The sequence below is a fragment of the Mus caroli genome, unplaced genomic scaffold (genome assembly GCF_978045245.1).
Source record: "Mus caroli unplaced genomic scaffold, Mus_caroli_1 scaffold_4, whole genome shotgun sequence".
Taxonomy (NCBI): Eukaryota; Metazoa; Chordata; class Mammalia; order Rodentia; family Muridae; genus Mus; species Mus caroli.
Genome location: NW_028227259.1, coordinates 12,040 through 156,218, shown reverse-complemented (window position 1 = coordinate 156,218; position 144,179 = coordinate 12,040). Strand labels below are relative to the sequence as shown.

Sequence of the window (144,179 nt, the reverse complement as noted above, 5' to 3'; positions counted from 1 at the left end):
TGAAACATCAGGGATGGTGCCATAACAACTCTGCCACGAGTCAACCAGTTCTGATACAAGTACACATGCATGGAGGAGATGTTGGGCAACGTTGCTGGGGCTCGGCAGGTGTTTGAGCGCTGGATGAAATGGCAGCCTGAGGAGCAGGCCTGGAACTCCTACATCAACTTGGAGCTAAGATACAAAGTGGTGGATTGGGCCCGCACCATTTATGAATGCTTTGTGCTCGTGGACCCTGCTATGAAGAACTGGTTCAAGTATTCTGGTTTGAAGAGAAGCATGCTTCATTTGCTCATGAGCGGAAAGTCTATGAGAGAGGGGTGGAGGTTTTGGGGGACCAACACCTCTATGTGGCCTTTGCTAAATTTGAGGAAAATCAGAAAGAATTTGAAAGGGTACAAGTTATCTACAGATATGCCCTGGATAGGACTTCCAAACAGGAGGCCCAAGAACTCTTGAAAAACTACTTCATCTTTGAGAAGAAGTTTGGTGACTGGAGGGTTGTAGAAGATAGCATCATAAGAAAATGCAGATTCCAGTAGGAAGAAGAAGTGAAGGCTAATCCACACAATTATGACGTATAGTTTCATTATTTATGCTTGGTGGAAAGTTAGGCAGAAGCTGACACTGTGCCAGAAGTCTATGAGAGAGCCATTGCCAATGTGCCACCCATCCAGGAGAAGAGGCATTGGAAGCACAACATCTACCTCTGGGTTAACTATGCACTGTATGAAGAGCTGGAGGCCAAGGATCCTGAGGGGACAAGACAGGTATACCAAACGTCTTTGCAACTCATTCCTCACACAAAGTTCACATTTGCTAAAATGTGGTTATATTATGCACAGTTTGAAATAAGACAGAAGAATTTGCCATTGGCCAGAAGAGCTTTGACAACTTCCCTAGGGAAATATCCAAAGAACAAGTTATCCAAAGGTTACATAGACGTGGAACTGCAGCTTCGAGAATTTGGCAGATGCAGGAAGTTTCTGGAATTCAGTCCTGAAAATTGTACCTCGTGGATGAAGTTTGCAGAGTTAGAGACAATCCTTGGTGATGTTGAGAGACATCGGGCAATCTATGAATTAGCCTTCAGCCAGCTACAATCATTAATGAGCAATATCCAGTTTGGACTCTATCTCTCTTTCATTTTATGAGCTTTTCATTTAGATTGCTTACATATAAAATTTTCATATATATATGAAAATTTCATATATATCATTATATACATATATAATTGAAAGCTACTGTTTTATTAGGTTTTCATACATACAACTCCTCAATTGGACATTTTTAGTTTTACCTGCACTCCTCACAGTCCTTCCTTCCTTTTTTTTTTTCTTTGAGACAAGGTTTCTCAATATACCTTTGGATGTCCTTATACTCAGAAATCCACCTGCCTCTGCCTCTCAAGTGCTGGGATTAAAGCCATGTACCACCACTGCCAGCTCATTTCCTCCTTTGTGACCTCTCTACTCCCCATTCCTATTTAAGAAAATAAACTTCTGAAGGAGATGTAAGTGAATACATACACACATGCATGCACTCCCACTTACAGCTCAACTGAATAAAGAAATTATTTGATACTGAATAAAGAAGTTTACATGATAAAGAAAATCTTGTAGAATTTGAATCAAGCAACATGACTGTTTGACAAGGGATTACATCGAAAGATCTTCTAGGTCTCTGTGATCTGGCAGGAATATAGACACCCCCTCAGTACACAACTTTATTACCTCCGGCCAGTATCATTTAATATTCTCCTTTAATCCCAATCAATCACATAAAATTGAGGAGCAGACAGAGTGATGAATCAGTGAAAGATTTGACGGAAAGTGTCAGAGATAGGATATTCCCATCTCCCAGGAGAAAAGCTCTTTTTTTTTTTTTTTTTTTTGGTTTTTCGAGACAGGGTTTCTCTGTATAGCCCTGGTTGTCCTGGAACTCACTCTGTAGACCAGGCTGGCCTCGAACTCAGAAATCCACCTGCCTCTGCCTCCTTAGTGCTGGGATTAAAGGCATGCGCCACCATGCCCAGCTGAAAAGCCCTTTAAGAGGAGTGATGAGTAGAGTCTTGGAGTTCTGCAGAATCAGTTCATGAATTCAGTTCAGTCAGTGAGTGGGGAGTCAGTGCAGTGAGTGCAGTGCAGTGGAGGTGAGTTCATTTGTGAGTTTATGCAGTTCAGTGCAGGTCAGCAGAAGTAGGGGAAGTCTGAGAATAAAAAGGAGCCAGAAATTTAGAACAAATTGCCAGAGTTAGTTTGAGTCCAAGCAGAAGAGTTCAGTGGAGGCTGAGAGAAGCCAAATTGAATCAGTCATGTTAGAGAGGAATATGAGCTGGAACACCTGAGTTGAACCAGCCAGGCAGTGCAAAAAGAACTGGAAAGGATAAATTTATTCATCAGAGCCTCCAGTAATACAATTAAATGTGGTGAGTACGTATTCAAAATCTAACTGAAATTCTGGAAGTGATAAAACAGAATAAGCCATATTCAAAAACTCCATGGGAGGCTATACCAACAAGTGTAATGAATCAAGTAGAGGGCAGCATAGCTGAAGTTGAAGATGAGGTGGAGGTTGGATCATTTTAATAAAGAAAATGATAAAACAATGCCAAGATATAAGTAAGAATCCCCAGACACTTGAAATACTATGAACATACCAGACTTAAAAAGTGCGATCATAGAAGAAGGAAAAAATGTAAATCTGGAGGCATAAAAAAACTTTTATTCAAATCATAAGAGAAATTTTCTCGTGGTTAGGGAGAAAATGCCAATACAAATGCAGGACTCAGTTAGAATATCAAGCAGACAAGAAGAGAAATTAATCTTTCTACTTCTATTATAAAACATATTAACATATAAACCAAAGCAGTATATTAGAAACATGAACAGAGAAACAGAAAATCACATACATGGGCTAGTCTACAAGAAAAGCAATTCAATATTCAAAAGAAACTTTCTAATACAGTAGAGCATGAAATGGTGTGTTGCAAGTTCTTAAAGTTAATAATTTCCAATACAGACATAGCACAGCCATCTATCACAAAAGAGAAAGGAAAACTCCATCGTGAGCAATAAGGCCAAGGAAATTCAAAAGCCAGTTTTAGAGAAAATAATTGAAGGAATCCATCAGACTTAAAAAAAAAATTGGGTCGATTTGCATTCTTCTACATGCTGACTGCCAGTTAAACCAGCACCAATTGTTGAAAATGCTCTCTTTTTTTCCACTGGATGGTTTTAGCACCTTTGTCAAAGATCAAGTGACCAAAGATATATAGGTTCATTCTGGGTCTTCAATTCCATTCCATTGATCTACCTGCCTTTCACTGTACCATTACCATCCAGTTTTTATTATGATTTCTCTCTAGTAAAGCTTGAGGTCAGGGATGGTGATTCCACCAGAAGTTCTTATATTGTTGAGAATAGTTTTCAGTATCATGGATTTTTTTGTTGTTGTTGTTGTCATTCCAGAAGAATTTGCAAATTGCTCTTTCTTTTCTTTTTTCTTTTTCATCCCTAAATTTGAATTTATATCTATACAATTATCTAAAAACACTCCTTAGTTTGTACATAAGTTTTTAATTTTTAAATTGCTTTATAACAATTGTATACTTCCTGATTATTTGAATATTTTCTGATATCTTCCACAATTAGAAAAATTAAAAAGCAAAAGAAAATTAAAATGCCATGGCCAGAGGACAAGGTGGACAAAAAATATTAGACAAAATAAAACATCAATATAAAAAATTTTCAGAGATAATGCATTTATAAACACAGAAATGGTTACAGCAAAGATGGCAGTAATGAGCAGGCCATGTCCAGCATCTGACCCTGGTACCTAGGGAGGCAAAGTCCAGTTCTGTGTTTGCCCAGAATTCTCCCTTCTCTGCAAAAGCCCAGATGGTATTTCAATGAAAACAGCTAACATAACTCCCAGAGCTCACTGGACTGGAGAGTAAGACTGAGTATATAGGCCCTTGGTTGGCAGAGAAGGTAGGAGGCTGTAAGGAAAAATCATAACTCACACTCTTAAGATACCCTTGGTCACCTGGGAATCTCTGGCACCTTGGAGACCATGCATTAGCTATTGTCCTCTTACAAATAAAAAGGTATAGTCACTATCCAATATGAAGTGAGACCATGAAGGGGAAGAAAATGTCTCACAGGGGTCAGGCCACGTGCAAAATCTGTTCTTTTACAGGTAAGCGTAGAACAGAAGGCTGGTGACATTTAGCGGTTCCTGCTCTGTTATCTGGGAGGGCCAGCCTCTAGTCTCCGATCAGCTCCAACTTTGAGGATGAATAGTGAGAAAGGTACACGCCCTCAAATACTGGACAAGATATGAGGTCACAGCAGATCCTTCTCCCAAGTACCAAGCCCCAGTTTTTAAAGCTCTGCCTGGATGGAGGCTGGTGGATAACACTATCATCTCAGGATTCCTTGGCCAATCAGGAGCAGCTGAAATTAAGGATGGTTATCCTGCAAAGATTGCCATGCCTGAGACCCAAGGAGCTGGAGACAGGACTTGTCAAGGAAGAAGAGAACTTTTCTATCAAGAAGAGTTGACAAAGGAAGGCAGTATGAATCTCTAAGAGCTGGCCAGGTGCTCCACTTGGATTGTGCTGGAGGTGACAGTGAGGCAGATGTGTGTATGATGCTCTGCAGGCTTATAGGGGGTCATGTAAAAGGAACACTGGGATGGAGGGTTCAGGTTTCTGTCCCCACCACTCCCTCCCTGGTGAGCTGCCCCAAGGGACCGGAAGTGTGGTAGTTGTGGAGGTGGCTGCTCCTGCTGCTGCTGCCTCTGTTGCTGCTACTGCTGCTGTGATACCTGCAAATCTTGGGCCTGGGCCTGGACTTGAGCTTGGGCCTGGGCCAATGCTGTTGCTGCTGCTGCCTCTTGCATTTGTTGTTGAAGATCAGGAGGGTTGTGTTTGCACATGTTTCATAAGGTATGTTTCTGATGAATATGCCCAACTACAGACGGTGCCAGTATAAACCCTGGCATGTTTCACTGTGTGTGTAGATTCATGAACTGCATCTGTATATGCTCGCTGACAGTTGTGGGTGGCATTTGAAGGGTTTATCTTTGTTGTGCTGCCATCTGTGAGACTGCAGTTTGGAGTTATGTGAAAGCCTTCTCACAGCCCAGGTGTGCACATTTGTATGGTCTGTCACTCACCAGTATGGATTCAGGTGTGCTAATGCAGAAGTGAGAGCTGGCAGAAGGATTTGGATTTCTCACAAAAGTTACAACTATAGGGCTTGGCCCCTGAGTGGATAAGGATTAGTGGATAAGGACCAGGGAGGAGATGTTGGCAAAGGTCTTGGAGCAGTGTGGGCCCTTGTGGGTTTTGGTATCAGTGTGTGACTGGGAGTGGATCTGCATGTCCGACATTGAGTAGAAGGTCATCCTACACCCAGGGTCACACAACAAGTTTGTGGTGGATGGGAGCCATGTGCCCAAGGCTCTGTCCATTTCCTGTGCCACAGTTCCCTTTGCTCCTGTAGGTCCTGCCATCTTTCTGATGGTCATCGTCATCCCCAGGGGCAAGGATGTAAGGGTCCTTCATCTCAGGAAGCCCTGATTCCAGCATTCGCTTCTTCTTGCAGCCCTGAGGAGGCTTAGGAGGAGCCACAGTGCCACCTCCACCATCACCACCTCCACCTCCTTCCTTAGTAAGGGTTGGTGCTACCTTCTTGGAGAGGTCAGGGACCACATGTAGGGCTTGGGAGACAGGGGAAGAGCTGAGACAATCATGGGAGACAAAATAGGGAAAGTCTGAGCTGCTGAGGCTATGGTCACAAGAGAGCCTGACAGGGATGTGATTACCAAACCAGGACGGTCAGGCGTGCGTCCAGTACATGGTACAGGAACCACTGTGATATTCTGTATAACAAATTGACTGTGTGGGGTCAGCTGTTCTGACTTGGACTCTGTGTCCATGCTGATGTTAGAAGACAGGGACACTGAGGCAGGGACTGTTACAAAAAGTGGGATAGTGAGGTGGTGCCAGTCCACAGCCCTTCTGTGGCAATAGCTGATCCTTCATCTTGTCGATGAACTCAGCGTTTTCAATCTGTCTTGAGGCTGTGGGGATAAAACTCCAGCAGTATGGGTTAGAATTGAAGTGAGAATCTTCCATTTTACCCTCTCTCTCTCTCTCTCTCTCTCTCTCTCTCTCTCTCTCTCTCTCTCTCTCTCTCTCTCTCTCTCTTCCTCCTGTCCTCTTATTTTTTTCTCCTTTCCAGGGTTCCTGAAGTTTCAGGAAGTGGTACTGGGGCTTGTGCTCCTGGGATCCCCAATTCCTCCAAGTCCACTTTCTTCTGCCCTCCCCCAACAGCTTAATGTGCAATCCTTTCACCAAGAAGGCAGGAGAGCTCAAATCAAAACAAGGCACAGTGGTGAGGTTAGGGCTGCAGCAGAAAATGGGGTATGTGTAGAGAGTTAAGAGTGCTAAATTGCTCTTTCCCAGTCTATGAACAATTGAGTTGGAATTTTGATGTGGATTGCATTCAATCTGTGGATTGCTTTTGACAAGCTATCCATTTTTATTATACAATCTTGCCAATCCATGAGTATGGGAGATCTTTCCATCTTCTGAGATCTTCTTCGATATTTTCTTCAGAGGCTTGAAGTTCTTATCATAGAGTTCTTTCACTTGCTTGGTTAGTTACACCAAGGTATTTTATATTATTTGTAACTATTGTAAAGGGTGTTGTCTCCCTACTTTCTTTCTCAGCCTGTTTATTCTTTGACTAGAGGAATGATACTGATCTGTTTGAGTTAATTTTATATACAGCCAAATTTCTGAAGTTGTTTATCAGCATTAGTGGTTCTCTGGTGGAATTTTTGGGGTCACTTAAGGATACTATCATACATCGACCCATTGTTATCTCCTTGAACAAAGCTCAAGTCTACTAGGATCAAGGACCTCCATATAAAACCAGATACACTAAAACTGATAGAAATGAAAGTAAGGAAGAGCCACACATGGGAACAGGGGAAAATTTCCTGAACAGAACATTAATAGCATATGCTCTAAGATCAAGAATTGACAAATTGGAGTTCATAAAATTTCAAAGCTTCTGTAAGGCAAAGGACATTGTCAATAGGGCAAAATGGCAAAACAAACAAACAAACAAACAAACAAAAAACCCAAAACAACCCCCCCCAAAAAAAAACCAACAGATCTGCAAAAAATCTTTACCAACCCTACATCTGATAGAGGGCTAATATGCAATTTATAAAAAGAACTGAAGAAGGTAGAGTCCAGAGAACCAAATAAACCTATTAATAATCGGGTTACAGACCTAAACAAAGAATTCTCAACTGAGGAATACCAAATGACTGAGAAGCACTTAAAGAAATGTTCAACATCGACTTATTTTCTCCAGTGATTCTCTAGGGTGCGTGTGCTCAGGAGGTCATAGGCTGTAGAAACAGCAGAGTAGCTGGGTCAGGGTCCTATGGACTAGATTTGCACCCTGGAGGTGCTGTTGTTCTGCAGCCCTCTGTGCACGGGTCTTGCCAGGGGAAGTCTTGCCTCCAGGGAGTGCTGACACAGGCTTACAGAGAGACAGGAGGAACAAGCTCCAGCCAGAGACAACAAGAACATCTAACACCAGAGATTACCAGATGGCAAAAGGTAAATGCAAGAATCTTACCAACAGAAAGCAAGACTACTTGGTACTATCAGAACCCAGTACTCCCACCACAGAAAGTCCTGGATACCCCAACAAATGTGAAAAGTAAGATTCAGATTTAAAATCATATCTCATGTTGCTGAAGGACATCATATCCCCCTTAAAGAAATACAGGAGAACCCAGGTAAACAGGTAGAAGCCCTTAAAGAGGAAACACAAAAATTACTTAAAGAATTAAGGGAAAAGACAACCAAACAGGTGAAGGAATTGAAGAAAACCATCCAGGTTCTAAAAATGGAAATAGAAACAATAAACAAATCCCAAAGGGGATAACCCTGTCCTAGGAAAAAATAAGGAGCCATAGATGTAAGCATCAGCAACACAATACAAGAGATAGAAGAGAGAATCTCAGGGGCAGAAGATTCCATAGAAAGAAGTCAAAATATCACTATTTTCAGATGATAGCAAAGTATACTTGAGTGACCCCAAAAGTTTCACCAGAGAACTCCTAAACCTGATAGAGCATTTCAGCAATCTGGCTGGATATAAAATTAACTCAAACAAATCAGTGGCCTTTCTCTACACAAAGCGTAAACAGGCTCAAAAAGAAATTAGGGCAATAGCACCCTTCAGAATAATCACAAATAATATAAAATACCTTGGTGTGACTCTAACTAAACAAGTGAAAGATCTGTATGATGAGAACTTATAATCTCTAAAGAAAAATATGGAAGAAGATCTCAGAAGATGGAAAGCTCTCCCATGGTCATGGATTGGCAGGATTGATATAGTAAAAATAGACTTCTTGCTGAAAGCAATCTACATATTCAATGAAATCCCAATCAAAATTCCAAATTAATTCTTCAAAGAGCTGAAAATGGCAAATTTGCAAATTCATCTGGAATAACAAAAAACCTAGGATAGCAAAATCTACTCTCAACAATAAAAGAACTTCTGGTGGAAAAACCATCCAGGACCTCAAGCAGTACTACAGAGCAATTGTGATAAAAACTGCATGGTACTGGTACAATGACAGACAGGTAGTTCAATGGAATAGTATTGAAGACCCAGAAATGAACCCCCACACCTAAGGTCACTTGGTCTTTGACAAAGGAGCTAAAATCATCCATTGGAAAAAAGACAGCATTTTCAACAAATGGTGCTGGCTCAACTGGTGGTCAGCATGTAGCAGAAGGAAAATCAATCCATTCTTATCTTCTTGTACAAACCTCAAGTCTAAGTGAATCATTGGCCCCCACATGAAACCAGATACACTGAAACTTATAGAGGAGAAAGTGGGGGAAGATCCTCAAACATATGGGCACAGGGAAAAATTCCTGACCACAACACCAACGGCTTGGGCTGTGAGATCAAGAATTGACAAATGGGACCTTGTAAAATTGCAAAGCTTCTGTAAGGCAAAGGACACTGTCATTAATGCAAAAAGTCAACCAACACATTGGGAAAAGGTCTTTACAAATCCCACATCTGATAGAGGGCTAATATTCAATATATTCAAAGAACTCAACAAGTTAGACTCCAGAGAACCTAAACAATGGGGTAAAGAGCTTAACAAAGAATTATCAACTGAGGAACACTAGATGGCTGAGAAGCTCCTAAAAAAAAAGGTTCAACATCCTTAGTCATCAGGGAAATGCAAATCAAAATAAACCTGAGATTCTACCTCATACCAGTCAGACTGGCAAAGATAAAAAACTCAGATGAGAGCAGATGCTTTTGAGGATGTGGAGAAAGAGGAACACAATTTCATTGCTGGTGGGATTGCAAGCTGGTACAACTACTCTGGAAGTCAGCCTCGCTGTTCTTTAGAAAATTGGACATAGTACTACCAGAGGATCCAGCAATACCACTCCTGGGCATACACTCAGAATATGCTCCAATATGTAATAAGAACACATGCTCTACTATGTTCATAGCGCCTTATTTATAATAGCCAGAAGCTCAAAAGAGTCCAGATGTCCCTCAACAGAGGAATGCACATAGAAAATATAATACATTTACACAATGGAGTACTCCTCAGCTATTAAAATCAATGAATTTATTAAATTCTTAGGCAAACAGATGGAACTATAAAATATCATGCTGAGTGAGGTAACCCAATCACAAAGAACACACACCGTATGCACTCACTGATCAGTAGATATTGGCCCTGAAGCTCAGAATATCCAAGATACAATTCACACACCACATGAAGCTTAAGAAGAAGGAAGACCAAAGTGTGGATACTTCAGTCCTTCTTAGAAGGGGGAACACATACCCATTGGAGGAGATACAGAGACAAAATGTGGAGTAGAGACTGAAGGAAAGGCCATCCAGAGACCTGGGCATCCATCTCATATAATTACCAAACCCAGACACTATTGTGGATGCCATCAAGTACTTGATGATGGGAGTCTGATATAACAGTCTCCTGAGAGGTTCTACCAGTGCCTCACAAATACAGAGGTGGATGCTTGCCCCCAACTGTTGGGGCCAGCTTGCGGGGCTCTCATGTCTGGGGTTGAGCCTGGAAGGCATCTTGGAACTGAAAGAAAAGAGGGAGCCTAGGTGGGTTGAGAAATAATGGAACCAAGACATGCTAGTCTGCTCAAGGTTCAAATGTTTAATGGCAGACATGCTTTATAAAGGAGGGGGGAGGCCCATTCCCGCCAATTCATCCTTGGAGCCTGGAACCAGTGGCAGGTGATGGTGTGCAGGATAGGGAATAGTCTCCAAAATAGCTGGGGGGGCTCTCAGCAGGTAGCAGTATCTTGAAGAGGAACAGAGACAGCGGCTGAACAATAGAGTGATCTAGGGAGGAAGGCTCCACCCTAGATAATCTCCTTAGTGGCAGCAAGGTCAAGTTCTGGCTCAGCCTGCTTCAGGCTTGTGGGAGGCTACATCCAACCATTAGACTGAGCACAAGGTCCCAAATGGAGGAGTTAGAGAGGGGACCAAAGAAGCTGAAGTGGTTTGCAACCCCATAGGAGGAACAACAGTATGAACAGTACCCCAGATTTCCCAGGAACCAAAGAGTACACTTGGAGGGAACAAACACTCCAGCCACACATGAAGTAGAGGATGACCTTGTTGGACATCAGTGGGAGGAGAGGCCCTTGGTCCTGTGAAGGCTTGATTCCCCAGTGTAGGGGAATAACAGAACAGGGAAGTGGGAGTGGGTGAGTTGGTGAGCAGTGGGTGGGGGTGGGGGGTGAGGTGGGGGGTGAGATAGGGACTTTTCAGAGGGGACACCAGGAAAGGGGATAACATTTGAAATGTAAATAAAGAAAATATCTAAAAAAAAAAAAAAAAAAAAGAACAGCTCTGCTACTATGAACTTCACGACAGTAGTAGTTTCTCTCAATTAACACCTTTCTGTAGAATATCTTTCTATGTCACTAAACTTCTTGCTATTATCCCGATTTGCACACACCATCTCTTTCCAAATGGGATATCACCAAAGTATTCTGTTCTCTCCCAAGACACCTGGGGTTTTACAACCTCAGGTCCTGAAAAAATAACTTATCTGCTCCCCTAGAACTTTCCTGTTTTCCTCCATTCAAGTGAGGCCCTTAAGTGAACTCTGCATGTGTTTTCATAACTAGTTTTCCAATCTTTGCCCTGTAGAAACTCTGATTTTGGTGGAAAGGTTTCAAGGTTCTTTGGATAAACCCAAAGTAGAGAGAACGTGGAAAGTGAGTGAATAGGTAAAGCTTTCGCTCACCTGACCTGTCCAGCAGGACCCAGTTATTCATGGGTATGAGGGGGACTGCAAACCTGAAAGAGAAAGGGCAGGAAAAAGAAGTGAGACCAAGCAAAGAGTTGTCAAGGTCTGTTAATGAAGGCTAGGAGCCTGATTATAAACACACAGTGAGAGAAAATAGGGAGGGGCTGAGGGGGAATTAACAAAGAACAAAGAAGTGAGCATCTGGGGACAAGAAGACCGAATTTAGACTGCAGGAGGGAGGCATCCTGAGTCTTATCTCCCAGAGTGTAGATTCCTCCTTAACAGCCCTGGGTGTCAAGCTGGGCTCAGAGCATAACTCATGTCCTTAGAAGTCTTGGGAGTCAGGAAGAGATAAGGAAGAGGGGACTATAATTCAACTTTCTAGGGTCTTTGGTGCCAGGAAGGGAATAGGGAGGAGGAGGTGACTGACTCCTTAACACAAGGCCATTTGGCTTGTTAGGGTGGGAAACTGCGAAAGGCTTACTTTCTCAAGATATGGTCTCCAACACTCACCTATTTCACACCAATTTTATTTGAAAGTATATCTTTCATGCCACCTGGTAAAACACTTTAAACAACTGTTTGAAATTTTTCCTCTGGGAATATTTAATGGTCTCTAGACCTGTTTCCTGGATGTACCCCATTTATTCTTTTTCCTATGTTTTTCTCTATAGACTAAAATACAGGAGGCATTTTAGGATCATTGTCACCCACAAGTCACCTTCCTAAAGACATTCAACTATATCACTCTGATATTAATTTTCAATAACCAGGACACATCATAGTCGTGACTGGTTCCAAATCCATGAGCATGTTCCTCACATCACTTCTTATGAACCCAATTACCTTCTGTCCTATAACAGTATCTAATTTTATAACTTTAAATATACAAGGAAGACATGTTCTTCCTTATTATGAAGATAAGTAAATTTGCATGGAGTGGTTAAAAAAGAGAAATTGAACTGAATTCCTCTTTTTTTGTTGAGTCTTTGTGTGGTTTCTGTATCAGGGTGACTATGAACTCATAGAATGAGTTTAGCTATGTTTCTTCTGTTTCTACTTTATGAATAATTTGAGGAGTATTGCACTAATTCTTTTTTGAATATCTGGTAGAATTCTGCACTACAACTTTCTGGCCTTGGGCTTTTTTGGAGTGGAAGACTTTTGATGACTGTTTCTATTTCCTTAGGGGTTATAGAACTGTTAATTTCTTTACCAGATCTTTATTTAACTTTGATAATTGATAACTGTGTATGTCACCCATTTCATTTAGATTTTGCTATTTTTTGCAGTACAGGCTTCTGCAGTAAGACCTAGCGATTCTTTCATTTTCCTCAGTGTCCATTGTTATGTCTCCTGTTTCATTTCTGATTTTGCTATTTTGGGTATTGTCTCTCTACCTTTCAGTTAGTTTGGCTAAGCATTTGTCTATCTTGTTGATTTTAATCAATGCACAGGCTCTTGGTTTCATGGATTCTTTGTACAGTTCTCTTTGTATCAAATTGACTGAATTCAGCCTTTATTCCCTGACAGCGAATCCTACCTACCTCTCTATGAGATGAGGCTTTGTCTCACCTTAGGAATTGCAGAATGCAATACATCAGAACATTGCTGATCTTCATGGTGGTGATGCACACCACAGTCTCTCAGTGAACATCTACACTGGCAGGTTTCAGGGTGTGTTGAAGTAGTGTAACATACAAGGTGCCATGAGATACTAATAGAAATCTGCAGGATTCCTCCACATTAGATTTCACTATGGTCTTAAAAGTCATTTTGTAAAGAAATACTATGGGTTCATGGATGCACATACACACACAAACATGAAGGACAGAGCACTTTGTGGGAGGATTGTTCTCTCTACTATGTGCATTCCAAGAAAGAAATTCAAGTTTCTAGGCTTGGCAGCAATGATGAATACCTGCTCATTCATGTCATCAGCTCATCAACTGATCATCTAAACCAAGGAATTTCATAAGCTCTATATTTGTAGTTATATTCTCTCTCTCTCTCTCTCTCTCTCTCTCTCTGTCTCTGTCTCTGTCTCTTTCTCTCTCTGTGTGTGTGTGTGTCTTTGTGTGTGTATGTCTCTTGAGAGGCTCTGCTTGTGCTTGACAAATAAAGAGGTGGATGCTCCCAGTCAACCATTAGACTGTGCACAACGTCTCAATGGAAGAACTAGATAAAGGACCAAATGAGCTGATGTTGTTTGCAGCCCCATAGGAGGAACAGCAATATGAACTAGCCAGTACCCCCAGAGTTCCCAGAGACTAAACCACCAACCAAAGTACACATGGTGAGACTCCTGGCTCCATCTTCGTATGTAGTAGATCATGGCTTTGTTGGTCATCAACAGGAGGAGGTGCCCTTGGTCCATGAAGGCTCCATGTCCCAGTTTAGAGGAATGTGCAGGCTAGGAAGCCAGAGTGGAATGGTTGGTGAGCAGGGGGGTCGGGGGGTGGGGGAGGAGATAGGGGTTTTTTTAAAGGGGAAATCAGGAAAGGGGATAACATTTGAAATGTAAATAAAAAAAAGATCTAATAAAAAAAGCAAACAACAGAAACATTTCATGCTATCAAGAGGGATTCATTTTCCCAATCTAGCTTCTAGGAAGCTAATCTCAATTCTAAATTTTACAGAAGTGCCTAATCTTCATTGTCATCATACATGAGAGGTGAAGATCTGCTCTATAACCAAAAATAAAGGATACTGAGGCAAGATCCTGAATACAGAATTAGCAGTGGTAACATCAGATCCCTGCATACATGCCTGGCAGCCTAGGACAATGAGTTTGCACAGGACAGGCACTATACCTACAGTCTCCTGAGATTTCTCCACTCAATTGGAGTTGATCCTGTCCACCTAATACAGCACAGGCACTGGAAGGACAAAAGCCAACTGCAGAAGGTGTGGAGATGCCTCAAAGGTTAGAGCATCTGCTGCTCTCTAGAAGACCCAAATGGTGCCTAACAATCATCTCCAGGAATGGATGTTATTCCTTCTTCTGGCCTCTGAGGGAACTGCCCTCAGGAGGAGCCCCATACTGTAGGACACAGTAGGAAAAACATCCATTCACATAAATGATAAACATAAGTCTAATCAGCAACAACAAAAAGATAGCAAGTTTATGGTCAAGGACAACCCCATCTATCAAAAGCTATTTCCCAGCATGAGTTGGAAGGTCATTATATCTGCTGTGTGGTTGTCACTGATGCTTTACTGCAAGCAAAACTGAGGCATATGACTCTGGCCCTCCTGATTTATTTTATATTCCTTTGTGAATGTTTCTATTTCCTCAGCAGCTTTAGAGAAATGACTGCATATTACTCAGTATCTGGCCCACAGAGTCATGAATGAATGTGTGTTACAGAGTACTATATGTTAGGAGTAAGAGAATTCAGCATGGATACAATATGGCAGTGATTACATCATAAAGTGTGTGTCCATGGGGTAAGTGACATTATCCAAACACAAAAGATCATCACCATCTATACACCTAGGTGGCTATGACTTTACTATGTAGCCCTAGCTGCCTGGAACTTACAGAGATCCATCTCTGATTGTGAATCCTAGGTCTATAGCAGGGGATAGAACACACAAATAAGGAAGATGGTTTCAAGAGTCATTACTTGCAAATCAATTTTTATTCATAAGAAATAGATTTAAAAATCAGGTTTTAAAAGTTCAATTAATATAGAGGTAAAAGCAAAAAAAAAAAAACAGTGAAAAACAAGAACAAGCACATATAACTTCTAAATAACATAGCAACAACTCAAAGAACAAAACCCAAAACTCTAACATAAAATTATTGTTCAGCTGCTTTCTCTTTCTGCACATTTAAGCAGCACAGACCTATAGCCTGTTACTCCTCTTGGACACTTGATGTCAGTGCAATAGCCTCAGTTCTCTGCCAGGGGGAGTTGTCTGAAGAGAAAAGGGAATAACACCCTGAATCAGTCATGGCTTCCTAGTTAGGGCCTATTCACCCTAAGGAAATGAACTATATGGAAGAAGATTCATCCAAGGAAGATTGTGGATGCTGGGGATGGTGCTCAGCAGGGGGCTCTTGGGATGGCAACTCATTCTGCAGGATGCTCTCTTCTTGGGCTGTGGCCAATCCCAGCTCTCTTGCAGTTTCTGAGACCTGCAAGAGGAAAGCAGTTACTAAGACACAGGCTTGGTGGGAACAGGTATGGCAGCTGTCAGGCTGCTGCCTCCCATCACCTGAACTGTACTTGACAGTCAACATTAATATTTTCACTGAAATTATGGATGTTAAATCTGTAGACAGGGCAAAGTATTCAACAACAGTCACAAAACCATGGAGTGACAAAGATCAACTCAGGCTTCTATCAGTTCCAACCAAGAACATGGCAAAGGAAGAGACCTCAATGGATTACAAAAAGAAAGGAGAAGGCCACATGCCATCCAGATCAATGATAATGAGAAGCACTCATTTGACATTTGTATTTGGCTCTAATCCAAGGTGCATGTACCTGTGATGTCACATGACCTCTGCATGTCTCCAGTCTAAGGACCCAGAACTTACTCAAATCTCTGCAGAGCATTCCACCTATCATGGGGACATGCAAGAATGTGACATGTTATTCACCTGTCACCTTTAGTGGACTGCAGATTAAAGCAGAGTTGAAACGTACACTTGCCAGTGGCAACAGTATCTCACAAGAGGCTAATTCAGTGTCTCACAAGAGCCTAACTTCCCAGAATACTTGTGTGAAGACAGAGCAATGAACAGCTACATTCCATGAGGTGGGTGGCTGCTTGACAGTTTGGATCAGAAAGGTGGTGGGTGGAAGCAAAGATGGATCTAATGTGCAAATGGTATCAGACAGTCATAGGCTGACCGAATTGTTTGTCCCTATCTGATGTTCTTGAGTCTCAAGGTTGCTGGTCTTCTCCTGTTCATCTTTACCACTCAGGTTCAAGTCCACCAAATATTGATGAATGATGGCCCAATCAGCCTGTACTTCCTTGCTCTCCTGCTTCAATATCACTAACTTCTTCTTTACAAGATTCTTCTCCATCAGGAGCCAGCTGTACAGGTTACTGGAAACACACTCTACATAGTAAGATCCTGCAGTCTCCTCCTCCCATTTCTACTTACAGGTCCCATTAATCCAACCTGCATCCTGGTTCCCATGAAGACCTAATAACATCCATCTCAATACATCCATGACAACTGTACAAACAGCAAACAGCCATTTCAAGGAAGGAGAAAATTTTGCTGCAGTCCAAACACCAAAAAGGGTCCATATTTCTCCAAAAGAAAGAGGGATCTCCATCTACCCATGAAAGCCCATGCATTGGGGCAATACCAATTAGTAGGGTGCAAGTACAATCAGGGTAGGTCGGTAGAACCAAAGAGTTCATTCTATCCTTGTGTTACATCTCACTCAGCTCTGTAAAACCCTGCCTGAGCCCCAGAGGCCCAATACTGCATAATAACCCTCTCATGGTCTGAATCACTTTCCTATCTAGAGGCTCTTGAGGATGCCTAGACAACACTGGGAGGGGTGTCTTAGAGACTTAGGAAAACTGAGTCCAAAACATCCAAGGCACAGCGATGGCTAAAAACCAGAAGGGATAGAATCAGACCTGCAGACTCTCCAGTCCAGAAACAAAGGAAGGTACAAATGGCCATTTCACAAGTGGTGGCCTCCCTGACAAGAACTTACCGATAGAAATTTATCTCCTTCTTTAGCTCCAGGTTGTTCTTGTGGGCCTCAATGTACTCCATCTCTAAGTTGTGAAGAAATGACATAACTTCCTTCTCTTTCATCTTCAATTTTTCATAGAGCAGATTTTGCCTGTGGTAGGTCCTGGCCCCAAGAAGAGAGAACTCTGTGAACATAGGCTTTTAGTAACACATGAAGTGAGGATGGATCCTGGACTACTCCAACCATGGAAATCACACTCTGCATTCTAAATGCTGGGATTTTCTTAACCTTGGGAAATGTGCTATCGTGGCCCCAGAACACCAGAAGCTAGGCATCCAGATGGAGGGTGCCTTGGCTCCCTGTGTTCACTCAGTAGAGCTGGAAGGGCAGACTAACCAGGTATGTTCTCAAGAGCCTAGGCTACAAGTCTTTGCCCACCAGACAGCTGTGATTGTATTTCCTCTGTTTTCATAAAAGGGATTCTAAATTCTGGATAACTAATACTGTAGAGACAGATATTACACATAATTCTGGAGATGAGGCCAGACATCACCACAGCTTTATAATCTGCCCAAGGGATATAAATGAATGGACAATTGTGAACACATATTCAAAGTGCAGTGCTATTTAAAGTGGGAATTACCAGACCTCGGGACCCACATCACCTGGAAACTGTTAGACAGGTAAATCCTCAGGAGAAAAACACAGACTGCTAGATTCCAAATTGTAGAGAGAAATAAAAACATATAAAACCTATTCATGTTTGTGTATGTGCACACACACAGGCTCACAGACTTAGACCTATACACAAGATGGAGAAAGAGAAAGAGTGAGAGAATAAGAAAGAGAGACAGAGACAAAGAGAACACAATGAGAGGTAGAAGAAATGTACACAACATTACTGTTTCAGTGTTTAAGGCACACAGACAAAGAGGACCAGGCATGAACCTCAGGCCTTCTAATCAAGCATTGAGAAGAACCAAGTTCTGAATTTCTTGAGTTATTTTTAGGCGTACACAACTCTTCACATGGACAAGATATTTGCATGTAAGTCTACCCTATGAAACCAACTCTTAGAACAAGGTATCTGGAATTTACATCACCACAGGGTACCCTTGTCCTCCTGGAATACGTTTTGCTTGGCTGTCATCTAAAGGATCATGCAATGCACCAACACTATGTGGCTCTGATGCTCAACATGACATGCAAAACCTACCCGTGTTATGCATATCAGTAGTATTGTTCCACTGTGTCACTACGAACATGAATATCCTTTGAGTCTTTTTATGTGTGTCCCCTGCTGGACATGAGCCCTCGTTTTATTTACGTACACACCCACCCCACAATCTGGCTCCTGTTTCCTAAGAGTTTAGTCACTGCTAGCCTAGAGAGTCTATGCAAAAAAATCCTAAATCGACAAATCTGGATACTGAATCTCTCTTCTCCACACCTCCACTTCACACTGACAACTGAAGGGCATAGGAGCAGACATTTGCCAAACTGAATGGCGTTTCTCTCTCACATAGCATTCATTTCCACTGTGCAGAGCTAATCATTCCTGGGAAAATGCTTAAGGAAGCCCTGCTCCAGGACCATGTGCAGGGCTGGGCTTGTGAGAATGTTCCTACTCATACAATTCGACAGTCAAACTAATGTAGTCCAGGCAAATAAGACCAAATACACTTTTCCTTAAAAAAAATTAAGGCATGTGTGTGTGTGTATGTGTGTGTGTGTGTGTGTGTGTGTGTGTGTGTGTGTGAGAGAGAGAGAGAGAGAGAGAGAGAGAGAGAGAGAGAGAGAGAGAGAGAGAGATGGCAACTACACATCGCTCAATATTAACTACTATTTCTGTTCTTACAGAGACACTCATTTTTAGGTAAGTGTTATTCAAGTCTTCATGATAAAGGTAGCTGGAGAAAACTGTAATGACTGAAGCTTTCTGCCCCTTGCACATCTTCTGGAAGATACCTGTAATGTTGAAGGTCAACGACATTCTTCTCTGGGTAGCCAACCTGTCACAACAGGGACTGAGACTGTAAAGACATATCCTAGACCAGGCTTGTCTAGGAAGACTTCATAGCCCAGAGGATAATGCGAATGGAGTAAGGCTGGAGTTGTAAGCAGGCACCCAGGAAGTGCAGTGGAAATATAAAGGACTCATTAAATAGACTGGCTGAGCTAAAGCTCCTACAACCAGGTACCTATAATCTATGTATAACAAAGTAGGATTGCAACGGAGAAACTCACATTTACTGAGCACCTACTATGCATACTCTAATTCTACATGCCAGACTCTCTTAATTAGCAACTCATCACTAGTGTGAAAATTATATTATTGTTTTCGAAGAATTGTAGAGCATCTATTGATTCCTTGGGCTTGGAGTTTAACTTTATATCTTGGAGAAACCCTAACACAAAGGGCATAAACCAGCAGTCCCCAGTATTCCTCATCAGAGCTCCAGTTTGTAAAGTTAGAGCCAGCAGAGGGAGTAAACTGCTTCGAAGACAAGCTTCAGGTAGATACAGAGGAAAGCAGGGTTTCCCATGTGGAGGAAGGAGAACATGTGTGTGTACAGACACATACTTCAAATATGAACGTGCGGTTCATGCTGTAAAGACTCATTACATAGATGCAGGACAGTAAGGTATGATCACCAATCAGACTAAGGGATGCTTCAGTAACTTCTGTCCTGGAGAGGAATCTAACTGGCATTGATGGGAGGAAATTCAGTAGTGCTAATTAGCCGGAGCTACCACCAAGAGCCTATTTCTTGTCAAAGATCAGCCCATACATACCAATCATAGTATGTTTATTTCTAAGATGGTGAGTGGATGCCACAACCTTGGAATTCCAAATCTTATGACTGGTCCAAAACACCACCACCACCACCACCACCACCACAACAAATCACTTTCAAATAGAGCTTTGTGATTTTCCTCCCGAGAGAAAAGCCTCCTGAGAGAAAAGTATTTTGATCTGGGAGGTTAGTACTATGTTGTCACCACTGGTCTTTACTGTACACAGATGCAGGTGCTGTGGAGGCTGGAGGTGATCCAGGTGCCCCGGAGCTGGAGCAGCTATGAGCCACCTGATGTGGATGGGCAGTCCTCTTAAAGAGTACTGCGTTCAGATCTGCTGAGCTACCTCGCCAACCCTTTGACTGGACTTGTGCCCTTCTCAGCTGGCCTTCTCCTCTCCTTCCTCCTCCTCCTCCTCCTCCTCCTCTTCTTCTCTTCTCTTTCTTCCTTCTCCTCCTTTTTTATTTTTGCTACATTTGATTCACCTACCAAGGCATTAACCAATCAGGCGCAGTACATGTCTCCTCAAACACACCCAGCACTTAGTTCTCAAACCTAGGACAACGCTCGTGAGGCAACAGTGACTTAAAGTGAATTGAAAATTATAAATATTTATTTCCTATAGTTCCAAGCTATCTTCTGTCTTTATCGGGAATATTTTCGCTGGTCTTTTGTTTACAAGTGAAACTACAACACATATAAAGCAGACATATTTATTTATTTATTCATTTTCCCACTTAGTGGAAACAAGTGTGGAGGGAGGCTGAGCCTAGCGGTAGTGTAGCTAGAACATCTTCCTACCCTGCCTGAGTCTGTCTCATTAGCCCTAGGTTGTTCTAAAAGCTCTCCAAACCTAACAGTGAAGTGCTTTGATGGGCCCCCAGCCTCTGCTTTTCTCTGGTCAGTTTTGCCAAAGGATTGTTTTAGTTAGTCTTTGTGAGGGAACATGTCTTAAGCCTATGTTCTTGTTTGATAAACCTGTTTAAAACTTTTCATGTCTAATAGTTTATGAAAGTATTTTAAATTTAACTTAACATACATTTTAATAATATAATTTAAATAAAAGGGCTTTTCTGTTTATATTCAGTCTCTGTCATTTGGTCATAGAGGCAGTTAGAGCTATGAATTAGCCTCTGTGAAGAGCTTTGGTCAAACTGTTACAGCTCTGAGTAGACTTCACTACTGAAATACAACGTGACACGTTAAGTGGTTATGAAAGGAGAAGTTGCAAGATGCAGTGACTCTGAAGTGACAGCTTGCAATGCTGGTCACCACAGCCTGGGGAGTAGGCCTCTGTTTAAACTCATTGTATGATGCCTACCTGCTGAGGTGTGCCCACCAGCCACTTAGTAACCTTACCTTTGGGCACTAGGAAACACCATGCCACGTGAGGGGACAGCAATAGGCTCACGGAGGGAGGAAGTTCTAGGCTGAGACTTAGAGAACAGGGTTTCCCTTCTGTTTAAATCATTATTGTGTGTTGTGTGTGAGTGTGTATCTGTGTGTGTGTGTGTGTGTGTACACAAAGAGGCCCTCTTTCAGGGAATCAGGGAACTAAACCAGGTTACCAGGCTGTGTAGCAGTGCTGACACCTGCTGAGGCACCTTTCTGGACAGAGAACTGTTTTTTTTTCCCCTAGGCACACCAGTGTCTGTGTGTTATCAACAACTACTTTCATACCACTGGGCCACTGTTTTCTAAACTATACAATCATGAAACCACAAACCTTTATTTCTATAGAGCTTTCAAAGAACAGAATCCTATAGTTAAGAAGAACATTTACAAGTGGAGGGAGGGGGATGGTAAACACCTTCTATCCCAGCACCTGGGAGTCCAAGGCAGGGCAATCCCCATGAGTCTGAGGCCTGACTGCTCTATAGACAAGTTCCAGGACAGCCAGAACTACATAGAAAGACTCCGTCTCTATTTTTTTTTTTTTTTTACATGCTCACTGGCACCACCTGGACACTGTACTATGCACCAATGCATGACCCTAGCAATGTTCTCAGGAACCTGACATTGAAACAAAAGAACCAACAGGACATTAGTTAACTACTCAAGAAAATCTGTGATTCCATAAAACAAAACTGTAATCCCAGAAACGGCTGCGAAAAACCTTTGAGTGTCGTGTAGACTGAGGGGAAAAGGCAAACTCACACATTGCACCAACTGCAGCTATACAGTCGAGAGCAGCCATAGCTGTACAACTGTGCCATATTGTTATTGTCACAACTGACGGAAACATTGTTCACTCAGGAATGTGCGTTGAGTGACAGAGTTCTTATAGATCAACATCCAAATTTACTATAAAATATGCTCACAGGTCATTTCATAAAGATAAGACCTATATTTGCCCCTAAAATATAGACACACACACACATAAACACACAAAAGACAGTATCAAAATGAGATTATATAAGGGATAATATCTCTACTTGCTATGATATGTGGGTCTATCAAAGTGATCATGTGTTCCTGCCTTCAGAATTCACAGAAGGGAGAAACATCACATGAAATAACTGTAATTCCATAAAATCTTCAGGGAGATCAAATAATACTAAAACTCTTTACAATATTCTAAACAGTTCAAGTGGGGGATACAAGCCACACATCTCTCTGGGAGTTCCAGTCTCTTCTAGGCAGTCAGACTAATGATTAAACTGCAGATTGCAGACTTCTGATGCACACATAAGTCAGTGCATCCTTGGGTCCTTTTCACCAAATAACTATGATCCTGAGATGAAGGTAACTTTATTTAAATTATGCATACGGAGCCTCATTCCTTTGTTGGTGACTAAGGATCTCTGCTGGGTTGTTGTTGTTGTTTAAAGAAAGGAAGCATAAGAAGCAAGTCTCAGGGCAGCAGGCACTTCCCCGTTCACAGCTTTTTTTATTTGAGAGCCCTGGATTGAGCCAAAGGACAAAGAGATGTGGGCATTATTGTTAGCTACTAGCAAATGGCTGGTAACAGGACTTGTGGAACATGATGGGCCCTCTACACATTCCTTAGACCTGAGAAAGACAGACTACCAGCAGGACCTTGCTTGCATAGGAAGCACCCATTAACAGGGTGCACCTTCATCTTCTGCAGGACTGAATGCCTCACCTTGGGTTGCCTGACAAGAGAGTGGGATGGCAGCAGTGTGCCTGCTGGCATTCATGAAAGAGCAGAACCTTGAGCCCTGAGCACAGCGAAGTTCTGTGCTGTGGGACACAGCGGGTGGCCAGGAGCCAATGTTTACAATCCCCTGGGTGGGGAAGCAGGCTTGAAAAGTCTTTGCTCTTGCCAACAGTGACCTTCGGTTGCTTTCAAAGCTGCTCTCCAGTTAACCCCTTGGGTTCTGTGTGCACTGGAGCTGCACAAAGGAAATACTTTTGAAGGAGACCAAGCAGGAACATTGGTTTCTGATTTCAACTGGAGCATCACAGAAACAGCGGATTAGGAAGAACAGATATAATACATGTATTCATTCACTCTACCGTCAAACCCATGGGCATGTCAGGGACCCCTGGATCTGGATTTCCATGTGTGCTGTCTACAAAGTGACAGTTTCCAGCGTTGAACAATGGATTCAAGCTTACAAACCAGGGGACTGGGAAACAGGAGCATATTTGGTCTCCAGGGGAGAAGGAAGCATCCAATTTATGCAGAAATGCCCTTTCCCCAGTTAGCCCATGGGAAGCCAGGTTAAGGCACCAGGGCTTCTTATTGGGATCTGACTAGAAGAACAGTGCTTAAAATTAAAGAAAGGCTAAATCGTTAACAGCCTCGACTTAAAAAGCAGCCCAAGAGAAAATGTCAATTGTCGAAAAGGAAAGGCAGTTTTCCAGTTAGGCAAAGCAGACTACATCTGGCTTACTATAGTTGTTACTATTTCAATGGAAAACTACTAACTTTTATTCCTAGTGCTAGGAAGCAAAGGTACTATGAGAACATACATTTTCTTAGCCTCTAATACATTATTTTAAAGATGTTATAAAGGTATTAATATGAAGACAAGATAAAGGATATCATTTAAGGGCTTAAAATGTTTCCAGAAGTTAAGATTTACTTTGGGTAAATAAAAAGTTGATCTGGTATCTGAGTCTCATTTCCATTAATCCACGTACTTTGTTTTGGATAAGGAATTTTGTGAATTTAAAGATATTTGGAACCTACTCACTTACCATCAATACAGCCACACCTTTAGTGAGGACCAAAAAGGAACACAGTAGAAAATGTTATTGGCATGTACAGGCTGTTAAAGGAGTCCCCTGGAAACTCACCTGATCACAGATGAGACCACGACGGGGTGACACTGTGGCATCTGCCCCTAAAAGTAGCTATACTCCATAGCTGGAACTCCAGTTCACTGCTACTTGAAAGGCATCATTCCACAGCTTCTTCTGAGAGAGTTGTTAGGGCTGGAGAGATGGGTCAGCGGGTAAAAGTGCTGGACACTAAGCCTGATGACCCGAGCTCATCAAGATCCACATGGTGGAATGAGAGAGCAGACTCCCAAAGGTTGTCCTCCCAGCATATGCTTGTTCATGGCCCCTTAATCAATCAATCAATCAATCTTAAAACTGTAGTTTCAAGGAATGTTTAACAGTAACAACAACAACAACAACAACAACAACTACAGCAATAACAATGTTCTAGGCTATCATTACAGACCACACAACCTTTCTCTTGTTTTCTGCTTTGGAATTTCAACAATGAATAACTAAGCATATTCAACTTTAATGCAGACAGACTAGAAATGATCTGAGAAGCTCAAGGATACCCCAGAGCTTCTTCCCAAGAGCTCTGGACCTATTTCATGCCATTTATACAACATCGGCCCTTCTGAGACAGGTCTAGATACTTTGCCCAATTCTGTCCCACACAAAACACGTTATCAACCAGAGCCAAATCCAAGCTAACTACATATCAGAGTCAGAACTCACAGCCCACGAGCTGGCCACCAGGCACTCAGATGGACCTCTACCACTGCCACTAAATTTCCTGGGAAGGCCAGGTGTTGTCTTTCACGTTGACACACATGACATCGCTGCTGTTAGAGAGAGGGCTCCAGGCTTACCAACCTTTGAAGAGAGGATCAGTGTTACCCTGGGACTTTCCCCTGCCCTACTGAATCAAATCAAAATCACAAAGCTGCCTGTGCTCACAATCCCAGGACTTGGGAGGTTGAGGCGAAAAGGCTGTGATGACTCTGATACCAGCTTGACCTGCACAAATGAGATCTTGTTTTAAACAACACGATCCCCAGGCTCAAACACCACATCTTTGAAAGTGGCTAGTTATGTACTTTTAAAACCAAGTCCCAAAGTAGCTAGCTGGTGGGATGGTCTCTATCACAGATGTTCACGGTACGAACTAGTTAAGGACATTTATTTATAGGCTAAGAATGTGTATTATATTCGCTCTCAGGCTGGACTCTCCAGTCATATCTGAAACTTTTTTTTTTTTTTTGGTTTTTTCGAGACAGGGTTTTTCTGTATAGTCCTGGCTGTCTTGGAACTCACTTTGTAGACCAGGCTGGCCTCGAACTCAGAAATCCGCCTGCCTCTGCCTCCTGAGTGCTGGGATTAAAGGCGTGCGCCACCACGCCCGGCATATCTGAAACTTTTAAGACACTATCTCTTGCTTGTATAAATGATTGTGATGCCTTTAAAAAAAAAACTGTCGAGAAATCGAAGAAAATAATTATGGGCACCCTTTACAGTAATGGTGTGCCACTTAAAAAACAGTTCAGCGTATGATTAATTTTTGAAGCCACTTCTATGCAGCTAACAACACAGTTGTTCATGAGCTTTAATTATTGCCATAGAATTATTAGGCCCAACAGGCTGGAACTGAGTTTCTCCACACAGTAAGAAAGTTAGTACTGTACAAATGAAGACAAAATGTGCACAGCTAAAAAGAATGTTACAGAGGGTCTCTCTCAGCAAACAAAGCAAGCTCAGTCTGGCTCCGTTTCCCTTGCATTACCACATCTGCACATCATTAGCTGGAAAATTCCTAATATATGCTGTAATTTTTGTGCCCCTTACACCCCAGTACACTCAGAGCTTTAATTCCCAGATGCAATTTTTTCCCCATGTCTGTCCGTGTTTGGGGCTGTTGCAAATAGTGCTGCTGTTACTGGTCTAACATGAATCCTAGTGCACACCTGCAGTAACTTTTCTGAAGCATGTAACCAGACATGGAAAGGCAGGGTTTCCATAGTGCATATATGTTAAATGGCATGGGTTAATGCCAAAATCCCAAAGAACAGCACGATTTTATATCTCCTATCAGCAAAGGATCAGTTTCAAGAAAATGTACAGAGCTGGTTTCAATAAGGTTTTTCAAATCTAATCTCATATTCTTTGCCTTTTATTGTGATTAATGACCTATTTAGACATTTATCCAGTTATGTACCCATAACTCTTTCTTGTATCTCAGGTGTTCCTTTTAGAATTGTTTTCTTTCTTTTTGAAGTATTCCCAATATTAAAAAGTCCTGGCTATAAATTCTCTTGGCTTCTTTTTATATGAAAACTTCATTATTTCATGAGTATATTCTGTTATATTCACATATGACAAACACAGTCATTAGACCTTCTGACTAGCAGTGATGTTTCTTCTATGATATCCTGTAGTATTAAGAGAAGAAGAGTAAGGGATGTTGTGAACAACAAGTAACTAGCTGTTTAACAGGCTTTGACTTCACAAGTGTTTCACAAGCTTAGCAACACAGGCCAGAGCATTCCCAATCTCAAAGAACTTTGGGCAATATTAAAATAAAGTTACATGAAATTTAACTTGAGAACTAAGGCTGAATGAGGGCTCCTAAGAGGTAAGTGGGAGTTCAGAGTAGAAGTGTTCAAAGAAAACAGGACTCCACGCCTCCCCCGTTTTAATATTTTTATAAAGGCATATTGGATAATAAATTTGTAGCCACATTTTTTAACGACCGCCTAAACGTCTGTTTGCTCACCGGGTGATTCTCTAAAACCACGAAGGACACAAGGACAAGTCATCTATGAGGCTTGAATTAATGGTTCCAGTCTGTTGGGTATAACCTGGGTTAGTCAAGGGATTTAGGAACAAAGCAAGCTCTGTGGATAGAGGTAGAGATCTGATCCCCAGTGTGCAATGTTAGGGGCCATGTACAGGATTGACTCTTAGGCCCACAGATTTTTACCCAGAGTAACCCTGACCTGCTCCCGTGCCGTTTTTCCTGGGGGAAGGACTCTAGGGCACTCAACCTTCATGCAATCAGACATGCCTCTCAGAGACTGTCTAACAGCTTCCAGACTAATCTCTGTGCAGTGATCTTAGCCTTACAACTCTCACGGGTGACGGCTTCAAGTTCCAATTTTTGGATGTGTCTAGCCTGGGATGACTTGTTTAGTTTCCAATGTGGCGAGAATATATATTACCATGTCGGAAGCACAGACTACGGCAATCTATAAATGATTCGTGGCATGAGAATGATGGCTGAATTTAGGGGAATGATCTTACTTAAGTATTTTATGGAAATTGAGTCTCTCTCCCCGAGATGAGGGTGATGAAGCAGTATCCACGTCTGACTCTTCTCCAGTAACCTGCTTGTTTTTGCCAACATCCAGCCGATGGTAATGAACTGAAACAGATGTGCTTGAAAGAGATGAATCAATTTGAGATTTAACAAATTGGGTCAATTTCTGAAATGCCCAAGGACCAAAGGAAATCAATAATAGGAGTCCCAATATGGGCCCCAAAAGGGAGGGCAACAAGGTCGAAAGCCATAGGGAGGTTGAAAACCAATTTTGGTACCATGACTCTTGTTCTCTCTCTCTTTTTCTTTTTTCTAAACTAGCAGTAACCTTGGCAATGCTATCTTTAACTAATCCAGTTTTATCAACATATACGCAGCATTCTTCCTTAAGTGCAGCACATAAGCCTCCTTGTTGTAGAAAGAGCAAATCTAATCCCCTTCTATTTTGAAGGGCAACTTCTTAGAGGGAAACCAAGGAATCAGTAAGATCATCTAGGCCTCTTTTTATATTCTCGATATCTTGGCTGATAGCCTCATTGAGCAGGTGGTAATTGCGTGTATTCTGTTGAGACGACATAAGGGCTGCAATTTTGGTCCCGGTCCCGGCAGCATCCAGGCCAAGAAGGACTGCAAGAGTCACCGCTGAGATAGGCTCCCTTTTATGGTGGGATGGCAAGGAGGCACCTCGGTCCCAAAACTTTAATAAGTCATCTGACTCATGAATACTAAAATTTGGAAAAAGCTGAACCAAGACACAATAATCTCTATTATTTATAAATTCTTGTATAATAATGTACCATGTAAGGCCCATGGAACATGCCAAAAAGGTATCATTTGGGGCAAGAAGATAAGAATACCTATTTTTATTTACTCTAAACGTATTATTGCAAATCTCTAGCAAGGGCCCCGGTGGAAGCATACTTGGGCCCAACACACAACTTCCTACCCCAGAGAGTTCTGTCAAGGTAAGCTGAACTGACTTGAAGGGAAGCTGCCTAGCATCTGAAAGCAGGTTCCAAATAAGGCTATGCCCTCATAAAAGGGCAGGGAAGCAGAAAAGCACATCCAACAATCTTCAAATTCTGATGCATTATCTCTTTGTGTCTTATCCAACAAGGCTAAAGCAGAAGCATTCAATATAGACCGCAGTAAATCAGTGGAAGAGGGGGGCAGCACAGGGAGAGTGGGCTGAACAGGGTCGTAGCATGCCCTAGGGCAGGAACAGGGGGGTGGGTACCTGGAAGTTGGGGACTGTTTGGGGAATTAGGGTGATGTAATTGGGGGTTAGGTCCTATAGATGCTTTATATTTGTTGGGGATTTCCTTTTGTAGTTTAATCTTGAATGTCAATCCCCAATCTGTGCCCTCTTTATATATGCGCAACCCCCAAGAGTATACTCTCTTGGTCCAGTCAGCAGTCCTTGCGGCTGTTGTAAAGCCAATTTGTAATGGGTTGCACCACCCTTGTCTAGAAGAATTGGGGGAACAATAGCTATTAAGGGGTTGTTTTCCAGGGGAGGTGACTTTAGAATTGGGGTGAAGTCGTTTAACTGTGATATAATCCCAAGAGGAGGATGGGGTCCAATAGGTATCCCCAGTGGTTTCACATCCCCAAGAGGCACAATAAAAATCATTTTCATAGCCACATTTATAATTTAGAGATCTATCTCGATGAGTTAAGGCCAGGGCAGCATGATGTATATCACTGCTGCAACCTGGATCAATCTTTTTATCACCTGTGTTAACTACTGTTAATTGAGGAATATAATAATCAGGGGTGCCCCAGGCAGCGTCTGCACCCAATTCGAGAACACAGATGACTACTTCTAACTCGGGCCAATGGGTCTCGGCACCAATCTTGGAGCTGGAGTTAACTATGTCTCCAGCCTGATTTTGAATAATCCAGGTATAGTTAAAAACCTGATAGATCTGGGCTTGCCTGGATGTCACTGTCATGACCAGCACCATCAACATTGTGAGAGACCTATCCATGGCGATCCTACTGAAAGAGGAAAATTACTGAACTTTTCAACTCAGAGTTCTCTTACCCCTCCCATCTAGAGGTTGTTCCCGGAACACACCTGAACTTTTTACCTCAGAGTACATTCTTGAACTTTTTACCCCAAGGTACCCCCTCCCAATTGGAAACTGCTTCAGGAACATTTTTTAGATAAGGGGTCTCCTGGAACAAACCTAGTCCTACCCCTCCTAACTGAAGACTGTTCCAAGAACATTTTTGAGATAGGGGCCTCCTGGTACTACCCCAGAATGTTCCAATAGATCGAGTACATTGCCAAAATATAGGACACGACCCCTTGGTTATGTAAAGCCCCTTGGCAAGGCCCCTTGGTGACGTAAAACTTGTACTTTTCCCCTGGCTATTTCCTATAAAAGCCTGTGAAAAGTTTGGGCCAATTGCCGAATCTCCTCTGCACCTTGCTGGCTGCATGAGTTTCGACCCCAGATATCTGGTATATGTGCTTTTTATGTGCTTTCTTGTCGTTGCTGTATTAAATCTTACTCTCTATACATCTTAAGTTCGGTCTCAGTGTCTTCTTGGGTGCGCGGCTGCCCCGAGGCTTGAGTGAGTGTCTCCCTTTGGGAGTCTTAGAGTCTTTCATTTGGTGCATTGGCCGGGAATCAGCGTGTCCACCCAGAAGTCCTGAACCCACTCAGAGGTAAGATTTTCTGTTCTGTTTGGTCTGGTGTCTGTGTTCTGTTTCTGGAGACCAGGAGGGTCTCAATCTGTGGGCCTTGGAGAGGCCATCTGAATCTGTCTGTGGGCCTTGGAGAGGCCATCTGAATCTGTATCTGGTGCGATCGCAGTTTCGGTTTTGCAGACGCTCAGTGTGCAATGTGCACAGTGAGACCGCGTTCCGGGTAGGAGCGAGGGCTGTGGATAAGGACAGACGTGTCCAGGTGTCCACCGTCTGTGCGCCCTGGGAGACGTCCCAGGAGGACAAGGGGAGGACTAAGGACGCTTAGTGGACCCCTCTGGAGACCGGGTGGGTCTCAATCTGTGCGAGATCGTGGGTTCGAGTCCCACCTCGTGCTTCAGGTCGTGAGATCGTGGGTTCGAGTCCCACCTCGTGCCTCGGGTTGCGAGATCGTGGGTTCGAGTCCCACCTCATGCTTTGGTTTTCTCTTTGTCTGTCCAGTCTCGTGTCTGCTCTTGTTGTGTCTGCTATTATTCTGGAAATGAGACAATCTGCCAAAATGGGAGTAAATGTAAAATCTCGCCCCCGTCAGGACAGTGTTCTTTCTGCCAGGGCGGGAGTGGATGTGGAGTCCCACCCCCGTCAGGAAAGGGAGTCGATGTAGAATCCGACCCCGTCAGAAAATAGCGTTTGGCTGGTTGTGTAAGTCCAGGCGTGGATGAGTGTGCTTGTTTGTGGCCACGTGACAGACTGGGTGTGTGTGTGTGTGTGTGTGTTAACCTTTTGTCGACTGTAGACTTGGACTGATGTCAGGACAGAATTTGTCAGCAATGGTTTTAAAAAACAGAAAAAAAAAACCACCAGGCGGGTCCTCCCCAGGCTGCTCAAAAGAGCTCTGAGATTGCAGAGCTGGGCTAAAAATTTCCGGCTTTGGCGGCGCAGTTGGGGCTTTGATAGCAGCAGTGGCGCTGAGGTTCCGAGTTCTGCAGACACAGCAGCAGCAGAGGCTGTCTGTGCCCTGCGAGCGAGTTGTGAGAAGCTGGTGGTGAGTGCGGCGGCCTGCCGGTCCCGGAGTGGCCGTGAAGCCTGCCACAGCTGGGGAGGGGCCGACTACAGCCGCCGTCCCTCCTTTGCCCCCCCCCCCCCAGAGTCTACCCGCACTCCCTTGTGCCTGCCTGGCTGCGTGCTCCCTCCCCAAAGACAGTGCAGAGAGCACCGGGTGTCTATCAGGTAGTTAAATAGTTAAATTGCTGCCTCTGCCTGCCAGTGTTTGTTTGCCACTCCCAGGAGTTTACGCAGCATTCCCCTGCGCGCTGGGCTCTTCACATCAAAGGATCTGTTTTCAGCCTTTGCCTGCCTCCTGGGTGGGAGAAAGGCTCATTCTCCTGTCCCCTGTATCCTGTCTCTGGTAAACAGAAAAAATTGCGTTCATTTTGAGATATCAGTGGTCTGGTGAAGCCAGATGATGTGAGAGCTGCACTCCCTTCTCTGCCCCATGTGTTTTCTCTTCTCAGGCACCGCCCTGAGCTGCGTGAGTTTGTTCTAAGTTCCGGTGAGGGAGACCACTCACTTGGGGCTTCTTCTGTCCAAGGTAAGGAACACCTGCGAGTCTAACTGCCAGGCTCTGATGAGGGTCTCATGTCTGTGGGACTAGAAAGTGTCCCATCAATCTGACCTGGGTAATGAGATCTCCATTGCAGTTAAAAACAGGAGCAAAGAGAGATAAATGACAAAGACTAGAACCTAGCAAAGTGACACTTGCTAATAATACTAGCACTTAGAAATGATCTGTAAAAAATGCTGGTCACAAACGTCAGGGAAACTAGAAAACTTAGTACCTGGCAACAAAAGCTTTTGGCTAAAGATTAAAGTCTTCCCTAACAAAAAGAAGAAGAGGAGCCCCCCTCATGACCAAACCCTTCACCTGTTCGTGGCTAAAAGTAAAGAGACTGGTGGCCTACCTGTTGAAGCAGCTAAAAAGAGACTGTGTTTCATATTCCTCCACTGACCAATGCAAAGCAAGTTTAAAAGGTTCCTGGACACTGCAGGCCTTTGCAAACTGTGGATTCCAGGTTTTGCTGAATTAAAAAGATAAATAGCCCCTCGTATAAGATATAAAGAACAACCTTGGAAGAATTAGACCTGGTGACTGAAAGATGGCCTGCTTGTCTGCACATAGTGGCTTTTGGTCAGGGACACATGATCCAATTGTTTCCCTGACTGATGGACACATTATTAGAGCTTTTTGTTGACAGAACAAGTGACCTTCGCTTCCCTTGCTAACCTGCTGAGGCTTCACCTACTCATCACTGCTCTGACATTCTGGCAGAAGGAACTTTGGCTCAGAAGGCTGAACTCCTGGCGCTAACCCAAGCCCTGCGGTTGGCTGAAGGCAGAGACATCAAAGACAAAGAAAAAATTCTGGCCCTCCTAGAAGCTCCTGAATGAACTGGGTGAGTTGGGGTACCGGGTATCGGCTAAGAAAGCCCAGCTATGTCGCACCGAGGTGACCTACCTAGGGTACACCCTCCGGGAAGGAAAGCAGTGGCTCACCGAAGCCAAGAAAAAGACTGTGATGCTGATCCCAACCCCTACCACCCTGCGCCAAGTACGTGAGTTTCTGGGAACGGTGGGCTTTTGCAGACTCTAGACTAAAGAAAAAGTCCCATTCACCTGGACTGAAGAACACCAAAAAGCCTTTGACAGCATAAAGGCAGCCCTGCTTGCAGCCCCCGCTCTAGCTTTGCCAGATCTGATGAGCTGCAATGGCCCTGCTTGTTAAAGACGCTGACAAGCTTACCCTGGGTCAGCATGTGACTATACCCACTACCAGAATTTGTTGCTAAATGATTGAGTAACTTTTGCTCCACCTGCCATCCTCAATCCTGCCACCTCCCCTTGGCGGATGACTCCACTCCTGTACATCAATGTGCTGATGTCCTGGCTGAAAAAAACTGGAACAAGGAGAGATCTGACTGATCAGCCTTGGCCAGGTGTGCCTGCCTGGTACACAGATGGCAGCAGCTTTGTCACAGGAGCAGCAGTAGTAGATGGAAAGCAGCTCATATCCATGGGACCATCTACCAACAGAGGGGGCTACTTACCTCGGCAGGTAAAGATCAAATCAGGCCTTGGCCTGAAAGTTTGAACTGGTACACGGATGGCAGTAGCCTCATGGTTAAAGGTAAGCGGAAGGCGGGGACAGCAGTGCAGCGGTGGACAAAAAGCAAGTGATCTAGGCCAGCAGCCTCCCTAAAGGGACTTCAGCCCAGAAAGCTGAATTTGTGGTTTTGATACAAGCTTTATAAATGACAAAGAGAAAAGTCTACACTGACAGCAGGTATGCTTTTGCCACTGTATGGAACAATATACAGACAAAGAAAGCTGTTGACATTTGCAGAAAAAGACGTTCTCAATATAGATAAATGAGACTGCTCACATAGTCATCAGGAAGATTATTAAAGAAAAATTTTCCAAGGTTCAGAGTGCCAAAAGCAATAGTTGCCCAGGTAAGTCAGGGTGTGGCCAAGCATTTAGAGGTCAAATAAAAATTACATTGTGTGTATAGACCTCAGAGCTCAGGATAGATAAAAATTAGTTTAAAACTCTAAGACAGACCTTGACAAAATTAATCGTGGAGACTGGCATGGACTTGGTGTTCCTTCCCTATGCCCTATTTCTTAATTCAGTTTTATTCTTTTTAAGATCCTTTATGAAACTCCTATGCCCATCATAGTCTCAAATGATGTGTTTAAACCTATGTTGTTATAATAATGATCTGTATGCTAAGTTAAAAGGCTTGTAGGTGGTCTGGTCACAACTGAAAAGGATTGGACTGAGTACGCAGACGACATCGCGCCAGGGATCCCAACAGCCGAGACAGTGAACGAGCTGGGTGCCCCAAGGACATCTCACCAGTTCCAGCCAGAGATCTGATCTACGTGCACCTACATCATGCCCAGACCCTCAAGCCTCGCTCAAAAGGCCCCTGCCTAGTTCTGTTTACTAATGCTTCTTGTTCTGTTTTTGTTCCCATGTTAAAATAGGGTAAATGCAGTATTCTCCGCATAAAAATATAGACTTCTGAAATTCTAAGATTAGAATTATTCACTAGAAGAAGGGGGGAATGAAAGAGGAAAATTACTGAACTTTTCAACTCAGAGTTCTCTTACCCCTCCCATCTAGAGGTTGTTCCCGGAACACACCTGAACTTTTTACCTCAGAGTACATTCTTGAACTTTTTACCCCAAGGTACCCCCTCCCAATTGGAAACTGCTTCAGGAACATTTTTTAGATAAGGGGTCTCCTGGAACAAACCTAGTCCTACCCCTCCTAACTGAAGACTGTTCCAAGAACATTTTTGAGATAGGGGCCTCCTGGTACTACCCCAGAATGTTCCAATAGATCGAGTACATTGCCAAAATATAGGACACGACCCCTTGGTTATGTAAAGCCCCTTGGCAAGGCCCCTTGGTGACGTAAAACTTGTACTTTTCCCCTGGCTATTTCCTATAAAAGCCTGTGAAAAGTTTGGGCCAATTGCCGAATCTCCTCTGCACCTTGCTGGCTGCATGAGTTTCGACCCCAGATATCTGGTATATGTGCTTTTTATGTGCTTTCTTGTCGTTGCTGTATTAAATCTTACTCTCTATACATCTTAAGTTCGGTCTCAGTGTCTTCTTGGGTGCGCGGCTGCCCCGAGGCTTGAGTGAGTGTCTCCCTTTGGGAGTCCTGGAGTCTTTCACTACAAGAGAAAACATAAAACATCTTCTCAGGCGCCACCCTGGGTGGTATCAAATGGCTTAATTAGTCTTTCAGGGAGCCATCTGGCTCTGCCTTCCTTGGAAATATAGATGCAGGCTGAGTCTTTTGCCCAGATGATGATAGGATCTGGCCCATTCCAAATCCCTGTAAGGGGATCTTTCCACAGTGCTTGAGCATACTCTAGACTGGTCTTAGGATGCCAAAGTCTGTCAGCTGCTGAGCGACCATTTATGTCTAGAGTTAAAAAGTTAAGCACAAAAAGCGCATGAGACAGTAGCTGTTTTGAATTTCCTTTGAGGGTGTAGATAGTATCTTGGCCCCCGAGCTTAGTCAGGGTATTCTTCAAGGTCTGAGGGGCCTTTTCAATAATTCCTTGCCCCTGAGGGTTATAGGGAATTCCAGTAATGTGCTTGATCTGTAATTGTGCACAAAACTGTTTAAACTTAAAACTGCTATATCCAGGACCGTTGTCTGTTTTGATAATTTTGGGCTGTCCCATGACAGAAAAGGCATACCATGAATGATTTATAACATCTTTGGTAGCTTCTCCAGTGTGGGCGGAGACACACAAAAACCCACTGAAGGTACCGATGGACACATGCACAAACTTAAGCTTCCCAAAAGATGGAATATGAGTTACATCCATTTGCCAGAATTCTCCGGGGACAAGGCCCCATGGGTTAACTCTTAAATGTGGTTCTGACAACAGGATAAGACAATTTTTATACTGTTTAACAATTTGTCTGGCTTGTTCCCTGATTATGTTGAATCGTAGTCTGAGTGTCTGTGCACTGAGATGATGTAAAGTATGGGCTGTCTGAGCCTGTGACAGTGGGTCAGGCTCAATAGTAAGGCATGTAAGCCTGATCAGCAAGATCATTTCTCCAGGACAAGGGTCCAGGAATTCCCGTGTGGGCTCGAATATGCCCCACAAAACCCGGGTAGGCTGGACTTCTTATGGGCATTTGTATTTTAAGAAACATCTGAAAAGTGGCAGTGGTGGGTTGAATACTAGGGACCACCTCTAAAGCTCTCAAAGCCCTTACCACATAATGGCTATCTGAATACAGGTTAAAGGGAGATGAGACCAATTCAAACACTTGTAAAGCTCCTCGGAGCTCCACCAGCTGGACTGAGGTGTAGGTGGTCTCAATGATTTGGCGTTGTCCTTCGACAACAATAGCAGCCCTTCCATTACTGGACCCATCAATGAACACAGGCTTTGGACATAGGCTGCAGCTGGGTAACCTTGGGGAAGACAAAAGGGGTAGTTTGCAAAAATTGAACCAACCTATTGGCTAGCAAATGTGTATCAAAGGTTCCCTGAAAGGATAATAATAATATAGTCCACTCATCAAATTGTGACTGTAACCAAGAAAGCTGCTCAGAAGAATAAGGTAAAATAACAGTATCAGGGGCTTTTCCAAAATGACGGGTAGCCATCTTGATTTCTAGGATAATCACCTGACATATAAGAGAAGGATAAACAGGGAGAACCTTTGAAGGTGTGGCTGGCAAATGGATCCAGAAAAGGGGATTATCATCTTGCCATAATAGGCCAGTGGGTGCAAAGGGTGTGGAAAAAACTATCAAAGACAGGAGTTGAAGGGGGTTATAATAGCCCATGGTTTGTTGATTAATGACTGACTCTACCCTATGGAGAGCCTCTAGGGCAGCAGGAGATAAATTTCTCGGGGAGGTTGGGTCAGAATCTCCCTGGAGTATATCAAAAAGGGGCTTTAGATCTCCGGTAGTTAATTTTAAATAGGGACGTAAGCAATTTATATCTCCTAGCAACTTTTGGAAACCATTTAAGGTCCTCAGCTGTGAGGTGTGGATAGTTAATTTCTGTGAATGTACTCTAATGGGTTCTAATTGAAAACCTAAAAACAAAAGGGTACTGAACTTGAATTTTATCCGGAGCTATGACAAATCCCCACCTTTGGAGGGCCCTAACCACGGCCTGTGTAACCACATGGGTGGAGGATAATTCTTTTGTGGCAATCAGTAGATCATCCATATAGTGTATTTATAGGCATCAGGGAATTCTTGTCTCAAAGGGTTAATAATCTGTGCCACATATTTCTGGCATAAGGTAGGGCTATTAGCCATTCCCTGGGGTAAAACCCGCCATTGAAAACGGGGATTTACAATGGGAATGGAAAAGACAAAACAGACACAATCTTGGGGATGAAGAGGGATAGAAAAGAAACAATCTTTAATATTTATGACAATTTTAGAATAACCTCTGGGAATTGTGATAGGAGATGGTAAGCCTGGTTGTAGTGCCCCCATCGGCATCATGGTCTTATTTACAGCTCGAAGGTCCTGTAACAGCCTCCAGGCTCCACTTTTCTTTTTTATGACAAATATCCGTGTGTTCCATGGGGAGGTAGAAGGCTCAAGATGTGACAGTCTCAATTGTTCCTGCACCAACTGTAAGGCTGCCTGAACCTTCTCCTAAGGTATAGAGTACTGATCGATCCAGACAGGATCATTGGACTTCCAAGATATTTTGTCTGCCTGGAATGCAGGAGGAGCAGTGGTCTCTAAGAAAAAAGGTCTGCCCCTAAACCCTTTTTATCATTTTTGGGTGTGGGCATAATGGGAGAAATCCTTCCTTGTTCATCTTTCCCTAGACCCTTCCCTGGGAGGTACCCTGTTTTCAGCATCAAATTGGTGACAGTCTCGTTGGGGCTGAACATTATCATTCCCATTTGGGAGAGTATGTCTCTTCCCCATAGATTTACAGGAAGGCCTTTGACCACAAAGGGTCAAACAGTTCCAGTATTGTTTTCTTTGTCTGACCATGTTAGCAGTTTAGAGCTTTGTAAAGTGTTTGACCTATGCCTTTTAAATGAGTGGCAGTGGGCTGTAAGGGCCAGTCTGCAGGCCAATGTGTTAAGGAAATTACTGTTGCATCTTCCCCGGTATCCAGGAGCCCTTGAAACTGTTTGCCCTCTAGAGAAACAATGTCAGCATGGGCCATGAATCAGTTATTTTCTGTGCCCAGTAGACTTCCAAGGATCCCAGGGAGGAAGGTCCTCGCTCCTCTTTCATATAAGGGAAATGACCAAATAATGGGAGTGGTAGGGCTTGGGCTATGCGCTCTCCAGCCCCAAGGGTAAGTGGTCCCTGCATGGCGGTGACTAAGATTTTTATCTCCCCATGGTAGTAGGTGTCAACCACTGTAGGAGTTACCATTAGGCCTTGTAAAAGTCTGGACACTCGGCTGATGATGAGAAAAAAATGTCTTTTGGGGAGGGGTCCCAAATTCACCTGTGTACCACCATGCCTGCCAAACTGATGATAAAGGCATTTGGGCTAAACTGGAATAACTTGTTTTCAGTTTAAATGCCAAGACAGTCCATTAAAACTGGGTAAGGAGCTGGGTGGTGGTGGCACACGCCTTTAATCCCAGCACTTGGGAGGCAGAGGCAGGCAGATTTCTGAGTTCCAGGCCAGCCTAGTCTACAAAGTGAGTTCCAGGACAGCCAGGACTACACAGAGAAACCCTGTCTCGAAAAACCAGAAAAAAAAAAAAGAAAGAAAGAAAAGAAAAGAAAAGAAAAGAAAGGAAAAGAAAAGAAAAGAAAGTGGGACCCCAGTCAGGTTACATTGTATAAACTCCTGAATTACATTTCTATACAGCACAGCTCATGTGGCCAAACCACACTTCCATCCTGATTCTAAAAAAGGCGAGAGAGCATGGCTTTGTTTCCAAAGATGGTACTGTGTTTTAACAGAAATACAGACCTGGGTACTAGGTAGGTAAGTGTAACACCGGATAATAAGAGTAACACCGAGATAATGCTGTCAAAAAATGAATGAGAGCACACAACTGTATGAAATGCCACATACACCGCTTTAGAATGGCAGACCAAATGGGAGGTGTTGGTTTAGGTACCAACCTCTTTGTAGATGGGGCATTACTGAGCGACTTAGTAAAGCTCAACAAGACAGTGCAGGTTAAGTAAGGCTGGGCTGAGAGCCTCAGGAACTTCTTTCAATGATATTCTTTGCAGGTCTAGTAGCTGGGAGAGTTTTTATGCGACACATCTTAAGAAATCTATGCTATTTGTGACATTAAACTCCTAATCCATGGTTTAGTGAATCATTTATGTACCAGAGAAGACTTTAATCTATTTGGGAAACACACTCTTCTCAGTATTAACTACCAGTTATTCCCAAGAGAATGTGATCTCTAGAACACAAGACAATTGATTGCACACAGAAGACTAAAGTGCTCATTTGGATGGCAGAAAGGAACCCTTTTTCCTGCATGTGTGTATGCAGGTATGTTTTGTAAACACAAAACATATGTGTATTTGTGTGTGTGTGTGTTTAGGTCTGATTTTTGACTTTGAGTGTCTTCCTAGATGGCTTTCCATTTTCATTACTGAGGCAGGGTGTCTTGCTATGCACACTCCAGTGAAGTCTTCTTGGCAGGCCGAGAGGCCTGAAAGCATTCATGAAGCAAAGAGTTTCAAGGAAACTTAATCTCCTGGAACCAGGCATTCTCATAACCCGTATACTCATACCAGGCATTCTCATAACCCATATACTCATACCCTATCCCCGAGTTGGCCTGGTGTATGGATTAGTATTATTTTATTATAAGTGCCTTTAAAGATTGAATTCTGACATAGCTAAGCCTTCGCCAGTGTTCCAACATCCTAGAAAATTCTTGAAAACTTGGAATGCAGTAGGAATTCAAGTGAGAAGGTTATCTATTCAGTAACATTCAAATTTACTTCTAATAGAGACAGTGAAACTAATTAGGCATTACAAAGAATGGAGTTGGAATAGCTCAGGGCTGGTCTGCAGAGTGTTTACTTGAGACAATAGCCAGTCTTACCCAAACAAGGGAATTCACAATTGCCTAGTGAATAGGTGGGTTTACCATGAAAGACTTAGGGAATCCCCCTGAGACAGGTGTGTTCGCTAGGCCCAAAGACACAGCATAAATCAGGCATTTACTGAGAACCCCTGGTGGTCAGCTTAACAATAGACTAGCATTACACCTGGCTCCCTTCAAAGTGGCAGTGGCCTGGTCCCTGCCTTCTTTTGATGTATACATTCCTTATATTTTGTGTCACTGTAACTTGGCGGATGTATCTTGCCTGGTTTCTTGTCATTCTTATGTATAAAAAGTTCGATGCTCGACTTGACAAATTACATTAAGATTCTACACAACCTCTCGTGTTGATCTGTCTGTCATTCATTTCGCCAACTCCTTGTCCACCTGCAACCAGAGACCCTTTCTATGCAGACAGGGACCAAAAGGGTCTGCGGTAGTGTCTCACAGAACCTTCTGGTTCTTAAAAACTTCAAACAAACATACTTTCATAAGCAGTGTGTACACAATGCTCACTTTCCTCCCTTGTACCACAGCACAACTTGAAGTCTATGATGGGCAGGCACTCTGACCCGGAGCCATGTTCCCAAACCCTGATGGGGAGTTTTAAACTTGTTCCTTTAAAGCTTAGTGAGGGAAGCAGGTAAAAGCAGAAGATAACTTCAAGCAAAGATACTGCTTATAAAATGCTGAAAAAGAGCCAGTCCCTTTCTTTTCCTGGTCAGCCTTTCAGATACTACTTTGAACTCCAGACTTTGAGCATTAAAAGCAAATCTAGGTTACTAGTAAAAAAACTGATTGGAATGGGCTATAGAAATGGCAGTTAAGAGCACTAACTGCTCTTCCAGATGTACTGAGTTCAATTCCCAACCACCATACACTGGCTGACAACCATCTGTAATGAGACCGGATGTCCTCTTCTTAATAAACACATCTCAGAAAAAAAAAAAAAACTGAATGGATGAGCTGAACCAATAAACACGGACTGTGGTAAACCAAGGCCACAGAAACATGCCCACAGTGAGTGCACGCTACTTGTAGGACGGCTCCAAACACCTGAGAAGTACAACCTCACTACCAATTGCTACTTGGTGAGCCTAAAGCATGGGATGTCCCAGCTCTTCCCTCAAGGAGCCTGTTGTCTCCTGAAGAGTAAATTGTGGTCTTTTGTGGCTGTTTATATTGTACTCACTCATTAGGGGTTAGTCCTATAATGACCACATTTGAGGTATATAATATGTCAACTTTAGCAAAAACTGGATTATGGGGATTTAAAAAAAAAAGAGAGAAACAGCAAGGTATCATCCAATTAAACACAACATAATCATGTTACTATAGACCCAATAAATTAAAGTAACAGTTATTTAAGTCTTCAAGCAGGGGAGGGATAGATTGTGAAAAAGAGCCTGGGTTTGGCACAGTAGCTAGAGCACCTGCTGTTAAGCCAGAAGACCTCACTTTGACTTCTAGGATTCACACAGTGGAAAGAAAAACGGCACTTCTTTAAGTTGTCCTCTGACCTCTGGAAGTCCCACCCCAACAATAAATAATTATTAAAACAAATATTAAGATTTTGTTTGCAAGTGCAAAACTAATTTTTTGGTAGTCCCTTTAATACTAAACCAGTAGAACAATTCTCAAGTGTGCAACTAGGGAGAGACGTTATACAGATTCTTGACCATAAAATAGCCTTTCCTTTTCAACGGGAATGCTGATTTATCAGGGGAAATGATGTGTAGTTAGCATACTGCTAGTGAAAACAGCAAAGAACACATTTGTCTACCTGGTTTCCAGAAACAGCATGATTTAACGAGAGTTAGGACCAAAGATGCTTACCTGAGTTAAAGGGACATTTTTCCCTCCCAAGCCCTTCTTTATATCCAGTCTCTCTCTCTGTCTGTCTGTCTCTCTGTCTGTCTCTGTATCTGTCTCTCTCTGTCTCTCTCTCTGTGTCTCTGTCTCTGTCTCTCTCTGTCTCTGTCTCTCTCTCTGTCTGTCTCTCTCTGTGTCTGTCTGTCTCTCTCTCTCTCTCTCCATCCCACCCTTTAACACAAATGTGTCTTATAACAGCTTTCCCATGGGGTATAGCAGCACATGCCTTTAACTCCAGCATTTGAGAGGCAGGGACAGGCAGATCTCTGTGAATTTCAGGGCAACCTGGTCTATATATTGAGTTTCAGGCAGGCCAAGGCTACAGTCATAGATGAAACCTTGTCTCAGAACAAAAGCAATAGCAGAATAAAACAAACAAATAAAACCAATGTTCATGCAAACCTCCCTGCTAGCAATGAAAGAAAACCCCTATTCTTTGAGAATTCCATACACCACACACATATACCATGATATATGATCAGATCGCTTCCATTTCACATTTCAAAAAACCTCCTGCCTTTTTAAAACTCAGCCTTCATTTCTATGCATCAGGCTGATTTCCATGTGGTGGCACCACCTGTAAAACACGTGTAAGGTATTTCAAGCTCAGCAGACATTTGCTGATTACTATGGCTATTGAATAATCTAAGGAAATCAGCTCTGGCTGGCGTAGAGTGCCTTTATCTTCGACCTAAGCTTTCAACATCTGTGAAACAGTTATAGAATAAAGTAAATGATGCATTATATTTAAAAAAAAATCACTGAATGATCCATGTGCCGTGGAGAGGAAGCAATAACAAAAGTTTCTGCCCACACAGAGGCACTATGGCTTTGGGAGTGAAGGGCTCCTCATTGGTATGTACGAGCAGCCATCCGCATTTCATGCCTAGGATAATCTGATTTTATTCAGGTTTCTATAGTGTGACTGGGCTGGGTAGAGGTATGTTGATTCTGGGTGATGAAATCCAAATTAACGTCTGAAGTGAGTTTCTGGAAGACTATCTTTACTGAACAAAGGTAGTGAAGAAATTCACTTATTCCCTGCCCCCCCCGCCCCCTACTGTTTCAGATCCTGCTTAGAGCCCTGTAGTACAGAGACGCCATAACTGAAATACAACAGCCATCATGAGGCTATGAGGGAAGACATAATCAATACACTAAGCAATTAAGAAGGCTTTGTTTTCTTCAGAATTTGATTATAATATCCTAGGTGACACCACTGATCCAGTTACACCAGCTGTAGAATTACCTATCTCCAGACTTCTTTGCTATGTTGAGAAATTAATGCCCACTATTTAGGAAACATTGTATTTATTATTCTGTACCTGTAAACATACATATGCTCATACGAACAATATCTTAAAAAATCTGAGCATCTCAGGCTTGGTGATCACCAGGGACCGTGTCCACGAAGGGAGAACACATGGGGATTAGTCACTGAGAGTGGCACCCAGTGAGCTGGTGAGGTAGTGAGCAGATGATGCTTCTGTTGCCAAGCATCAGCTGGCAGAGATCTGAGGGAGTTAGTGGGAATGAGGGCTGAAGCTCAGGGAGGCTCACAGGGGATCCTGGGGCAAGACGGAAGATGAGGATGCCTCTTCAGACAATTGACAGCCATGGCTGTAGATACCAGAATGACTTTTGTCAGAACATTTTGGATGCTTTATGAGTGTGCAGACACAAAGGAGGTGCACAGAGATATCTGGAAGAGATGAAGCAGAGCTCACAGGCATTCGGTTAAGGGAGAGGAGGGGCGCGAAGCTCGATCCACTTGGAAAACACTGAATTCTCAAATGGGTCCCAGCTTCATCCAATCATGGTAATACTATTTTTATGGCTTCACCAAACTAGTGAGGTAAGAGAACAAGTTCAAAGGAGTTTGCTGAGAGAGAGAGAGAGAGAGAGAGAGAGAGAGAGAGAGAGAGAGAGAGAGAGAGAATTTGCCTTCAAATGCTTATCCCAAGAAACTAGGTAGCAGCATTACAAACATTTGCACAGTGAAGGTAAGACAAAGAACACATAGACTGGATTCGAGGTGTGGAAAAATGACTAACTCTAATACAAAAAGATAAGTAAGAAATGCTAAAGGAGCAAACAAGTGGCCTATATGTATATCATAAACTCTCTCCTAGCTCCAAGGCCACCTATTTGAGCTTTGTTCAAACAGAAACGGGAATGGAAGTTTATTCATCACACTGACAGTGACCCATCTGGAGCACTGAACCCTCAAAAGAACTCTACCAATTAAAAAAGAATGCAGGTTAAAAATACCGATTAAAGGAACACAAGAGTTTTAAAGCAGGATCTGACCCAACCACTGATCAGTGATCTAAGGCACTTGCCACCAATCCCGAGGAACTCTCTGAGCCCTCAACATGCAGACTGTCCTGACTCAACACAAGTGGCATGTCATTTATAATCATGGAGGCTTAAGAAAATGTGTTTCAGTTTGTTAAGTTATATTTTAAATGTATTTTCCCCCTAATTTTTCATTTTATGTGTATGGGTGTTTTGCCTGCATGTATCCCATTGCCCATAGAGACCTGAAGAGAGTATTAGATTCCCTGGACCCTGCGTTGCAGACAGACGTCTGATCCTCCAGAAGAGCAGCGATTGCTCCGCAAACTGCTGAGCCATTTGTCCAGCCCTTAAATCTTAGATATTGTGAAAAAAAAATCTCCAGAAGTCTACTGGTAAAATACTTCATTTAAAGTTAAGTGTTTCGGGGTGTGTGTGCTGGGTAGAATACTTGTCAAGTGTGAAATCTGAGTTCTACCTCTAGCACTGGTGTGTGTGTGTGTGTGTGTGTGTGTGTGTGTGCGTGCACACGTGCGTGCGCATCCACATGGCCTCAAAAGTTTTAAAGTTTATATTTACATTAGAACATAAGATAAGATTTGATCTTGACTCTAACTCCATTAAAAAGTCTCTCAACTTAAAACAATACTGAATAATTTTTCATTTTGTGACAGAAGTGATTATGATTAGAAGTAGTGCACCAAGATCTAAGTATGGTCTGTGACAATCCAACCAGACATATCTGGGTAATCAAGAAAATTTTAATTTTCTGTGACACAGCTTAAATCTAAATACTGGATTTTAGCAATAAGCATTAAGGCAGCATGCTGGGATCCAATGCTACAGGTAAGAGGTATAAGAGCGCCTTTCAGAGAAGCGAGGGCCTACTGGAAGGTCTTTCCAAACCTTAGCCTCTTCCATCTGCTCTACACACAAACCTCTTATTTCATCACAGGCGTTCTACAAACGTTCACTGAGCAACTGTCACGGGCTTGTGCAGTGTGCTGAGCGCTGAAACGTATTTCACAATGCTAGCGAATCAGGGGACAAAGGCCAAACAGATGGGACCCATACATACAGGAAAATCAAAAGCGGGTAGGAGAGGCCACACTCAGTGGTCCCGAGTCAGGTCCACTTCAGACAGGTGAGGAACAGTCTTCAGGACCAGTTCATTAGACTGAGGAGGGGGAAGCAATCTGCTGGAGATGGGGTGTGTGTCTAATAGCTTGGGGACACAAATATCACAGTGTTGGGATGGGCAGATCACAAGGTGTGCGAATGTGTTTGGGGAGAACTCAGAGAGCACGGACTTGTGGGTACATCGGAGGCATTGGCAATTTGAGCTTGCTGTTTTCCCACAATGGTCCACACTGCATGTCCACTCCCACAGTTTCCCGTCTGTAAGCCAGTCCTGTCTTTCCAGGAAAAAGAAAACCTGCTTTTCTGGCCAACCGAGGTCCAATCTTCCACTCACTCTTCAGTAGTTGGGGAGTTTATAGCCAGGTAAAGACATTTTTCAGGAGTGCAAGTGAGACCTGTCAGTTTAGAATTCCACTTTACATTCTTGATAGCAACATTTTCTTTCCTTTACAAAGGTTCCAGTTGTGTCGTTCCCCCACTGATCTGCTTTCTCTAAACTAGTAAAAGCTAGTTTTCTGGAACTAGACTACAGACAGACTTTGGCCCATTTAACAAGGTCAGACTGTTTATTCTTGACAGGATTCTTTCCCACTGCAAAAAGGTACTTTTAAATGCCACATTCCAGACTCAGTGCCAGTAAGCCACTGAAGCATGTTTTCCCACAAGAACAGATACCCATGTTCAGTCCCTACCTCCCTGAAACCACCCAGCCTTCACAAGGTACAGACAGTATTTAATGCTACCATGAACTGGACCAACTCAAGTATATCCACCAAGTACTTGAAAAAGACACATCCTCACACCGCAGAGCACAGGTAACCTTTATGATGCAATTAATCAAAAAAAAAAAAAAAAAAAAAGAAAAAAAAAGAAAAACAAGGAGTTTGAAAAATGAAAAAAAAAAAAATCAAACGTCAGAAGATAAATCTGGAATTTTATGCTGCTATCCAAACCTAGAAGCCGTAGAGCTCCTTATTCCTTGTTTTGGGATTTTTTTATGGTTGAGCTGTTAAATTTTCAGCCCCATTTTAGACTCTGCCAAGCCTTTAGAATAAACACATGAGCAGTACTAAAGTAAATTCGCCTACACTTTCCCCTTCTTTCATTTTCCCAAGATGAGAAGGCAGGCTAGTCCTCCACAGCCAACTGTCAAGTCTAACTAACCTTCGTAGTTACGTGAGATTTAAAGACCATCAGCACCCTGGCAGACACCAGGCCAGCTACAGTACCACTCACCCACCATGTTAAACCCTAAAGAAAGGAGAGCTAAACCCTGGGGTAAATAAGAGGGTGGGCTCAGCCAGGGACATCACTGAGAAATGGATTTGAGAAAATAGTGGTCAGGTCAGAGGTCAGCTGAAAATCCAGTATCATAGCATCATCATTTAGAAAATGGGCCTTGATTTTTGGCGAGACCTGTAGAGATAGAAACAATACCTCTGACCTTCTCAAGTGCCCTCATGGATCAAGTCAAGTGACCTACGATGAAGGAGGTATCATCAACCTTTCCTTGAGATATCATGGTTTCACCAGAGGCCTTGAGAAATCTTAATCTTTAAATAAAGTCGCATCATACAGGAAGTGTAAGTGTCCAAGTTGCAGGGATGAGAGGGTGGGGGGTGTTGTGATCATGAACAAAATCTGAAGGTTAAAGGACACCCAGACAGACATTCCTAATAGAATCGTTCCTCTGCTGGGGCTCAAGAGGCTCAAGTTATGATCAGAAGGGACAAAGAAGAGTGAGATGATTTGACGGAATTTTTATCTAGGTGCTCACAACTGAGGCCGTGATGCAGCAGGCTGTGCAGGGGGGTGGGGGTGGGGGGCTGGACATGTACCCATCGACTTATTGTGAAAATAGGGAGTTGGGAAGCAAGCTCAAAGGACAATGAAACATTTCGTGGTATTAGATAATTAGTTGCATAAACTGATGTCTATGGCTGGCAATGAGGAGAGAGGAGTAGGTAGGGGCCCCCTTGTAAACAAACGTACAAACAAGCTGGGAGCTGGGACTCACTATTTAGGTATTGGTGAATCAGGCCTCACGGATTTACTCACTTTGTGTAAAACGTGAACTGAATGACTCAGAACAGTTAAGCCAAATGCTAAAAAATTTCATTAACATATCTTGACTTATACTATGAGATTACTAAAGCGCAGACAAAATGAAGGTACGGTTACCTCCCTCTGCCTCACACAGTGGTTGTGACAGCAGCAAACAAGAAGTTCATATAGCCGAAGAATTAAAGAGGGCACAGAAATCCTAGTTACAGAAACATTGTTTTACATTATATTCTAAGGACCACGCCTCACAGTCTGGGTTTGGAAATAACACCTTCCGGTGAGGCAAGCTTGCGGAGAGGAAGTTGCCCTGTGACATAATGTTTCGGATCGCTCAGTGCCTGACATGGCACTGGAGTGTATTCCCATAGGAATGCTAAAGGTAAGAGACAGGGATATTCTGTCATCTTCTGGAGCCCCGGGGATCCACGGCTTGCAAGGCCTCACTAAAGCACCTGGTCTCCACAACTTTCACACGTGCTGTCTTTACATTTGAGTCTGATCTCAGGCTTCTGAGATCTAGTGACACCATATACAATGTTTATGACAAGACATAAAAAGCCAGGAGACAAGCAGTCTCTATGCACACCATCCCTAGATGGGGTATGCTGGCCAGACTTGTGCAGAGGACTTGAAAGGAAGCCAATCCTTTCCCTTGAGTAAAATATTCCCCAGGCAGAAGCTTCACAGCTCACCTATTTTTGTCTGGACTAATTCATAACAGTCACCAGTTATGAAGGATCTGGCCTTAGGTGGGCAAATGAACGCCTATCTGATATGGACAAGGAGACAGTCATGGATCCACCTCGCCAGCAGGGCTGGTGTCACAGGCACAGCCACCTACAGCAGTTTTCTGTACAGCGCAGAACTCATTCTCTTTTGTACATGGGAGAAACTCATACAGTGGCCATTGATGGCCACCATGACTGTGAGCAGAGTCAGCCTATCAGACAGCAACTCAACCGTGTTTTATTACCACCGAGAAGGAGCAACAGAGGGATCTGGACAAGGAAGGCCTCGTGCTTGTTTTGGTCCTGGCATTTTCCACTTACACAGCCCTGGGAATCCTAAAGAAAACGTATCCTCTTCCCAGCTCTGCTCTGCTCCCATTGTACTCCAATTCCCTCACTGATCAAAGTGGAAACGAAACCCACACAAACACCCCATTGTTAGCTATGAGATATGTACTGGCAACTGCGAGTATTAACAAAATAGTCCTGCTTGTGTCATGGCGAGATGTTGAGACCGGAGGGCGTTCCAGGAGCCTTTCCTGCTTCAGAGGTGTGTCCTGAACTTTTGCCGAGGTGCTGAGGCGACAGGACTTTGGGGTTTTTCCATGATACTCATGTAATGCTGGATTTGATTCATTCAGTATGCACTGGCAGCCTCCGTAGGTTTCTGTGAGAGCTGCTCAGCTGCCGGGCTGAGGCTCAATCCCTGCCAGGTCTCCATAGTAAATACAACATGCACAGAGAGAAAAACAAACATAAAGAATTTATTTTCTTGTGTAAAAGATGACATTGTTTTCAACTTCTGGTCCTACTTCACTTTGTCACTTGAGCATGCTAACTGGGTGTCATGCAAGGATGTCATTCCAGGCACACACACAGAAAACAAGTGCAGATGACTTGATGCACACACATCCAGTGGAGCTGAATGCAGACAGGTTCTGGAAGGACGATGCTGTGACCTTTGTAGACATCCCACACCCTTGCACAGGTGACCAGTGTGGGCTTCTCTAGCTCCAGCCCCAGTAGATCCATGGGTCATGTGACTCCACAGAATGGGAAATTCTTCCTCGATTGTATTTTGCTGTTTCTAAAGGCACATTGCTTCCCACCACTATTGTGCTCAGATCTACTTCCCAATTCTACTTGTAAGCTGTTGCGGCCCGCCCGCGGTCCACAACACGAACGGTTCACTGAGAATGGCAGTTCCCTGCAAAGAGAGGAATCTAGTCGGGGCGGAAGAAACAATGGAGTCAAGACAACATCCTGATCAAGACTCAATTTAATATTTCCAGACACTCAGTTTATAAAGGAAGGGGGAGGGAACCCAATTTCCCGCCAAGTAACTCAGGGTCCAGTAGCAGGACGAACACGTGTGTGCCTCCAGGCAGCAAGGGCAGGTTCCAGCAGTGGGCGTGGCAGGACGAATGAGCCGGTAGCTCCACCCTTGAGCAGGCAGGTTCCAGGCTGGGGGGAAGGGAGGCCACATTTCCCCCCATTAGATAACAAAACAAAAATAAAAAAGGGGGTGGCCTGTGGCAGAAAAATTATCTATGTTCAATAGTTCTGCCTGAGTTCCTAGGGCTAAAGAAAAAACTTGTTTCCGTGGGATTCCCTAACTATTCTAATGGTAAACTGTATCTGGCTGAGACTGTCTTAAAAGCACTGACTGAATACCAGCACTGGGCTGTAGGCTCTGACTTTATAATGCTAATTAGTGCTGAATAGGTAGCTACCTGTTTGCCTTTTAAGTAGGGCGTTGGAACCCTGGCTGAGTTTAGCTAAACAATTTTAGAATAACACTGAACTGATAATTATCCACAATTTTGGGTAAAAGGCAGGGGAACAGTGAGAAGAGATTAAGACTGGCTGGCTCCTAGTACAAGGCCAATTGGCTTTTTTATTTTTTGGGTGGGAGGCAGTGAAGGGCTTGCCCTTACGACAGCAAAGTCTCCAATCTCTCTCCCCCCTATTAATTAAGTTTAAATAGGCAATGCTTAACAGAGGTGATCAAATGATTTTCTCATCCGTAGATGAGTGGGCCTTAACCTTGACTTGGGTGGACATTAGCCTGATTCCTCCCGTGAGCATTGTAACGACTCACATCTGTGGCTCTTGGTATCTTTTGGGGAGGGGAGGCAGAGCCTTAAGTATTTTTGGTTTTTAGCTGGAATCAGATACCAACCTCTTTCAAATCAGGTGTGTCGCACAGGGAACTCAGAAACGGTCAAACTGGACCTTCCCTCCGCAGTAATCTCCTGCGCCAAGCGGTACCCATACCGTATTCATATGATTATGAATCAGTATCGCAATTCTGAGTTATTGCGAGGTCTCTATATGAGACTTGTCAACCTCAGATTTAGCAAGGCCTAGACAAGAATTATGTCAGTATTAACACCATTAATTTTGGTTAAACTAGGAGCTGAAAGTCTTTCCTCTTCATCCCTGTTATTCCCAGTAGCCTGAGGAACTAAGGACACCTTGCAGTAACAGCAAGGGTGAAAAGCCAGAGGCCAGCTAAGGGACTAAGCCTATATCTATCAAAATAAGAACTAATCTTTGTAAATATATATGAAATTTCTACTTCCCTAGCTCTCCTGGTAAATCTAAATCTTATCTTAGACTGAAAAGCCACATGCTGGGATGTCCCTGGAAGGGAGATTAGCAGAACCACCTGTTTGCTCTTAGGGGCGGGGCGGAGAACCGGAGAATGTAGATTGACCTGCTTGAGAGAAGGAAGAATACTAAACAATTAGAGTGTAGTAATGTAAATTTTCTGTTTGGAGAAGTCAAGGTACTTTATTTAGATGCAAATTGTAAAGCTAAAGTTAATTTCCGGCCTCTTGTAGGGGAATTGGCTCAGAGGAAACAGTGTTTTTTGAGAGCTTCCACTCCCAGCTCAAGAGGAATTTTAGTCTTTAGAATGATACTTACGAGGAGAGACAGAATCTGTGTTTACCTGACGAATTAATCTCTCTGGTAGCCACCGTGCTTCATCTTCATCTCGTGAAAAAACACAAACCAAGCCTCTTCCCCAGATTAGAACTGGATCTGGACCCTTCCATTTATTAGTCAGGGCGTCCTTCCATTTTACCAATGCGTAAGAATTAGAAGTAACTGGGTGCCAGTGGCGTTCCGCTGCAGACTGACCTTTAATGTCAGTTTGCAAAAAGTTTAGGACAAATAAGGTAAAGGCAAGGTGAGCCTTTGGTGACTTTGGGGGATATGCTCTGAATTAACTTTGCTAGGTAATTTAGAATATAGGAATCTCTAATAATTGAACTGAATATTAGACCAGTCTAAGATTGAGTTAGAATGGCTGGTCACACTTAAGAAGAGTGAAAAATCATTATGACTCTATTAAATGACTAATTTTACTAAGTCTGAATATACAGTCTCTGATGTACTATTGCCATAAAGTTAAAAGGCTAGAAGCTAGTCCAAACTGGAAAAATGACAAGCAAGGATGGATCTAAAACATGAATTTAATCTTTTAGTCCTTTTAATCAGGACACTGAGTTAACTTACCTGTCAGCTCAGCACACGAATTACCAATATGCTTCTGTAGAGTTCTGTGGAGAGAACTTGTTTTTCCCTTTTCCTAATAAGGTAGCTGTTTTAGGATCAATCTATAAGCCAATAAGTAGACCCTTTTAAGATACTAAAAAGCATTTATTAAATTTGACATTTTAATCTCAAATTTTGAAAATAAAGGTATGTTTTAAATAGTGTGCATGGAAATGCACTAAATAGTATATATGGGGATACAATTTCTCTCTTTTGTCTTTTAAGAGGTTAAAGTTTAAAATTTTACAATATCTAACCTTTTGAATTAATAACTTTTTGGACAAAACATTTTAAATATTTGGCTGTAAAGGGGCAGTGACTGATTGCACTTTCAATCATTTTTCTTAAGGAACGGTTGTAACTAGAAGGCTAGAAAAGTTATTAAGAGTCACACGTGCATAATTTATTTATTTATTAACTAGAAATATGTATAAGCAATTGTAAATTTGAGAATTAATAGTATCTGAGGGACGAACAATTTTAAGTAATTATGAGCTCAGAGATATAGCATTGATTATCAATATATAAATTAAGGTTTGATTGTTCAGCATTTTAAAACACCATCTACAGCACACAACCAGATTATTTGTGCTGGAATAGGGGCAACTGTGTGTCTTAAGACTCCGCCCCACAGCAGCTAGTTGGGCCCACGTGGGCTAACGATTGGCCCGGAGGATGAGAAAAATGACTTTACAATAATGTTTTTTCTGGCCAAAGAATTGTCTTGGGCACAACTAATTTTCAATTACCAATTAACAACAATTATAAAAGCTTTCTTTATTTTTTGTAAAACCTTTTGCAGCAAATCAAAACACCAAATAACAAAAGGATACTGTCTCTGAATCTTTTGGGTGAGAGCAAGGATTTAAGGTAAACTTCCCTTGAGAAGCATTAGTTAATAAAATACTTTCCACTTAGGAAACAATATATACTGAAAGATTAAAACTTTTGGCTTCTTGTAAAGAAGCAGAAACAATAAACATTTTTCTTACATAATGTAAAGCTATATTAGCCATACATAGAGGCAAAATTTTCTAGTGATTACCAGTTTACTAGAAGCAAAAATCTTTGAATTTAAGCATTATTTTAAACATCTGAATAGATCTGTAACACTGTTAAAAAGAAATTTTCTTGAACACAGGGAAAAACTTTTTTAGGCATTGTTTGCAAAACAAAAGAAAGGGCCACAAGCCGCTCTGGGACTGCCCAGAGCCCTGTATTGACTCAAAGGTAAAATACTTTTTAATCTGAGCATCAATCTTAAATTTGCAATCAAACTGCAAGCTGCAGTCAATGGAACAATGGCAGTTTTAACCATAACTTTTAAGTTTTTGTGTAAGGTTAGGATAATACTTACAACTTTGGGAAAGCAAAACCTATGTTTAAAACAATTTATCACTGTTAAAATCAATATTAGAAGCATTACTATCATATTACGAAGTTTGGATATCAATTAATACCTATGAATACCTATTAAAGCAAGCTTTAACGCATTAATAAAGAGGCATTGCTTTATATCTTATCTTAAATTTTACTATTTAGGATAGGAACCACATTAATCATTATCTAAACTAGAAATATCTTAAGAGACTCAGCCTCTGAAGCTTAATCTCAAACTTTAACTCGCTTCAGGGCCTCACCAACTTTCTCCCAGGTTCCACAATCTATCGTTTCTTCTTCTTTGAACCATGGACAACAGCTATTTATCTTATCTAAAAAATTTCTTACTAATTGTACTTCAAGCCTTACTCCTTTTTCCTTAAGCAACTCCTGAAAACTAAACACAATCGCCTGATCCATGATTTTGAACCCTTCTTTCTTCCACCTAAGCAGTTTTCTAAAAAACTGTGGCACACCGCCTGTCTCCGTATCTAGTTCCAATTAACGAAACTGCTGACCCCAAGCAGAAACAGTGTTGGGTCAGCACTGCTTCAAACTTGTTCGTATCCTACCGCATCCCCAGCAACACTCTACAAAACTGAAATTTTTTAGGCTAACGCTAGCATGTACCTGTCCGTTGCTCCGATGCTCCTCCGATACGAAGATTCTTTTCTTTCTTGTGGAGCTCCACACAGCAGTCGTTTCTCTTAGCATCTCTCTGCCATTCTTCAGGTCCCAGTTCTGGCGCCAACTGTTGCGGCCCGCCCGCGGTCCACAACACGAACGGTTCACTGAGAATGGCAGTTCCCTGCAAAGAGAGGAATCTAGTCGGGGCGGAAGAAACAATGGAGTCAAGACAACATCCTGATCAAGACTCAATTTAATATTTCCAGACACTCAGTTTATAAAGGAAGGGGGAGGGAACCCAATTTCCCGCCAAGTAACTCAGGGTCCAGTAGCAGGACGAACACGTGTGTGCCTCCAGGCAGCAAGGGCAGGTTCCAGCAGTGGGCGTGGCAGGACGAATGAGCCGGTAGCTCCACCCTTGAGCAGGCAGGTTCCAGGCTGGGGGGAAGGGAGGCCACAGTAAGCTCTGAGAGCAGACACCCTGTCCACTTGAGTTCAGCATCACCTCTAAGGTGGTGGACAGAGCCTGGCACAGAGGAGGTGACTGGAAATTGTTGACTGAAAGCCAGAACTCTATTTCCTTTCCTCCCTTAAGCATATAAAAGCTGTTGTCTGAAATTGAATAGTTTCTTCACTGTTTACCAAGTGCTAACAACACAGAGACAGGAACATATGCACATACATGCACGCACACACTTGTGCGTGCACCCCCCACCCCACCCCTATTGCCCTGGCTCAGCTGGCTCAGGGCAGTGTAAGCAGTTTGAAGTGTCAGACTGGCAGTACTAAACCTTCAGAATCTTATTAGTGCCATTAAAAATCCCCTTAATTTTTTCCTGTACTATTTTATGTGTTTAACAACAGCCTTACAAGGTTTGCAACTGTCTTTGGTGATTTTTATATGGGAAAATGTTTTCAGGATTGTATGACCGTTAGATATGGATGGACTCAGAGAAAGGGCTTTGGAGGAAAGTCACATGTGAAAATGTGTAAAGCTTTTTACAAAGCTCTAAGAGTACAAGCTATTGTTAAAACAAAACAAAACAAAACAAAACAAACAAACAAACAAACAAAACTAGTCAAACAGAGACAGGTGAAGAAAATAGGAAAAGCTGTCTAATAACTCTTCTATTCTTTTATTTGGAAGATGTTAATTATCTTAGAAGAATATAAAACCTCTTCTAAAGTTTGCTGATATCAAAATACAATGAGTTAGAAATAATGTCCTTTAGTAAGGAGAGGTACAATATTCCTATCTGTCCTTCTGTTCTCTGTTCAGGACAAAACGTTTGATTCAGCCAGGTGACAGCCAGTTCAGCAAAGAAGATTACCGTAAACGCAAGACCTGAGCTCGAGCCATCTTCAGTTCTCACGTAAGACCAAGCTATGGCATATAACTTTTTTTGCTCAGAGATTCCAGTCTAGGGCTCAGTCAACACAGCGATACAGGATGAGCTTGGGCATTTGAAGGTTTGGCTTTAGTACCAGCGAGGAGCGATGTGGAATACTGAAACCATTAAATGTATAAGCAATTCTTTCCTGATTTTTCTAATGACTCAAATGTATGTGTCTACATGTTGGCATGTCTTAACTTATTCATTAAAAAGTCTTTCTTCAATGCCCAGGAGAACATCCAGGTGGAGCAAGACTGAGTATCTCACTTCAAATGACTCATCGCTGCTTTATAAATAAAAGCCCCACATAACTACCAACAAGATAGAAAATAACGCCAAGGAAAGAACAGTCAGTTTCTGAAGGGTCTCAGGAAAGACTATAGGTCAAGCCTTGGCAATGAGCAATATACACGCTTTTCACAGCAGTTAAGATGGTGGTCTCAGGCCAGTTAACTTGCAAATCTCTTACCAGTCTGCAAATTACGTGGCTTTCCATTTCCTTGTGTGACATAACCTAGTGTAAAATGGGTATTTCTAGGTAGTGGAGTGCAGCCTATTAAAGGAAGACTGTACTGGCTAGTTTTGTGTCAACTTGACACAGCTGGAGTTATCACAGAGAAAGGAGCTTCAGTTGAGGAAATGCCTCCATGAGATCCAACTGTAAGGCATTTTCTCAATTAGTGATCAAGGGGGAAAGGCCCCTTGTGGGTGGGACCATCTCTGGGCTGGTAGTCTTGGTTCTATAAGAGAGCAGGCTGAGCAAGCCAGGGGAGGCAAGCCAATAAAGAACATCCCTCCATGGCCTCTGCATCAGCTCCTGCTTTCTGACCTGCTTGAGTTCCAGTCCTGACTTCTTTGGTGATGAACAGCAGTATGGAAGTGTAAGCCAAATAAACCCTTTCCTCCCCAACTTGCTTCTTGGTCATGATATTTGTGCAGGAATAGAAACCCTGACTAAGACAAATACTAAAAATAATTTATCAGTTCAGTCTGAAAGACAGCGATTCTGTTTTTATACATGTATGTAAAAATCAAAGCATTATTTTATCAGCTGGATTTTTCCTGTAAGCAGAAAAATATAGTAACAGTGGGGAATGTTTAAAATGCAGTACCCTAAAGAAAACATACCTCTTAATGTTACCATTAAATTCCAAACATCTTTCTTTGGAATGAAGTCTTTCCCTTTTATTATGTCACTATTGTAAATACAAAATAGACAATACAAACTAGACATCAATATACCTAGTAATAGATATATGTTTGCCCTTGTCCTTTTCTTGGGATATGAAATCATTAGTCTGTGTTTTCCTGCTTACACATGCCAACTTTCAGCAAGAATGGGGTGTCAACTGATGTAACTCACAAGCTGGGCTATCCTCTAAATTTAACAAGGAAAAATATTAAACAAAATTCAACTGGGTTTTCCGTTTTTATTTATAGTTATTGTGTTCAACTTAGGGGGATGAAGATGACTCATCCTATTCCCCCCAATTAATATGCCCAGGGATTCGTTCCTTCACCTGCTCCCAGATGATCACAAAGCCAATTCAAGGTTCTTCCCAGGGCCTCCTCTCCCAAAACAAGCACATTAACTTCCTAGGGAAGCGCAAAGCCTACCTCACCCTTCCCATTGGGGAAGCACCCAGACTCAAGCCCTTTCTGGTGTAGTTATGTAAAAGTCCGAGGGCTTGCCTCACTCCACCCGAAGCTGAGGCCTGTTCTTTAAGTATCCACTTGGGCCGTGTCTTCTCTGAGGCACTGACAAACACTGAACAAAGTAAGATTTATATTTCAAGAGCACACTGTATTTTAGAGAATGCTCCAGAGGTTAAGTATCCAGTGACAGGAATGGAGGGTTTGGAGGCTATGGGATTTCTGAGCTTGGCGTACAGAGGGAAAGAGGAGGAGGCACAAGTACGTTTTGTAAGTTGAACGTTCTTCCTGACTAAGTGACTCTTCTCCTGGACTTCACCTTCCAGGCTGACACTACAGGACCCTGGGGAAGCAGGTTTTGTTGTTTTTCTGTGTAGATGTCAGCCTTCTTGTAGCACATGTGCCAAGAACAGAAGCAGCCATCTCATTCCTTCACTACAATGGCCAACGGTACCACCTCACATTTCCCAACAAGGGCCCCCATCCAGGCCAGGGTCTGGTTTCAGAGCCTCTTTGAGGCTGAAGATGGATTTTTTTTTCCTCCTAAGTTTTAACTCGCTATGTCTGTGGGCAGCTTTCCTTCACTTCTAGCTACTCACACATTTACTACATACAAAGCAGGTTATAAGAAAAGAATTATTGATACTGACTACCAGGGTGCTCCTCTTAGATTCTGTAGGCTGCAGCCAGATGGACTATAAAGAGAAAGTGGAGTTAATGAATGGTAAAGCTTATTATGGCCTTGGTTCTGAATGAGACAAAGAACAGGAGGACTCAAGTTCTCTCCCAAAACAGGGCCTCAGATCCTCTCTACTCTGGCCCATGATGCTTCCATTGGGCTGGGAAGTGATAGTCACTCAGGTCATTCAGGTTCACTGTCAAGTTCATTTCTCTAGTCCCTGAAGCATCACAGTTTCAGAAGAGTGTGTTATCTGGCCTGCCTGGGCCAGTGGTGTGCCTGTTTCTCAAGTTATACCACAGAACACAGGTGGCACTCCTCCTGCCTGCCCTACCCTTACCCAAGCTGTGCCTTCCACATTATGTATGCAACATAAAAACCCAGGTTATAGCAAAACTCATTTAGAAATGTCTAACTGACTCCTCCCTAGTGGTTAAGGTGCCAACAGGCTATTTCTGTGATTGGTTCCCATCCATAACAAACCCAGTCAGATGTGTCTGAGGGCATAGTAAGCAAAGCCTTTGCTTTCCTCTTAGCCACAGCTAGTGAAAAAAGCACACAGACATTCCGTTCACAGACTAAGTGTGGGCAGAAACAGCAGGAGGAGCATGAAGGGGGCAGTTTGTCAATTAAAACAGGAAGACTACGTTTAATGCCAGGACAATGATCTCACTCACCAGCGAGGTAAGGGCCATCTGAAAACTACAGATGCAGCCAGCTTTATCTGTCCACTGCTGGTCACCAGAATGTTCTGCAGTTTCAGATCGTGATGCACTACTCTGTGAGAATGAAAAAAGTCCAGACCTTGGAGAAGCTGAAACATCATATCCTGTAGGAAACAACAAACATACAACAGTCAGCAGATGCTCAAATCAGTGTGTGCGAGCCACAGAATTCCCAGCAGTCACCTGAAATGATGCCAGTCTCCCCCCTTCTCATGCTCCCACAGGACACCATCAAACACAATGCCCCGTGAGTATTATATTAGGAAAGGACAGCTTAAGAATAGTCAGACTGGCGGTTCCTCAGAAAACTGGACATAGTACTACCGGTAGATCCAGCAATACCTCTCCTGGGCATATACCCAGAAGATGTTCCAACTGGTAAGAAGGACACATGCTCCACTATGTTCATAGCAGCCCTATTTATAATAGCCAGAATCTGGAAAGAACCCAGATGTCATTCAACAGAGGAATGGATACAGAAAATGTGGTATATTTACACAATGGAGTACTACTCCGCTATTAAAAACAATGAATTTATGAAATTCTTGGGCAAATGGATGCATCTGGAGGATATCATCCTGAGTTAGGTAACCCAATCACAAAAGAAGTCACTTGATATGCACTCACTGATAAGTGGATATTAGCCCAGAAACCTAGAATACCCAAGATACAACTTCCAAAACACAAGAAAATCAAGAAGGAAGACCAACTATTGGATACTTGATTCCTCCCTAGAATAGGGAATAAAATGTTCATGGAAGGAGTTGCAGAGACAAAGTTTAGAGCTAAGACGAAAGGATGGATCATCCAGGGACTGCCCCACCCAGGTATCCATCCCATAATCAGCCACCAAACCCAGACACTATTGCATATGCCAGCAAGATTTTGCTGAAAGAACCCTGATATAGCTGTCTCTTGTAAGTCTATGCCAGTGCCTGGCAAATACAGAAGTGGGTGCTCACAGTCATCTATAGGATGGAACACAGGGCCCCCAATGGAGAAGCTAGAGAAAGTACCCAAGAGCTGAAGGGGTCTGCAACCCTATAGGTAGAACAACAATATGAACTAATCAGTACCCCCAGAACTCGTGTCTCTAGCTGCATATGTGCAGAAGATAGCCTAGTTGGCCATCATTGGGAAGAGAGGACCGTTGGTCTAGCAAACTTTATATGCCCCAGTACAGGGGAATGCCAAGGCCAAGAAGTGGGTGTGGGTGGGTAGGGGAGCAAGGAGTGGGGGAGGGTATAGGGGACTTTTGGGATAGCATTTGAAATGTAAATGAAGAAAATATCTAATAAAAATTTTAAAAAGACCCCCCCCCCAAAAGAATAGTTTTCCCTGGTGTAGGAAATGTTCCAAAAGGCTAAACCTCAAACAATCACTGGTGGTTAGTGCTGGGGGTGGGGGTGGGGATGGGGATGGGGGGACAAAGCATAAGGACTGAGCGAACTTAGGGGGTTGAATTTTACTTCACATACCTTTATTCATTAAGTAATTTCAACTGTCAGTATATAGCAAATGATATAATTTAAGTATTTTCAAAATTGTTATTTTTATAGTGCTTATACCTAAGTGTCACTTCTCTGTTTAGCAAGTTTTCTGTTTAGCAACTTATTTAGCCTAAACCACAACTCTGAGATAAGTCGCCCTATTTTCATAGGTCAAGAAACTAACATACTGAAGTAAGCTAGATATTGGGTCAAGGTCACAACACCAGGGTACTGATTTAGTGAAGAGTGTAAAACCAAAACAAAATACAAAACAATGTAAATCTCTTAACACAGTCCTTTATTATTTAAACAGGAAAGAAATACAGAAAGCAAGGCAAGCTATTTAAAGTCCCCGACTCGGTGTTTTCACTATGGCTGTTTCTCCTGCCATCTCTACCCTGAACTTAAGATGATTGTTTCCCGTGATAGATGGTAAATGCCTGAGCTGTGAGCCAAAATAAAGCTCTTCTCTCTCAAGTACAGTCAGATACCCTGTCACAGCAACATAACAGTTACTAATACATACTTGATGTGGGAAGACAGATTGTTGCTGTGATAAACCTGGACACATGGCTCACAAATGGTTAGAAGTGGTCTACAGGAAGCATGCAGGAGGAGTCCTAGGATGCTGGAAGCAGAACAAACTTACAGGAACATTCCACTGAGAGTGTGCAAGGCCAGAGTGCCAAATGTGGACAGCAGACGGCCATCATGAACTTTCAGACAAAACAAGAATTCAACCAGGGATCGGAGTGCAGATAACTGACAAGATAAGTAAATGTGACTGAGTTGTGCTGTACCCTGAATGGCTGAGTGAGGCTAAATTGAAACCTAATGGGATTGTTAGGCAGAGGATACTTTAAGATAACAGAGTGACCAGGCTGTGGTGTGGTCACTGTTCATTGCATTTAGACAGGTTTATAGTAGGATTTCAAAACCAAAAATGGAACAAGATAGTGAAAAGAAAAAAGAAAAATCTGCAATTTGAGAGCACAGAGTGCCCTAGAGCCGTGGACAGGGCTGAGGACGGAGGCGAAAGCAATTTCAGCTGTAAAGGAGATTAATACATGACGAGAAAGAGAAGCCACACTCTCCATGAAGACAAGGGGCCTCTGTGGTCCCACTCATAAAAGAGGTCAGAGTATAAAACTGTAAGCTCATTTTAAAATCTGACATCTGAAAACAGAATCCCAGATTTAAAAGCAATAAGCCTGAGCAAAGAATAGCATCACATAGATCGCCTATTCCAAAGGGCTGCACAGGGAGACATTTCCCCTGGTTTGCTTGCAGGTGCTTGGACGCCACTGCAGCCATCTCAAGCTGGCATCAGACCTCATCACTTAGGGTGCTGTTGCCAGGCAAGCAGAATGTAGCAGTTACAAGGTAATAGATGCTCACCTCAAGGTTCCAGAAGAAAAGAAACAATGTGTAGTAGGGAGAGAGAAGTTGGGAAGAAGATCTAAGAAGCTGATGTGTACAGCTGTGGAAGGGAAGAAGCCTATATTTCAATGGAGACTACATACTATTGGAGATGATAGCAATGAGTTTCAGTCATGCTTTCATTGCTATCCTTCTGATCTTCCCTTTTGCAATCAATGAGAGTGTTTGCTCCATGTTACAATACATTGTAAGAATGTAGCTTGTTTTCCATCTTTACAGGGGCTCACAGCTAAGAGTTCACCCTGAATTTTTTAACCGTTCCACTTATTAACTCTGGGGATTCTTGAAGGTAGACTGAATAAAGTTTGTATTAATTATGAAGTGGTCATGAGTCTTTGAGGGCCAGGAATGCAGTGCTATGGTTTGGATGTGAAATACTCCTCACAGGTCCTCTGTTTCTTGGCTGTCTCATACTTTAGCTGCTATAGCTGTGACCTGCTGCCACCACTGCACCTGCCTATGACAGGCTATTCTAAACTGTGAGCCCAAACTAATCTCTCTCCAACTGAGTTGTGTCTGTTCAGTATTTGATTAGGACAGCAGAAACATAACTAAGAGCACTGCTAAATCAGTTCACTGAGAACAGCATATGGTTTGGGGGTAATTTTCTAGAGTTTAGAATTCTGTCTTCTGAAAATCAAATTCTTCACTCTTCCACCTGTCACATGGAGAAAACAGCATTTACTTTTCCTAATAAGAGGTTCAAATCAACCAACATAATGCAACATTTGAGGAGAGTTTCAGACACACTGGAAGCATTTAGCAGATGGGAATTATTACGGGGGAGAGGGGAATCGCTGTTTGCCTCCTGTTTCCTGGGAGAGCCAGATTCACAAACAACTAAAGGAACACATAGGCAGCCAACACTGTAAGGTCAGTGTCCACAAGGTGCAAAGAGGGCCCAGGCAATGACACGGGAGTGTGGGCATGATTTCTGAGGCTCCTAATGGGCATTCTGAGCTGGCAGGAGCTACCTCCTAAGCTTCCAAATGTATGATGGACCTGCTCTGGTGAGGGGTGGCCTTGCAATACTTGGGGACTAATATCAGTCAACAACTGTGCGAAAGCAAAGCACAGGCTACCAAACCGAGTTGTCTTCTGCGGAGGCAAATCCATCTTTATTGGGAACACATGCACACAGCATTTTTAAAAAGCATGACTAACTTCAAGTAATGTCATGCTGGCTCATCATGCTAACTTCCTGTCCACTAACTATCATTCTCTTAAAGTAGCACAGGGAGAGAAATCTGCTTGGTTCACACTGAATTGTTCAAACGAAAGGAGACAATTCACAGTATAAAAGCTAAAAACTTGGACTAACTTATTAATTAATAAAGCCCACGTGAACTTATAAAACGCCTGAACTGTAGAGTAAAAGAGTATGCATTGCCTCTGTGTTTTATATAGAGCATTATATAAAACTAGTAGTTATAAACAACCATCAGTTTAAAGATGAACTGTATGCAGCAGAGGAAGGAAACCTACATATAATTTAACTGCTGAGAACAGAGAAAATGTCACTGTTAAACAATCTTTGTGGATCTTTCTGTTTCCTTTTTGACACATACATTATATTTATAGACATGAAAATGTATTTAATTAATGGTTAGTATGTTTGTGTGCTAAATTACAATTTATTGGATTGGAAGAAAGGTTACTTACTGGGTAGAAGCCCTTGCTGTACAAGTTTGATGGCCTCAGTTCAACCTCTGGAACCCACAGTGGAAGGAGAAAAGTGACTCCAAAAGTTTGCCCCTAGACTTCACAAGCACACATGCACAGGCAGGGGCACATGCAGAGCATCCATGCAAGCGCAAAGCTATTGGGAAGCTGTTGTAAGTTACTTCCTACTTTTATACAACATAATTTTAGTGGCTACGTAGTCTTCTTTCCTGAGTAATGTCATAACTATATTACTTGGCTTTCTTTGATGTCACTTTGGCACCTAGAGGAGAGGTGCCAAAATGTTTGTTTAGAGCAGTGGTTCTCAACTTGGGGGTTGTGACCTCTTTGATGGTAGAAAGACCATAGACCATAGAAAACACATTACAACTTATAACAGTAGCAAAATTTTGGTTATAAAGTAGACAGGAAAATAATTTTATGGCTGGGGCAGGGGGTCACCACAATATAAGAAACTGTATCCCTAGACTGCCTTGACCTACCAGCTTCAAAAATGACAGAGAGTCTTATATTTATTTACGAATGCTTAGGTCTTATAGCGAGGCTTGTTCCCAACTAGCTCACATAACTTCATTAACTAGTTCATTCTAATCTATGTTCTGTCATGTGGCTCATTATCTCTCCTTCAGCCCTGACACCCGTTCCTTCCTCCATGTCTAGCTGGCAAATCTCTAGCAGCTGATTTCTTCCCAGACTCTCTATCTCTGCCTGGAGGCCCCACCTTTCCTCTCTTGCCCTATGTATAGGCCCACAACCCTTTATGAAGCCAATCAGGAGGAGATGGAGAAGAACGTTTGTGAAACACTGAGACAGATGATGCTTAATAAAAAACAATACCAAAGTCTGCACAGTGCTTAGCTCTCCGCTGGCACAGAAATCAAGATTTGAAAAATAAAGACAACCTTTACCCAGTGCACAGGAAGATTACCTCAGCCAAGTCTCTCAGCATCAGGAAGGGTGAGAATCACCGACTTAAAGGCTAATGGGACTTGCTAAAACCACACCTAACATGGATTAAATAGTATGGATCCACGTACCCTCTTTCAGTCAGTCCATGCTAATGACACCTGCGAATAGTTGTTCTATGTAAGAATGTATCAATCAGAGCTGGGCATGGTGGTGGCATGCCTTTAATCCCAGCAGTTGAGAGGCAGAGGCATGCAGACCATTGAGTTTGAGGTTAGCCTCATCTACAGAGTGAGTTCCAGGACAGACAGGGACACACAGAGAAACCTTGTCTGGAGGGCAGGAGGACACTCCAAACTTGGAACTGTGTCTTAATTTGGAACCCAACTCCACAGAACAGTAATAATGAACGAACTCCAGTATCATTCAAGAATCTGCTTCAGTTACAAGAAGTGCTTTTTTAAAATAAAGAATTCAAAGGGTTATCTTCATGCTTTATCTCACATTATAGTGTTATAAACCATACCATCAAACAGTTCAAGATTTTAATATAAATTATTCTGTCCTATACAAGTCCCAAATACCCCGAAGTAGCTCAACTGAGGCAGTGCAATGAGACCAGAGATCCATGAACCCCAGGGTACTCCCAACTTGACCCTTCCAGGTAAACACACCTTCAGATGATTCCGCTAAAACCCATCAAGCATAGTTTTGGTACAAACGGCCTGTGCTGAGCTGTCACGTGGAGGGCCAACTCTCTCTGCCTAAGCCATGTGACAAGAAGCACATTGTCACAGAATTCTAGGGCAGAGAAAGGCTGGCTCTGGGTGACAGTGGCTTCGAAGGAAGTCAGCCCTCTGCTGCTCCCTCAGAGACTCCAGACATCCCAGGAATCTCCAAGACTTGCTAATGTTGTTTTCAGGGGCTCTAGCACTTGAATCTGCTTACTGCTTTAAATAAAAAATAAGCAAACTAAAAATGACACCGAGGCTTATAATGGTTAAAAGGTTTATGATAGGGTCCTACTTTCCATCTACAGATGCACAGGCTAGTTTTCCAATGATACTGAAATAGCCAACATAGACCATCTGACAAGTCTCAGAAATGGCAGTTTTAAAATGAAAATGACTAAGTAAAAATGAATGTATGCGTGTATATAATATTATGATATATACATATGTATATGTATATATTTGAGCTATTTGCTCAGGTTCTCAAAGTTTATTCCTAAAAATGTACAAATGTTTATTCATTCAAAAATTAAAAATAAGACACATAACAACGTAGACAGTACCACTTATTTTTCCCCTTATAATGCACAAGCCACATTCTTTCCAAAGACGTCATTACAGTTTCTTCAGAGCTGGGTGATGTGGCACCTACCTGTAATCTGAACACTCAGGACCTGGAGCTTGAGGCCAGCTTGGATTGCACAGCAAGAACTGGCCCTTCCAATAAAGCCCCAACCCTACATATGCATAATATCTTGTTCCCAAAGAGTGTCTGGAGTCTGCGGTTGAAAATGTCAAATGTAAAGCAGGACTTGTCCAGCCAACCTGGTGGCAGCAGATTGAACGAAGGCAGGTATTATGGGTAAGGAGGTGTGGTGCAGGCTATCTGAGCCAGCCCACAGGAAGTGATGATGGTTAAGTCAGAGGGAGACCAGCAGTGAAGGCCAGTAGTCCCAGAATCAATTTTTCCTTATTACTAATACTGATACACACATTGTTAATTGTAGTACAGGAAAGCGCTGACTTCCTACTTTGGACCATTTTAACTTAGTGCTCAATACTAAGCCTGAGAGCCAACGTTACTACCTGGGAGCCGATCTGTATAACCGTTTCATCTCACAAAACTTGAAACTCTGTAGACTCCACCACAACTCCTACTTTCCTCTCCTCTCAACCCTGGCAACTACCTTTCCTCTGGTTTTCCTCCAGAAACCTCACGTGTGGAATCAGCGTGTATCATTTGGAATTGCCCATTTTCTTAGAGTAAGTCTCTATGAGGGGCTGTGTAATCAGCTCATCCTTTTCAAGGCTGTATAGTATTTAAACACATTAATTCCCACCCGTTCATCCAGGGATGAACACAGACTGCCCTTGGGTGTTGGCTTCTGTGGAAATAGGCTGCTTGGAACGTAGGTGTGCAATTATCTCCTCTTTCAAATCCTTTGGATACATTACTCAGAGGGGTTTGCTGGATCTACTCCTAGCACCTTAAAAAAAAACCCTCAGTTCTTCCACAAAATGGTGCAATATTTTAAAATATAGAACTAAACAGAGACTAGCACGGCCATGCTAAGGTCCTGTTCAAGGAATCATGTGGGTTAACTCACCCCTCGGGAGATTGTGCCCATAGCTTTCTACACTATACAACTTTCCACACTACACCACACCTTTCTACACTAAGCACATCAAGCTTACACTTTTGACTTATCTCAAAGCTCCAAAGGCGCCTGCTCCTATTGCATTCTCTGGTCAATTTCTAATGGTTATGACAATCTTTAGGGACTTCTATACACAGTCCTGTATGGATAAGACTGACTTCTCACATCAGCTCACAAGAAAATGTTGCCCTCAAAACCCACAAAGAGCAATAAGCTCTTAGGAAGTGAGGGCCGGCTTAAGGTAGATTCTCTCTCTCTCTCTCTCTCTTTTAATTTTTTATAAGATATTTTCTTCATTTACATTTCAAATGCTATCCCATAAGTCCCCTATACTCTCCCTCTTCCCTGCTGCCCTACCCACCCACTCCCACTTCTTGGCCCTGGCATTCCCCTGTTCTTGGGCATATAAAGTTTGCAAGAGCAATGGGCCTCTCTTCCCAATGATGGCTGACTAGGCCATCTTCTGCTACATATGCAGGTAGAGACACGAGCTCTGGGGCTACTGGTTAGTTCATATTGTTTTTCTACCTATAGGGTTGCAGACCCCTTCAGCTCCTTTGGTACTTTCTCTAGCTCCTGCATTGGGGGCCCTGTGTTCCATCCTATTCCATCCTATACATCCACTTCTGTATTTTCCAGACACTGGCATAGCATCATATGAGACAGCTATACCAGGGCCCCTTCAGCAAAATCTTGCTGGCATATGCAATAGTGTCTGGGTTTGGTGGCTGATTATGGGATGGATCCCCGGGTCGGGTAGTCTTTGGGTAGTCCATCATTTCATCTTAGCTCGAAACTTTGTCTCTGTAATTTTTCATGGGTATGTTGTTCCCTATTCTAAGGAGGAAGGAAGTATCCACCCATTGGTCTTCCCTCTTCTTGATTTTCTTGTGTTTTGCATATTGTACCTTGGGTATTCTAAGTTTCTGGGCTAATATCCACTTACCAGTGAGTGCATATCAAGTGACTTCTTTTGTGATTGGGTTACCTCACTCAGGATGATATCTTCCAGATAAGGTAGATTCTTTAAAACACTCAGCTCTATGAATAGTAAATTTGAAGTGGACAATTAATCAAACCTTGAGACAGGCTCCAAGAGTCACACATGAGCTCTGTTCCAAAGAAGAGTCTGGTTGGCCTGTGCCCATTGGCTTCCTCTTTACTTAGTGCCTGTCACTGGGCGTGAGGGAAATGGGACAGCAGGGTGGCAAGCCACATCACAGCACCTCACAGAGAAACAAAGGCCCGAGACCTCAGAAGTGCAGGCCTTAGTCAAATGGATAAAAGCATGGCCTATGTGGCTGTTTTTAATTATTTATTTTTTTGTGTGTATAAATCTAATTCATCGAGTGGCAGTTTAAGGAGTCTGTATTATTATTATTATTATTCCCTAGAGGCGGTGAAAATGCTGAGACAGCAAAGACTCGGCCTCAATTACACAGAAACGAGAAGCTCCCTTTCAGCAAAAGTCAAAATGGCACTGGTATTCAGGGGACAAAGCAATGACATAAATGGACAGGCTGGAGGAAGAATCATTACCTCATCACAATGGCTATTATTAACCCACTGTAGAAAGTCATCAGGAAACAAAACTACAAACATGCAATGTTAATTATAACTTCTTCCGAGAAGGATATAAACCCCAGCACTGTAGAAACAGAAACGTATGAAGCTGAAGTACTCGGGTTGCTGGCCAGTGACCCAAATGATCCTGGATTTATTCACCTCGTTCTGCGAAGCTTTCTTTAAAAACTGGATGGCCCACTGGGACCATTTCCCCATTTCCCTGCATGTCCTAAATGAAATAACAGCCTCACACTTTTCAACAGTCATGCCTTTCTCTGTTCTCCTTCTCGATTCCTTCTTTTGAGAGTCTCTCTGGTTACTTCACACTTCCCTCCTCAATGGGGTAACGTGTAACGGAAGTTAGTATCCGTGGGAAGAGGACACAGTCACCTGCCTGCCTGCTTGTCTTCTGCACAGACACTGTGGTGGACAGCTGGGAAGGGATGGTCCAAGGATACCAGGACAATTTTATTTCCACTCACAAGCAACTGATCCAGGGGTGGGCAGGGTGGACAGGCCTGTGTGGGTGAGCAATCAGTCTGGAGAAGCGCTCTCCTCCTCGGTTAGAGGAGCACAGCCGAGGGCGCTCACCTTCCTTCCACCTCCCACCAGCCTCTACCCATGGAAAGAAAATGAACTAACTGGATTCAGAGCTAAGAATTTGTGCTTACTAGTCATATAAACTAAGGCAGGTCCCTCTCATCATTGTGAGTCTTTGTTCCTATGTCTACAAAAAGGAAACAACCTCAAAAGGGGAGATTTAGACAGGTTCTAAACTATCTGTATACTTATGTTATACTATCTATCATTGTCTATCATCTATCTATCTATCTATCTATCTATCTATCTATCTATCTATCTATCTATCATCTATATATCAATCCACATCTTAGAACACATTATGTAGAATATTATATTCTAAAGCACTTAATATATTTTAAATTACACACACTGACCAGCTACCATTTATTTAAGAGAACTATGAAGCACCTACAACATAGAAGACATCACATTAGGCACTGTTACCAAACAGCACCCAGAGACTGGGGCCCAAGGGGCTCTTTAACAAGGATAGAAGATGTGAGCTTGTACCTACACACTTCAAGCTGGTTTGTGACAAGGACCACATGCGCTCTTATATGCACTGAGGCTGAAGGAGCTTCTGAGCCAACCTGAGCCGTGGGCTAGATCTGTCTGGTGTGGGGAAGTGTCTGGCATGTAAGAGAACACTAGAAGAGAGAAGTTTAAAGAGAGCTTGGGGCTTCAGAGTGAGGAGCCCAGCTGCATCCTCACCAGACAGGACCCTGGAGAGGACACCTAAAGCAGTACCACACTACAGAGAGCTTCATTGCTGGGTCTTTAAAGTATCGTATCTTACAGTTAGTGTGGATAAGGAATACAGACTAGGAGGTTATTATTCAAAGTTTAGCATATAGGATGAACAGAAGGTGAAAAAAGAGGTTGTTAATCTACTAAGGGCACAAACTAGAATAACAAAAAGAGAGTAAAGAAAAATAGCAATCAACGGGACCAATGTGATCTTTCATTTTCATGGGTAAAACTACACTGTGATGTCTTCTGAGAGGTTGGTCACATCTCATCCACCAACATCTTGTCTCATGTTCCTTATTGTAAAGAATGGACAACACTCTCTCGTAGAGTGGTTGTGAGGAAACTCCCAGAGTGAGGAATGGGCTCCAGAGTGGCATCATTAAATAGAGGCTCCATAGTCATCATTGGCCAGGGCACTGGCACACACGGCCATCCTACACTTTGGCTTTCCATCTTCCCAAACACTTGTTATTAGGATCAAGAAACAACTGTGCCCCCATCAAAGTACAGAATCTTTGAACAGTTAGCATTTTAACTGAATCAAGTGTCATGTGGCCTGTACTTAATTTGAAACTCCACAGTTTTCTAGCCTTAGATCTGGAAGGATCTTCAGAATTTATGTTAGTACTCAGTGAGCAGAGTAATAAATAATCCAACTTTCTAAGGTACATGCAATTTTTTTTTCTAGTCTACACTTAGAGAAACTTTTCTCTGGGGCCCTCCAATGATTGAAGGTTCCTTCAAATTGTCTTCTGAGTGTTCTTGCACATCAACACCTATATAACTCAACTATGTAATTTTAAATTTTACTTAGTGGTTACACACACATGCTATAGAGGAGGGGGTTTGGTAAGGTTTCTCATGTAATTATTTCCAGTTGCTTTCTCAGCTTAACAAATAAGAACTAGAATTGTGACTTTATTTACATATGTTATCCATTACTGACCTGTGCACATTCCAGTACAGAGAGGTGGGGAGTGATGTTCAATGGTGGTGGTGGGTGGGGTTCAGTGGTGGGGGGAGGAATGGGAATGGATTCTGAAAAGAACACTTAGCTTCATTTGATCAAAAATGGCCTTTACAAGGGTTTTTATTATGGGTTATAAAAGACTGCTTACCACAGTGTTACCTCTTCACTTGAAAAAGAAAGGCCCTTGCACAGTGGTAAGAGACTTAGAACAGCACAGAGAATAAACTCGGCCACGTGACTCCAATGCTAGGGAAAAAATATCAATCTGTCCACCCACTAATACATGTGCATGGGAATGAACGCAGGTCTAAAAATACACTGTGATTCAGTAATTCTATTTCTGGAAACTCACCCTACAGACCGAACAGCTCAAGTTTATAATAGATCAAAACAGAAAGGCTTGGTGCTATTTTGCTTAAAAGACTTAAGAGAACCCCTCCCACCTAAAAAAAACCCTGAAAATCCTGGGAAAATAACCCCAAATATTCACCAGTGGTAAATTAATTCTGCATTCACTAATTTCACTCTGACATGTCCTAACCTCCAGTGTGTTAGAGACTTGGCCTTCAGCTTGACACTACAGGGAGAAACTAGAGACTTTAAGACGTGGGACTGTGAAGGTTTAGGTCACTGGGGCATGCTCTCAAAATGCGGGAGATACCCTGTTCTCCTTTTCCTTTACCATTTACTCATTTTGGTTTACATATGTATGCCTGTGTGAGGTTAGGTGGATGTCCTGAAACTGATGTGATAGATGGTTGTGAACTGCCATGGGAGTACTGGGAAATGGAACAGTCCTCTGCTACAGCAGAAAGTGCTCTCAACCACTGAGCCATCTCTCCAGCACCTCTGTTCCACTCTTTCTTGTATGTTACCAGATGTAGACAGCTAGCACCACCACACTCTGCTGTCTCCTTACATGCCCCAGCAACAGTCAACAGATGTTGGATGGGAACATCAATCTATCTCTGTTCTACTTATACTCCAATCTGCCACGTATTTCTCACAACACTGGAAAAACAGTATCCTCGAAATATAAGAGGAAGCCATAGAACGATGGGTAACTGTAGCATGTAAATTAAAAAGCGAAAAGAGCCTTACTGTGACACATCAACATCTTAATTTTAGTTTAATGAAGAAAAGGTGAGCAGCTACAGAGTAAGGTTCTGTAAGTCTACTATGTCATCCACATACAGTGTTAAAGGCAGAGATGATTCTGAAGGGCACAAGAAATCCATTTGGTTTATTTAATTTATTGGTTTATATTATTTAAAAGAGTGTCCTGTAGAACAGGCTGGCCTTCAACTCCTGTCTCTGCCTTCCATGTGTTAGGATCACTGGTTTGTGTCACCATGACTGAGCATAAACAATATTAAAAAATGTGTCTGGTTGTTTTCTAGTGTTTACTAGTTTTTTTTTTTAACAAAGCACTGTTTTGTGGATTTCAGTGTTTGTTTGCAAGTATACACATGTACCACAAGCATACCTTCTGCCTGCGGAGGCCATAAGAAAGTGGTGGATCATCTAGAACTGAGCTTGTCAGCCTTATTTATAATAGCCAGAAGCTGGAAAGAACCCATGTGTCCCTTAATAGAGGAATGGATACAGAAAATGTGGTACATCTACACAATGGAGTACTACTCAGCTATTAAAAACAATGGATTTATGAAATTCTTGGACAAATGGATGTATCTGGAGGATATCATCCTTAGTGAGGTAACCTAATCACAAAAGAAGTCATTAGATATGCACTCACTGATAAGTGGATATTAGCCCAGAAACTTAGAATACCCAAAATACAATTTGCAAGACACAATAACATCAAGAAGAGGGAAGACCAATGGGTGGATACTTCATTCCTCCTTAGAATAGGGAACAAAATACCCATGAAAGGAGTTACAGAGACAAAGTTTGGAGCTAAGACGACATGATGGACTATCCAGAGACTACCCCACCCGAAGATCCGTCCCATAATCAGCCACCAAACCCAGACACTATTGCATATGCCAGAAAGATTTTGCTGAAGGGACCCTAGTATAGCTGTCTCGTATGAGGCTATGCCAGTGCATGCTCACAGTCATCTATAAGATAGACACAGGGCTCCCAATGGAGAAGCTAGAGAAAGCACCCAGTAAGTTAAAGGGGTTTGCAACCCTATAGGTGGAACAACAATATGAATTAACCAGTACCCCCAGAGCTCATGTCTCTAGCTGCATATGTAGCAGAAGATGGCCTAGTTGGCCATCACTGGGAAGAGAGACCCCTTGGTACTGCAAACTTTATATGCCCCAGTACAGGGGAATGCCAGGGCCAAGAAGTGGGAGTGGGTGGGTAGGGGAGCAGGGCAGGGGGAGGGTATAGGGGTCTTTTGGGATAGCATTTGAAATGTATATAAAGAAAATATCTAATAAAAATAGAAAAAAAAAACTGAGCTTGTGAGCTGTGATGTAGGTGCTAGAGCACTGTCCTTTTCGTGAGAAGCAAGAGCTCTGATCCACTGAACCTTCTTTCCAGCCCTAAACTTTCTTCTTTCTTCCTTCCCTCCCCTCCCCCTCCCCTCTCCTCCCCCTCCACTCCCTTTCCCCTCTCCTCCCCCTCCACTCCCTTTCCCCTCTTCCTCCCCTCCCCTCCCCTCCCCTCCCCTCCCCTCCCCTCCCCTCCCTCCCTCCCTCCCCTCCCCTCCCCTCCCTTCCCCTCCCCTCCCCTCCCCTTGTTTCTTCAAGTCATGGTTTCTCTGTGTGGACCTGGCCACCCTGGAACTCTCTCTGTAGACCAGACTGGAACTACTGCTGCCTCCTGAATGCTGAGATTAAAGGCATGTGCCTCTGCTGTCCCTAAACTTTCTTAATTTAACTGTTTAGAATATTTTAAGATGAAAACCAAACCAATAGTGCTTTTGCACAGCAACTTTGAACTTCTGTTTGCTAAGAGTAAAATTCATAAAAGCTGACAGGCACAAATCCCCAATATTAAACACATGCACACATGTACGCTCGCATACATGCACACACAAACCACTCAGAAACAAATGAATAGCCCAGGCAGCCGAGCTGCAGCAAGTAGCAGCATTTTATCTCCTGTTGACTACTTCTGCATGCCTGGCTGCTGGATCCTGCTTTTACTTCTGAGTGTTCCAGTCGGTGTGCAATGGAAAACTCTTCACACGAGCTCCCTGAACTTACGATGGCATGTTGTGTGTTCTATAGTTAGACACTTTATAATGAAATTTTATAGGGTTGACCTTTCAGAGGGTCTGAAGACTTTTAATAGCAACTTAGACAACTCATATATTATCAGCAAGAAAGTAATAGAACAGAGAGCCAGGCCAAGAGGAAAACAGGTTTTATGGACACCAAACAGATTAAGTCATGTTGGCAAACCATAAAGGCCTATTTGCAAAATCTACTTGAGAGGCATCAGGAGAGAGATTGCTGGGAGAGCACTGTGACTCTCAAGGTCTTCTCATCTGAAACACTGGGAGGAACTACAAAATACAAGTTGCCTTCTGTCCAACCAGGGCAGTGGACTACACACAAAACAGTGTCTCTGACTTGCACACCTTTGTAGCTGCTCTCCAGATAAAGAAACTGAAGCTCAAGGAGCTTAAGCGACTTGCTCAGACGAGTAACCAAGTGTCATGTTGCCAGGGGCTTTCACCACATCAATAGATAAATAAAATATGCAGACACTGCCTTCTGGGTCTTTGGATTATGGGAGTATCAAACGATACTGAGGGCTAGAGTGTAGGTATGACAACCCCACCAGCCATTCCTCTCCAGGACCTATGGAATTCAGGTCTCCTGAGACAAATGTCGTAAGGCAATTCTGTAACTTATGATCAATGGAGAAAGTAAACTAAAAGCCAGTGTCCAAAGCCAGCCCTAAAATTCTGCGGGGTTTGCAAATGAGGTTCTCACTGCCATGGGGCCACCTGCACTTGGGTCCTTTCGGCCCCTTGGTGATTGTCATGTGTTTCACAGGGAATGCCTACTTCTTTGCAACACTTGCCGTGGCATCTTTTCTGTTTTAAATGAGTAGCTTTCCTTGCTGAAGTATTATAGACTCTGTTCTGTGACTTGTATGAAAAGACAGAGGGCTTCAATCCTCTCTAGTGCCATGCTGGAATGGTGTGTCACATGAGGAAGATGCTTAGCAAATATTTGTGGGGTTCAATAAAAACTGCATGCTGATTTCAGGTATATCTTTACCTAAAAATGCACATAGGATCGGCTGGAAACTGCCAGGGAAATAATTATGTGGACTACACACAGTGATATGTACAGTATGAGAAGGAAGGCAAAGAGCATCACGGAGAACAAGGCTCTCGTGGAACAGAATACAATGTCAGCATGAAGCTCCAGGGGCCCGAGAGATGGATCAGCGGTTAAGAGCACTGGCTGCTCTTCCAAAGGTCCTGAGTTCAATTCCCAGCAACCACATGGTGGCTCACAACCAACTGTAATAGGATTCAATGTCCTCGTCTGCTGTGTCTAAAGATAGCCAAAATATACTCATATAGATTTAAAAGATTTTAAAAAGCTCCAGACTGTGTGCACATTCACCCTGCCATGTCCCCACAAAGTTACCGATTCTGATCTACATCACCAAAAGTAAAATCAAGATTAACACTGCTTTCAGAGGAGTGTGCAAGTTAAGTATATCGGGTCATTCAAGCCAGTAAGAAATCACACTAAGTACAGATCTTTATTGCTGAAAACAACCCTACAGAAACGGGAACAAAATTGCCTTTTATGGTTTACAGAATGTCTGATGTCTAGAACAGATGACAAGTTTAGCACTAACATTACGGACAATCGTAGGACTTCTAGTAGCTTACCAATCAATTCAGGATTCACTTCCATAAATGTCATGCAAGGAGTCAGAAGTATACAAACCCCAAGTTGTACGCCGGTATGGACATTTTATGATTTCACTGACTTGTGCTTCAAGTATGCTTTCAAACCTTAGAAAATAACTTCCAGAGGAGGTTGACAATGACTGCCTCAATTCTGTTTGGATTTCTAACTTTTTGGTCTCAATAGATGAACCTTGTCAACTTTTCCAGCTTGAGCTGGGATTGAGCTGTGTTCAGGGAATCGCCTAGATGGTAAAGGGAGGACAGCTGTATGCAGACTCTCAGGAACAAGCAACCAGGCTTGGTACAACAGACCTGGCAGCTCAGCTTGTGGGAGCTTGGGAGGCATAAGTAGGGGGCCCTGAGCTTGGAGGTTACCTGTGCTACACAGGGAGAACTTGTTTTTGTTTTAAAAATGTGTGTGTGTGACAACCAAACATTGGAGTTGGCAACTCTTTACAGGAGAGCTAGGGGAAGGATTGAAGGCCCTGAGGGGGATGGGAACCCATAGAAAGACCAACAGAGTCAACCATTGTGGACCTCTGGGAGCTCTCAGAGACTGAGCCAACAAAGAACACACACAGGCTGGAACAAAGCACCCCCGGTACATACATAGCAGATGTGCAGCTCAGTCCCCCTGGGGGCTCCCCAACAACTAGAGTGGATGCACTCCCTAAAGTTGTAGCATGACTGTGGAATCCATTCCCCAACAGGACTGCCTTGTCTGGCTTCAGTGGGAGAGGATGCACTAATCTGGCAGAGACTTGAGGACCAGAGTAGGAGGATACCCAGGGAGATGCCACCCTCTCAGAGAAGAAAAGAGGGGATGGAGAGAGGGTGTCTGGGAATGGGGGCAGGCAGAGATTGGAATGTAAATGAATAAATACAAATTAAAAGAAAAAAGCACACATGTGCACTCTTGCACAGGATTCTCATCCTCAGGAGGCCATCCGTACTTGTATCCTTTGGCCTCCTTTGGATCCCTGTCAGGTCTCACAGGTTAAGAATGGCATCTCTTAGGACAGAAGTAAGAAAAGAAATTAGGGAAACAACATCCTTCACAATAGTCATAAATATTATAAAATACCTTGGTGTGACTCTAAGGAAGTGAAAGATCTGTATGATAAGAACTTCAAGTCTCTGAAAAAAAGAAATTAAAGAAGATCTCAGAAGATGGAAAGATCTCCCATGCTCATAGATTGGCAGGATTAATATAGTAAAAATGGCTATCCTGCCAAAAGCAATCTACAGATTCAATGCAATCCCCATCAAAATTCCAACTCAATTCTTCACTGTGATAGAAAGGGCAATTTACAAATTCATCTGGAAAAATAAAAAACCTAGGATAGCAAAAACTATTCTCAACAATAAAAGAACCTCTGGGGAAATCACCATGTCTGACCTAAAGCTGTACTACAGAGCAATTGTGCTTTTAAAACAAACAAACAAACAAACAAACAAAAATGCATGTTACTGGTACAGTGACAGACATGTAGATCAATGGATTAGAATTGAAGACCCAGAGATGAGTCCACACACCTATGGTCACTTGGTCTTTGACAAGGGAATTAAAACCATCCAGTGGAAAAAAGACAGCATTTTCAACAAATGGTGCTGGCACAACTGGTGGTTATCATGTAGAAGAATGCAAATTGATCCATTATTATCTCCTTGTACTAAGGTCAAGTATAAGTGGATCAAAGACCTCCACATAAGACCAGAGACAGTGAAATTAATAGAGGAGAAAGTAGGGAAAAGCCTCGAAGATATGGGCACATGGGGGAAATTCCTAAACAGGACAGCAATGGCTTGTGCTGTAAGATCAAGAATTGACAAATGGGACCTCATAAAATTGCAAAGCTTCTGTAAGGCAAAAGACACTGTCAATAAGACAAAAAGGCCACCAGCAGATTGGGAAAGTATTTTTACCAATCCTAAACCTGATAAGAGACTAATATCCAATATATACAAAAGGTTCAAGAAGCTGGACTCCAGAAATTCAAATAACTCCATTAAAAATGGGGTTCAGAGGTAAACAAAGAATTCTCACCTGAGGAATACCCAATGTCTGAGAAGCACCTGAAAAAATGTTCAACATCTTTAATCATCAGGGAAATGCAAATCAAAACAACCCTGAGATTCCACCTCACACCAGTCAGAATGGCTAAGATCAAAAATTCAGGTGATAGCAGATGCTGGCAAGGATGTGGAGAAAGAGGAACACTCCTCCACTGCTGGTGGGATTGCAAGCTTGTACAACCACTTTGGAAGTCAGTCTGGAGGTTCCTCAGAAAATTGGACATAATACTATCGGAAGATCCAGCAATACCTCTCCTGGGCATATACCCAGAAAATGTTCCAACTGGTAATAAGAACACATGCTCCACTATGTTCATAGCAGCCTTATTTATACTAGCCAAAAGCTAGAAAGAACCCAGATGTCCCTCAACAGAAGAATGGATACAGAAAATGTGGTATATTTACACAATGGAGTACTACTCAGCTATTAAAAACAATGGATTTATGAAATTCTTGGACAAATGGATGTATCTGGAGGATATCATCCTTAGTGAGGTAACCCAATCACAAAAGAAGTCATTAGATGTGCACTCACTGATAAATGGATATTAGCTCAGAAACATAGAATACCCAAGATACAATTTGCAAGACACAAGAAAATCAAGAAGAGGGAAGACCAATGGGTGGATTCTTCATTCCTCCTTAGAATAGGGAACAAAATACCCATGAAAGGAGTTACAGAGACAAAGTTTGGAGCTAAGACGACATGATGGACTATCCAGAGACTACCCCACCCGGAGATCCATCCCATAATCAGCCACCAAACCCAGACACTATTGCATATGCCAGCAAGATTTTGCTGAAGGAACCCTGGTATAGCTGTCTCATATGAGGCTATGCCAGTGCATGGCAAATACAGAAGTGGATGCTCACAGTCATCTATAAGATGGAACACAGGTCCCCAATGGAGAAGCTAGTAGCTTACTAATTGATTCAGGATTCACTTCCATAAATGTCATGCAAGGAGTCAGAAATATACAAACCCCAAGTTGTACGCTGGTATGGACATTTTATAATTTCACTGACTTGTGCTTCAAATATGCTTTCAAACCTTAGAAAATGGCTTCCAGAAGAGGTTGACAATGACTGTGTCAGTTCTGTTTGGCTTTCTAACTTTTGGGTCTTAACAGATGAACCTTGTCAACTTTTCCAGCTTGAGCTGGGACTGTGCTGTGTTCAGGGAATTGCGAAGATGGCAAAGGGAGGACAGCAGCATGTAGACTCCCTCTCAGGAGCAAGGAACCAGGCCTGGTACAACAGACCTGGCAGCTCAGCTTGTAGGAGCTTGAGAGGCATAAGTAGGGGGCCCTGAGCTTGGAGGTGACCTGTGCTACACAGGGAGAACTTGTTTTTGTTTCAAAAATTTGTGTGTGACAGCTGCCAAACATTGGAGGTGGCAACTCTTTACAGAAGAGCTAGGGGAAGGATTGAAGGCCCTGAGGGGGATGGGAACCCACAGAAGGACCAACAGAGTCAACCAGCCTGGATCTGTGGGAACTCTCAGAGACTGAGCCAACAAAGAACACACACAGGCTGGAACAAGGCACCCCCGGCACATACGTGGCAGATGTGCAGCCCAGTCCCCGTGTGGGCTCCCCAACAACTGGAGTGCAGGCTCTCCTTAAAGCTGTACCCTGACTGTGGAACCCATCCCCCAAAAGTGCTGCCTTGTCTGTCCTCAGTGGGAAAGGATGTACTAATCTGGCAGAGACTTGAAGGACCAGGGTAGGAGGATAGCCAGGCAGATGCCACCCTCTCAGAGAAGAGAAGAAGGGATGGAGGGAGGGTCTCTGGGAATGAGGGCAGGCAGTGTTTGGGACGTAAATGAATAAATACAAATCAAAGAAAAACGTGTGTGTGTGTGTGTGTGTGTGTGTGTGTGTGTGTGTGTGTGTGTGTGTGTGTGTTTGTATGTATTCTCATCCTCAGGAGGCCATCCGTACTTGTATCCTTTGGCCTCCTTTGGATCCCTGTCAGGTCTCACAGGGAAGGAATGACATCTCTTAGGACAAGAAGCCTTTTCTAAAAAAAAAAATAAATAAATAAAATCAAGTAAAGGACTGGGTGTATTCCTAAGCAATTGTTACACAGATCTATAGAAGTAAGAAAATGTTTGCTCTAACTCTAGATGAAACTTCAGAGATAGTAAGAAAAGAGAATGTATAAAGCAACAGCCAGCCAAGAGCTAAGGAACAGCCTTTGTTGCAGAATCTGACACTGATACATAGGTAATAACAACAATAAAATTTATGGCGTCTCTCTTCATTTCATTTCTCACTTAGAAACAATAATTACAATAATAAAAATAAAATTACTCTAATGGCCCAGAGGGTATAAAAATGCTAAAGCATTTATGTAAATGAGGCTTACTCATTAAAGCACATTGACAAAAATATGAATCATATTTAATTCTACTATAGGGGCTGAGATGAAAACAGCCTAATAGACTGGGCAAGAGTAAAGTTTACCTCCTGGCTCTTAACTTGTGTGAACTTGGTCAAGTCATTAGTTAGTGATATCTCCATCTGTAAAGTCACACTGTACTACACCCCAACTGCAGAAGAAGAGCCTGTGCGTGTGAGAAGATTCCCTCAGAACTTAAAAAGCCAAGTCCAGATGTACAGGAAACATTCATTTTACTTCAACTTTGCAGACAAGACAATGTCTCCCAGCGGCATAAGAGACGCTGAAGCATTCCGCTGTTCATAAATACAGTCATGCTTATTGATTCCCAAGGCTTGTGTCTACACGAGAGCATGCTCTGAGGGTAAACAGAGGGTAAGTTCTGGGGGAAAGAATGTAGTGAGTCATTAGCACTTGAAGTGAAATGAAACGCTACATCAAATCCCTTTGAAACTTCAGGACTTAAAACGAGAAACCACCATTTCCCATGAGAACTTGTCAATTATAAATGTAATGAACGCTAGGAGGGAGTCCTGAGCTGACATGTTTGAACACAAGTGTTTTCAATGAAATCAGCCATTCTGTAAAATGCAGTCACTATTAATTAATGCCTAAACCGGGAGAATCTTTATGGAGTTGCATATGGACACGGGATGACCGGAGCAGTTCACTGTGCTTGATGTTATTATTCTGAATACCACAGTTGTTGGTAATGATTTGGGGCCTTCTATGAAGTCCATGCCAGGGTGCTTAGTCTAATTGGCTCATCCTTGCACCTTAGTCAGGATCGTCTCTCCTGTGACCCTTTCCAAACAGCCGGTTCCTCTACAGTCCACAGCCTGCAGGTAAGGGCTTCCTCTACAGCTAGACTGTTTTGGACAGATCTTAACATCAGGCCTAAGCAAGAATTCTGAGAAAACCAATCTATTTAAACAGCAAGAAAGTATTACAAATTTATTTTCCATCTGTTTTCATATTTAACTAAAATAAGAACCCATTTGATGTTATATGAATTCACTTCTGAAAATCGGGTTGTGACTTTTTTTTATTACTGTATTAAATGTCAGGCTTTAATAAGGTAAGCTCAGAGACTTCAGAGCCAATTACTGCTTATCCTCCTAAAATCAGAGCTTAACAGCACGAGTAATAGAAAAACTGCATGTAGTCTATCCATCTACACGACAAGGAGACCCCTTAGTTAGGGACGGAGCACATATCTACGTAGGCTCACATATACATACATTTAATGATTTTTCTTTGTGGTCTAATGTTTAAACGATTTTACATACACACCAAGGTTCTCCAAATTCATACCCTGACGTTAACATTAAGCCTGATATTTAATGTCAAAATTATGTGTTATTAGATAAAATTGGACAGGATGATCAGTCTCTGAAACTAGTGACTCTTATTCCACAGAGGCAAGTAGAACCGCTACTATAAACACACACCCTGATATCACAGGAGAAGTCACTGCTGACTGACTGAGGAAGGCTGCATGGCTCCAGATCTTGGGGTCCTTCTTATATCCTGCTGTCAGTCTGTGGTTGCTTGGATTGGCCATCACTGGGATATACAGACTCAGCTGTGGAGATGCACATAGGGCCTTGCGTCCCTTACCTCCCTGGATACTGCTTTGTAGCCTATGAGAGTCTCAGACTAGATGAGGTCACAGGATGAGACCAGCCTTGACAGTCATCTCTGATAACACCCCAACCTCTTTGGTTGGTGATCATAGCAGCTCTTTTATAGAGAGTCGAATGAAATTGTTTCCAGTGTGTTCGCATGTGCCTACCCTGTGCAGGAATGTCATGGAGGTGCGTGTGGAGGTCAGGGGACAGCTTTAGAGAGTCCACTTTCTCCCTCCAATTTGTGGACACAGGGCGTCTTGCTTCTGCTGACTTCTATACCCGAAGTGGGCCAGCCTCCCAGGAGAATTCTCTTGTCCTCACCTAACACCCCAACTCTGTCTTGGGGTTGAATTGCTGAGATTAGAAATCTATTTTTGTTTTTGTTAATTTTTAAATAGTAGTTTTGATCAGGCCATTGGCTTGCTTGGCAAGTGCTTTTGAAAGATCCTGGCAGAATGTAAAAGGACACAGAAGCCCTGAAATTGGCAAGATAGACGTCAGTGTTAGCAGAACTAGCTTCACTGATTTAGAAAAATAGAGGTGCACAATGCTCTGGCTACTCCTTGAACCTGTGTGTCTGCCAATGTTTTGACCAGGTGTGTGCCCATTGCTGCACCTTCATTAGACTCTTTCCTTGTACCCCTCCCATACCCATTTCTTGAGAATAGACATCGTTTAGATCTGGAAATACCCTACTCTCCCCCTTCTCCTTCCCCCCCCCCTGAGGGCCTATAAAAACTGGGACCTCTTTCCCCTCGAGGTCTACTTCTCTACCCCTGCGTGGGATATGAGTCGTCCCCAGAGCTCTGGCTTTCCCCGCATAAAGTCTCATGTGGTTTGCAACAAGCTCAGTCTGTCATGAGTTCTTGGGTGTCCGCTATTGTCCTGAGGCCTGAGCGAGGGGCTCCTCTCAGAGTCTTTTACTTTAACCCACATTTAGCCATTTTGCAGGTCCATTAAAATTATTTTAAGTGGTGTCAAATCATCTGTAATAAACATTAAAAACCCAATGAAATTCAAGTAGTATTACCTCCTCAGTGTTTCCCCTTGTAAGGCAAACATTCAAATAAACATCTTATTGATTTTATTTTCTTTCTTTTCTTTTTGAAAAGAATTTCTCCCATCTGCATGTTCCCAAGCAAATGGTATCTTTTCTGAAGTTCTAAATTCACAACTACAAAGCCATGTCCTCAGAGTTAAAATACGGCAAGAAACCATTCTTACCCCTTCTTCTCTAAAAGTTTTAGTGGTTAGAGCTAATGAGTGTGTCTCAACAGTTTAACACACATCTCACTCATGTGTGCCAGGAATCAGACTTCCTCAGACTGATCATCTCCCAGCACAGTTAGATGCTTACAGAGAGGTTGGACAGGGCTCATCCAGGTCACAGACGCTTAATCCCTTCAATCTTTAGAAAACACAGTAACAGTTTCTGGAAGCTTCTATTTATCCTATAGCGGGTTTCGTCTCTCATCGTCAACAGCTTTTCTCTTCAGAACCTGGTTCTTATTCCTCACAGCTCTCTTCTGTGCTTTTCTAAGAACCACCACAGGTCCTGGTGAAGACGGACTGACAGTCAGCAGGACAGATCTTTGTGGAAATGGACGCTACCACCAGTTTTAACAACGCCAGCTTGAACTGCAGAAGAGTTAACTGCTGAGTGCCCTTTCCATGTGGCAGTAAATTATCAATGATTAAAGAGCCCGTTTCCCTCACCCCATGCTTCACCGCTTTTCTCAGCTCCCAGCAATCACATAAAAACCATCCCCAAAGACAAAACCTGCCACTGAGGGGGCAGCGCTGTGGTGATTTTCTAAGGCATTATGATCAATAGTGATCAACAGAGCATGGGATAATAGCTTCCTTAATTTACTGGTTCCTTTGAAGGGTTAAAATATGGCAGATGTTGACAGCTGACACTTCACACTAACAGGACAGACACTTTGCTGTGGGGCCTGGTCTAGGCTTTCCTTTCCCTGCAGCTGTCTGTGTAGAACTAATTGTATCCACTTGTTTAACCTCGGGGACGTCTGGAGGGGACCCAGTGCCACAAGGGTACCTTATTTTTTTTTAACGGCCATTTCCTCTCTGGTGTAACTTGCATGATAGCATGTGACAAACAGAAATTAATGGGGACACTGCTGTGCCAATTCCTCCTGAATTGCTGACACTGGCTACAGGCTGCCTGTATGCCACCCAGCCAAGACCCCACATGAAACATGGCGAAGGGCCCACAGCTCTATTCACCGACAAGCCAGCTGGTCAGTGATGAGAGGAGCCTGAACAATGTGGTGTACAAATCAGGAAGAAAATGCTTTCTGAACCAATTCAAACCAAAGAGGCGGCATTTGCTAGGAGTTAATATGACCATTTATTTTCCTGAGTGGTACATCGCAGGGCTCCAATTTCCAAAGTAATTCAAATGCACAAAGCACATCTCACATAAGGACTCCTAAGGTGTAAGTTTGGAGGAACCATCACTCCGGCAAGATGGAGCTAGCTATTTGAGACGAGTCTCCAAGGAAGCCTCCTGTTAGTAGGCTGCTTCCAGAAGGGCTTGGGAGCTGCCATGTCTCTTGCCTCCAGCTAACAACCACAGTGCTGGTTTAGAATTCTATGCATGGATATCTCTTTCACTCTTTCTCCCACGTACAAGTGCACACGCAAGCACATACACACAAAAGAACCCTCAGTTCAGGCTCATTAACTGCCTGCCACAGAGTTTGCAGGGTGAGGAATATGCCTCAACTGTGGCAAGACATACTCTCCCCTCTTCACATAATCAAGAATGAACCTTGGCTTGTCATCACTTACAACACTGGCTCTGCTATGAATCAGGTCTGGCTGATCTGAGCACATAGGACTATGTAAATGCACATTTTTTTTAGAAGTTGGCATAAAATCCAGTTTGGGTGGCACACACCTTTAGTCTAAGCATTTAGGTGGCAGAGGCAGGGGGAATCTCTGTGGGTTCCAAGGCAGCCTAATGGACACGTCAGCTTCCTAGCCAGCCTGGGTTATATAGTGTGTTTACAAGAAAGGCACTAGGCAGGAAAGTTACCTAGTTATGAGTCTGAGTACAACCTACAAATCAAACCTAAGAAGAAAAGAAGGGAAAGCCTAATTGGGAAAAAAAAAAAAACACTCTAGCAGGACTTCTCTACCACATTTATGCAACTCTAAAGGCATTTAAAAGTGACTCAGCATGACTTGATGGGGAATTTCAGTGCTCCAAAGTAATATGTTTAATTCACCTTTTCTCCTGTTCAAGGTTTTAAAGTGTAAAAGTTGTCAAGGATATGTTACAGAGCATATGGGAGCATATGGGACCCAAGGTGACCTGGAATCTCCCAAAGAACAGGTGTGTGCTCGGGCTAAAGGCGATTGGAGGGAGGAGGAGGAGCCAGAGCAAGTAGCAAGCTAGAGTTCCAAGGGGGGTTTTCCAAGCCAGTTTTGAATGATGGCCTTTAGGGTGGTCATTCTTTGGCCATAAAGAGTTAGTTTCAGGGACAGGTAGTCATCTTTCTACTAATGAAGGGAAACAATGTTCTCCAAGTCACCCAGCCAAGACACATAAGACCGGGGAGGGAGGTAGGGGTGAGGGTGGGAGTGTGGATGGGGACGGGGACGGGGACGGGGACGGGGACGGGGACGGGGACGGGGACGGGGATGGGGATGGATGGGGACAGGGACGGGGACGGGGACGGGGACGGGGACGGGGACGGGGACGGGGACGGGGACGGGGACGGGGACGGGGACGGGGATGGATGGGGATGGGGATGGGGATGGGGATGGGGATGGGGATGGGGATGGGGATGGGGATGGGGATGGGGATGGGGATGGGGATGGGGATGGGGATGGGGATGGGGATGGGGATGGGGATGGGGACGGGGATGGGGATGGGAGGTGTGTGTGGCAGAATGGAGTCTGCTGGATATAGGCATCAGGAATAACTGCAGTGAAGGGCTGATATGTTCGTAAGTCAAACTTGAGAGTATGTACTATGTTTAGGAAAACTTAAAACATTTGTAACTTAGAATGGAGGCAAAGAGTTGGAGGGAGGGAAAAATGCAAAAGAAATCTCGTAAACAAACACATTCCTAAAATACACTAAATAATGCAAGCGGAGCCTTTTAAAATGTTCCCTGCCAATTGAATCTTTAAGGACACCCTGCTTTCCCATAACAAAGTAATGCTTTCATGAAAATCCAAACAATCCAACCCAAATCATGCTCAGACTTTTTGCTCAACACCAATATGGAAACGTGAAAATAACAGAAAACCCATTCAACTTCAGTCATCCCCTCATGTCATAAACATCCATCCATCCATCCATCCATCCATCCATCCATCCATCCATTCCCTTCAGTCACAAGCCCATGATCTGAGTGTGTGCATCTCGGAATCCACTCTGTAACCTTTAATAAAGACACATGCAAGCAATGTCCTGAACATCCCCCCTGACTTGCAGTGAAATATGCCTGCAGTCTCCGAAGTGGCTCTGTCATTTGTTCCAGTTGGTACAAGGCCCACTGTGAGGGCAGGTGAGCATGAGGGCCCCACTTCCAGAGGTCAGTTCCCTGGAACCATGTGAAGGATCAGATTCCATTGTGTGGCCCAGTGAAGGCCTTCCCGAATTCATGCTCCCAGAGTTTTGTCTCTCTAATAAAAATACTACTCGCATTTATGAGTTTACCTGCAGTTTATGTTCCTGAGTATCTAAACCTTTCCACATTAGAAGCATCTAATTTAAAAATGCCAGTAGTAGTAAAATAATTCTGTAGGTGGAATTTCAGACACTTTTCAGCAGTGTTACTGCTTTTCAACAAAATAGGATCTGTCTACTTAATATAAAGTAGCTTTCTCTCAGCTCGGTGCCACACTGCAGTAATCAAGAAGTCCCATGGCTTGTCAAAGACAAGGTGATTACTCAAAAGTACAACCTGTGTCATAGGGAGCCATGAACGTCATTTGTAAAGGTGACTCGTGAGCCACTGGACATGGTACCTTTTCAGACTTGACAGTTTTACTTAATGCTTCACCATACCTCAACAGAACAAGAATAGAGATCTTTGTCAAGACCTTCCCAGGGCAAGTCAAATAAAGGCAACAAGTCCATTTCCCCTGGCAACAGGCTCGCCAGTTCCCGGAAGCTGGGAACTGCTGAAGAGAAGGCTGCTCACTGATTTCTGCCTGAGGAATGGGCCTTCCCACCGCAGATAATTAAGTGACTATCAGGGCTGTGTGCATCCAAGCACACCGCCTTGATGGTTGAGAAGCTCAAAGCCTATGCACTCTTGGTTTGGGATAACTGTGCTGGGTAGTGCCAATTTTCTAAATGCAATTCAGAGACTACAAAGCTATGGTACTGATCGTTCCTTAAGTGACACATGCCTAGAAGTTCTCAGTTCAAGAAACCATAAGAAGAAATGACAATAGATTTTCAAATAAGACTCTTCCTTCAAAACAAACACCCACCCCCAACACTTTAAAAATAATACAAATCAATGTCCCTGGCATGACTTTACCTATAACTGAGAATTAGAGTAGGCTCCTTTGGGCACATGGTAGACATGGTGGCACTGTAACAGATATGTCACTGTCTGGGAGTACTCTGACTGTGGGCAGCACTGAACGGTTTTAAGCAGGTGCAGAATTACAAATACCTCTTTTTAAAAAGCCTTCGCTCAAATATGTAATATAATCACTAAGAGCTCATGCTAACCGAACTTGAAGCTGACTTCAAGTAAAGACTGAGACCACTGAAGAAACTATACATGAGCCTGAACTGGAATAACAAGTAAGCTTATGACTTTTTTCTGTGGGCAGGCATGCATTTACATTTACTAACGCCTAGTGACTCTTCCATTACAGTTCAGGAAACTTCCCCCACAGACCGATTTTCTTTTTATTTATTTTTTATTTTTTTATTGGGTATTTATTTCATTTACATTTCCAATGCTATCCCAAAAGTCCTCCACCTGCTCCCCCACCCACCCTCTCCAACTTCTTGGCCCTGGCGTTCCCCTGTACTGAGGCATATAAAGTTTGCACAACCAATGGGCCTCTCTTTCCACTGATGGCCGACTAGGCCATCTTCTGATTCATATGCAGCTAGAGACACGAGCTCCAGGGGGGTACTGGTTAGTTCATATTGTTGTTCCACCTATAGGATTTCAGATCCCTTTAGCAACTTGGGTACTTTCTCTAGCTCCTCCATTGGGGGCCCTGAGATGCATCCAATAGCTGACTGTGAGCATCCACTTCTGTGTTTGCTAGGCTCCGGCATAGTCTCGCAAGAGACAGTTATATCTGGGTCCTTTCAGCAAAATCTTGCTAGTGTATGCAATGGTGTCAGCTTTTGGAAGCTGATTATGGGATGGATCCCCGGATATGACAGTCTCTAGATGGTCCATCCTTTCGTCTCAGCTCCAAACTTTGTCTCTGTAACTCCTTCCATGGATGTTTTGTTCCCAGTTCTAAGAAGTGGCAAAGTGTCCACACTTTATTCTTCATTCTTCTTGAGTTTCATGTGTTTAGCAAATTGTATCTTATATCTTGGGTATTCTAAGTATCTGGGCTAATATCCACTTATCAGTGAGTACATATTGTGTGAGTTCCTTTGTGATTGGGTTACCTCACTCAGGATGATGCCCTCCAGGTCCATCCATTTGTCTAGGAATTTCATAAATTCATTCTTTTTAACAGCTGAATAATACTCCATTGTGTAAATGTACCACATTTTCTGTATTCATTTCTCTTGTTAAGGGGCATCTGGGTTCTTTCCAGCTTCTGGCTATTATAAATAAGGCTGCTATGAACATAGTGGAGCATGTGTCCTTCTTACCAGTTGGAACATCTTCTGGATATATGCCCAGGAGAGGTATTGTGGGATCTTCCGGTAGTACTATGTCCAATTTTCTGAGGAACTGCCAGACTGATTTCCAGAGTGGTTGTATAAGCTTGCAATCCCACCAACAATGGAGGAGTGTGCCTCTTTCTCCACATCCTCGCCAGCATCTGCTGTCACCTGAATTTTTGATCTTAGCCATTCTGACTGGTGTGAGGTGGAATCTCAGGGTTGTTTTGAATTGCATTTCTTTGATGATTAAGGATGTTGAACATTTTTTCAGGTGCTTCTCAGCCATTCGGTATTCCTCAGGTGAGATTTCTTTGTTTAGCTCTGAGCCCCATTTTTTAATGGGGTTATTTGATTTTCTGGAGTCTACCTTCTTGAGTTCTTTATATACATTGAATATTAGTCCCCTATTTGATTTAGGATAGGTAAAGATCCTATCCAAATCTGTTGGTGGTCTTTTTGTCTTATTGATGGTGTCTTTTGCCTTGCAGAAGCTTTGCAATTTTATGAGGTCCCATTTGTCAATTCTCGATCTTACAGCACAAGCCATTGCTGTTCTATTCAGGAATTTTTCCCCTGTACCCGTATCTTTGAGGTTTTTCCCTACTTTCTCCTGTATAAGTTTCAGTGTCTCTGATTTTATGTGGAGTTCCTTAATCCACTTAGATTCGACCTTAGTTCAAGGAGATAGGAATGGATCAACTTGCATTCTTCTACATGATAACGGCCAGTTGTGCCAGCACCATTTGTTGAACATGCTGTCTTTTTTTCCACTGGATGGTTTTTGCTCCCTTGTCAAAGATCAAGTGACCATATGTGTGTGGGTTCATTTCTGGTTCTTCAATTCTATTCCATTAGTCTACTTGTCTGTGGATATACTAGTACCATGCAGGTTTATCACAATTGCTCTGTAGTACAGCTTTAGGTCAGGCATGGTGATTCCACCAGAGGTTCTTTTTTCCTTGAGAAGAGTTTTTGCTATCCTAGGTTTTCTGTTATTCCAGGTGAATCTTCCGATTGCCCTTTCTAATTCGTTGAAGAATTGAGTAGGAATTTTGATGGGGATTGCATTGAATCTGTAGATTGCTTTTGGCAAGATAGCCATTTTTACTATATTGATCCTGCCAATCCATGAGCATGGGAGATCTTTCCATCTTCTGAGATCTTCTTTAATTTCTTTCTTCAGAGACTTGAAGTTCTTATCATACAGATCTTTCACTTCCTTAGAGTCACGCCAAGGTATTTTATATTATTTGTGACTATTGAGAAGGTTGTTGTTTCCCTAATTTCTTTCTCTGTCTGTTTATCCTTTGTGTACAGAAAGGCCATTGACTTGTTTGGTTTAATTTCATATCCAGCTACTTCACCTGTTTATCAGGCTTAAGAGTTCTCTGGTGGAATTTTTAGGGTCACTTATATATACTATCATATCATCTGCAAAAAGTGATATTTTGACTTCTTCCTTTCCAATTTGCATCCCCTTGATTTCCTTTTGTTGTCGAATTGCTCTGGCTAGGACTTCAAATACAATGTTGAATAGGTAGGGAGAAAGTGAGCAGGCTTGTGTAGTCCCTGATTTTAGTGGGATTGCTTCCAGCTTCTCACCATTTACTTTGATGTTGGCTACTGGTTTGCTGTAGATTGCTTTTATCATGTTTAGGTATGGGCCTTGAATTCCTGATCTTAATAAAGTTCTCGCTAACCAAATCCAAGAACACATCAAAACAATCATCCATCCTGACCAAGTAGAATTCATCCCAGGGATGCAGGGATAGTTCAATATATGGAAATCCATCAATGTAATCCATTATATAAACAAATTCAAAGACATAAACCACATGATCATCTCTTTAGATTCGGAGAAAGCATTTGACAAAATCTGATTTTCCTAATGTGGGGTACAATGATGATTAAAGAAGATAACCATACCCGTAGGTCTTTGGAAGGGTTAGTATCACTGAGGTTTTCAATTCTGCTATTTTATCAAGCACATCATCCACACCTATGCACCCAATACTTTAATGTGCACAGCGTGCTTGTTTTATAAGGCTTTTCCTCTTGTGCTGCCTAAAAGAGGAAGTGACAGAGTGCTACTAGGTACAAAAAGAAGAAGAAGAAGAAGAAGAAGAAGAAGAAGAAGAAGAAGAAGAAGAAGAAGAAGAAGAAGAAGAAGAAGAAGAAGAAGAAGAAGAAGACTGGCATGAGAACATCTACTCTGTAACCGAAAACATCACTGCTAAATATGCACTAAAAGATCATTTGGTTGGATGATAAAAATGGGCTGTTACTAGGAATTTCATCCAGTCTCATATAGCATTAGGGCAATGGGGATTGCAGGTGGCCACCGAAAAGGTGCAAGTTGCTTGTATAGGAACCTTCCTAGGGTCACTCATTTATCCTGACAAAATTGTTCCTCAAAAATTAGAGATTCACAGAGATCAACTACATACCTTGAATGAATTCCAAAAATTGCTGGGAGATATTAATTGGCTGAGACCATTTTTGAAAATTCCATCAGCAGAATTAAAGCCCTTATTTGATATATTAGAGGGAGATACCCACATCTCCTCCCACAGAGCACATACCCCTGCTGCTTGTCAAGCTTTACAAACTGTAGAAAAGATCTTACAAGATGCTCAATTACAATGCATTGATGAGTCGAAGTCATTTGAATTGTGTGTATTAAAAACTGCACATTTACCAATAGCAGTCTTGTGGCAAAATGGACCCTTATTGTGGGTCCACCCTAATGCTTCCCCTGCAAAAATCATTGAATGGTATCCTAATACAGTTGCTCAACGTGCACTTCGCGGGATAAAAGCAGCCATTACTCATTTTGGGAAAGGACCTCATATGCTAATTGTGCCTTATATCTCTGCTCAAGTTCAAACCCTGGCAGCAACAACTAATAATTGGGCAGTCTTGGTTGCCTCCTATTCAGGACAAATTGATAATCATTATCCAAAACATCCAATCTTACAGTTTGTCTTAAGCCAAGCCATAGTGTTTCCAGTAATGACAGCCAAACACCCACTTGGGGATGGGGTGGTGGTGTATACAGATGGATCCAAATCTGGCATAGGTGCAAATGTAGTAAATGGCCAAGTAACATCCAAACAATATAATGAGACATCACCCCAGGTTGTAGAGTGTTTGGTGGTACTGGAGGTCCTTAAAACTTTCCCGGGACTGCTCAATATTGTATCTGATTCCTTATATGTGGTTAATGCAGTTAATATGCTTGAAGTTGCTGGTTTAATTAGACCCTCTAGCAAGCTTGCTCACATTTTTCAGCAAATTCAGTCTGCCTGTTACATAGAAGACATCTTGTTTATATTACTCATGTCAGGGCTCATTCTGGCCTTCCTGGCCCCATGTCTCATGGAAATGACTTGGCAGACAAAGCCACTAGAATTGTGGCTGCTGCTCTGTCCTCGCAGGCAGAGGCTGCAAGGGAGTTTCATAAACGCTTCCACATGACGGCTGAAACTTTGCCCCGCCATTTCACTTTAACCAGGAAAGAAGCTCATGACATTGTCACCCAATGTCAAAATTGTTGTCAATTTTTGCCTACTCCTCATGTAGGGGTAAACCCCCGAGGCATCAGGCCATTACAGGTCTGGCAAATGGATGTCACTCATATTTCCTCCTTTGGAAGAAATCAATATTTACATGTTTCCATTGACACCTGCTCTGGTGTTATGTTTGCTACACCTTAAACAGGTGAGAAAGCCTCTCATGTTATACAGCACTGTTTAGAAGCGTGGAGTGCTTGGGGCAAGCCCACCATCCTTAAAACTGATAATGGGCCAGCATATACCTCTACTAAATTTCAGCAATTTTGTCATCAAATGGATGTCACTCACCTGACTTGCCTTCCTTATAATCCTCAAGGACAAGGCATTGTGGAATGTGCCCACCGTACACTCAAGTCTTATTTTATAAAACAAAAAGGGGGAGTTGATGAGACTCTGCCCTCAGTGCCAAGAGTAGCTGTCTCCATGACACTCTTCACACTTAATTTTTTGTGTCTTGATGAGCAAGGTCTCTCTGCAGCTAATCGACATAGCTCAGACCCTGATGAACCAAAAGAAATGGTGAAATGGAAAGATGTCTTATCTGGTCTGTGGAAAGGTCCAGATCCTATTTTAATAAGATCCAGGGGAGCTGTCTGTGTTTTTCCACAGAGTGAAAACAACCCATTTTGGGTGCCGGAACAACTCACCCGCAAGATATTAATCAAGGATGGTGTGGAAGATGCTGACCTCCCGAGGATTTCTTCTGATTCTGACAATGCTGAATTCGTCTCAGGTTCCTAGTATGATGGGCGAGCAGAGATGGGCCATTCTTTTGGCTTTCCCTAAACCAATGCCAGTTCGCCATGATGCTATAGTTTTTCCAAAATTCTTTACTACTAATAAAAAACTGGATTTACCATATTTGCCATTTGACCCTTTACAGGTCTCATTAGGAGAAAATTGCTCCCTCCAAGAACAGGGTTCCCTATATTTTCAATTATCGCAAAAGGGGGACTGTATTCAGCTCAGTATTCGTATGTTAGGATCATTTAAGGATAGTGGGACTGTAAATCTCACCCAAACCCGAGGAAAAGGAAATAATAGTATTATTCATGTTACATGGTTTTGGTGGCAATCGACAGTCTGGCTAAACGGTACATTCCCGTCTCCCAATTGGAATGAGACGGAGCGTCCTTGTCAACCCAGAATTGCTCCCCATTGTGGTGGAGAGGATGAAGGGGAGTTGCCACCATGGTCAGACTGCCAGTCGTCTGTAGCCAGATGGATTGATGATCACAAATATTTTACCTTCTCCCCCAATATGTTGTTTCGGACTGAAGAAGAGTTTGTAATGAGAACGGGCCTCTTTTTGCAGGACCACAGAATGAGCCCTTACCACTAATGGCTACTTTGTGGGATTAATGGAAGCTGTACAGATCTTAATCCCCTTGTTTTCTTAAAAGGAGGTGCCGTAGGAAAGGCCATTTACACTGGTGTCTCCAATTATACCAGGATTGGGGTAGATGGACAACCAACGAGATATGTAATTCATACTGAAGAGATCTCTAGTTTAAATAAGACACAGATTAATCAAACCATCTATATATCGACTCCAGTATGTGTCTATCCTCCCCTTTTGTTTATTTTGTCTAATGATTCATTTGAAAACTGTGTAAATGATTCCTGTTGGATTTCTCAATGTTGGGATGCAACAAAGGACACCCGCATCATGGTGGCCCGGATCCCACGTTGGATCCCTGTTCCGGTGGAAACACCCTCCACCTTATCCCTGTTTCGACAAAAAAGAGATTTTGGCATTACTGCTGCTGTGATCAAAGCAATTTCAGCCAGTGCAGTTGCTGCTACAGCTGCAGGGTTCGCTATGGCTGGTACGGTCCAAACAGGCACAAAATTAAATCAGCTTTCAGTCGAAGTGACTGATGCCATCAATGTCCAAACTTCTGCTAGTGCCCAGTTGAAGGGAGGGCTGATGATTTTGAACCAGCACCTTGATCTGGTTGAGGAACAGATAGGCGTCCTATACCAGTTGGCCCAGTTGGGTTGTGAAAGAAAATTGGGTGCTTTGTGTATTACCAGTGTTCAATATGAAAATTTTACTCGTGCAGCTAATCTGTCTAGACAGATTTCCTTGTATCTTGCAGGAAATTGGTCTGAAGGGTTCGATGAGACTCTTGAGGCCCTGAGGGCGGCAGTTTTAAGGATCAACTCGACTCGAGTGGACCTGTCATTGACAGAGGGCCTCTACTCCTGGATTTCATCTGCATTTTCTTGTTTTAAGGAATGGGTGGGGGTAGTTTTATTTGGTGCTGCCATCTGCTGTGGGCTTGTGTTCATGCTCTGGTTGGTCTGCAAGCTCAGAGCCCAACAAAAACATGACAAGGTCATCATTGCTTTCGGCCATTGAACAAGGGGCCTCCCCCGAAATCTGGTTATCTATGTTGAAATAATTAATGTTGTGGTGATAAGTTTAGGAACATCATGATCAGCCCTTGCACACCACTGAGGTCTCCTCATTGCACGTGGTAGGGTGGTCTTGGATCCTCATCACATTTTGCTTTGGCTAGCCTCTGATATAGAGTTCGCCGTAGGCCAATTCTAACCATAGCATAAGTACTGTGGTATCCAGAGACAGACCAACCTAAGACATGGGACCTGGTGGAGATAAGGTTTCCCTATGACGGGTAAGGCCGTAGCATTAGAGGAATGACCTAGAACAGGAGCCACAGCTGATATGCAGATCAACAACTCAGGCCTAGACTAGCCTTGCTTTAGTAAAACAAACTTTTGCTTTAATAAAACAAAAAGGAGGAGATGTTGAGAGCCGTGAGCAGTCGCCATTACAAGATGGCGCCGGCTTTCACTGCGCCTAAGTGGTAAACAAGCAATGTGCACAGGTGCAAGAGTGAATTCGTGCCAAGTCACTGCCCGTCCAGGGGCGTAGCAATGAGGCGATGGGCGAGCAACAAATCAGGTGCTGACACGCCACACTAAGGTGTATATAAGCAGCACCATTTTCTGGGGTTCGGGGTCTTCCTCCTGATGAAGCAATAAAGCTTTGCTGCAGAAGAATCCAGTTGTCCAAGTGTGTTCTTGCTGGCGAGACATTAGCTTGGGACAGTTTACTTTGTAAATGAAAGTTCAGAAAGATCAAATGTGTGTCACACAGCAAATTAGGAGGCACTGGACACTGGACCCTCTGCCTCATGAATTCACATTTTTCTTTCCCACCTGCCAGTAATTTGAAGCCCGTGTTGTGTATTTTGGGAAACACCCTGAGAGTCATCATTAGGGAGGTCAAGGCATTCTTTTGGGGTTTGTATTCTGGCCTGGAGGTTGTGCTCCAGATTTCACAAAGCTGTTGACCATGCAGTTCATGACATCATAGGCGTCTTCATCCTGTGCTCTGATTTGCATTCACTTCAATTTGAGGTAAGTAGGAGGTTAAATATCCAATTGTGAGACGTTCCTTTTTCTTTTAATCAATAAAGACCAAGTCTTTTAATGTTTGTTTTGTCTAAACTCTTCCCTAAAGTTATCCAATAGCTAGCACATCTGTAGTTTTATATTTTATATTTTTATTATTTTATAATCATCAGATAATTCATTAATTTATTAATTGTGGTTCTTCAGAACTTCTTAAATAACTACTTGTTAAGCCTCTTACATGTGGAAGCCAAATTATGCCCCCCGCCAGAGTCCAAAGAATAAAGCTGTAGAGTTTTTGGAATTTTTCCAAGGGAGCACAGCAGTGTGAATCCATGAGTGCATGTGACATGAAAGAAGTCCCTACATATGTGTTGCCTCCATGAGAACTGCTGTTTGGCACGATAAGCTTCTTCTAAATCCACTGTGCTGTGATAGTGTGACTAAACTGTGTACATATGTTACATTTTTATCACAGACTCTTTGTATCTGATGATAAGGCTGGCTGAGTGCAGTGGTTTAGAGTAGGATGAAAGCTGAGTTGTTCTGAAAGAAAATGAGATTTTGTATCTTGTGATTCATGTAAAAGCTTTGTCTATGAACCTGTGGCCTGGGGCCGAGAACAAAGCAGAACAGACAGGGCTGTTGTTAAGACATTCCTAAGAACAACTTGATTGTACAAGCAGGGCTATCTTGTCTGGGTCAACACCACCTGGCCGGAACCTCCACTCTGTCTACTGCCCCTTGACACCCGGTAAAGTCATACATCAACTGGTTGCTATGTGAACAAAGATAAGCCTCCAGCCCACAGGAACAAAGTCCTGATGCCCTGTAATCTTTCTGTTAATCTTTAAATAAGCCAATAGTGTGTCACTATGCTGAATTCCATACCCCTAAGCCCCTTACCCCATAAAACCCCCTAGCTTTCAAGTCTCATGGCCGACATCTGTTATCTCCTGTGTGGGATGCATGTAGGTCCGGAGCTCCGTAATTAAACGTCCTCATGTAATTACATCAAGAGATGGTTCTTCGTGATTTTTTGGGTGCACACCAAATCAGGAATTGGGTGGGGGTTTCCCCACTAGGTTCTTTCAGTTCAAACAGACTTAACTATGTACAATCTGCACACAACCTCTCCTCTATTTTTCTTATTTTAACCCCATTCTCTTGTTTTCTAAATAGAAAGAAATCCTGTCTTCTGCTTAAACCCCAGCTAATCAAATCTGTTACCTTAGAAGCTTCTTTTGGGATGGTACCCCCTGTGATGGTTAAATCTGTTTGTCACTTTAAGTAGTTTGAAACACACTTGAACTGGTCCCCATGAGTCTGTGAGGGAATTTCCAGAAACAACTGGAACATGACTCAGGAAGGAGTAGGATGGTGCCCACTACACAGGCAACATCCTTGGATGGAGTGGATATGGAAAGAGTGGAGAAGCTTGCACAGGAGTCTAAGTTCTGTTCACCTGCACTGGGGTCTGAATCTGCTGCTCCATCACCCATAGCCACCTGACTTGAGTATATAGCATGGTCTCAGACTTCTGATCCCATCCCCAGCTTTCAGGCTTCACTATAAATTGGTACTGCAACTCCAGCCTGTCTTTTTCTGAGGTTTCCTGAGCCTTGAACCTAGTTGCTGTGATTTAGCCTAGATCTCATGCCTAGAGTTAGTCACTAAAGGACCCCTCACCCTCTCAAGTATATGTCAGTCTCATCAGGACTCCATGTTTGGAGAAAGTGGAGAAGGGGAAAACCTGATCAAAATACATTGTATGAAAATTAAAAAATAAAAACAAAAAGACACAGCTGTCTCGGAAGGCGAGAATCCTCTATTAATTTAGGAATTCTTGGATTGATCAGGTACACACAGTGATATAAGTCTAGGCAGAGGGAAAATTGGTTTCTCAGCAAGAGGAGTGAAGTGAGTCACTTGGTGGCTTCAGCTTAAGTGGAAACTTAAACAAAGGAACACAGGGGCAGGCTCAGCTCACAGGGATCCCCTGCTCTGAAATGAGTGAGGATGGCTGTCCTGAGGCAGAGAGCCAGGTTAAAGCTAAAGCTGCCTGCTTCTTACAAGCTGGTAATCAAAGAATAGTATCTTAAAGTTTGGTTTAGTTGTTCTTAAAGATAGAAGGGAATACAAATTTTGTCGGGAATTCTTCCTGGGGTTTGGACTGATTTGAAAGAGCTGCTCACAGGCGCTGGGAGACCTTGCTGTGCAAAGATAGGCTACTTGAAGAAAGGCAGAGGCAGACAGTAAAAGGCTGCTGGCCTCCAAAAAGCAGAGAAAAGAGAGAGATAAGGAAATTTGATTTAATTGTTTTTAGGGACAGAAGGGAGTATAATGGTAATCATTTAAGTATACAGAAATATTAAGCTCCAGAGAAGAGAGATTGAGTGAAAAAATGCTTTAGAAGATTTGAAAAGGTCCTGCTAGGATATACTCATTTTTTTTTTAAAAGTGGGCTTCACATGAATTCTGGGATTCCTGGCATGACAGATTAGAAGCTTAAGAAAAGGCTTATACAGTAAGCAGAAGGGAATTTAATTACAGATATCAAAATATTGAGGCATTAGATCTTAAAAAATTAGACTGAAGTAAGGGGATAGAGTGCCTAGCCTATCTCAGACAGTAGAAATTTAGGCCTTGAGAATTATATAAAAAGGAAGCTTGGAAATAGGCTCATATAGTAAGTAGACAGAGATATTTTTTTGGTTTTGTTTTGTTTTGTTTTGTTTTGTTTTCTAAGACAGGGTTTCTCTGTGTAGCCTTGGCTGTCCTGGAATTCACTCTATAGGCCAGGCTGGCTTCAAACTCAGAGATCTGCCTGCCTCTGCCTCCCAAGTGGTGGGATTAAAGGCATGTGCCACCACGCCCGGTGACAGAGACCTTAAATAAATAATTTAGGCCTTGATCTCATGAAGGTTGGGGCAGGGCAGTACAAACACTGTACTGGATTTTTGTGTTTTCAGTTTTGTATTTTGTTTGTGTTTTTTATTTTGTTGTTTGTTCTTTGTTTGTGGTTATGATTTTGTTGTTTGTTGTTTTTTTCTGTCTGTCTGTCTGTTTGTTTGTTTTTTGTATTTTTGTTTTTTTGTTTGGTTTTATCTGCCTGGCCCTAACCCACTGACTGTTTTCCTTTCTTCATTTGCAAACCTTGGCCATTGTCAAATTCCAATCCTATAGTCCTTTTTTGAACTATTTCTGAAAGGAATGCTCATCACGGTGCCATTTCCTGTTGAAGACCAGGAGGGACATCAGCAGGAAGAGGCAGAAGCCCTTCACTAGCATCTCTAATGACAGAGTTGTGTGCTGTTAAATTGAAGCAGGGGATAGTGGTGTGGGGTTTTTTGTTGTTGTTTTTGTTATGTTTTCATATTTTTTAAAAGCTTGAAAATAATATGAGAAATGAAAATAAGTTGCACAGACTGCTGCTATTCTGCACAACCATACTCTGCTGGACCTCTACAGGATGTAGAACTGCAGCCAAACTACTGACTGGACTCCAGACCAGTAAGAAAAGCACCATGGTCATTTAAAGACTCATCCTTTCCCAGACCTGCCTTAGTTTTGGAAGTTGATTTGAAGTAACTATAATGGCAAAAGTCCATTTCTTTTTTTTTTTCCTTTTGTTTTTTTTTAATTAGGTATTTATTTCATTTACATTTCCAATGCTATCACAAAAGTCCCCCAACCACTCCCCCACCCACCCACTCCCACTTCTTGGCCCTGGTGATACCCTATACTGAGGCAGATAAAGTTTGCATGACCAATGGGCCTCTCCAAAAGTCCATTTCTATCTCAGGTCTCATTGAATACAAACCCCATCTATTGCTGTACTGAATTGGTTTTTTTTTTTTTTTTGAAAAGTTCCAATTAATTTTAATTTTTTTTCTTAAAAAGTTTTGGCATATGTTAAGACGAAATTGAATTTTTTTCCCATTAGATTAATATTCCCACTGTGGAAAATTGGGTATTTAGTATTTATGGTTGAAACCACCAGTTATGTAATAATCTAATTTCAAGTGATTATTTGTATTTAACTTTTCTACTCATTATTTTATGGTTGTGTTTATGCAATTTTTACTTAATAAAGTTTAAAGTTATTTAAACATTTTACAAGATCTGATGTCTCCTGTTTCTTTTATGGCATAGTAATAAAACCTGGTTTGTGAGGTGACCTGAGAAGCAGGTGTTGAAGGTGTGACTCACCAGCTTAAGCCTTAGATACATTGTCCACACCAGTGATTGTTACTCTGTTCTGGGCCTCTGCAGTGGAGTTAGAATGTTCCAGAGAGCATCCACTCCTTTAGAGTGGGTTGTAGAGGGAGAATATATGTGCAGCTCAGTTGAGCTGTGTCCAGCTGAGCTGTAAAGTAGGATCAATGGAGAAATGTATTGACATACAAGGGGCTACTTGTCTTTGAGGCTACTCTGCATTACTGAAAATGGGAAGTCAGGCAGGTCCACTCTTGACCCCTACCACAGACTGATACACACACTGGAAAAGGAAACAGTATCTTCATACTTTGTACCAGATTTAGGGCTAGAAAACTGGACCAGATTTAGGGCGAGAAAACGTCTCAATTCTCTTTTGTCTATAGCAGATTGAGGATGTATAGAAAGGACAACACAGAGTTAGGGGAATGGCTCAGTTGACCAAGTACTTGCTAATAAGTGTAAGGATCCAAGTTGCACCCAGGGCCCCATTAAGAGAAGCCATGATGGGTGGCCGTGAGCTGGAAGAGCCCAGGTCCTTTATGGCAGAGTGGTTTTCCATCTTATCTCTTTCCTCCTGCCCAACTTCTCCCTTGGGAGTATCTTTTTTCCTAATCAGTCATTCTTGCCTTTTCTGCAAGTATAAATCTGTAATTGATTCCTTGAGGACAGAAGATCCTCGAAATCCTCTCGAAGGTCTTCTGAACCTTGCTATCATCCAATATCAGTAGTGTCTATTTTCAAATGCTTAATGTGTATGTGGAGAGATGGCTGACAAACCTGAAGCTAGGTGGTAGATGGGAGAGCTTACCAACATATGATGTGTGAGTCTAAGTGTTCAGTCATCAGCACCTGCAAAAGGAAGAAAAACAGAGTTTGAAACGGTAATGCATACATATCAAAAGAAGTTTTTTCATTGTCAAACTGATAATTAATAAAAACTACAAACTAAGTTTTATCAAGAAAAAAATACAATGTATCAATAGACATACCATCTAATATATAAGCACTTAATAACTAAACGAAGTAAGGCTACAAATTTGGGGGGAGGCGCAGTCTCTAGAGAGATGGCTCAGCAATTAAGAACAGTGACTGTTTTTCCAGAGGACATTGGTTCAATTCCCAGCACCCACATGTCACAGCTCTCTGTACCTCTAGTCCCAGGAGATCTGACACCCTCTCAAAGACATACATGCAGGCAAAACACAAACCAATGCTCACACAATAAAAATGAATTATAATTAAAAAGGCTGAGCATCTTAATTTATTTAGAAACCAGTCAATTATGAAGAAACCACAGAATAAATGTGTGTCTACACAAAAAAGCAAACATTGCAGAGAGTTTTGAGCTAAAAATGAGAAAATTACAAAGACAAAACACAAGAGTATCTAAAGCTTTATTTCATCCTTGACCAAGGAATCATTGAGAAGAGTGTTGTTCAGTTTCCACGTGAATGTTGGCTTTCTATCTTTTATGTTGTTATTGAAGATCAGCCTTAGTCCGTGGTGATCAGATAGGATGCATGGGATAATTTCAATAATTTTGAATCTGTTGAGTCCTGTTTTGTGACCAATTATATGGTCAATTTTGGAGGAGGTACCATGTAGCATTGAGAAGAAGGTATACCCTTTTGTTTTAGGATAAAATGTTCTGTAGATATCAATTAGATCCATTTGTTTCATAACTTCTGTTAGTGTCCATGTGTCTCTGTTTAGTTTCTGTTTCCAGGATCTGTCCATTGGTAAGAGTGGGGTGTTGAAGTCTCCCACTATTATTGTGTGAGTTGCAATGTGCGCTTTGAGCTTTACTAAAGTTTCTTTAATAAATGTGGCTGCCCTTGTATTTGGAGCATAGATATTCAGAGAAAGCATTTGACAAAATCCAACACCTCTTCATGATAAGAGTTTTGGGAAGATCAGGAATTCAAGGCCCATACATAAACATAATAAAAGCAATCTACAGCAAATCAGTAGCCAACATTAAACTAAATGGAGAGAAACTCGAAGCAATCCCACTAAAATCAGGGACTAGACAAGGATGCCCATTTTCTCCCTACCTATTTAATGTAGTACTTGAAGTTCTAGCCAGAACAATTCAACAAGAAAAGGATATCAAGGGGATACAAATTGGAAAGGAAGAAGTCAAAATATCACTCTTTGCAGATGATATGATAGTATATATAAGTGACCCCAAAAATTCCACCAGAGAACTCCTAAACCTGATAAACAGCTTCAGTGCAGTAGCTGGATATATAATTAACTCAAATAAATCAATGGCCTTTCTCTACACAAAGGATAAAAGGACTGAGAAAGAAAGTAGGGAAACAACACCCTTCACAATAATCACAAATAATATAAAATACCTTGGTATGACTCTAACTAAGGAAGTGAAAGATCTGTATGATAAGAACATCAAGTCTCTGAAAGAAGAAATTGAAGAAGATCTCAGAAGATGGAAAGATCTCCCATGCTCATAGATCGGCAGGATTAATATAGTAAAAATGGCTATCCTGCCAAAAGCAATCTACAGATTCAATGCAATCCCCATCAAAATTCCAACTCAATTCTTCACTGAGATAGAAAGGGCAATTTGCAAATTCATCTGGAAAAATAAAAAACCTAGGATAGCAAAAACTATTCTCAACAATAAAAGAACCTCTGGGGGAATCACCATGCCTGAACTAATGATGTACTACAGAGCAATTGTGATAAAATCTGCATGGTACTGGTACAATGACAGACAGGTAGATCAATGGAATAGAATTAAAGACCTAGAAATGAACCCACACACCTATGGTCACTTGATCTTTGACAAGGGAGCTAAACACATCCAGTGGAAAAAAAGACAGCATTTTCAACAAATGGTGCTGGCACAACTGGCGGTTATCATGTAGAAGAATGCGAATTGATCCATTCTTATCTCCTTGTACAAAGCTCAAGTCTAAGTGGATCAAAGACCTCCACATAAGACCAGAGACACTGAAATTAATAGAGGAGAAAGTAGGGAAAAGCCTCGAAGATATGGGCACAGGGCAAAAATTCCTAAACAGAATAGCAATGGCTTGTGCTGTAAGATCAAGAATTCACAAATGGGACCTTATAAAATTGCAAAGCTTCTGTAAGGCAAAAGACACTGTCAATAAGACCAAAAGGTCACCAACAGATTGGAAAGGATCTTTACCAATCCTAAATCTGATAGTGGACTAATATCCAATATATACAAAGAGCGCAAGAAGCTGGACTCCAGAAATTCAAATAACCCCATTAAAATGGGGTTCAGAGGTAAACAAAGAATTCTCAACTGAGGAATACTGAATGCTGAGAAGCACCTGAAAAAATGTTCAACATCTTTAATCATCAGGGCAATGCAAATCAAAGCAACCCTGAGATTCCACCTCACACCAGTCAGAATGGCTAAGATCAAAAATTCAGGTGACAGCAGATGCTGGCAAGAATGTGGAGAAAGAGGAACACTCCCCCACTGCTGGTGGAATTGCAAGCTTGTACAACCACTCCAGAAATCAGTCTGGAGTTTCCTCAGAAAATTGGACATAATACTAGTAGGAAGGTCCAGCAATACCTCTCCTGGGCATATACTCACAAGATGTTCCAACTGGTAATAAGAACACATGCTCCACTATGTTCATAGCAGCCTTATTTATAATAGCCAGAAGCTGGAAAGAACCCAGATGTCCCTCAACAGAAGAATGGATACAGAAAATGTGGTACATCTACACAATGGAGTACTACTCAGCTATTAAAAAAATGGATTTATGAAATTCTTGGACAAATGGATGTATCTGGAGGATATCATCCTTAGTGAGGTAACCCAATCACAAAAGAAGTCATTAGATATGCACTCACTGGTAAGTGGATATTAGCCCAGAAACATAGAACACCCAAGATACAATTTGCAAAACACAAGAAAATCAAGAAGAGGGAAGACCAATGGGTTGATACTTCATTCCTCAGAATAGGGAACAAAATACCAATGAAAGGAGTTACAGAGACAAAGTTTGGAGCTAAGATGAAAGGATGGATTATCCAGAGAATACTGCATCCGGGGATCCATCCCATAACCAGCCACCAAACCCAGACACTATTGCATATGCCAGAAAGATTTTGCTGAAGGGACCCTGTTATAGCTGTCTCGTATGAGGCTATGCCAGTGCATGACAAATACAGAAGTGGATGCTCACAGTTATCTATAAGATGGAACACAGGGCCCCCAATGGAGAAGCTAGAGAAAGCACCCAAGGAGCTGAAGGGATCTGCAAGCCTATAGGTAGAAAAAAAATATGAACTAACCAGTACGCCCAGAGCTTGTATCTCTAGCTGCATATGTATCAGAAGATGGCCTAGTCAGCCATCACTGGAAAGAGAGGCCATTTAATATTGCAAACGTTATATACCCCAGTACAGGGGAATGCTTGGGCCAAGAAGCGGGAGTGGGTGGGTAGGGGAGCAGGGCGGAGGGAGAGTATAGGAAACTTTTGAGATAGCATTTGAAATGTATATAAAGAGGATATCTAATAAAAAAAAGAGCATCTAAAGAAGAAAAATGGATCAGAAATTACAAAGAAGAGAGAGTGGTATATTTGGTGCTGCTTAGAAATTTAAAATTGACGTGTATCTAAAGACAGGTATCCTAAAGATGTCTAAAGACGTGTATCCTAATCCAGGATGGTGGCAAACATCCTTAGTCCCAGCCGATGTAGGAAAGTCAGACTTTGAGGCCAGCCTGTTGTACAGAGTGAGTTTCAGGGCAGCAAGAGCTACAAAGGAAGACCCTGTCTTGAAAATTAAAAAGAAAACAAACAAACAAAAAACCCAATAACTCCAAAACCCCAAAAGGCATGCAATTAAAATGCAATCAATATCAAAATTCATAGCAATTGTGACTGAAAAATCTCTATTGTCATACAGTGAGGATGGAGATCTCATAAAACTCAGTAAAATGCTAAGACCTTCCCCTCCCCGAGACAACGAAGAAAAATACACAATTGATGAGTAATATGTAAATAGTCTATAAGCATGGGAAAATATAAACAAAACCAGAACAAAGCAATGCTTTTCAACCTATACACAGATACGTGTTATCAAACACTTAAAACCATCTGTAGATTTATTTTCTGTGTAGAAGTGTTTTGGCTGCATGTATGTCTGTGTACCACTTGGAAGACTGCTACCCTCACAAGTCAGAAGAGGGTGCTGGAACCCTTGGAACTGGAATTATGGGTAGCTGCCATCTGATCCCCAGGTTCTGGAAACCAAACCTGGTTCCTGTGCAAGAGCCACAAGTGATCTTAACTGTAGAGCCAACTCTCCAACACCTCCCTCCCATTTTAAAACCATTTTTAAAGAATGCACTTGAAAATGCTAAGCTAAGGAACCGGGGATATAGCCTAGTGGCAACATGCTTACCCAGCATGCATAGAGCCCTGGGATTGGTCCTTAGCACACATGAACCAGGCATGGCTGTGCATTCCTACAAATCCAGCCCTGGGGAGGCAGGGCCAGGGAGATCACAAGTTAAAGCAATCCTCAGGAACACAGAAGTCTGAAGCTAACCTGGGGTACATGTGTGTGTGTCTCCCTGAGTTTTCAATCTGCAACAATACTGCTATTGATCCAAATACTGCCCACAAATCCAAAGTCAGTAGTGCCAGGAGCTGGAAGACACGAAGGATATTTTTACAGAAAGCATCAATGGCACAACTGTGTTCTGATGTCCCAAAATAACTTAAATTGAAGCTATTTCTCATACCCTGTGTTGCCAATGCCATTAACACTCTATTAGACTACTAGAGGTGTCTAATATTTAAGACCCTGGCTATACCCAATGCCTAATGGACCAGAAAGAGTATCTGGATTGTTGGACTGAAGGACCTGAAACCCAAAAATCTGTCAGGATATTTCAATAATCAAGAAACATCTGGAAACCTGCTGACGTCTCTATTCCCAGGATAAGTCCCTGAGAACCTTTCCATTGAAACCAAAGACTGCAATGCTATTAATAGCATCATCTGTGCAAAACAGCACTGAGGCCTGGCAGCTTAAGAGACCCAGGGATGGGTACCATTGCTGGGATACAAAGCTGTTCCTTTAAAATGTTTGTGGATGTTCCATTCCACAGGGAGCATGTAGCAGACAGCCAAGCTCAGTAAGAAGATGAAGTTTCCAAACAGCGGTTGTATTGCAGATGGCTCGTTCCTTCACAGGACAACTCATCATGCTCATGTGGTGTGCCATCGATGTAGCTGGCCTTCAGTAAAGGCAATGCAGCCTTTGGAAGAGCAAAGTGGGCCTAGAAGAGTAGACATGCTGTTACAGTTATGATCGACATGCTCTAGATGCTTGGAGTCTCTACAATACAATCAGTCCCTCATCCTTTTGGAATTTTCCATCATGAGTTTCATTGAGGCTAAGTAGTGACCTGGGCAGTGATCATTACTGGGCCTGAAAATCCAGCACACTACTGGCCCTGGGTGGATAAAGAGCTTGCTATGCAAGCATGAGGACTTGAGTTTGGATCCTTAGCATTTGTGTGAGAAGCCAGGCGTGGCAGCAATGAGTGGAGTCCCAGGATTGGGAGGCAGAGATATGGTCAGACAACCTAGTCAGTCAGTGAGCTCCAGGTCCAATGCACAAGGCAAACAAACATACACTCAGGCCACACACATGAGATAAAAGCAAATAAATCTTTAGAAACAAAGAGCAAGATGAAACCTCAAAAAGGGACAATTACATGTCTTGTAAAAGAGCTTATTTTAAAGCAGGACATCGTGACCTCTGCCTCTAATCCCAGCATCCAGGACGAAACAACAAAAATGAAATGAAAGAAAACTGGGCTGCTGAGATGGCCTAGCAGTTAAGGGCGCTTGCTGCTCTTCTGGAGGATCCTGGTTCAGTTCCCAGCACCCACCTGCTCACTCACAACTGTCTCAAATCCAGCCCTTGAGGAGCTGTTGAGCTCTTCTGGACTCTGTGTATAAACACATACAGCGAGAAAACACCAGAAACATGAAAACCACAAATAAATTACAAAAATATGAAACAGACTCAGAGGAGATGGCTCAGCAGTATTCACCCTTAACTGTACATTTTTGTGCAGTTTTACTCCATGTAATGAAAATGTTCTACTGTAGATATCTATTCCTTTGCAATGAGGAACAACTATTTAAAAAACGACTCTGCAAATGACTCTTTATTATCTATCTTGTGTTTGGTCAAACAACTTTGCCAAAATATGATCTCCGCTCCCTGATTAGGACACAAACATGCTTTCAAGTACAGAAAAGTGAGTACAATCTTCTGCTTGCTTACACAGATCAATACTCTCTGCAGTGCTCCCCCAAGGATATGCCATTCACACTGTATGGGGTCCTTGGGAATAAAGCAAGGTCTGCAGCAGATCTTGCTGATGCAAACATACCTCAATGCTATGTTTACTGCAGCTCACACACTAGGATATAAGAGGAGCCTGTCAAAACCATTGTGCAGTAGCTTTCCTTGATATTTGTCCTGATTTAAAATCTGCCTGCTTTGAAAATTCTTTTCCCTCTCAACATCAAAGTCAGATCTGGGTTCAAAGTTTGCATGCTCTAACTCTCAAGCAGTAATAGCCTGAAACCTATACACTCTGGCACCAGACATGCTTTGTCTACAAGGAATCTGCTTACTCAGCTCTGCCTTCTGAGAGTTTATGTCACCCTCTGACATTGGGAGCAATGTTACTGTATGTTCATTGAAATCAAAATACCAAACTGACATGAGATAGATTGATGCTGGTTAAAACAAGTGACGAACTGTAAGTCATCCAGAGGCTTGTGAAGTTACTATATTACAGTTAGAACAGAGGTTGATGTAGTTAGCATATCACAGTTAGACCAGAGGCTGGTGCAGTTAGTATACTATAGTTAGACAAAAGGCTGGTGTAGTTAGCATTTTATAGGTAGATCAGAGGCTGTGGTAGTTAGCATATTATTGTTAGACGAGAGGCTGTGGTAGTTTGCATATTACAGTTAGACCAGAGGCTTGTGTAGTTAGCATATTACAGTTAAACCAGAAGCTGGTGTAGTTAGTATATTACAGTTCCACTGCTCAGACCTGCTAGGACCAGCAAGGCTGACCAAGGTGACTGACAATCCTTCTCTGCTTTATTAAAATTCTTTGCCTTTACAATTTGCAGTTCCCATCATGCACCTGACACCGAGGCACATCAGCATCCTGAACCCATCAGTGTAGAAAAGGGAACTAAACCCTATTCTGGAAAATCCCAAACCCATCCTTGGATTTCCCATCTTTCCTCACTTAACTCACAATTTTCCCCATTAACATTTTCCCATAAGTTGAGCTTCCCAAAATCCCAAGATGCAACTCCTTCAGGAAACTTGAAACAGGCAGGGCAGAGGGAGTTTTGATCCCAATACTTGGGAGACAGAAGCGTGCATGTCTCTATACATTCAAGGCCAGCCTGGTCTACAGAAATTTTCCAGGACAGCCAATGTTCCATGAAGAAGCCTCGGCTTGAAACATAGTTCCCCACCAAAAACAAACCTGATCCACCCCTGGGGTGGGATCCTTTGTCCTGTAACAGTCTTCACCCAAATTGCGAACTTTATCTGGTCTCTGAAGTCTTTCTTTGATGGAGACAGGGAATACTGGAAAGAGATTTCTATATGGTTTCTAACTCTATGGTCTTCCCAGTCTACACCACACATATACCATCTATGAAAAGTCACTGAAAGTACAGGGTCTAAACTGAAACAGTAAAAATAGCAATCTACAAAGGACACACATAGCCTATTTTGTTCTGAAATGTGTATTTTCAAGGATTTGATTGTTGGTTTTTAATTAATTAATTAATTAATTAATTAATTTATTGAGAAAGGGCGTCTTTATGTAGCTCTGGCTGTTCTGGAACAGTTATGTAGACCAGGCTGGCCTCTAACTCAGAGATCTGCCAGACTCTGTCTCTTGAGTGCTTGGATTAAAGTCGTGAACCATGACCACTTTGCTGAGTTTTTTCTTTAAAAACTTGTTTATTTTTATTCCATATGCTATGATGTTTTGTCTGTGTGAGGGTGTCAGCTCCCCTGGAACTGCAGATATAGACATCTCTGAGCTGCCATGTGAGTGCTGGGAATTGAACACGGATCCTCTGGAAGAGCAGCCAGGTTTCTTAACCCTTGAACCACTCTGTAGCCCTGAAACGTGTATATTTCATAATGGCATTACTGTAAACAGAGAACTGTCGTTACATCAAAGCTGTGTTGATTCATAAGTGATGATCCCTAGATAAAAGGAGATGAAACAGACATCCAGCCTTCAGTGAGAAACAGAAAACCATCAGCTTGGTTACTGCGCCAACAGGCATGCATGCCCTCATCCTTCTCCTCAGGGAATCCAGCAAAGCTTACCCACTTCCAGTTGAACCCAGCTCCAGTTCCCAGCACTCACGTTCAGCCTTAGGGCTCCCCACTCAGTTTGCACCTAAGGTACTCGGAGTGAACCATTTTCTCTGGCTTGGTGTGGCCAGCAGGCTCTGTTACTATCCAATCATCTTGTGTGATTTCACTCTCTGCTGGAGCAGCCAGCAGCTCTTACTCTAGGGGATCTCCCAGCAATCTCCCAAGTACCACTTAGTTTGTGTTAGTATTTTGGTTACAAAGTTATATACCTTCATTAAGTGGGCTCCTGCCACTCTAAACATTCTAATTACATTTTATTCAACTTGATATTTATTAGGCCATAGAATAACACCCTGTTATAACACTAGAGACTCTTGTTTGTTTCTATGTAACTCTGGCTGACTTGAGACTTGCTGGGATTGGCTTTGAACTTGCTGTGATCTTCCTGCTTCTGCTTCTGGGGTGCTAGCATTCCAGGACTACACTTTAATACTGGCTTTTTACAATAAAACTTGCCATAAAACAATTTAGTGGTTGAGAGTCAACTTTTTTTTTTCAGTAAAACAGGAAAAATCCCTGCAATAACTACACTTCCCATAAAGAGAAACAAGTGGTATATGATTAAATGAGCGTGTTTTGTTTTTCTGACACAGGGTCTCACTCTTCAGCCCTGGCTGGCCTGAAATTTGCTATGTAGCTCAGAATTCACAGAGATCTGTGTGCCTTATTCTCCTCTTGAATGATGGGACTAAAGGCACATGCCATCAGGCACAGCATAAAATATTCTGATTTTATATGGGTGATAATCAAAATGGTTTATTTCAAATTGACATGTATTCCTATAATATTTCAAAATACAAGACATTGCAAAGTGGCTTAAAAGAAAATCTTAGAGTTAGATATTGAAATGTTATAGAAATTTTTTATATAAATGACGACTAGTTTTAGATTCAAAATGCCATTGAAGGAAGGAATGTGCTAGTCTTGTAATTTCCTTCCTTTCCTTATTTCCTCCCTCCCTCCCTCCCTCCCTCCCTCCCTCCCTCCCTCCCTCCCTCCCTCCCTCCCTCCCTCCCTTCCTTCCTTCCTTCCTTTCTTCCTTCCTTCCTTCTAGTCTTCTGTCTTAGGGTTTCTTTTATCGTGAACAGACACCATGACCATGGCAACTCTTATAAAGGAAAACATTTCATTGGGACTGGCTTACAGTTCAGAGGTTTAATCCATTATCATCATGGCAGGAAGCATGGTGGTACACAGACAGACATGATGCTGGAGAAGAAGCCAAGAGTTCTAAATCTGCATCAGCAGGCCAGGGGAGAAGAGTACCACGCTAGGCCTGGCTTTGAGCATCTTAAACCTCAGAGCCTGTCCCCAGTGACACATTTCCTCCAACAAGGCCACACTTCCTAATAGTGCTGCTTACTCCCTATGAGCCTATGGGTACCATGTTTTTTCAAATCACTGCTCTTTCATTCATTCATTCATTCTTTCTTTCATTTTTTCATTCATTCTTTCTTTGATACAGGGTCTCTCTATGTACTCCAGGTTGTAGTGAAACTTCCTATGCAGCCCAGGCTGGCCTCAAACTCATAGAAATCCCTTTTCCTTTGCCTCATGTGTGCCAGGATTAAAAGTGAGCTCTAACATGTCTAATGATGCAACATTCTTAATGGACCAGTCAAGCCTGAAACACCCACATTTGACACAATGAAAAAAAAGGATTATTTTTCTAGACAATAATTATTAACTGTGAACCCAACACTGCCTAGAGGACCTAAAAAAAAAAAAAAAAGTTCTCAACTGAGTAATTAGCTGTATAAAGCTGGGCTGTGGGCATGTATCTGAGAGCTTGTCTTCATTATCTTAATTGATACAGGAGAGCTTAGCCCATTGTGAGTGGCACTATTCCCTGGGCAGGTGGTCCTGGGCTGAACAAGGAAGCTAACTGAGCACGGCTGGAACATCTTTCCTGCAAGGGTCTTCCCTCAGGTTCCTTCCTGCCCTGACTTTATTCAAACATGGATGTGACCTAGACATGTAAGCCAAACACACCTTTTCTTCCCTAGGCTGATGTTGGTCAGTGTTTTATCACAGCAACAGAAAGGAAACTAGGACATGTATGTTTAAGAAGAAGTTAGAATAAGGCAAAAGTAAAATAGGCTATTGGGTTTCTTTGCAAGTTAAAAAAAGAAAATGGAGCCAGGCGTGGTGGCACAACCCTTTAATCCCAGCACTTGGGAGACAGAGGCAGGTGTATTTCTGAGTTCCAGGCCAGCCTGGACTACCAAGTGAGTTCCAGGACAGCCAGGGCTATACAGAGAAACCCTGTCTCGAAAAACCAAAATACCAAAAAACCAAACCAAAAAAAAAAAAAAAAAAAAAACAAAAAAAAAAAAACAGACTTACTCTTTCTTTGAAATAATTCTTCCATACCAATTATATTATATAGCTTATATTTAAACATACCCAGATAAACAATATAGAGGTTCAAAAACAAGTTTTCAAGTACATTTGTTTTTCTTCAGTGCTGGAACTGAATCCAGGACCTCACATATGGGGAGCAAGCACTCTGCCAATTTACAATACCAGCAACAACAAAAAACCTTCCAATTATGAAAACGAAAAAATAAAAACAAAATATCAATTCTAGAGGGATGTAAAGAACATACTTCGAAGCAGAACATGATTATGATCGGCTGCTTCTAGCTGGTAATTTCCAAAGTAAAAACTGTGGCTCAACAAATCTGTCTCACTTTCACATAGCTAGGGCACAAAGCGCCACCTACTAGGAGTTCCTGACTGAATTCGAAAGCTCACTTTTAATTTATACTTGAGGAGTTTAACACCAATGTTTGAAACTTTAAGGGATTTTACAACTCATCGACGTATAGTTATTTGTTTCTTGTTCCCATACAGATAATTTTCATCATTTCCCATCAGAACCATCCTAGCCTCACCACAAACGTCAGGGCCTCCATATTTCTCTGTTTTTCCACTACCTCTCTGCAACATCCCATCATGCCTTCCATTCCCTCCCACCCTAGGTGCGTCTCCACGTGGGTGCTGAGAACAAAACCCAGGTCCTTTGCAAAAACAGGTGCTCTTAACCTCGGAGCCAACGCTCCATCCGCCTCCCACACTAGGATCCGCACCTTCCAAAGTCCACTGAGGGACTTCAGCTCTGACCCCCTGAGCCCCCGCGAGTTTCCGGAGCTCGGCTGGGTGGGTGGGAATGTGGTGCGCTGGGGAGGTATAGATCGCTTTGCTCAGCGCCTGCCCGGAGGGGTAGGGAAACTTCTGCCCTCCTCCTGTTGCTCCACACTAGGACTCTGCCTGTCCCGCTCCAAGCCCCTCCCTCAATCTAATTGCTCTACACCTGGACTCCGCTTTCTGTGCTCCTAAGCCCCGCCCTTGGCCCAATTACTACAGACCCGGGCTCCGCCTTCATCGTTTCTAAGTTCTGCCCTCATAACTGTTGCTCCCCTCTGGGCTCTGCCTCTCGCGCACCAAGCCCCGCCCTCAGCCTATTTCTCCACATCCGGGCTCTGCCCTCTGGGCCCCTGAGCTCCGCCCTCAGCCTCTGACTTCACACCGAGGCCCCGCCTCCCACGTGCGGGCGCTCCTCTCCCAGGTCTCGCCGGTCCTTCCAGCTGTCCTCCTGTTGCATGCAACCAGCAGTGAACTTTACTGCGTAGGGGTGGGAAGCCGGTGGCTCCGGGCAGCCGTGATAACCCGGCACAGAAGCAGAGTCGCATTTCGGAGCGTCCACCCGTAACGCGGTTTTTCGCACACGGAGCCCGTAGTCCAGGGGAGAGGAGGCCAGAGCGGCCCTGGAGAGGTTGTAGGTGCAGGCGGATCGGCGGTGGAGACCCCGTCGGGCACAGAAAGGCACTGTTAGCCGCACCGAGCTGAACCCCTTTCCCAGACAGTAGAGTCTCCCTTCCCCCTCCGGGGACCTTTACCTGTCACCTCCTGAAGGATCGAACTGGGATTGTCCACTAAAGTGGCCTTAGGCACCATTTGTCTAGAGCACGCTGGCTTGTGACCTCAGAAGCTGCCATGTGGGTGTGGGAATTGAACCCAGGTCTCTGGAAAAACAGCCATTGCTCTTGAGTCATCTCTCCAGCCCCTAGAATATTTATCAAGACATTTCTCATCTGTGCCTTAAAGACTAATAGAACTGTTACTTTTAAGTGTATCTTAAAGGTTATTTTTTTTCCTGGAAGAAAGGTTTATTGCATAAGGAAATCAATAGTGTGAAGGTAATTGAAATATTTTTAATTTATGCAAAACTTTCATGTGTATGAAAGTTTTTCTTTGCTGCATTGTAGTATTCAAGAAGTTCTGGAGATTTTCAGATTTTCAAGATTTGGGACATTTAATCGTTTGGTTTTTTATTTTTTGTTTTCTTTGAAGTTTTTGGTAGTTTTACTTTCTATTACTTTCACATTTGGGGGTGGGGGGCTGTCTCAATATATGGCCTGTACCTGTCTCTAACTCCAAGGCACAAGCAATTCTCCTGCCCCCATCATATGCTGGAATTACAGGATTGTGACTTCATAAATTTTTACCTATATTTTGATAAGATTTTGGATTTATAATTTGATAGTGAAGTGGAATAAGAATTTGGGGACTGTCAAAGACATATATGAGAACTTAGAAGTCTCAAGAGCAGAGTGTTATGGATTGAATTAGGTTCCTTAAAAACTTATATGTTAGCCTGGTACGGTGCCACATATCTATAATCACATCACTTGCAAGATAGAGATATGAGAATTCTTGGATAAGGCCATTCTTGGATATATATATAGTGATTTTGAGGCCTGGCTTGGCTACATGAAACCTTGTTTCATATGTGTGTGTGTGTGTGTGTGTCAGTCTGTCTGTCTGTATATATACATACATATATATGTGTGTGTGTATATATATGTATATATATATATATATATATATATATATATATGCCAAGAAAAATTTTACACTCCCCAATGATATCATATGGCTGCCCTCACAGACTAATACAGCCATTGTCAAGAAAGTAAAATGGCCCAGGTACAGGGTGTATGCCTGTCATCCCAGAACCCGGTACAGCAGGGCAAGAGCCTGGGTTACATAATGGCACTACCTGAAGAAGCAAATGGAAAGACAATACAGAAGGCTGGAGAGATGGCTCCCTGGTTAAGAGCTCTTGCTATGCCAGGCATGGTACAGAGTCAGGCTGATCTCTGTGAGTCCAAGGCCAGTAAGTAGAGGGACCCTTTTAACCCCCTTCCAAACAACAACAACAACAACAACAACAACAAGAATCAGCTCCTGTTGCTTTTGCAGAAGACCTAGGTTTGGTCCCCAGCACCGACATGGTAGGTTACAGTCTCTTATAACTACAGATGAAGGGGATCTGATCCCTCTTCTGACCTCCGTGTGCACCACCACACCTGTGAAATCACACAGATACATGCTGGCAAAACACTTGTACACATTAAATCTTTAAAAAGTTTTCTTTTTTAAAAGATAATACAGATTGGGAAAACAATTTGCACATTCTGTCTCTTAGAGTCTGTCTTAAATATATGAATAACTCTAAACTCAACAAAAGACATCCCTATTTAAAAATGAGAAATGAAGCTAGGCAAGTGGCTAAACTCTGTAATTCTAGCTACTGGGGAGGTAGAGGCAGGAAGATCACAAGTTCAAGGCCTGCCTCAGCAACTTAGTGAGACCCTGTCTCAAATTTTAAAAAGGAAAATGAGGACAGAGTGTATAGCACAGTAGAACAGTGAGGAGAGAGAGAGAGAGAGAGAGAGAGAGAGAGAGAGAGAGAGAGAGAGAGAGAGAGAGAGAGAGAGAGAGAGAGAGAGAGAGAGAGAGAGAGAGAGAGGGAGGAAAGGATAAGAAGGAGTTGAAGAGATATTTCTTCTTTCTTTCTCCTTTCTTTCTTTCTTTCTTTCTTTCTTTCTTTCTTTCTTTCTTTCTTTCTTTCTTTCTTTTGTTTGCTTTTTATTGGATATTTTCTTTATTTACAATTCAAATGTTTTCTCCTTTCCAGGTCTCCCCTTCAGAAATCCCCTATATCATCCCCCCATCCCCCTGACTCTATGAGGATGCTCCCCACCCACACACCCACTCCTCTCTTTGCTCCCTGGCCTACACTGGAGCATAGAACACCCTCAGGCCCAAAGCCTCTCCTCCCACTGATGTTCAACAAGGCTACCCTTGCCATGTATACAACCAGCACCATGAGTCCTTTCATGTGTATTCTTTGGTTGGTGGTCTAGTCCCTGGGAGCTCCGGGGGTGGTGGTCTGGCCTGTTGACACTGTTGCTCCCTCCATGGGGGCTGCAAACCCTCTCAGCTCCTTCAGTCCCTTCTCCAACTCCTCCATCTGGGGCTCCTGTGCTCAGTCCAATTAATGGTTGGCTGCAAGCATCTGCCTCTATTTGTGAGGCTCTGGCAGACCCTCTTAGGGGACAGCCATATCAGGCTTCCATCAGCAAGCACTTCCAGGCATCCACAATATTATCAGGGTTTGGTGGCTGTGTATGGGATGGATCCTCAGGTGGGAGAGTCTCTGGATGGCCTTTCCTTCAATCTCTGCTCAACACTTTGTCTCTGTATTTTCTTCTGTGAGTATTTTGATCACCCTTCTAAGCACTGAAGCATCCATATTTTGATCTTCCTTTTTCTTAGGCTTCATATAGTCTGTGAATTGAATCCTGGGTATTCCGAATTTTGGGCTAATATCCACTTTTCAGTGAGTACATACCATGTGTGTTCTTTTGTGACTGAGTTGCCTCACTCAGGATGATATTTTGAAGGGCCATCCATTTGCCTGCGAAGTTCATGAAGTCGTTGTTTTTAATAACTGAGTAGAATTCCATTGTGTAAATGTATCATGTTTTATGTATCCATTCTTCTGTTGAGGGATATCTGGGTTGTTTCCACCTTCTGGATGTTATAAATATGGCTGCTATGAACATAGTGGAGCATATGTCCTTATTACATGTTGGAGCATCTTCTGGGCATATGCCCAGGAGTGGTATAGCTGGGTCCTCAGGTAGCATTATGTCCAATTTTCTGAGGAATTCCAGACTGATTTCCAGAGGGGTTGTACCAGCTTGCAATCCCAGCAGCAATGGAGAAGTGTTCTTTCTCCACATCCTCACTAGCATCTGCTGTTACCTGAGTTTTTGATCTTGGCTATTTTGGCTGTTGTGTGGTGGAATCTCAGGGTTGTTTTGGTTTGCATTTCCCTGATGACTAAGGATGTTTCTTTAGGTGCTTTTCAGCCATTCAAGTCTCCTCAGTTGAGAATTCTGTTTAGCTCTGTTCCCCATTTTTTAATAGGATTATTGGGTTCTCTGGAGTCTAACTTCTTCAGTTCTTTGTATATATTGGATCACATCTATCAGATGTGACATTGGTAAAGATCTTTCCCCCAGTCTGTTGGTTGTTCTTTTGTCCTATTGACAGTGTCCTTTACCTTACAGAACTTTTGCTATTTTATGAGGTCCCATTTGTTGATTGTTTATCCTAGAGCGTGAGCAATTAGTATTCTATTTAGGAACTTTCCCCCTGTGTCCAAGTGTTTGAGACTTTTTCCCACTTTCTTTTCTATTAGATTTAGTGTATCTGGTTGTATGTGGAGGTCCTTGATCTACTTGGTCTTGAGCTTTGTACAGGGAAATAAGAATGGATCAATTTGCATTCTTCTACATGATGACTGCCTGTTGAACCAGTACCTTTTGTTGAAAATGTTGTCTTTTTTCCAGTGGATGATTTTAGCTCCTTTGTCAAAGATCAAGTGACCATAGGTGTGTGGGTTCATTTCTGGGTCTTCAATTCTATCCCATTGATCTACCTGCCTGTCTCTGTGCCAATACCATGCAGTTTTTATCACTATTGCTCTGTAGTACAACTTGAGGTCAGGGATGGTTATTCCCACAAAAGTTCTTTTATTTTTGAGAATAGTTTTCACTATCTTAGGTTTTTTGTTATTCCACGTGAATTTGAGAATTGCTCTTTCTAACTCTATGAAGAATTGAGTTGAAATTTTGATGGGGATTGCATTGAATCTGTAGATTGCTTTTGGCAGGAGAACAATTTTTACTATATTAATCTTGCCGATCCACAAGCATAGGAGATCCTTCCAACCTCTGAGGTCTTCTATTTCTTTCTACAGACACTGAAAGTTCTTCTCATACAGATCTTACACTTGTTTGGTTAAAGTCACACCAAGATATTTTATATTGTTTGTGACTATTGTGAAGGGTGTCATTTCATTCTCAGCCTGTTTATCCTTTGAGTAGAGGAAGGCTGCTGATTTGTTTGAGTTAATTTTATATCCATCCACTTTGCTGAAGTTGTTTATCAGATGTAGGAGTTATCTGGTGGAGTTTCTTTTATTTATTTATTTATTTATTTATTTATTTATTTATTTATTTATCTTTTTAAAAAATTAGGTATTTATTTCATTTACATTTCCAATGCTATCACTTAAGTCCCCCACCTGCTCCCCCACCCACCCACTCCCACTTCTTGGCCCTGGTGTTCCCCTGTACTGAGGCAGATAAAGTTTGCACGACTAATTGACCTCCCTTTCCACTGACGGCCGACTAGGCCATCTTCTGCTATATATGCAGCTAGAGACACCAGCTCCGGGAGTACTGGGTAGTTCATATTGTTGTTCCACCTATAGGGTTGCAGATCCCTTTAGCTCCTTGGGTACTTTCTCTAGCTCCTCCATTGGGGGCCCTGTGATCCATCCAATAGCTGACTGTGGGCATCCACTTCTGTGTTTGCTAGGCCCCGGCATAGTCTCACAAGAGACAGCTATATCAGGGTCATTTGAGCAAACTCTTGCTAGTGTATGCAATGGTGTCAGCGTTTGGAGGCTGACTATGGGATGGATCCCCAGATATGGCAGTCTCTAGATGGTCAATCCTTTCGTCTCAGCTCCAAACTGTGTCTCTGTAACTCCTTCCATGGATGTTTTGTTCCCAATTCTAAGAACTGGCAAAGTGTCCACACTTTGGTCTCCATTCTTCTTCAGTTTCACGTGTTTCGCAAATTGCATCTTATATCCCCGGTATACTAAGTTTCTGGGCTAATATCCACTTATCAGTGAGTACATATTGTGTGAGTTCCTTTGTGGTGGGGTTACCTCACTCAGGATGATGCCCTCCAGGTCCATCCATTTGCCTAGGACTTTCATAAATTCACTCTTTTTAATAGCTGAGTAGTACTCCATTGTGTAAATGTACCACATTTTCTGTATCCCTTCCTCTGTTGAGGGGAATCTTGGTTCTTTCCAGCTTCTGGCTATTATAAATAAAGCTGCTATGAACATAGTGGAGCATGTGTCCTTCTTACCAGTTGGATCATCTTCTGGATATATGACCAGGAGAGGTATTGCGGGATCCTCCGGTAGTACTATGTTTCTGAGGAACCGGCAGACTGTTTTCCAGAGTGGTTGTACAAGCTTGCAATCCCACCAACAATGGAGGAGCGTTCCTCTTTCTCCACATCCTTGCCAGCATCTACTGTCACCTGAATTTTTGATCTTAGCCATTCTGACTGGTGTGAGGTGGAATCTCAGGGTTGTCTTGAATTGCATTTCCTTGATGATTAAGGATGTTGAACATTTTTTCAGGTGCTTCTCAGCCATTCGGTATTCCTCAGGTGAGATTTCTTTGTTTAGCTCTGAGCCCCATTTTTTAATGGGGTTATTTGATTTTCTGGAGTCTACCTTCTTGAGTTCTTTATATACATTGGATATTAGTCCCCTATTTGATTTAGGATAGGTAAAGATCCTATCCAAATCTGTTGGTGGTCTTTTTGTCTTATTGATGGTGTCTTTTGCCTTGCAGAAGCTTTGCAATTTTATGAGGTCTCATTTGTCAATTCTCGATCTTACAGCACAAGCCATTGCTGTTCTATTCAGGAATTTCCCCCCTGTACCCATATCTTCAAGGCTTTTCCCTACTTTCTCCTCTATAACTTTCAGTGTCTCTGGTTTTATGTGGAGTTCCTTAATCCACTTAGATTTGACCTTAGTACAAGGAGATAGGAATGGATTAATTCGCATTCTTCTACATGATGACCGCCAGTTGTGCCAGCACCATTTGTTGAAAATGCTGTCTTTTTTCCACTGGATGGTTTTAGCTCCATTGTCAAAAGTCAAGTGACCATAGGTGTGTGGGTTCATTTCTGGGTCTTCAATTCTCTTTCATTGGTCTACTTGTCTGTTACTATACCAGTACCATGCAGTTTTTTATCACAATTGCTCTATAGTAAAGCTTTAGGTCAGGCATGGTGATTCCACCAGAGGTTCTTTTATCTTTTTTGCTATCCTAGGTTTTTTGTTAGTCCAGATGAATTTGCAGATTGCCCTTTCTAATTTGTTGAAGAATTGAGTTGGAATTTTGATGGGGATTGCATTGAGTCTTTAGATTGCTTTTGGCAAGATAGCCATTTTTACTATATTGATCCTGCCAATCCATGAGCATGGGAGATCTTTCCATCTTCTGAGATCTTCTTTAATTTCTTTCTTTAGAGACTTGAAGTTCTTATCATACAGATCTTTCACTTCCTTAGTTAGAGTCATGCCAAGATATTTTATATTATTTGTGACTATTGAGAAGGTTGTTGTTTCCCTAATTTCTTTCTCTGTCTGTTTATCCTTTGTGTACAGAAAGGCCATTGACTTGTTTGAGTTAATTTTATATCCAGCTACTTAATTGAAGCTGTTTATCAGGCTTAGGAGTTCTCTGGTGGAATTTTTAGGGTCACTTATATATCGTATCATATCATCTTCAAAAAGTGATATTTTGACTTTTTCCTTTCCAATTTATATCCCTTGGTCTCCTTTTGTTGTCGAATTGCTCTGGCTAGGACTTCAAGTACAATGTTAAATAGGTAGGGAGAAAGTGGGCAGCCATGTCTAGACCCTGATTTTAGTGGGATTGCTTCCAATTTCTCACCATTTACTTTGATGTTCGCTACTGGTTTGCTGTAGATTGCTTTTATCATGTTTAAATATGGGCCTTGAAATCCTGATCTTTCCAAGACTTTTATCATGAAGAGATGTTGGATTTTGTCAAATGCTTTTTCTGCATCTATTGAGATGATCATGTGGTTTTTGTCTTTGAGTTTGTTTATATACTGGATTACATTGATGTATTTCTGTATAATCAACCATCCTTGCATCCCTGGGATGAAACCTACTTGGTCATGATGGATGATTGTTTTGAAGTGTTCTTGGATTCGGTTAGTGAGAACTTTATTGAGGATTTTTGCATCGATATTCATAAGGGAAATTAGTCTGAAGTTCTCTATCTTTGTTGGGTCTTTTTGTGGTTTAGGTTTCAGAGTAATTGTGGCTTCATAGAATGAGTTGGGTAGAGTATCTTCTCCTTCTATTTTGTGGAGTAGTTTGGGAAGAACTGGAATTAGATCTTCTTTGAAGGTCTGATAGAACTCTGCACTAAACCCATCTGGTCTTGGGCTTTTTTTGGTTGGGAGACTATTAATGACTGCTTCTATTTCTTTAGGGAATATAGGACTGTTTAGATCATTAACTTGATCTTGATTTAACTTTGGTACCTGGTATCTGTCTACAAACTTGTCCATTTCATCCAGATTCTCCAGTTTTGTTTAGTATAGCCTTTTGTAGAAGGATCTGATGGTGTTTTGGATTTCTTCAGGATCTGTTGTTATGTCTCCCTTTTCATTTCTGACTTTGTTAATTAGGATGCTCTCCCTGTGCCCTCTAGTGAGTCTGGCTAAGGGTTTATCTATCTTGTTGATTTTCTCAAAGAACCAGCTCCTTGATTGGTTGATTCTTTGAATAGTTCTTCTTTTTTCCACTTGGTTGATTTCACCCTTGAGTTGGATTATTTCCTGCTGTCTACTTCTCTTGGGTCAATTTGCTTCCTTTGGTTCTAGAGCTTTTAGGTGTGTTGTCAAGCTGCTAGTGTTTGCTCTCTCTCTCTCGTTTCTTTTTGGAGGCACTCAGAGTTATGAGTTTTCCTCTTAGAAATGCTTTCATTGTGTCCCATAAGTTTGGGTATGTTGTGGCTTCATTTTCATTAAACTCTAAAAAGTCCTTAATTTCTTTCTTTATTCCTTCCTTTACCAAGGTATTATTGAGAAGAGTGTTGTTCAGTTTCCATGTGAATGTTGGCTTTCTATTATTTATTTTGTTATTGAAGTTCAGCCTTAGTCCATGGTGATCTGATAGGATGCATGGGGCAATTTCAATATTTTTGTATATGTTGAGGCTTGTTTTGTGACCAATTATGTGGTCGATTTTGGAGAAGGTACCATGAGGTGCTGAGAAGAAGGTATATCCTTTTGTTTTAGGATAAATTGTTCTGTAGCTATCTGTTATATTCATTTGTTTCATAACTTCTGTTAGTTTCACTGTGTCCCTGTTTACTTTCTGTTTCCATGATCTGTCCATTGGTGAAAGTGGTTGTTGAAGTCTCCCACTATTATTGTATGAGGTGCAATGTGTGCTTTGAGATTTACTAAAGTTTCTTTAATGAATGTGGCTGCCCTTGTATTTGGAGCATAGATATTCAGACTTGAGAGTTCCTCTTGGAGGATTTTACCTTTGATGAGTATGAAGTGCCCCTCCTTGTCTTTTTTGATAACTTCGGGTTGGATGTCGATTTTATTCGATATTAGAATGGCTACTCTAGCTTGTTTCTTCAGACCATTTTCTTGGAAATTTGTTTTCCAGCCTTTCATTCTGAGGTAGTGTCTGTCTTTTTCCCTGAGTTGGGTTTCCTGTAAGCATCAAAATGTTGGGTACTGTGTATGAAGCCAGTCTGTTAGTCTATGTCTTTTTATTGTGGAGTTGAGTTCATTGATATTAAGAGATATTAAGGAAAAATAATTGTTGCTTCCTATTATTTTTGTTGTTAACATTGGCATTCTGTTCTTGTGGCTGTCTTCTTTTAGGTTAGTTGAAGGATTACTTTCTTGTTTTTTTCTAGGATGTGGTTTCTGTCCTTGTATTGGTTTTTTCTGTTATTATCCTTTGAAGGGCTGGATTCATGGGAAGATAATGAATAAATTTGGTTAGGTCACGGAATACTTTGGTTTCTCCAGCTACAGTAATTGAAAGTTTGGCTGGGTATAGTAGCCTGGGCTGGCATTTGTGTTCTTTTAGTGTCTGTATAACATCTGTTCTGGATCTTCTGGCTTTCATAGTCTCTGGTGAAAAATCTGGTGTAATTCTAAAAGGGTTGCCTTTATATGTTACTTGACCTTTTTTCCTTACTGCTTTTAATATTCTATCTTTATTTGGTGCATTTGTTGTTCTGATTATTATGTGTCGGGAGGAATTTCTTTTCTGGTCCAGTCTATTTGGAGTTCTGTAGGCTTATTGTATGTTTATGGGCATCTCTTTCTTTAGGTTTGGAAATTTTTCTTCTATAATTTTGTTGAAGATATTTGCTGGCCCTTTGAGTTGAAAATCTTCATTCTCATCTATTCCTATTATCTTTAGGTTTGGTCTTCTCATTGTGTCCTGGATTTCCTGGATGTTTTGAGTTAGGATCTTTTTGCATTTTGTATTTTCTTTGATTGTTGTGCCGATGTTCTCTATGGAATCTTCTGCACCTGAGATTCTCTCTTCCATCTCTTGTATTCTGTTGCTGATGCTCGCATCTATTGTTCCAGATTTCTTTCCTAGGGTTTCTATCTCCAGTATTGCCTCACTTTGGGTTTTCTTTATTGTATCTACTTCCATTTTTACGTCTAGTATGGGTTTGTACTTTTCCATCATCTGTTTGGATGTGTTTTCCTGTTTTTCTATAAGGATTTGCAACTCTTTAGCAATGTTCTCCTGTATTTCTTTAAGTGAATTATTAAAGACCTTCTTGATGTCTTCTGCCATCATCATGATATATGCCTTTAAATCTGGGTCTAGGTTGTCGGGTGTGTTGGGGTGCCCTGGACTGGCTGAGGTGGGATTACTGGGTTCTGATGATGGTGAGTGGTCTTGGTTTTTGTTAGTAAGAATCCTACGTTTGCCTTTTGCCATCTGGTAAACTCTGGAGTCAGTTGTTATAGTTGTCTCTGGTTAGAGCTTGTTGCTCTCGTGATTCTGTTATTCTCTACCAGCAGATCTGGGAGACTAGCTCTCTCCTGAGTTTCAGTGGTCAAAGCACTCTCTGCAGTCAGGCTCTCCTCTTTCAGGGAAGTTGCACAGATATCTGGTCTTCAGACTTGCCTCCTGGCAGAAGATGAAGGCCCGAAACAGGACCTGTCCCAGAATCTGTTAGCTTCTGTAGTCCACATTCTTACCTGTGCAGACTAGTCTCGGTGGAGTCCAGGATCCAAGATGTCTCCCGAAGATTCTCAGGCAAAACCCTCCCGGGCCGGGTGGACACCTATCCTCTGGCAGGGAACGTGCCCAGATGTCTGGATCCCGAAAAGGGGGCTGCCTCAGAAGCTCTGTGTCTCCTGCCTGTCCCAAAAGCTGTTAGTTTCTGTCCTGGTGGAGTTTCTAGGGTTACTTAAGTAAACTATCATATCATCTACAAATAGTGATATTTTGACTTCTTCATTTCCAATTTCTATCCCTTTGACCTTCTTTTGTTGTCTAACTGCTATAGCTAGAATTTCAAGTACTATGTTGAATAGATAGAAAAGAGGAGACAGCCTTGTCTAGTCCCTGATTTTAGTGGAATTGCTTCAAGTTGAAGAGGTATTTCTTTAATGTTATACAAGTAGTACTCTCTGCAAAGACCCAGTGCTAAATGGTACATAAGGAAGCAATACTGTCTATTTAGCTTTTATCGCTGTTAGACTGTCCCTAAGACCCCAAATGAATACATGATCACCCACTCGTCTCTGCTTTGGAAAGGTATTCTGGAGGCTCTCTGCCGACTCCCTAGCCCCTCTTGCTCTTCCTTGCACCCTCCTACCAGAGCCTTAGAATCCGTCCCCCATGTGTGTCCGGGTGAGACAGAGAGATGACAGACTGACTTATGTCAAGGTTTCCAGTTTTAGATGCCATTTATCTCCATCTTCTTGAGCATAAAGGGGAAGCCAGGCTGTACCCTTAAAGTGGATTGCAGCCTAGAGAGGGACCAAAGAGCTGGGTGTCCCTGGCAATGAGGCAGACTGGACCGGTTTCTTCTTATTTCTTCATCACACTTGTGAGTGTCAAGAGAAGGAAGTAGCAAGAGAGAAACTGATAAAACTCTACACCTCCAAAAAAAGACAGGAGAATTGAGGGGCACAACTTGGGAGGAAGAAGTAGCCTGGGAAGAGGAGTGGAGAGGATAATGATGAAGCTAAATATAATAAAAGTATATTTATGAAGTGTCATAACAAAAACTATCATTTTCTATAATTAAGAAATTATTTTTATCAATTATAAAATAGTATAAATGGTCCTGTTTTATAAACATGTAATACATAAATAATATATAACACATACAAGTATATAGTGTTATATATGTAATAAGTATATGTCAAAATATAAAATGATATAAACATATAAAATAATAAAAATTAACAAAATAAACTCGCCACAGATGAGGAAACACCACTTGGGAAGTCACCAGGCTAATCTGCTCTGATAGGGGAAAGATGTCTGCCTCTGAGGCTCTGGGAAAGAAGTTTCCCCTTGGTGTGGGAAGCAGTTTCCACTGTGCCTGCGTGGCCTAATTGGTAGACAAGCAGTGTGCGCATGTGCAAGAGTGTGTTCGCGCCAAGTCACTGCCCATGCCGGGGCGTGCTGAGAGAGCAGCCAATCAGGCGTGGACACACCGCACTGAGGTGTATATAAGCAGTGCCTTTTTGGGGCTCGGGGTCTTCCTCTTCATGCTGAAGCTAGCGTAATAAAGAATTGCTGCAGAAGGATCCGGTTGTTCGCATGTGTGTTCTTGCTGGCGAGATGATAGTGCGCGAGAGAAGTGATGCCAAAACCCAGGAACGCCTTACCATCGCCGGCATGGAGGAGACACTCCTTCGCGGGGCGGATTCAGAACTGCAGTCAGGTTGGTTTTTCAAGGTAGGCTCTGACAGGCATGTTTGGTTTTGGTCTTTCTCCACAACTAGAAGGGGGCAGTGGAAGCCTTCGTAATTGTTCTTGTGGCACTTATCCTTTTCCTTATAGTGAAAGCAGGACAGGGAGTGCTGGAGGAGGTTCAAGACAGCATGTCAGAAACAGAGCGGGGTAAAAGATTAGGAGCTCAAAGGAAAAAGGATATACCTAAGAAAAAAGGCCCTTCCACGGACCCTGAATTCGAGGAAGTGAGAGAATGGTGAAAGGACGCCCTGGGAGAGAAGAGAGAGGAGCGGAAAAAGAGGCCCCCAAAAAGAAGAGCCTTTATCCGGTAAAGGAACTTGAGGCTCTGGGACTTGATGGTTCAGATTCAAGTGAGGAGCTTAGTCCCACTGATGAGGAAGATCTGGAGGAGGAAGCAGCTCGTTATGAGGAAGAGAGAGAGATCATCCTGATGAAAGACGGCCTAGCGAATCAGAGAGGAAGTCCAAAAGGAATGGAAGCAAGGGTCAGGTCTTTGTTCGGTCTTTAGGCCCTAGTGCCCCTCCACTTTATGTGGAAAATTTTTGCTCAGATTCTTTTATCCCTCGAGACGAGCGGCAAAAATTACAGCAGATGTTTCCTGTCTTTGAGGCAGCAGATGGAGGACGCGTTCACATATCTGTGGAGCACATACAGATCAAAGAACTTGCCAAGTCAGTCCGTAATTATGGAGTTAGTGTGAATTTCACTTTATCTCAAGTCGAAAGACTTGCTACTTTGGCCATGACTCCAGGAGACTGGCAAATGGTGGCAAAGGCTGTGCTCACTAATATGGGGCAGTATTTAGAATGGAAAGCTGTGGGACACCTGACTTGCCAGCAAGAAAGACACCACAATAGGATCCTTCTGCACAGGTTTATTGGGCTGCACATTGACTGTGTAGGTGAAAGACTCCGAGCCCTGGGTCTCTCACTTTTATATACTATCAGTTCCCATCCACTCACAGCAGGCCACATCACCTCACCAGGTACGCAGCTTCAGCTAATCAGGGCAGCAGGGGCATATCTCCATCAAAATGGCTTCGCCAGTAACCTGGTACACCTGCACAGCTCTCACGATGTTTGTGGTTTATATGAGGAAGTCAGGTGCAAGTCATACGACTTAGCTGCAGTCCCTGGCGCCTTTGGAACTGCCGCCACACCCGTTCCCCACAGAAAGCCTTATGGTATGACGCCTCTCAAACGCAAGCGAGGGCTAATGCCGCCGCTGAAGGTGATCAGAGAAATTGGACGTTTGATTTGCTGACAGGTCAGGGACCATATGCACCCAATCAGACAAATTATAATTGGGGAGCATATGCTCAGGTTCCACTGCTGCCATTAAGGCGTAGAAAGCACTTTCAAGGAAAGGAGAGGCAGGAGGACATCTGACAAAAATTATACAAGGACCTCAAGAGTCATTTTCAGAATTTGTAGCCAGGATGATGGATGCTGCAGGAAGAATCTTTGGGGATCCAGAGCAGGCAATGCCCCTAATAGAGCAGCTGGTCTTTGAACAGGCTACACAGGAGTGCAGGACAGCAATTACACCTAGAAAGAGCAAAGGATTGCAGGACTGGCTAAGGATTTGCCGAGAGCTTGGAGGACCTCTCTCTAATGCAGGTTTGGTGGCCGCCATTCTGCAAGGGCAAAAGCACTCGAATATAGCGGAGTGCAGAGTTTGTTATAACTGTGGTAAGCCAGGACATTTAAAGAAGGATTGTCATGCCCCCGCCCGGCGGCAGGCACCAGGGCTGTGCACAGCATGTGCAAAAGGTTATCATTGGTCCAATGAGTGCCGTTCAGTTAGGGACATTAGAGGACAGCCTATTTAGAGGAAAGGAAGTGAGGAGGAGTCAAAAAACGGGTATCAGGGCCCCATGTTTCTAAGAAACTATCAATATTTGGAATGAATCTGTAATGTGCATTTCCCCTCATGGTATGACTGTTGTGCAAGAGCTAAAGGGGGAAATGGAGGTTTCCATTAGAAGCAGGGATATTTGGTCTGCAATTTTATAAATGGTGGTAATATCCTAAGTGGGTAACTGTGAGTTACACCACGTAAGGCTTTCAATGGCGAACTTTGAAGCAAATGGCACACAGCCTATTTGTATACGGATTTCTGAGAAAACCTGTTGTGGGGAGCCATTCCGGACTTCCAGGCCAGCTGAACAGGAAATTTGCTCCAGGTAGTAAACAAGCCCATGTTTGGTGGATGGCCCGCCCTTAATCCCTGATTGGCTGAGCAAGCCTGCCTGGTGAGGTGATGTGACCTGTGGTAATTGGTGGGGGCATGGTTGTGGCTGGAGTGGAGAAAAGCACTTGTAACCAGGGAGGCTGGGGGATTTTTAAAGAGAAGCTGCCTGAGTAAACTGCTTTAAGAAGAACCTGGTGGTTGCATCTTTCTTGCTGGTCAAGTGGGATGCGACAAGCTGTAAAGAAAGAACTGTTCCTTGGAAAGTCTGGAGAAAACCTGAACTGTGTTCAAGAAGCAATAGCTGACGTTCCTCCCCTCCCCTCCTACCTTGGCTGAGGCCAAGGCAGCAGCTGCCAGAGCAGGGCTCTAACTTTCCCTTGAAACGACTGCTCTTTGAAAATGTTATTTCAGGCACTAGGAGTTAGTTTCTGATTTCTTTTTTCCTCCCAACCTCAGACTTTATTTTTTTCCAACTTCATTTGTGCAAGTTTGGATTAGTATGAGATACAATAGACAAACACAATGTCAAAGCCATTCCAGTGGAACCTTGCATCCTGTGGACAAATTATTAAAAAACATAACCAAGGCCCGAGAAGAAAACAACATGGTCAGAGGGTTCACAACATCAAAGCGATGGTGTTTCTTTTAACCCTCAAGTATAATGATCTAGCTAGGTCACCATTTGATAATTGGAAATGCCAGAACTTGAATATTAATATGAACTTCAACTTAAAAAATTATCTTGTTACTAAATCGACTTTCTGAAAATCTTTCCTTTGCATTTTTCTGCTAACCCTGTCTACCTATCTCTCTGTACACACTCAGAAAGAAAGAAAGAAAGAAAGAAAGAAAGAAAGAAAGAAAGAAAGAAAGAAAGAAAGAAAGAAAGAAAGATGAGAAAGGTTTTTAAGAGTGTGGAGGCTTTTGAAACTTGCCCTGCAGGCTAATGCCTCGGAGTCTCGGAAAATCTTTTCTATACTTACACCCGTTACTGCGATTTCTCACTTTCTTGGCGCACTCAGGCAACTCCAAATAAAACCATCCCAAGAGAAACATCCCAGGAGGAAGAGGAGAGGGCAGGAGCAGGAGCAGCAGTCCGGGAGCCTTCCCCAGGGCGGAGAGTCAGCCCACTGCCCGCCCCACTCTGCCCGCCATCGATCCAGCCTCCCGCATCGCCTGCCCTGGCGAGCTCGTCCCATGCCCACCATGCATGCTGGCCATGTTTTTTAGAGTTTAGATACTGACATGATAGGTTTTGTTTTTTTGTTTTGTTTTGTTTCTTTGTTTTTGTTTTTTTCTTTTTTACATATGCTTGCTTTTGTTCCACACCTATAGAAGTTTATTAGTAAACTTGATCTTAGTAAATTTGGTCTTAATCAGACCAAACATAGAGTGCAGGCTGCTTCCTAGTCAGCTTCAATTTTATTAACCTATTGCAAGAGATCTCAGCTTGATTCAACAATCTATTATGGCTACTTCTCATAGCTTCAGGTTCCCCAGAAGTCAAAGTTGCCCCGACACAAGGACTTCAGGGCAAGCCATTTACTTGGAAGGCCACATAGAGGCATATCTTTTGGGAGTGTGACAGATAGGAAGTGAACAGTAAGGAAGGATGGCAATAAAAGATACATATATTGGTGGCAGTCTCCTGTGGGTCTGTGTGTCCCTGTGTCTGTATGTCCATGTGAGTGTGTTTCTGTGTGTGTGTGGGGGGGGAGTGGTTCAGGAGGCTATGATTGCAGTCACAGGGGTGGGGTTGTTCCCCAGTCTGTAAGTCCTGTATCAAAGCTGTCAATGAGGACTCAAGTATATGTAACAGTAAGCTCCCTTCTCTGACCCTTACTGCTAAGCCAGCAAAACCAGCAATCAGAGTTCCCTTTGTGAAGGGGCACCTAGTCTGTGGTAGGGTCAGTCAAGCTGAAAGAGATGAAAAGAGAAAGAGACTTGGTTATCTAGAGAAAAGGGAAAAGAGGCAGTTTTAGTTACGATCTCAATAAGTATGGGAAAGGCATTTGACAAAACCCAACACCATACCTCATAAGAATGTTCCTCTCACTGGAAACAAATGGGCATTTAAAGAGAAATTTAACACTTCCCTTCCAAGTGAGATATTGTCATCTGCTCGGCTTCAGATTGAGCGAAACGAAGGGCTAGAGTGTCCACACCAGGTTATGTCACATGCAACAGAGATGCGTTTGCCTCTTTCTGTTTAATATGGGGCCTTTCATTTTATTTCCTTCCCCTGGAAAATACCATTCATTTCCAGTCAGATGAACATTCGTATGAAGAGGCATTGGGTTTTGTCAAATGCTTTTTCCACAGCTATTGAGATAGTAACTAAAAATACCTCTTATTTTTATCAACATGATATGTTTCATTGATTTATTTTTTATTTTTTTGTCTTAGTTAGGGTTTTGCTGCTGTGAACAAACACCATGACCAAGGCAACTCTTATAAGGACAACATTTAATTGGAGCTGGCTTACAGGTTCAGAGGTTCAGTCCATTATCATCAAGGTGGGAGCATGGCAGCATCCAGGCAGGCATGGTGCAAGAGGAGTCTTCTAAGAGAACTCTGACTTCCAGGCAGCTGGGGTGATAGTCTTATAACCCACATCCACAGTGACATACCTACTCCAACAGGGCCACACCTTCTAATCCTGCCACTCTCTGGGATGAGCATATACAAACCATCACATTTTTGAATGTTAAAATCATACTTTCGTTCCTAAAATAAATCTTGCTTCATCATAGTATAAAACCTCCTTTGTGTGTTTTTGGAATTTATTCTTTAGAATTTTTTTTTAATCCTTGTTTACTATCCATAAGAGATGCTGGTTTTGGGCTGAAGAGATGGCTCAACAGTTAAAAGCACTGACTGCTCTTCTGAAGGTCCTGAGTTCAAATCCCAGCAACCACATGGTGGTTCACAACCATCCGAAACGAGATCTGACACCTTGTTCTGGAGTGTCTGAAGTCAGCTACAGTGTACTTACATATAATAAATAAATAAATCTGAGAGTTGGCTGAAACCCGCCAGCTATCCAAGACAACCGCCACGGGATCTTAAGACTTCTGGTGAGTGGAACACAGCTTCTGCTCCAATCCAATCGTGCCGGACCTGAAACTGAATTAGTTAGGGAAGCAGAAAACCGGCCTGAGTAGGGGCACAAGCCCCTTCCGGTCCAACCAGCACCGGGGTAGCTAGGGCGCAGAGTCGACTGACACCCGCCAGCTACCCAGGACACCTGCCAAGGGATCTTAAGACTTCTGGTGAGTGGAACACAGCATCTGCTCCAATCTCTAAACAAAGACAACTATAACAACTAACTCCAGAGATTACCAGATGGCGAAAGGCAAACGTAATAATCTTAGTAACAGAAACCAAGACCACTCACCATCATCAGAACCCAGCACTCCCACTTCGCCCAGTCCAGGGCATCCCAACACACCGGAAAAGCTAGACCCGGATCTAAAATCATATCTCATGATGATGGTAGAGGACATCAAGAAGGACTTTAATAACACACTTAAATAAATACAGGAGAACACTGCTAGACAGGTAGAAGACATTAAAGAGGAAGTACAAAAATCCCTTAAAGAATTGCAGGAAAACCAGATCAAACAGGTGATGGAATTGAATAAAGCCATCCAAGACCTAAAGAGGGAAGTAGACACAATAAAGAAAACCCAAATTGAGGCAACGCTGGAGATAGAAACCCTAGGAAAGAAATCTGGAACCATAGATGCGAGCATCAGCAAAAGAATACAAGAGATGGAAGAGAGAATCTCAGGTGCAGAAGATTCCATAGAGAACATCGGCACAACAATCAAAGAAAATGCAAAATCCAAAAAGATCCTAACTCAAAACATCCAGGAAATCCAGGACACAATGAGAAGACCCAACCTACGGATAATAGGAGTAGATGAGAATGAAGATTTTCAACTCAAAGGGCCAGCAAATATCTTCAACGAAATCATAGAGGAAAACTTTCCAAACCTAAAGAAAGAGATGCCCATGAACATACAAGAAGCCTACAGAAATCCAAATAGACTGGACCAGAAAAGAAATTCCTCCCGACACATAATAATCAGAACAACAAATGCACCAAATAAAGATAGAATACTAAAAGCAGTAAGGAAGAAAGGTCAAGTAACATATAAAGGCAAGCCTATCAGAATTACACCAGATTTTTCACCAGAGACTATGAAAGCCAGAAGGGCCTGGGCAGATGTTATACAGAAACTAAGAGAACACAAATTCCAGGCCGGCTACTATACCCAGCCAAACTCTCAATTACCATAGATGGAGAAACCAAAGTATTCCACGACAAAACTAAATTCACACATTATCTTTCTATGAATCCAGCCCTTCAAAGGATAATAACAGAAAAAAACCAATACAAGGACAGAAACCACATCCTAGAAAAAGCAAGAAGGTAACCCCTCAACAAACCTAAAAGAAGACAGCCACAAGAACAGAACGCCAACTCTAACAACAAAAATAAAAGGAAGCAACAATTACTTCTCCCTAATATCTCTTAATATCAATGGACTCAATTCCTCAATAAAAAGACATAGACTAACAGACTGGCTACACAAACAGGACCCAAAATTTTGCTGCTTACAGGAAACTCATCTCAGAGAAAAAGATAGACACTACCTCAGAATGAAATGCTGGAAAACAATTTTCCAAGCAAATGGTAGGAAGAAACAAGCTGGAATAGCAATCCTAATATCTTCATACTCATCAAAGGTAAAATCCTCCAAGAGGAGCTATCAATTCTCAATATCTATGCTCCAAATACAAGGGCAGCCACATTCATTAAAGATACTTTAATAAAGCTCAAAGCACACATTGCACCTCACACAATAATAGTGGGAGACTTCAACACACCACTTTCACCAATGGACAGATCATGGAAGCAGAAACTAAACAGGGACCCAGTGAAACTAACAGAAGTTATGAAACAAATGGATCTGACAGATATCTACAGAACATTTTATCCTAAAACAAAAGGATATACCTTCTTCTCAGCACCTCACGGTACCCTCCCCAAAATTGACCACATAATTGGTCACAGAACAAGCCTCAACATATACAAAAATATTGAATTTGTCCCATGCATCCTATCAGATCACCATGGACTAAGGCTGATCTTCAATAACAAAATAAATAATAGAAAGCCAACACACACGTGGAAACTAAACAACACTCTTCTCAATGATACCTTGGTAAAGGAAGGAATAAAGAAAGAAATTAAGGACTTTTTGGAGTTTAATGAAAATGAAGCCACAACATACCCAAACTTATGGGACACAATGAAAGCATTTCTAAGAGGAAAACTCATAACTCTGAGTGCCTCCAAAAAGAAACTAGAGAGAGCAAACATTAGTAGCTTGACAACACACCTAAAATCTCTAGAACAAAAGGAAGCAAATTCACCCAAGAGGAGTAGACGGCAGGAAATAATCAAACTCGGGGGTGAAATCAACCAAGTGGAAACAAGAAGAACTATTCGAAGAATCAATCAATCGAGGAGCTGGTCCTTTGAGAAAATCAACAAGATAGATAAACCCTTAGCCGGACTCACTATAGGGCATAGGGAAATTATTCTAATTAACAAAATCAGAAATGAAAAAGGAGATATAACAACAGATACTGAAGAAATCCAAAACACCATCAGATCCTTCTACAAAAGGCTATACTCAACAAAACTGGAGAACCTGGATGAAATGGACAAGTTTCTAGACAGATACCAGGTACCAAAGTTAAATCAAGATCAGGTTAATGATCTAAACAGCCCTATATCCCCTAAAGAAATAGAAGCAGTCATTAATAGTCTCCCAACCAAAAAAAGCCCACGACCAGATTGGTTTAGTGCAGAGTTCTATCAGACCTTTGAAGAAGATCTAATCCCAGTTCTTCACAAACTATTCCACAAAATAGAAACAGAAGGTGCTCTACTAAACTCATTCTATGAAGCCACAATTACTCTGATACCTAAACCACAAAACGACCCAACAAAGATAGAGAACTTCAGACCAATTTCCCTTATGAATATCAATGCAAAAGTACTCAATAAATTTCTCGCTAACCGAATCCAAGAACACATCAAAACAATCATCCATCCTGACCAAGTAGGTTTCATCCCAGGGATGCAAGGATGGTTCAATATACGGAAATCCATCAATGTAATCCAGTATATAAACAAACTCAAAGACAAAAACCACATGATCATCTCGTTAGATGCTGAGAAAGCCTTTGACAAAATCCAACACCCCTTCATGATAAAAGTCTTGGAAAGATCAGGAATTCAAGGCCCATACCTAACCATGATAAAAGCAATCTACAGCAAACCAGTAGCCAACATCAAAGTAAATGGTGAGAAGCTGGAAGAAATCCCACTAAAATCATGGACTAGCCAAGGCTGTCCACTCTCTCCCTACCTATTCAACATTGTACTTGAAGTCCTAGCCAGAGCAATTAGAAAAAAAAAAGAGATCAAGAGGATACAAATTGGAAAAGAAGAAGTCAAAATATCACTATTTGCAGATGATATGATAGTATATATAAGTGACCCTAAAAATTCTAGCAGAGAATTCCTAAGCCTGATAAACAGCTTCAATGAGTTAGCTAGATATAAAATTAACTCAAGCAAGTCAATGGCCTTTCTGTACACAAAGGATAAACAGGCGGAGAAGGAAATTAGGGAAACAACAGCCTTCTCAATAGTCACAAATAATATAAAATACCTTGGCGTGACTCTAAGGAAGTGAAAGATCTGTATGACAAGAACTTCAAGTCTCTGAAGAAAGAAATTAAAGAAGATCTCAGAAGATGGAAAGACCTCCCATGCTCATGGATTGGCAGGATTAACATTGTAAAAATGGCTAACTTACCAAAAGCAATCTACAGATTCAATGCAATCCCCATCAAAATTCCAACTCAATTCTTCAAGGAATTAGAAAGGGCAATCTGCAAATTCATCTGGAACAACAAAAAACCTAGGATAGCAAAAACTCTTATCAAGGATAAAAGAACCTCTGGTGGAATCACCATGCCTGACCTAAAGCTTTACTACAGAACAATTGTGATAAAAACTGCATGGTACTGGTATAACGACAGACAAGTAGACCAAAGGAACAGAATTGAATTCCCTGAGATGAACCGACACACCTATGGTCACTTGATTTTTGACAAGGGAGCTAAGACCATCCAGTGGAAAAAAGACAGCATTTTCAACAAATGGTGCTGGCACAACTGGCGGTCATCATTTAGAAGAATGCGAATTGATCCATTCCTATCTCCTTGTACTAAGGTCAAATCTAAGTGGATTAAGGAACTCCACATAAATCAGAGACACTGAAACTTATAGAGGAGAAAGTAGGGAAAAGCCTCAAAGATATGGTTACAGGGGAAAAATTCCTGAATAGAACAGCAAAGGTTTGTGCTGTAAGATCGAGAATCGATAAATGGGACCTCATAATGTTGCAAAGCTTCTGCAAGGCAAAAGACACCGTCAATAAGACAAAAAGACCATCAACAGATTGGGAAAGGATCTTTACCTATCCTAAATCAGATAGGGGACTAATATACAATATATATAAAGAACTCAAGAAGGTGGACTCCAGAAAATCAAATAACCCCATTAAAAATGGGGCTCAGAACTGAACAAAGAATTCTCACCTGAGGAATACTGAGTGGCAGAGATGCATCTGAAAAAATATTCAACATCCTTAATCATCAGGGAAATGCAAATCAAAACAACCCTGAGATTCCACCTCACACCAGTCAGAATGGCTAAGATCAAAAATTCAGGTGACAGCAGATGCTGGCGAGGATGTGGAGAAAGAGGAACACTCCTTCATTGTTGGTGGGATTGCAAGCTTGTACAACCACTCTGGAAATCAGTTTGGCGGTTCCTCAGAAAATTGGACATAATACTACCAGAAGACCCAGCAATACCTCTCCTGGGCGTATATCCAGAAGATGTTCCAACCGGTAAGTAGGACACATGCTCCACTATGTTCATAGCAGCCTTATTTATAATAGCCAGAAGCTGGAAAGAACCCAGATGCTCCTCAACAGAGGAATGGATACAGAAAATGTGGTATATTTACACAATGGAGTACTACTCAGCTATTAAAAGGAATGAATTTATGAAAGTCCTAGGCAAATGGATGGACCTGGAGGGCATCATCCTGAGTGAGGTAACAGAATCACAAAGGAACTCCCACAATATGTACTCACTGATAAGTGGTTATTAGCCTAAAAACTATATTACCCAAGATATAAGATACAATTTGTTAAATGCATGAAACTCAAGAAGAATGAAGACCAAAGTGTGGACACTTTTCCCTTTCTTAGAATTGGGAACAAAACACCCATGGAAAGAGTTACAGAGATAAAGTTTGGAGCTGTGATGAAAAGATGGACCATGTAAAGACTGCCATATCCAGTGATCCATCCCATAATCAGCTTCGAAACGCTGACACAATTGCACACACTAGCAAGATTTTGCTGAAAGGACCCAGATATAGCTGTCTCTTGTGAGACAATGCCAGGGCCTAGCAAACATAGAAGTGGATGCCCACAGTCAGCTATTGGATGGATCACAGGGCCCCCAATGGAGGAGCTAGAGAAAGTGCCCAAGGAGCTAAAGGGAACTGCAACCCTATAGGTGGAACAACATTATGAACTAACCAGTTCCCCAGAGCTCTTGACTCTAGCTGCATATGTATCAAAAGATGGCCTAGTCTGGAAAGAGAGGCCCATTGGACTTGCAAACTTTATATGCCTCAGTATAGGGGAATGCCAGGGCCAAAATGTGGGAGTGGGTGGGTAGTGGAGTTGGGTGGGGAGTGTATTGGGGACTTTTTGGATAGCATTGGAAGTGTAAATGAGGAAAATACCTAATAAAAAAATTAATTCAAAAAAAAATAAATAAATAAATCTTTTAAAAAAGAGATGCTGGTTTTGCCTTATGACTTTGGTTTTGCTATTATGATAATAGTGGTACCATGCAATGAGTTAGAAAATATTTGCACATCTTTTATTTTGGGGGTGGGGAACTGATCTCTGAATAATTAATAATAAATGTTTGGTAGCTTTCTTGAGTGAAGCTTTTCTTCTTGAGAAGTTATAAAATTACTAATTCTTTTATTTATTTCCTTCCTTCCTTCTTTTCTTCTTTCATTTGTTCTTCCCTCCCTCCCTCCCTCCCTCCCTCCCTCCCTCCCTCCCTCCCTCCCTCCCTCCCTCCCTCCCTTCCTTCCTTCCTTCCTTCCTTCCTTCCTTCCTTTTCCAAGATAGGTTTCCCTGTGTAGCTTTGGCTGTCCTGGAACTCACTCTGTAAGGTGGGTGACCCCACCACCTGGTCTTCTACTTTTTATTAAACTTTTGATAGGCCTGTATAGTCTGTTGGAGTTGCTATTACAAAGTACCACATACTGGATGGCTGAAACAATAAGAATTAATTTTCCCACAGTTCTGGAGTCTCCAAGACAAGTGTGAAGACTCATGAGAAGGTGCTGCTCTAGGCTGCTTTCTGGCTTTCACACAGCCACTCTCTCTCTACTCACCTGTCTACAGCTCTTTGTGCACACACAGCTTTGATACCAACTCAAGAAGAAACAGAAAATAGGAAAATCGACCTATTTTGGGTTAAATCTCCCTCACTTCCTCAAACTCATCTGGGGAAGCCCTAATTCCCAACTCATCAAATACTACTGCATTTGTACATAGAGGCTTTGAAGATCCTGATGTCTATGAATGGGGTCCAATGTGCCTCACTAGAAACTACTGAAGGAAAAAGGAGGAGACCCTAGGGTGTCATTCACACAGAGAAAGGCCAGTGAAGGTTCAGCCATCTGCAGTCCCAGGAGAGAGGCGCCAGAGAAACACCCTTGCCACACCATGGTCTTAGCCCATCCCTTTGCAGAATACATCTGTGAAGTAAGCCATGCATTTTGGTGCTGAGTTATAGCAGTTCTAGGCAGTCAGCACACCCAGGCCATAACCTGGTGGCTTTGGGGAGCCGGGGATGAGAGTCTAATTCTTTCTTGTCCATGTCTCTTTCCTCCCTCCTCTCATTTTGGTGTGTGATCTCAAGGCTAGGTCGGAGAAGGACCTAGAAAGAGGAGGAAGCTCCTGTCTCTATGAATCTGACTCTTTATAACAGTCCTTTCATTATTGCTGCTGATTTTATAGTCACACGGAGTACTCATGGATAATTGGTATGAGGCAGGTCTCCAAAGACTAGCTCTCTTGTAGGGCCCAGATGTTGATTCCTTGAAGGGCCTTTGGTATCTCTTCATAGCACCGTCCACTGGCACATGAGAACAGACCAACGCAGCTGATGTCCAGGAACTGAGCCAATCTCACAGCTAGTCCACAGGGTTTTTACAGGTTGACCTAAAATCAGCAGCTAGGCCTCAGTATTATTAGAAGCCCAGCTGATGCTTGCAACTGAGCCACACTGTTGTCCTGTGGGGCATAATCAACCTCACAGATCATCTTCTTTAGGCAAGGTCATTGTGTCACCCAGAAATACCAAGTGTCACCTCCACTGCTAAGTGAGACCGCTTTACAAACTACAGCTCTATCTTGCTGCCGTCCGCCTTCCTTCCAGATAAGATATTCCTAGGGAAGACCTCCCAAGAGTATGCTTGGAAGCTTAGATGGTATCAAACTATATGTGCTATGCTTTTTTTATTCTCCAAATGTGCAAACTTCTGATAAAATTTAATTTGTAAATCAGTCATAGTAAGAGATCAGGAACAATGATAATTAAAATGGAACAATTATAACAACATATTGCAGTGAACTTCTTTAAAAAATGTATGCATGTTTTACTTCTGGAATTTTCTGTTTAGTATTTTAGTGTTTTGAGTGTGGATAATTGAAATGGGGAAAGCAGAGTTTCAGTAGAGGAGGGGTGACTGTGCTCATGGGACAGTCCCTGTGTCACAGGACTGCCCTGTTCCCTGGCAACACCAACCCACAGCCAGCGCCTCCCTCCCTTCACTCAGCTGAAGTTCAAGCCCTCTAATAGGTTCTTCCAACACTCTTTCACAAGAACCTTATGGTTCCGCTTGGTATCCACTCTCCTGTAGTAAATCTTGGACTTTCTTGACTTATTCAACTATAAATGTGACCCTCGTGATCATTGACCAAAGGCCAGTGAGACATGGATGATTTCCTGTCTCATGTCTTTCACAGACTCCAACCCATAATACACTCTGGAGCTCTTTGCTGATGGATCTTTGCTGAGCTGTGGCTGACACATCCTGCTCCTCTTCCTTCTCCTCCTCTTCCCTCTCCTCTGCATCTTTCTCCTCTCCTTCTCTTCTTCCTTTCTTTCCCCTCCTTTTCCTTTTTGAGACCATTGCCACTCAGTCTAGCCTGGAGTTATCTATGGAGCTTAGGGTGGTCTTGAACTCATGATCCTTCTAGAAGTAGCACAGGTATCTGCCCTCAGGCCTGGCTCATGAACTATTTTTCTTATTGAGGCATCTCCAACATTTTCAGTCCAACACTCTTCATGGCTTCTGTGGAAAGCACCTGGTACTGTGCCTCTTTCCTCTGCTATATCCTCTATTCTGAGCCTGCGCGTGGTAGACTTCTGTTCTTGGGCAGAGCCTGACTTGAGAGTGGGATGCTTGTCTCCTTACAAGAATCATGAATCCCAGAGTTCCTCTCTTCTTGGTTTGTTTGCTTTGGGTCTTGCAAGAATGGGGAAAGCAGGCTGGAAGGGGAGTGGGAATTCCTTCTGCATTTGCCACTGGGATCTCACTTATCCCAACCTGCCTTGCAGGGACTGGGAGGATAGCGCACAGGGTTGGGTTCATCATGATAGTGACACTTTGAACTGTGGAGGAATCCAATTTTTGGGTGGGCTTTCTTTAGCATATGGGGGTGTATAGCACCTTTTGAATTGTGCATCCTAGGGCTGTTATTTGGTGAGGGGAGAAGTTCTAATCCCTACTCTGTTGTACTAGTACAGCATCTTTTGTCTTCATTTTTCTCTCACATCAGCATCACTGTCATCATCATCATCAGTAGGAGGGAGATTGTCAGGGTGTGATCAGTGTATATGATCATTGTAGTCCAGACAACAGTGCATGAGCAGGAGCCAAGCCAGTGCAAATCACTTAGGCACCCTCCAGCAACCAGAGGAAGCCCAGTCTAGCTGAAGAGAGTTGGTAGAAAAATGAAAAGCAATGGGGCTAGAAATAGGGCAGATATTGATAGCTCAAGGTCCTTGCATACAATGTGTTGAACTTCCGACTGGACCTTATAGAAACTATAGTATAGATGATGGTGAGCTATTGAGAGATGCAGGTGAGAGGCAGGATCAGGTCTGTAGGGTACAGAGGTTGCCATATAAGTAAAAAGGAACGGTTTCTAACAGGAATAGACTTCAAGAAGGAATGGGATTTCCACCCTGTGTACATGGTGCCGTTTGGGGAATTAGAAAACAGTAACCACATTGGGGGGATTGTGATGCAGAGGATTAAAGATATAGCAAGTGGGTGGTACCATTGTGGAAGCCCTGTGGGAGGTAGGCCCAGCCTGTTCCAAGGTGAAGAGACGAGGTCAAAGTGCAGACGCACCTTCTGGGTTGGGAAGTAATCCAGCAGGGAGGTTCAGAGCCAACCTTGTTTCTGGTACAGAAATGGTGCTTAATTAAAAGAATTAAATGTTTGTGGATAAAAGACAAGGATATCTGGACAGCTACTCTGACAGGACTCCCTGAAAACTTGAAGTTTGGTCACAGAATAGAAGGCAGAGACTATCACGTGTGCCCATTCCTTCACATGTTGTGACAGAAAGGGTTCACTCTCCATAATTACTGCAGGGACCAGGCCTGGATGGAGATGGCATTAGACGATGAGAGACAGGGTTCCCTCACACAGAGGGGTGTGGTAGACAAGGGAGTTTACAAGCAGAATCTGCAGGCCTTGAAAAGTGGCTGATTGTGAGATATCAGTAGAGGCCCTGGCATTTCTCTTATGGGGGACTGAGGTAAGGAGGAAGCTGTTTGTAAACTGGACTGTGTTGGGGGAAGAGAGCAAGCAGAGCTTTCTCACTGTTTACTTGAAGTCTGTCCTTTGGGAGTGGGAAGCTGGACCCTCCCCAGTGATCATATCATATTGTTTTAGAAACATTTGTAAGATATAGATTTGGCATAAGTTCTTGAAATACCCTCTTTTCCCCATAGAAAAGTCTCATTGGTAAATTTTCTTGGTGTGGAAAAGGACAGAAGCTGATTTTTTATTAGTGTTTGTCTCCTCTCTTAAAAAGAGGTGCAGCTATATAGGGAAATCCCTAGTGATATAACTGAAAGGGGATTAATAGCTTACAGAGTTCACTGTCAGAGAACCTGGAGGCGTCTAGAGGTCACTTAAAGCTCACTGAATATGTAGCAGTCTGTGAGCCCTGATCTTCAGGTGCCATGGGCCAAAAGTATCTGAAGAATACCATCAAGGAGAACACTTTCGGTGGTCTTTCTGTACTCTGATCCACTCATGGCAAAAGCATTGCAGAATGGCACTGTATAACAGCTAACTTGCAAATGTGCAGAGGATATGCAAAGAAAAACTAGATTTTTTTTCAACTCTAACCCTCTCTTACCTCTACCACACAGGCCTGGTAAGTCTCTAACCACTTTGTTTTCTGCCTTGGCATTCATTGTTTTACATTTTAGCGTTTGAATTAGCATAGGGTTTTACACGTATGCCACCCTATTAAATGAACAGGAGAGAATGTCTTTTTGTGACAAGTTGAAAAAAGTGTCTTTGGGTTATTCCATGATGAGGCTTCATCCTCACTTTGTAGTGAGTAAGGTAAAAGGGAATGGTTTCTAACAGGAATAGACTTCAAGAAGGAATGGAATTTATTTAGTAGGAAAGGGGGCAGGGCTCCCTGTTCATCATCTCTCGGATATCCGATTCCACAGTTCACCCTGGCAGCTAGACAAACAAACAAAAAAGCCTCTTCACTACCTGGGTGATGAGGCACCGAACCTGGGTGAAGAAAACGTGTCAGTGGGTTAGTTTCAATCACAGCTGAGAGAAGCTGGTCTAGGAAGGTGCCTCTGAGGGGCCTTGGAGGGTTGGTGAGGGTGGGTCTCAGCACCCAGCAGGTGCCAGCAGCTGGGACAATCAGCTGGGAGAATAGGATCTTGAATGACAATGCTCTGCCAGGGATACTGTTTGTTTTTAAGCTTGTTAAAGTGTCAGGGTAACAACATCCCTTTCACCAAACCAAAAGGCTCACTTAAAAAAAATGCCTGACACACAAATGATGTTGGTGAGTGTTTGCTAAAGCTTCATAGGCACCTGGGGGGCTTGTCAGCCTCTGGGAAGAGAGGGGAGTGGGAGAGATGGAGGGAGGGAGGGAGGGAGGGAGGCAGGGAAGGAGGGAGTGGGGAAAGAACAGACAGACAGATGGACAGAAACACACAGAAAGACAGAGAGATAGGCAGAAAGAGAGAAAGGCAGACACACACACACATACACAGAGGGACTCTAAAGAGCAGTGATGTTTATTTGCCAATGGCAGGGCACTACAATGGGAACACCTGTCAATTCTGAGCCTGTCAAGGGAGGTTGAGGCAATCGGAAGTTGTTACAGGGCGAAGCAAAGAGGAGAGGATTGCAGGAGAGGTATCAAAACACTCACTCTTGGCCACCAGGATTAATAACAGGGAAGCATCGGTCCAAGACTAGAAAGTTAGCTGTGAGGATTAGTAACAGGGTAGCATAGGTCCAAGACTAGACAGTTAGCTGTGAGCCGAAGTCTGTGAAGGGGTATTTTGCCTGTTTGCCCTGGCTCCTGCCCAGGTGGGATTCCAGCAGAGCCTTCTGCTGTGATTCTGTTCCTTAGTCATTTGTACGAGAGCTCCTCTCCTTCACAACCTCCTGGCTTCCTCTTTCACTCACTTTTGTTGGAGCTTGATACAAATTACTTCATTTTGGTGCCGACACATTTGGCACTGCCAAGCTTCAGATCGAAATCTCTTAATGCCAAGGCACTACCCTCGGTGATACTGGCTCCGGAGTCAGTGTTTGCTCACCGCACTTGTTTTGAAAGAGAAGTGCTGACGGCTACGTTCATGGGAATATTGGAAACAAAGAGGCCATGTTTGTACTGCCTTACTGAGAGGTGGCAGTTTTAGGCTTTCCCCCAAGGTTTAAAGGTAAGATTTCTGTCCTTACTTTACTTAGTATGGGTTCCTGAGAGCCCACAGAAAGCATCAATAAAGTTGGTTACTGGCTTGAGTGTCAAGGTCTTCAGAATTAGACAGGTTGCTCCACAGATTTCTGATCCTTGGCAAAATGATTGGAAGATGCCAGTAACTGACTCCATAGGCCTTAGTGAATTTTCTGTTGTTCTTCTGGCTCCAGTTTCAGGAATTCACATGGCAGGTGAGTATATTGCTGGTAAGATCTGTTGGGGGGGGGTGCAGAAGAGCCGGGGTGGGGGTGGAGGGTGGGAAGCGTTGGTCTGTTGTTAAGTATATAAATGCTAAATTCTGCCAGGTGGTGGTGGCGCATGCCTTTAATCCCAGCACTTGGGAGGCAGAGGCAGGCAGATTTCTGAGTTCGAGGCCAGCCTGGTCTACAAAGTGAGTTCCAGGACAGACAGGGCTACACAGAGAAACCCTGTTTCAAAAAGCAAAGCAAAACAAAACAAAACAAAAACAACAACAACAAAAGGCTAAATTCTGAACCCTAAGATCTATCTGGTTGCCATCCAGATAGGGACATTCTCACATACATAGGCCTGTGTTGTATAAACCTTGCTTCCCACCTTAAAGCTATTGGTTAATAAAAGGCCAGTGACTGGACAGTAGAGAGAGAAACACAGGACTTGTGGATCTAGTGAGGGGTCTTAGGAGAGACCACAGGAGAAGGAAAAAAGACAGAGGGAGGAGGAGGTTGCCATCAGAGGAGATGGTCCAGGAGCAAGTGGCTGATAGGAGTGCACCCTGAGGAGTGACTGATGGAACGGAAACAGCCTGGACAAGACTCAAACAGCAAGTAACAGGGAGCATATGGTTTGGATAGAGGGGAGAAGAGCATAGAGCCTGCCCAGTCGAGGCTTACAGCCTGTAAATAAAACACCAGGCTTTTGTGTCTTATTTATGGGCAAGCTAGAATAAATAATTCATTTACAGAGATTGGTGGAGGCCTGACCGGCTCTAAGAATGGGATACAGACACAGTGTAGGTTTCTGGGAGGCCAACAACAGAGTGTTAAGAAGGGCTATTTAGGAGAGAAAGGCAGCCTCCACCTCTTTAGTCACTGGGACTAAAGAATAGGGACTGAGGGATAGATACAGATGTTTTCCAGATCCGTGTGTCTCTCAGAGGCTATCTTATCAACCTTTGAAATCCTTTTGGTCACAGATTTTAGGTAATTCTACACCCACAGTGTTAGTGTCAAGTGGCTCATTGAGGACTGAGTGTATGCTATCTCCAATTGAGTATAGTGGCTGATGCCTTAACAATTGGAAGGCTGAGGCAGGAGGAATACAAGTTTAAAGCAAGTACGGGCTACATAATGAGTTCTAGACTAGATCGTGCTACAGGGTGAGACCCTATTTTAAAACCAATCAAACAACAATCCAGATCAAACCAAATGAAACCAACCCATTTCAAGGTGTATCTGCCTCAACCCAACAGAGATTCTTATTCTTGGCTTCTTAAGCATTCCTGGACAATGGAAAGTTTCTACTATGAAAACTTGCATGTAAAAATGGAATCTTTCCTGGCACGGTCTATTAAAATGGAGCCAAGAAGCCTCTTAGGCCTCAGCTGCCTGTTTCAGGGAATATCTTTTCAGCTCAAGCCAATGGAACAGCTGGCATAGCTTTACATTGCAGCTGACGATGGCTGTGACTTTGTTCTTATGTGTAACTGCTGCCACTGGGCAATCAGCGCTTGCTAGCTTTGACCACCCAATACAGAGATTCCTTTCAAAATAACACATGGCTTTCTCTGTCCTAATAAAACCTGTCTTTTCATGGTCTTTAATATATCTGACTGCACTTTGGCCTGCACACACACATGCCCCAATTGGCAAGCCTATTTTGTGTTGTTTATTCTGAACTAGAATTTTTTTAATTGGCTTTGCATTTTTTTATTCTGGCAACACCCATAAGAACCCCATTATTTTCTAAGGAACAGAGGCTCATTCCAGTTGTTTTAAAGAGAAGCTTTGCAGTCCTGGTCTCTGACTGCACTGCCCCAGCGTTGCCCCATTCTAGGCTCTAGAACACCCATCTCTTCCAGAGCTCCCATGAGCTCTTTTTTAATTTCTGGAATTCCCCAGAGGCTGATTTCTTGTTTCCTTCACTCTTGGAGTCTGGCGTTGGGTTCAATTCTGGGAATCTTCTTGCTCCTTAACCCCAGCCAGGCCTGGAATCCTGGATGCCAGCCACTCCCACACGATAGATGTCTTCAGTTAGGAAGCCCAGCTCCTCTTGCTGCCAGCCTGGATTTGGCTGACATTGGGATGGCTTGCCTTTGTCTCCGGTTGTGTCTTTCAAATGCATGTGTACCTACCACCTACCAGGCTGTGCGCTTCTTCTTGAACAACTCAGACAGACAGACAGACATCCTTCCTGTCTGCCTTTCTTCCCTCCACATCCCAGCTTACAGCCTTTCCCATCTATCTACCAGCTTGACCTGGGTGAGCAGTCTTTGTTAAACCTCTTTTCTTTCCCTGGGGGCCTTTAAGGTGGGAGTGAAAATGAACTCTGACTGGGCTTCTCTGGAATCTTGCTGTGCTGTGTTTTCCTTTCGAGTTTATTTTAAGGGATTTTTAAGAGTTGATTTAAATGTTTACTCAGGATCCGTGGGAAGGAAAGGAACCCTTCCCAAAGCGTGGAGGGATCACTCCCAGCCCCAAGAGCCTCCATGCTCATCCCTCAGGGCTCAGTGCAGCCGGCTTCTAGCTCAAAGACCCTTGTC

General features: G+C 42.6%; 1 long non-coding RNA gene and 3 pseudogenes across 2 annotated transcripts; 2 read left to right on the top strand and 2 right to left on the bottom strand.

The window, feature by feature from the left end:
• Window positions 1-1,154, top strand: part of LOC147004876 (crooked neck-like protein 1 pseudogene) — a 1,553-nt pseudogene extending 399 nt beyond the window's left edge.
• A 3,433-nt stretch (window positions 1,155-4,587) lies between these two features.
• On the bottom strand, window positions 4,588-6,145 carry LOC147004875 (zinc finger protein 384-like; annotated as a pseudogene).
• A 41,955-nt stretch (window positions 6,146-48,100) lies between these two features.
• On the bottom strand, window positions 48,101-111,444 carry LOC147004874 (uncharacterized). Of its 2 annotated transcripts, none has more exons than XR_015046811.1 (5): window positions 111,387-111,444; window positions 104,114-104,214; window positions 99,354-99,394; window positions 57,712-57,863; window positions 48,101-48,452 (listed from the first exon to the last, which is right to left on the bottom strand). It is a non-coding gene; the product is annotated as an uncharacterized LOC147004874 (long non-coding RNA). The 2 variants fall into 2 exon arrangements; XR_015046812.1 differs by lacking the exon at window positions 48,101-48,452 and adding an exon at window positions 53,521-53,746.
• Window positions 111,445-123,868: 12,424 nt separating this feature from the next.
• Window positions 123,869-125,617, top strand: LOC147004873 (igE-binding protein-like; annotated as a pseudogene).
• The last annotated feature ends 18,562 nt before the right edge of the window (window positions 125,618-144,179 follow it).